This window comes from Eucalyptus grandis, chromosome 4 (assembly GCF_016545825.1).
Source record: "Eucalyptus grandis isolate ANBG69807.140 chromosome 4, ASM1654582v1, whole genome shotgun sequence".
Lineage (NCBI taxonomy): Eukaryota > Viridiplantae > Streptophyta > Magnoliopsida > Myrtales > Myrtaceae > Eucalyptus > Eucalyptus grandis.
Genome location: NC_052615.1, coordinates 17,650,577 through 17,789,094, shown reverse-complemented (window position 1 = coordinate 17,789,094; position 138,518 = coordinate 17,650,577). Strand labels below are relative to the sequence as shown.

The 138,518-nt window shown below is 39.0% G+C and overlaps 10 protein-coding genes, 1 long non-coding RNA gene and 2 pseudogenes across 14 annotated transcripts; 10 read left to right on the top strand and 3 right to left on the bottom strand.

Annotated features, from left to right (window-relative positions):
• Positions 1 to 3,055: 3,055 nt before the first annotated feature.
• LOC104442939 (non-specific lipid-transfer protein AP10) lies at positions 3,056 to 3,575 on the top strand. The gene is made up of 2 exons (XM_010056310.2): positions 3,056 to 3,429; positions 3,539 to 3,575. Exons 1-2 carry the CDS (start codon positions 3,056 to 3,058, stop codon positions 3,573 to 3,575), a joined length of 411 nt encoding a protein of 136 aa, XP_010054612.2.
• Positions 3,576 to 20,649: 17,074 nt separating this feature from the next.
• Positions 20,650 to 25,061, top strand: LOC104441439 (E3 ubiquitin-protein ligase COP1). Of its 3 annotated transcripts, none has more exons than XM_039311092.1 (11): positions 20,650 to 20,958; positions 21,791 to 22,020; positions 22,208 to 22,299; positions 22,397 to 22,462; positions 22,612 to 22,690; positions 23,191 to 23,346; positions 23,478 to 23,576; positions 23,826 to 23,930; positions 24,178 to 24,357; positions 24,518 to 24,628; positions 24,717 to 25,061. In XM_039311092.1, the coding sequence occupies exons 2-11, from the start codon at positions 21,919 to 21,921 to the stop codon at positions 24,894 to 24,896; spliced, it is 1,170 nt and encodes a 389-aa protein (XP_039167026.1). In that variant the 5' UTR covers positions 20,650 to 20,958; positions 21,791 to 21,918; the 3' UTR covers positions 24,897 to 25,061. The 3 variants fall into 3 exon arrangements, with proteins under 3 accessions (XP_039167026.1, XP_010052894.2, XP_039167025.1); XM_010054592.3 differs by having other exon boundaries at positions 21,658 to 22,020; XM_039311091.1 differs by lacking the exon at positions 20,650 to 20,958 and adding an exon at positions 20,997 to 21,322 and having other exon boundaries at positions 21,658 to 22,020.
• Positions 25,062 to 26,591: 1,530 nt separating this feature from the next.
• On the top strand, positions 26,592 to 28,708 carry LOC104442936 (annotated as a pseudogene).
• An 8,215-nt stretch (positions 28,709 to 36,923) lies between these two features.
• On the top strand, positions 36,924 to 38,551 carry LOC104441440 (receptor-like serine/threonine-protein kinase SD1-7). Its single transcript, XM_039310763.1, has 3 exons — positions 36,924 to 37,266; positions 37,740 to 37,874; positions 38,373 to 38,551. The coding sequence occupies exons 1-3, from the start codon at positions 37,134 to 37,136 to the stop codon at positions 38,549 to 38,551; spliced, it is 447 nt and encodes a 148-aa protein (XP_039166697.1). The 5' UTR covers positions 36,924 to 37,133.
• A 2,479-nt stretch (positions 38,552 to 41,030) lies between these two features.
• On the bottom strand, positions 41,031 to 43,188 carry LOC120292728. 2 transcript variants are annotated; one of them, XR_005550328.1, is made up of 4 exons: positions 42,905 to 43,188; positions 42,628 to 42,759; positions 42,457 to 42,543; positions 41,031 to 41,642 (listed from the first exon to the last, which is right to left on the bottom strand). It is a non-coding gene; the product is annotated as an uncharacterized LOC120292728 (long non-coding RNA). The 2 variants fall into 2 exon arrangements; XR_005550327.1 differs by having other exon boundaries at positions 42,628 to 43,188.
• Positions 43,189 to 43,426: 238 nt separating this feature from the next.
• LOC104442708 lies at positions 43,427 to 50,817 on the top strand (annotated as a pseudogene).
• A 20-nt stretch (positions 50,818 to 50,837) lies between these two features.
• Positions 50,838 to 54,754, top strand: LOC104442933 (E3 ubiquitin-protein ligase COP1). Its single transcript, XM_018872106.2, has 11 exons — positions 50,838 to 50,930; positions 51,266 to 51,628; positions 51,816 to 51,907; positions 52,005 to 52,070; positions 52,220 to 52,298; positions 52,798 to 52,953; positions 53,084 to 53,182; positions 53,432 to 53,536; positions 53,783 to 53,962; positions 54,122 to 54,232; positions 54,321 to 54,754. The coding sequence occupies exons 2-11, from the start codon at positions 51,266 to 51,268 to the stop codon at positions 54,498 to 54,500; spliced, it is 1,431 nt and encodes a 476-aa protein (XP_018727651.2). The 5' UTR covers positions 50,838 to 50,930; the 3' UTR covers positions 54,501 to 54,754.
• A 1,712-nt stretch (positions 54,755 to 56,466) lies between these two features.
• Positions 56,467 to 59,729, top strand: LOC104441438 (protein CLMP1). The gene is given in 3 exon segments (XM_010054591.3): positions 56,467 to 58,801; positions 58,804 to 59,263; positions 59,401 to 59,729. Coding segments are annotated over 2 exon segments (2,337 nt in total). The 5' UTR covers positions 56,467 to 56,820; the 3' UTR covers positions 59,160 to 59,263; positions 59,401 to 59,729.
• A 1,442-nt stretch (positions 59,730 to 61,171) lies between these two features.
• LOC104441437 (1-aminocyclopropane-1-carboxylate oxidase) lies at positions 61,172 to 63,262 on the bottom strand. The gene is made up of 4 exons (XM_010054590.3): positions 63,086 to 63,262; positions 62,699 to 62,925; positions 61,917 to 62,250; positions 61,172 to 61,637 (listed from the first exon to the last, which is right to left on the bottom strand). Exons 1-4 carry the CDS (start codon positions 63,188 to 63,190, stop codon positions 61,344 to 61,346), a joined length of 960 nt encoding a protein of 319 aa, XP_010052892.2. The 5' UTR covers positions 63,191 to 63,262; the 3' UTR covers positions 61,172 to 61,343.
• A 7,373-nt stretch (positions 63,263 to 70,635) lies between these two features.
• On the bottom strand, positions 70,636 to 71,409 carry LOC104442932 (probable transcription repressor OFP9). The gene has a single exon (XM_010056307.3). The coding sequence runs from the start codon at positions 71,217 to 71,219 to the stop codon at positions 70,734 to 70,736; it is 486 nt and encodes a 161-aa protein (XP_010054609.3). The 5' UTR covers positions 71,220 to 71,409; the 3' UTR covers positions 70,636 to 70,733.
• Positions 71,410 to 91,514: 20,105 nt separating this feature from the next.
• On the top strand, positions 91,515 to 92,843 carry LOC104442931 (translation initiation factor IF-2). Its single transcript, XM_039311166.1, is given in 2 exon segments — positions 91,515 to 91,784; positions 91,787 to 92,843. Coding segments are annotated over 2 exon segments (1,158 nt in total). The 3' UTR covers positions 92,675 to 92,843.
• A 3,183-nt stretch (positions 92,844 to 96,026) lies between these two features.
• Positions 96,027 to 102,328, top strand: LOC104441436 (DEAD-box ATP-dependent RNA helicase 10). The gene is made up of 13 exons (XM_010054589.3): positions 96,027 to 96,324; positions 96,853 to 96,976; positions 97,067 to 97,136; positions 97,756 to 97,818; positions 98,307 to 98,381; positions 98,929 to 99,048; positions 99,583 to 99,624; positions 99,732 to 99,806; positions 100,299 to 100,445; positions 100,553 to 100,690; positions 101,138 to 101,249; positions 101,332 to 101,420; positions 101,953 to 102,328. Exons 1-13 carry the CDS (start codon positions 96,189 to 96,191, stop codon positions 102,070 to 102,072), a joined length of 1,311 nt encoding a protein of 436 aa, XP_010052891.1. The 5' UTR covers positions 96,027 to 96,188; the 3' UTR covers positions 102,073 to 102,328.
• An 18,116-nt stretch (positions 102,329 to 120,444) lies between these two features.
• Positions 120,445 to 127,759, top strand: LOC104441435 (homeobox protein knotted-1-like LET6). Its single transcript, XM_010054588.3, has 4 exons — positions 120,445 to 121,540; positions 122,096 to 122,354; positions 126,437 to 126,678; positions 127,294 to 127,759. The coding sequence occupies exons 1-4, from the start codon at positions 121,112 to 121,114 to the stop codon at positions 127,495 to 127,497; spliced, it is 1,134 nt and encodes a 377-aa protein (XP_010052890.2). The 5' UTR covers positions 120,445 to 121,111; the 3' UTR covers positions 127,498 to 127,759.
• The last annotated feature ends 10,759 nt before the right edge of the window (positions 127,760 to 138,518 follow it).

Here is a 138,518-nt window from a genome sequence, read left to right as displayed (position 1 = left end):
CAAGTTTCCGTAACCATAATTTCTTATTCATAAAAATATAGTGATCATCCCGTTACTTTACTTGGGTTCCTAATCGATCCACCAAAAATATATTAGCAGCAACTCCTAATTGAAAATAATTTGCATGTTAAATAACTTAAATCTAAATCATGAATTGGTATAGATTTGAAAAAGATTGAGCTAAATCTAAATTTAGTAATTCATTAGTCAAATCCCAGGTAGTTCACCGAAGGTAAAGGTTGCAAGTCCCTCTCATGAATTTACATGAGTGTTGACACTCAAAGCTGGCCGTATCATCACATGCCAAACACGAGGATGGGAGATATCAAAATTAGGCAAAATCACATGAATATCACAAGAGGGGCATTGGTATGTGATGAATTGTCCATAAACCTTGAGATAAAAACTCAGCAATCAACATCAAAGCAAGAAACTACTACGTGTTCAATAGTTGAAACATGATGACTGGCGGCTTCTCAATGACATCGACGGCAAATGTTTGGATAGAGACATTTGAAATATTGGGAAATAAGGCGCTAAAGGTGTGCGTGGTTAAGGAGCAGTTGATATCTAAAGACCCAACTAAGAGATCGTTGTCCATGAGTTAGGAAGCAATGGGGCACGATCAAAACAATTACAAGAGAGATGTATAAAGAGGAACGTGCATGAGGATTGAAGCAGTTATTGAGATAATGCCATGGCAATTCCAAAACTTTTCATAAGAAGTTGATAATTTCCATAAAGGGATAATGCCAGGGTAATTCCTAAACTTTTCCTCGATGTTCAATCTTATCCATGAACTCTTTTTTATTCAATTTGGCACCTAAACATTCTGAAATCGGATCAGTGTGATCATTCCGCTAATTGAAGTGCCATGTAACCTATTTTTTTTTTGTCTCTTCATCATTTTATTATTTAATTGTAATTCATTTTAATTTAAGAAAAGCTACACATATCTTTTTACTTTAACATAATAGTGTGAATTCAAAGTTTTGCCTAATACTAAATAGTAGACAAAAGCTTCTATCGTTTCGCATGCCTCAGTTGCGAAAAAATATACTGTTTGTGAAATATAATCCAACAAATTATTTTTGGGAATTTCTATTTTTGCGCTAATTGATCTCTTTGAATCTCAATAATTTAAGTTCATATGCAACTTTCACAACTAATGACGTGTGTTAGATAATATTATATTTACGCTTAAATTGTCCATGCTCCATTTGAATTGTATTTTGTACAATAGTTCGTGCAATGCACGCGGGTTAACTCTCTGATTAGCATCATAAACCACGACCGTTTTGCAATAACTATCACAATCAACTCGTGCCTGTCATCTTGGACACGAATTGTACGACCACCTAGAATACCAGGGCACACCCAATCGAAACGTAAACAAAAACCATGGACTTAAAACCGTGCACGAATAACCCCCCTTCTCATGCATGGCTGGTGAAATGGGCCGTTGCGTCTGGTGTCATCCTCGCATAGCTCCAAAGCTTCATAAAACCAGTTCCAAGACAAGGAAAATCCTCATGACCCGCATTTAAGATGCTCGAAACTCGAGAAAAATTGTAAGAGAATAGACGTCTATGCACGCGTAGGGAAATCGTGTGGGAATCTATGTCATTGGGCAGAATCCAATGTGAGTTCTCACCAATTCTTGAAATATGATCGGCTGGGTCTAGTAAAAAAAAAAAAAAGGTGTGTTCGATAATCATATTGTCCGTTTGGTATAGTTGTGGCTGAATTGTTGATGTTAAAGCTATAGCACTTCGAAGCTGGGGTGAGGTGACATCCTGAAGGTTATTATAGACTTTCGTGGTTCTAGAGGTGCTTCAGTTGTTGAGATGCCTATCGAACACCATTTTGCTTTGCACTAAATAACCTCTACGCGTCGAATGTTATCAATGGCATTTTATAATCTTTCAGGACGTACAACTCAATCGATTTTTTTAAATAAAAAATTCGAGTAATGCAGCAAGTAATGACGGCTTACTAAATTAACTAAGTGCTAAATATTCTGAAGATATTGAGGTCGGAATCTTCTAGTAATTCTTATTATTTCATGTTTGGTAAGAAATTAATAAATTTTATTCTTTAATCGTCAATTATTTTCATATTCAACATTTAATTTTTGGTTAATACCATGAAAATAATCAAACTTGTACACTTATAACAAATTTAACAAAAACTAATATTTGACAACAAAAAACCCAAACCCATAAATATGTGACAAATTCCACAAACTAATTTTTTCACTATTAAAAACCCCAAACTATTATATCTATAATAAATTTATCATAAACTAATTTTTTCACAACTTAAAAACCCTAAATCGATACATTAATGACAAATTTACCCTCCGTTAATTTCCATTAAATTGGATTAATACTATAAAAAATCACAAATTGGTACATCCATGAAAAATTAAGGATAAAACCTTAAATTGGTAGACCCATCAATTGTCACATGTTATCCAATTCGGCAATTTAACTGTAAATTTTAATATAAATTAACAAATGTCAAATTTATCACAAGCATATTGGTTTCATGTTCTTTGTAGCCAAAAAAATTAATTTAATGTAAATTAATCACAAATTTACCAATTCGAGATTTTTCATGATATTAATTATTAAACCATTAAAATATCAGCCATTATTTATTTATTTTTTGGGGTTGGGATGGCACGGCAGAAGTCCGATACCTTCGCCCAAAGTGCTCAAGTTTAAGCCTGTTAATATATTCAATTAAACTTACACTCACTCAAAAGTTTAAATTAATGAGTTATGAACCAATTAAGGTATATTAATTTATTTACATCGCATCGATTTAATGACGTGAGATTTCTCTAACACAACTCACTTACACATACATCCTAACACCTTTAATATTTCCAAAAACTTAGATGGCAGCATGAACATATCCTCGTTCAAAAGCCCTGACACTTCCCGTCTCCCCACTATAAAAAGACTCCCTCATCAAACCCTTCAAAACCACACTAAATCACTTCACCAAACCGGACCAAACCATCTCTATCTCCATCTCACCGGAGGAAATGGCCAAGCCGCAAGTGGAGCTAGTCTTCTCCTTTCTTTACATCGCGAGCCTGACGTTCCTCCTGGTCACGTGCATAGCCAGGAACGAGCCGCAGCCGATCGACGACGTCAGTTGCAGCGACGCCCTGAAGACTATGATGCCCTGCCAGCCCTACTTGAACGGGTCCGAACCGAAGCCAGCTGGGCCGTGCTGTTTGGCCGTGGAGAAGGTGAAGGAGCTGGCGAACTCGACGCAGGGACCGCAAGACCTGTGCGAGTGCTTCAAGAAAGCCGCTCCCGATCTCGGAGTCGACCCCGAAAGGGCCAAGGCCCTTCATGGCCTCTGCCATGTTCAGCTGCCTGTGCCCATTGATCCCAATATCGATTGCAGCAAGTAAATTAATTCTCTCTCTCTCTCTCTCTCTCTCTCTCTCTCTCTCTCTCTCTCTCTCTAAAATGTTATTGATTCTTAATTTGAAGTTTCTTTGGTGCTTTGTCTGCAGGGTTCCATTTGGAAACTATTACAATCCTGGGGCTTGAAAGGATCTTCAAGAAAGGATGAAAAATGAGAATAATCTTGTAATGAAATGTTCGGTTCCATGCTGATCAATAAAATGAAGTTAAGAGAGAAGGAAAATAATTTTAACATGAAGGAGCTTCAATAGAATCTTTCAATTTTCAAGAAATTTAACTTATTTATGCTAATAATGCGAAAGTCCTCAACTTTTCCTCATCGTTCATAAGAGATACCACTATTAACCCCAACAACGATTTTTCATTTAAAAATTGGAGGTCAAATCTTCGAAATCCTATCAATTATATGCAAACTATTCTTGGTCAAAACTATCAGTACAAATCAAAGATTTAAATTTAATTTGTTCAAGGAGATCATATGACTTTTCATGGGCCTCCAGATAGCTAGAACTCTATGCTTGTACTCTTGAATTATTAAAAAAACAAACAAAAAGAAAATATACAAATACCCCAGTTAAGTACGAGCAATTTGTCATTTGAACTACTCACCCAATTTCGACTCACATGTTATCCGTTTCATGTTGTTAGCCACGCACTTCGTGACCCAATAATCAGAACTCAATAGTATATAGAGCAGACTCCTTTACTTGAATCGCAATTCTACACTGTACATTTTTAATGGTTATGAGTCGAACTCAATCCCCTGCATGTTACTATCTTAGTGACAAATTGGTCCTAAGCATTGTTGCACCACTCCATATAAGGCTACCTACATAGACTTCAAATTGCTCACCATATGCAATGACGCATATATCTAGTGATGGAGCCAAAGATATTTGTGAAAGGGGCGGAACTTTTAACATACTCAACTTAGGCAGTCCTTCCGATCGATTTTGTGAAGTTTTATTTCTTTTCAAACACATAAAACTAACAATTATAGTAGCATTTCCCTTAAAAAATGAAAAGAAATTATTTGGACATGTTGAGTACTTAGTTGTGTGAACTATGTTCTCAAATCAAGAAATAAAAATTTTTCCTATTTAGCCACTAATTACTTATGAAAAGATAACTAAAATAACAAATTCTTTGTTTGACTTGTATGAAAGAAAATATCTGATCATGCAAATATCACAAAAAACGGTAGATGTAATTTGCGACCGACTTGTATGAAAATAAAGGCATGCGGGCACGTATATATATTTTATGTATATTAGAAAAATTCGGAACGTATACATGCACACAGCACACAACAACGGCCACGATATTCTTCGATGCGGCCATTGAACATTTCTTGGATTGCGCTAATTTAAGTACTTGCAAAGGTATAGGGAAGAGGAGAACATTCTGGCGCTCCCGGATACCGACATGCTATTATCAATTTAAAAGTGTTCCCCTTCTTAATTTAATTAGAATTATAACGGTCAACTTTTAAATCTTACGATAACTCAAGCTGTATGATAGCTTAATCTGGGCCTATTGAGTATTGATTAGCTCTAACCCCTTTCATACAGGGTAAGTGAATCAATTCTAAACTTGAGAACTCATCCCCACGGTGAAGTTTCATTAAAGCAATTTTCACCGAATGGAAAGTTTGACAACTTTGTTACTTTTTTTCCTCACTAACCTATCATTAATGACCTCGTCAAAATGCCCAAAAACTTATGCGAAGTCGAGGTCATGTACACCATAGACTTAATTGGGGCCTATTGACTAGCTCTAACCCCTTTCATTCATGGTAAATGAATCAATTCTAAACTTGAGAACTCATTCTCATGGTGAAGTTTCATTAAGGCAATTTTCACAAAATGGAAAATTTGGCAATATTGTTACTTAGCCTAACTAGCCTCTCATTAATGACCCTGTCAAAATGCCCAAAAACTTATGTGGAGTCGAGGTCACATACATAGACCTCACAGCATCAAGCGAGAACTAGGTGGACCCTATTGATCCAATGGTGACTAGGTCCCTAAGCCATTTATCTCGAGTTCACCTAAATGTACTCCTATTCAAAGGCCTAATCCTCAAATGATGATTTTAATTATTAATGTGATGGGCCTAAGTTAGCCTATCCACCCATGTTGGGCCTAAAAGCTCGGCCCACAATATTAGGGCCCATGGATAGAGGGATATGATAAAGAGACACGTTTCTTTTTGGAGGGGACGTATATAAGGGGGAAATAAAGAGGGAGGAAGGCACCTTTTGAAGCAACGTATGTTCCTCCTCCCTCTCTCCCTCAAAAACACTTCCAAAAGAAAGAACAGTAAGCAAGAGGCGACACCCATCTTCCCTTCAAGGCGAATTTGCGTCATCGGATCAAACAGGGCCAAATTATCTTCCTCATATCGGCGTCGATATTTAATCTGTGGCTAACAAGGTACATTCGATTCAGTGATGTGCCTTAGGATCGATGATGCATGTGTTTTTCCCGGGCTCGTCTTCCGCACAAGTTTAGGGATTCGATTTAGTGTCGAATCCGATTTTGGAAATCCGATATTCCCAACATTGGTATCAGAGCCCTAGTTCATGTTTTCCCAACCCCTTTCATGTTTATGAATGATTTATGATTGAATTTTCGTAAAAAATCGACCGACACCAATAAGGGGTGGAAAAATCCCGACACCCGATTTTGTTCGGCCCACTTTTTGGTTTTCTGTAAGTCGAATTTTTTTTCTAAAAGCGTAGGATCGAAGGTCTCGTCGAGACGAGCACGACGAGTGGCGGAACGTCGCCAAAGGCCGCTGGACGCGCCCCCACGCGCAGCCGGAACGAACTGTCACACACGCCGATTCGCAGGGGCAAGCACGTGCATCGCACGTGCGCGTGTGCCGTCACTAGTGCGTGCGAGGCAGGCGCCAGCTGACGTCATCGTGACATCAGTTGCACGCATGCCGCACGTGCTAGGTTAGTCCACTGGAAATATGGGTCTTCATGAAGGAGGGAAAAGAGGAAACCAGACTAAGATTATCATTGGTTCATCAGTCGGAGCTGCTGTTCTCCTAGTAGCTACGATTGCCTTCTGTTTCTTTATTCGGAAAGGAAAGAGGAATTCTAAGCATGGTATGAGTTTGGAGCAATAAAGAGAATGGTGTATCCATCTTGTTGTGTTGACCTCTCTATTCTGCAAAATTCTTATTTTTCGTGTAATCTTTGCTAGATGACAACATGCAAATACTTCCGACGAAGCGGCTAGTTTCTTCCTTGAGTAATGCTCCTACGTAAACTGCTCATTGCTTTATGCTATTAGAAATTGAAGAAGCCACAAAAAAATTTGAGAAAAAAATTGGTTATCGAGGATTTGGAGATGTCTTTTATGGCAAACTGAAAGATGGAAGGGAAATTGCAGTCAAGGTTCTGAGTAATGATTCCAATCAAGGAAAGCGAGAGTTCTCAAATGAGGTAATTGTATCAAATTTCAAACCCTTTATGTTTAGGGATGCTTGGCTTCTGTAGTCTCTGCCGGGATCTGCCACATGAATTTGTCACGAGTTGATGTGCTTTTCTTTACCTACAAGGAGTAGGCACATGCTACTACTGGGATCTTCTTGACTAAACTCAAATCTCTAGGGGAGTGAATAATGAAATAACTCATTGCCTGTTTAACGGGAATTCAGTGTGCTACTATTGGGATCTTCTTGACTAAACTCAAATCCCTAGGAGAGTGAATAATGAAATAACTCCTTGCCCATTTAACGGGAATTCAATATATTTACCCTTTTTTGCCCTTAAATTTTAGTTGCTGCAAAGTCTTTCGTGTTGATGTTTCTGAAGCATTTTTCTTTGAATTACTATCTGATATCATCCAACCCTTTGTCACTTAGATTAATTTTCATGAAACTAGTACTCTGCACTAACAAAATTGTCATTAGCATCAGTTATCAGCTACATCATCTAACTAATGATGTATGTGATCTAGATAACTCTTCTTTTAAGAATAAATCACAGGAATTTGGTACAACTCCTTGGATATTGCCAAGAAGACGGGAGAAACATGCTGGTTTACGAGTTCATGCATAATGGAACTCTTAAAGAGCACCTATTTGGTAAGCCCATATGCTTTCGTCATGCCATGAGCCTGTTATCATGTGTCTATATAAATTCCATATATCTATCTCTAAGGTCCATTGACTCACGAGCGGAATTTTAATTGGATCAAATGCCTTGAGATTGCTAAAGATACTGCAAGAGGTCAGTCATCCTCTATAAACTGGTTTAATTCCCTGTAGAAGTCATTTTAGCTACCAAAGTTGGTAATCTTATTCATTGTGTTCAGGGATCGAGTACCTTCACACCGGATGTGTTCCGCCATCATACATAGAGATTTGAAAAGTACCAACATTCTTCTGGACAGCAACTTGAGAGCAAAAGTTTCAGATTTTGGTATCTCAAAATCTCAAGTTGATGGAGTCTCCCATGTCTCAAGTGCGGTTCGAGGAACTGTTGGGTATCTGGACCCCGAGTAAGGCATCTTTTTGGTCGCCCTTCTGTTTTTCAACGGACATATAGTTTTTTGAAGTTGAAGCAAGTTAATATGGTGTCACTATGTGTTCATGCGATTTTTATCTTTAAATGTACATTATATACTTTAATGATATAAGTGACTAGTTGGTTGTAGAATTATATGGATTCATAGCCAACTATTCTAAAAGCTTAAACTAATTTATAACGGGAGCCCACATGCATATGAGGCCCTTTGATATATCATTGATAAGTAATGTGAGATATTTTAACACTCCACCTCTTGATAAGGGAAGACCACACATGTGACATAAACTGAGGTGGAATTTGGCTCTGATAGTGCGTGAAGTCCAACCTAAAAAGCTTAAGTTGTTAGAAGAAAGCACGGTTTAATATTATAGTACTGTTAACGCACTCCCTTACACAGTGGTTGGACTTTGACCTAAGACATAAGCATGAAAATATATAATCGAGGAGGTAAATGGAGGCTAGAAAAATTTGAATTCGGGACCTCTCATTCTAATGCTATATAAAGCTTAAACTATGAGAAAATGGTGTGATTTAATGTAATGGTTCTCTTCTTATCTTTGTGGGAATTTGACAGGTATTGCATCTCCCAGGAATCAACAGATAAGAATGATGTCTATAGTTTTGGCGTCATTCTTCTTGAATTGATATCAGGTCAAGAAGCAATTCCCAACAAAAGCTCCAGCGTGAACTGTTGCCACATAGTCCAGTGAGTAAGTCCAGTGTAATAAGTACTACGAAACCTGTTCATTGATATTCTTGCAAACTCTTCAAACCTTCATTCTTAATTTCAAAGCGAAATCCGGCACGTGTACGTTCCTTCACATGTTGTACTCTCTAATTATAGGCGAGACCACACATAGAGAGCGGGGACATCCAAGGCATCATCGATCTGAACCTACGTGAGGACTACGACGTCCAGTCGATGAGGAAGATCGCGGAGAAGGCTCTGATGTGCGTCCAGCCTAACGGGCACATGAGGCCATCTATCTCGGAGGTCCTCAAGGAGATCCAAGACGCATTGTTGATCGAGAGAGAAGCCTTGGTAGTGCGAGAGGGCCTGTTGGATCTGTAGAGGAACTCGTTCCACTCGTCTGTCAACATGGGATGCCTATGGCGCCGACGATACTGTGGATAAGACAATACAGCTATTTGCTCGCTACCGAAATTTTCAAAAGTAGTTTAAATTTGAAAATAATAATTACCAGAGAGCAGGTTACTTGTAAAATTAGCTATAAATAGCCAAAAAGACAAAGTTGTAGGGATCTCCTAACAATCAAACAAACACAAGAACACTTGTCTTTTAGCTATTCTTTTTTCCTTTCATATCTCATAGTTACGTTTTATTGTACGTTTTTACATCCTATTTATCCTTTACTTTATTTCCTGTATAATAGAATTAATCGCTTCCTTTCCGAAACGACAGTTTATATAAAAAAGCTGAAGATATGCCTCTTTGATGAAAGATATTTGCCAGAAACCCCTTTCCTTGCAAACAATTTCATTTTTTCTCGCTAAGAATTCAAACAAGGTTTGTCATTGATATGCTGAGTAAAGAATACCACATGACAACTCAATATACTAATAAGAGAAAGTACTTTGATCTTTGAGTGAGATAAAAATAATAATAATAATAAAGTATGGTAGGGGAGTAACTTTGATCATAGACTCTTAGGCAGCCCTTCCGATCGATTTTGTGAAGTTTTATTTCTTTTCAAACACATAAAACTAACAATTATAGTAGCATTTCCCTTAAAAATGAAAAGAAATCATTTGGACATGTTGAGTGCTTAGTTGTGTGAACTATGTTCTCAAATCAAGAAATACAAATTTTTCCTATTTAGCCACTGATTACTTATGAAAAGATAACTAAAATAATAAATTCTTTGTTTGACTTGTATGAAAGAAAATATCTGATCGTGCAAATATCACAAAAAACGGTAGATGTAATTTGCGACCGACTTGTATGAAAATAAAGGCATGCGGGCATGTATATATATTTTATGTACATTAGAAAAATTCGGAACGTATACATGCACACAGCACACAACAACGGCCACGACATTCTTCGATGCGGCCATTGAACATTTCTTGGATTGCGCTAATTTAAGTACTTGCAAAGGTATAGGGAAGAGGAGAACATTCTGGCGCTCCCGGATACCGACATGCTATTATCAATTTAAAAGTGTTCCCCTTCTTAATTTAATTAGAATTATAACGGTCAACTTTTAAATCTTACGATAACTCAAGTTGTATGATAGCTTAATCTGGGCCTATTGAGTATTGATTAGCTCTAACCCCTTTCATACAGGGTAAGTGAATCAATTCTAAACTTGAGAACTCATCCTCATGGTGAAGTTTCATTAAAGCAATTTTCACCGAATGGAAAGTTTGACAACTTTGTTACTTTTTTTCCTCACTAACCTATCATTAATGACCACGTCAAAATGCCCAAAAACTTATGTGAAGTCGAGGTCATGTACACCATAGACTTAATTGGGGCTTATCCACTAGCTCTAACCCCTTTCATACATGGTAAATGAATCAATTCTAAACTTGAGAACTCATTCTCATGGTGAAGTTTCATTAAGGCAATTTTCACAAAATGGAAAATTTGGCAATATTGTTACTTAGCCTAACTAGCATCTCATTAATGACCCTGTCAAAATGCCCAAAAACTTATGTGGAGTCGAGGTCACATACATAGACCTCACAGCATCAAGCGAGAACTAGGTGGACCCTATTGATCCAACGGTGACTAGGTCCCTAAGCCATTTATCTCGAGTTCACCTAAATGTACTCCTATTCAAAGGCCTAATCCTCAAATGATGATTTTAATTATTAATGTGATGGGCCTAAGTTAGCCTATCCACCCATGTTGAGCCTAAAAGCTCGGCCAACAATATTAGGGCCCATGGATAGAGGGATATGATAAAAGGACACGTTTCTTTTTGGAGGGGACGTATATAAGGGGGAAATAAAGAGGGAGGAAGGCACCTGTTGAAGCAACGTATGTTCCTCCTCCCTCTCTCCCTCAAAAACACTTCCAAAAGAAAGAACAGTAAGCAAGAGGCGACACCCATCTTCCCTTCAAGGCGAATTTGCGTCATCGGATCAAACAGGGCCAAATTATCTTCCTCATATCGACGTCGGTGTTTAATCTGTGGCTAACAAGGTACGTTCGATTCTGTGATGTGCCTTAAGATCGATGATGCATGTGTTTTTCCCGGGCTCGTCTTCCGCACAAGTTTAGGGATTCGATTTAGTGTCGAATCCGATTTTGGGAATCCGATATTCCCAACATTGGTATCAGAGCCCTAGTTCATGTTTTCCCAACCCCTTTCATGTTTATGAATGATTTATGATTGAATTTTCGTAAAAAATCGGCCGACACCAATAAGGGGTGGAAAAATCCCGACACCCGATTTTGTTCGGCCCACTTTTTGGTTTTCTGTAAGTCAAAATTTTTTTCTAAAAGCGTAGGATCGAAGGTCTCGTCGAGACAAGCACGACGAGTGGCGGAATGCTGCCAAAGGCCGCTGGACGCGCCCCCACGCGCAGCCGGAACGAACCGTCGCACACGCCGATTCGCAGGGGCAAGCACGTGCATCGCACGTGCGCACACGTGCGATGCATGTGCGCATGTGCCATCACTAGTGCGTGCGAGGCAGGCGCCAGCTGACGTCATCGTGACGTCAGCTGCACGCATGCCGCACGTGCTAGGTTAGTCCATTGGAAATATGGGTCTTCATGAAGGAGGGAAAAGAGGAAACCAGACTAAGATTATCATTGGTTCATCAGTCGGAGCTGCTGTTCTCCTAGTAGCTACGATTGCCTTCTGTTTCTTTATTCGGAAAGGAAAGAGGAATTCTAAGCATGGTATGAGTTTGGAGCAATCAAGAGAATGGTGTATCCATCTTGTTGTGTTGACCTCTCTATTCTGCAAAATTCTTATTTTTTCGTGTAATCTTTGCTAGATGACAACATGCAAATACTTCCGACGAAGCGGCTAGTTTCTTCCTTGAGTAATGCTCCTACAGAAACTGCTCATTGCTTTATGCTATTAGAAATTGAAGAAGCCACAAAAAAATTTGAGAAAAATATTGGTTATCGAGGATTTGGAGATGTCTTTTATGGCAAACTGAAAGATGGAAGGGAAATTGCAGTCAAGGTTATGAGTAATGATTCCAATCAAGGAAAGCGAGAGTTCTCAAATGAGGTAATTGTATCAAATTTCGAACCCTTTATGTTTAGGGATGCTTGGCTTCTGTAGTCTCTGCCGGGATCTGCCACATGAATTTGTCACGAGTTGATGTGCTTTTCTTTACCTACAAGGAGTAGGCACATGCTACTACTGGGATCTTCTTGACTAAACTCAAATCTCTAGGGGAGTGGATAATGAAATAACTCCTTGCCCGTTTAACGGGAATTCAGTGTGCTACTATTGGGATCTTCTTGACTAAACTCAAATCCCTAGGGGAGTGAATAATGAAATAACTCCTTGCCCATTTAACGGGAATTAAATATATTTACCCTTTTTTGCCCTTAAATTTTAGTTTTTTCTTTGAATTACTATCTGATATCATCCAACCCTTTGTCACTTAGATTAATTTTTATGAAACTAGTACTCTGCACTAACAAAATTGTCATTAGCATCAGTTATCAGCTACATCATCTAACTAATGCTGTATGTGATCTAGATGACTCTTCTTTCAAGAATACATCATAGGAATTTGGTACAACTCCTTGGATATTGCCAAGAAGACGGGAGAAACATGCTGGTTTACGAGTTCATGTATAATGGAACTCTTAAAGAGCACCTATTTGGTAAGCCCATATGCTTTCGTCATGCCATGAGCCTGTTATCATGTGTCTATATAAATTCCATATATCTATCTCTAAGGTCCATTGACTCGCGAGCGGAATTTTAATTGGATCGAACACCTTGAGATTGCTGAAGATATTGCAAGAGGTCAGTCATCCTCTATAAACTGGTTTAATTCCCTGTAGAAGTCATTTTAGCTACCAAAGTTGGTAATCTTATTCATTGTGTTCAGGGATCGAGTACCTTCACACTGGATGTGTTCCGGCCATCATACATAGAGATTTGAAAAGTACCAACATTCTTCTGGACAGCAACTTGAGAGCAAAAGTTTCAGATTTTGGTATCTCAAAATCTCAAGTTGATGGAGTCTCCCATGTCTCAAGTGCGGTTTGAGGAACTGTTGGGTATCTGGACCCCGAGTAAGGCATCTTTTTGGTCGCCCCTTCTGTTTTTCAACGGACATATAGTTTTTTGAAGTTGAAGCAAGTTAATATGGTGTCACTATGTGTTCATGCGATTTTTATCTTTAAATGTACATTATATACTTTAATAATATAAGTGACTAGTTGGTTGTAGAATTATATGGGTTCATAGCCAACTATTCTAAAAGCTTAAACTAATTTATAAAGGGAACCCACATGCATATGAGGCCCTTTGATATATCATTGATAAGTAATGTGAGATATTTTAACACTCCACCTCTTGATAAGGGAAGACCACACATGTGACATAAACTGAGGTGGAATTTGGCTCTGATAGTGCGTGAAGTCCAACCTAAAAAGCTTAAGTTGTTAGAAGAGAGCATGGTTTAATATTATAGTACTGTTAACGCACTCCCTTACACAGTGGTTGGACTTTGACCTAAGACATAAGCATGAAAATATATAATCGGGGAGGTAAATGGAGGCTAGAAAAATTTGAATTCGGGACCTGTCATTCTAATGCTATATAAAGCTTAAACTATGAGAAAATGGCATGATTTAATGTAATGGTTCTCTTCTTATCTTTGTGGGAATTTGACAGGTATTGCATCTCCCAGGAATCGACAGATAAGAACGATGTCTATAGTTTTGGCGTCATTCTTCTTGAATTGATATCAGGTCAAGAAGCAATTCCCAACAAAAGCTCCAGCGTGAACTGTTGCCACATAGCCAGTGGGTAAGTCCAGTGTAATAAGTACTACAAAACCTGTTCATTGATATTCTTGCAAACTCTTCAAACCTTCATTCTTAATTTCAAAGCGAAATCCGGCACGTGTACGTTCCTTCACATGTTGTACTCTCTAATTATAGGCGAGACCACACATAGAGAGCGGGGACATCCAAGGCATCATCGATCTGAACCTACGTGAGGACTACGACGTCCAGTCGATGAGGAAGATCGCGGAGAAGGCTCTGATGTGCGTCCAGCCTAACGGGCACATGAGGCCATCTATCTCGGAGGTCCTCAAGGAGATCCAAGACGCATTGTTGATCGAGAGAGAAGCCTTGGTAGTGCGAGAGGGCCTGTTGGATCTGTAGAGGAACTCGTTCCACTCGCCCGTCAACATGGGATGCCTATGGCGCCGACGATACTGTGGATAAGACAATACAGCTATTTGCTCGCTACCGAAATTTTCAAAAGTAGTTTAAATTTGAAAATAATAATTACCAGAGAGCAGGTTACTTGTAAAATTAGCTATAAATAGCCAAAAAGACAAAGTTGTAGGGATCTCCTAACAATCAAACAAACACAAGAACACTTGTCTTTTAGCTATTCTTTTTCCTTTCATATCTCATAGTTACGTTTTATTGTACGTTTTTACATCCTATTTATCCTTTACTTTATTTCCTGTATAATAGAATTAATCGCTTCCTTTCCGAAACGACAGTTTATATAAAAAAGCTGAAGATATGCCTCTTTGATGAAAGATATTTGCCAGGAAACCCCTTTCCTTGCAAACAATTTCATTTTTTCTCGCTAAGAATTCAAACAAGGTTTGTCATTGATATGCTGAGTAAAGAATACCACATGACAACTCAATATACTAATAAGAGAAAGTACTTTGATCTTTGAGTGAGATAAAAATAATAATAATAATAAAGTATGGTAGGGGAGTAACTTTGATCATAGACTCTTAGGCAGCCCTTCCGATCGATTTTGTGAAGTTTTATTTCTTTTCAAACACATAAAACTAACAATTATAGTAGCATTTCCCTTAAAAATGAAAAGAAATCATTTGGACATGTTGAGTGCTTAGTTGTGTGAACTATGTTTTCAAATCAAGAAATAAACTTTTTTCCTATTTAGCCACTGATTACTTATGAAAAGATAACTAAAATAATAAATTCTTTGTTTGACTTGTATGAAAGAAAATATCTGATCGTGCAAATATCACAAAAAACGGTAGATGTAATTTGCGACCGACTTGTATGAAAATAAAGGCATGCGGGCACGTATATATATTTTATGTACATTAGAAAAATTCGGAACGTATACATGCACACAGCACACAACAACGGCCACGACATTCTTCGGTGCGGCCATTGAACATTTCTTGGATAGCGCTAATTTAAGTACTTGCAAAGGTATAGGGAAGAGGAGAACATTCTGGCGCTCCCGGATACCGACATGCTATTATCAATTTAAAAGTGCTCCCCTACTTAATTTAATTAGAATTATAACGGTCAACTTTTAAATCTTACGATAACTCAAGTTGTATGATAGCTTAATCTGGGCCTATTGAGTATTGATTAGCTCTAACCCCTTTCATACAGGGTAAGTGAATCAATTCTAAACTTGAGAACTCATCCTCATGGTGAAGTTTCATTAAAGCAATTTTCACCGAATGGAAAGTTTGGCAACCTTGTTACTTTTCCTCACTAACCTATCATTAATGACCACGTCAAAATACCCCAAAAACTTATGTGAAGTCGAGGTCATGTACACCATAGACTTAATTGGGGCTTATCCACTAGCTCTAACCCCTTTTCATACATGGTAAATGAATCAATTCTAAACTTGAGAACTCATTCTCATGATGAAGTTTCATGAAGGCAATTTTCACAAAATGGAAAATTTGGCAATATTGTTACTTAGCCTTACTAGCCTCTCATTAATGACCCTGTCAAAATGCCCAAAAACTTATGTGGAGTCGAGGTCACATGTATCGACATCGCAGCATCAAGCGAGAACTGGGGGGACCCTATTGATCCAACGGTGACTAGGTCCCTAAGCCTATTCAAAGGCCTAATCCTCAAACAAACCCCTACAAATACACTCCCTTGCCAACTCTCTAGAGCCACTCTCTCACATCACCAATCCAAGCAAAACTACATCATCACGTGCGCATCCTCTCAGAAAAGAAATTTCGCTTTGCAAGAAAATGGCCAAGGTAGAAGTGAGATTATTGTGCTTTCTCTACATTGCAAATCTATTGCTTGTAACTGTTACCAGCAGAGTTGGAGATCAACCCGAACCGGTTCCCAGCATGGTCAGAAATGAACCAGAACCGATTGACGACATCACATGCGGTGAGGCCATGATGGACTTGCGGCAGTGCTTGCCATTCCTGAAGGGATCTGAACCTTCGCCGACCACGCTATGCTGTCCAGCCGTGCAATTTGTGCAGAGGCTGGCAAACACAACGCAGATACGACGAGATCTGTGTGAGTGCTTCAAGAATATCGGGCTTGGGTTAGGAGTCGACCCCGAAAGAGCTAAGCTGATTCCCAAGTATTGCCACATCGAGTTGCCCGTGCCGATTGATGCTAACGTCAACTTACAACACGTAAAGGTGTGCATGGTAACGCTTCTACCCTGGGAACAGTTTCTTCTCAGAAATAGTTCTTTTCTATTTCTACTCCATAGAACAATTTTGTGAGTAAAATAAGGTGTATGGTAACTATATAAAATTTCTATTTTTGAAATAGAAAAACAATAGAAATGTGTTTGGTAGTATTTTTTTTATTTTTTTATTTATTCGTTTTTTATTCTTGCTCACGGACCGTCGATTGCTGCCCACCGTCGCAGGACCACTAGCGTCCCACAGCCCGTGGGCTGTGAGCGGCGGTCATGGGCCGGCGATCTGTAGCCACGATCTTCGGCGGTCGGCCGTTGGCGGTCGGCGGCAACCGGTGGACTGTGGGTGATGGTCGTGGGCTGGCGGTCCTGCGATGGCAGGCGATGGTCGGCGGTCAGGCGGTTGGGACGACGGCAACGATTGGCAATTAACGGTGGTGACGGCGGTCGAGCGGCGGCAACGGCAGTCAGTGGCTGTCGCCAGTGGTCAAGGGTGGCTGGTGGGCTGTAGGTGGCAGCAACGACGATTAGACAATGACCGCAACGATGGTCGCCGCCGGTTGGGCGGCAGTCGGCGGCAACCAACGGTCGGGCAATAGTGGCCGCAGTCGACAATTGGCAGGTGACCACCCAAGGCCGCAGCAAGCAAAGAAGAACAAAAGAAAAGAAGAAAAGAAAAATTGGTTTATTTCTAGAAATTATTCCCCGGAACAAAAAGCTTTTTTTTTTTTTTTTGTTTCTTTTTTTGTTCCAAATCTATTCCCCGGCTACATTTCTATTCTGGCGAATAGAAAAATAAGTTGACATTACCAAATGGATTTCTGTTCTTTTTTTGTTCCGGGAAACAAAAGAACAGAAATTAGGAGAAATGGAATCGTTATCATGTAGGCCCTAAATTGACCATCTCTCTCTCTATGGTTTTTACGTGAAATTCGTTTGGTCTTACAATTGCAGGGTTCCTTATGAAAAACATTACAAGCTTGAAGCATGAAGTTAGATTGAATAAAATAAAATAAATAATTTCCTCTCTTCGTCTAACGTTTGAAATTTTCCACTGGGAAAGGTTTTGCCTCCTGGCGCACCACGCTGTACGTGACAATGAAAGAAAAAGGGGAAGATTTTTAAAAGTGAAGGACTTCCACTTTTGCTTTCAGTTTTTGAGAAATTGTATATATATATGAGAAAATTACTAAAAAAATTCTAAATCCATTACAATTGTACCAATTCAATCTTAAACTTATTTTTTTGACCAATTGAGTTATAAACATTTTACAATTATATTAATTCAGTCTAGCCGGTCAATGGTCATGGTGTAGGCAACAATTTTTTTATTAATTTTTTTTCTCCTCCCTCCTTCTTCCTTTGGCTTCGCCGGCCAACCCTCCTAGTCGTTGGACTAAGGTGGCCAAGTGAGGCCCCCTTTGCTAGATCTCGTGAGGGGTCGCCTCACTAATGGCTGGTTCAAGCTCATCCTCGCCTAACGATTGCAAGGCGAGCCCTCACTAGATTCAGCAGGGGCTCGCCCTACCAATGGCTAGGTTAACTCGATCTCACCCAGCGACGGCGAGGCAAGCTTGCTTAGCAGCCTCAGTTGGTCGATCGGCCAACCCTCCCCTTTGACCCGTCATTGGAGCCAAAGGAAAAGGAGGAGGAAGGAGGAGAAAGAAAAAAAGGGAAAAAAGATTAGAAAAATTAGTAAAATAATTCAAAGAATAAAATATTACTAAAAAATTGTTGTCGACATCGGCTGATGGCCACATTAGTGCTGACCAGCCAATTTTGGCCAGATGGTCTGAACTGACGTAATTTTAAAACATTATTAGCTAACCAACTCGATTAAAAAACTCGGTGGGTTGTTTGTTATATTTTATATTCTCAAACCAAATTAAAAATGGGGAAATTAGAACAGGGTTTTTCAATTTTAAAGCATTTTCCAACATTATGGATTCCTCCAAAGGCAAAAGATATTACTGAAAAAAAGAATGGTTAATGCCCTGAAAAACCCTAAACTAGTACACTTGTGACAAATTTACCCCAAACTATTTTTTTGACCACCAAAAACCCCAAACTGGTATACATTTGACAAATTTACCCCAAACTGGTACACTTGTGACAAATTTACCATATTTAAATTTTATTGTTAAATTATTAAGTTAAATGACACGTGATGGTTAACTAATATAATTTTACGCTCCGTTTGTCACAGTTTACAACTTTTGTGATTTTTTTGTGGTATTAATCTAATTTAGCGGAGGGTATATTTGTCACAATTTACCAGTTTAGGGTTTTTTGCGGTTGAATAAATTAGTTTGGGATAAATTTATCATAAATGTACCAGTTTATGAGTTTTTATGTTCAATCGGGGTAAATTTGTCACAGGTATATTAGTTTTGGGTTTTTCATGGTAAAAAAAAAAAATAGTTTTGAGTAAATTTGTCACAAATGTACCAGTTTGGGGTTTTTCAATGTATTAATCCAAAAAAGAAATACTTATGTTTTTTATGCAAACCATTGATGTCTTTACACGTATGTATATTCGATGACTGACATGTGTCCATTTGATCGATTAGCTTCTTAACACATCTTTTAAAATACAGAAGGTCATATAAATTAGATTGTGCATATGACTCTTAGGCAAGCTGTATATATGATGGAATGCGTTAAGAATTCATATTAGTCTATATAAGCTTTGAACTACTTGCAACTCATGCGTTGTCAGACCAATTTTTCGACCAAAAGAAATGAGGCGACCCGCACGAGCGAGCGACCTTCACCATCAAAGGCCGAAACATCCTCGAAGCATATCAATTACAAGTAATACGGAGTCAGCATATTCTTTAAGACATAAGAGTGCATTCATTAAGAGTGCATTCGTTAAATTCAAATTTCATGATAAAGAAAAATACATTACAATGAGATTCATTTTCAAGATAAATACTTAGCTTTCATTTATTTGGTGATTGAGAGAAAGTTGTTTCTTCTTTATAAGAAAGGAAAATTGTTCTCCCTCTCATCTAAACTTGTTCTTTTTAGTTTATAAATAATATTTTTCGTATATCGATTACTTTCCCATGAAATAATTTATAAGATTCTAAATAAGGGCATGAAATACTCTTATTTTCTCAAATAATAGCCCAAAGTATACCTTATTTTAAATAAAAACCTGAAGTGCTATCATTTTCTCAAATGAGAGTCAAAAGTAGAATTTATTTAAAATAAGGGTCAGAAATGCCTATATCAGTTTCAAATAAAAGCTTGAATTTCTGTTAATTAAGGTATTTTTGTCTTTTACCCTTTTATGAATTTTTTTTCTTTTTTTTTTTTTTTTTTTTTTTTTCTAGTTTTCTCTTCTTCATCATTGGCAACCGAGACCAACCACTGACAAAGCTTGAAGAGAGCTAGGTGAGGGTCGCCCTCACCCAATCTGCCGAGGGCCACCCTCACTTGTCACAAGGGAGGGATAGCCTCACTTGGGTGAGGGTTGCCTCGCTAGTAGCCTATGAGGGATAGCCTTGCCTTGGTTTTGAGGGTGACCCTTGCTTGTAACTTTCAAGGGCTGTCTTGCCCTTGGCCAACTGGTTAAGTTGTTGGGTCCTCATCGAAAAAAAATAATAATAATATGAAGTGAAAATAGTCTTTTGACGAAAAATACCCTTTGGTCGGTTACAATATTTAGCCAATTGGCAACAGGCAATGTCATTATCTTGTTTGAAACTACCATGATCACTCCCGCTATTATTTGAAACTACTGTTGTTATTTCATATTCTTATTTGATATAAGGTCTATTTTAAGTTTTTATTTGAAAAAATGACTATATTCGAAGCTATTATTTGGAATTCCTTCTAATTTCCGAGAAATAGGTTTTTTCAAACAAACGGATTGATCCACGTGTAATGTTTAGTTTTGCACACCCACCTCTATATAAAGCAGAATCTAATTTAATGGTAGAAGCCAGCGCCACGTCGTCCGGTTGCGTTTTTCTTTTTTCTTTTGGGTCGTCCGGTTATGTTATATGCTCCCGTTCTTGGCATATGTTCTCTATACTCACGTTTCTCTCTCCTACTTACTTCCCTGCTTCTCTCTCTCTCTCTCTCTCTCTCTCTCTAGACCAGCAAAGAGGCTTTGCTAGTTTCTCCACTCGATCGGCCAAGAAGTCAACGCTCGAGTCTTCTCTCCAAAGTAGCTTCGCTTCGTCCTCTGCCTAAGCCTTTTCTGCCCTCTCTCAAAAGCACCCGCGACCGCAGAGATGGGAGGAGGCTCGGTGGGATCGTCGGTGGCCGGTGATGACGACGAGCTGTCGTGTCCGATTTGCATGGACGTGACGGACGACGCCTTCGCCGCGGCTTGTGGATACCAACTAGTAAAAACTCTGTTTCTGTCTCTCTGCTTTTCTTCGGAGCCACTCGCGTGTTTTTGGGTTCGGCTCGTATTTACACGAGCAGTACAGTTCTATGTTTGGATTCTGAGTATAGGTCTCCTTCGTGTTTCTTGAAAAACGACGATCAACAAGAAAGCTTTAGCGCCTGTCTTGTCTGGCTTAATGGGTCGAGAATATATACATGGGTCTGATGTGGGTTCGCGGCACATTCGATTCCGGACCCCCATCATGTAACAATCTCGCCGCCGCACCGTTCGAACTGATTCAGTGTGCCTAATCCACTTCTTGATTTTCTTGAATTGTCTTGTCTGGAGAAAGGGTATTCGAGGTTGGAATTTCATCATTGGTGAGAGTTCGCTCGCAGTTTCATCTAAGAAATTGCTGCTTGTCTCTGCTATTCATGAAAGGATGTGGGTTAGCATGTAGTTGGTGGCAGATCACACCATCATCGAGGAATGTCTGCAATCTATTTCCTGCCATAGGATCACCATCTTGCAGCCGAGAGAATCGCTCGAAGCCGCTATTTGATTATGTTAAAATGGTCCACATGAGAAGTTAAATTCGTGTTGAGAAGTTGCGCACTTGAGTCTTGTAGCATGTTTATAGCATCTATTTCTTCGATGTGTTGCTCCGATTATAGTTAGACAGGTGAAATAGTTGTTGATTCTTTCCGTATTTTAGATGCCAGTTGATCCTCAAGACACTAAAGAGCACATAAAGGCCACTGACAATAAGCAACATGCACGGTCTCTGGAACCAGAGAACGAATGTTTCCAGAAACTGAAGAACTTTGATGTTTCTACTACTGCTACAGATCGACCATCTTCTTTGGTCGGGGGATCATGTTGCCATTGCGGTCAGAGAATTCTGCTCCGGTCACATGAGACACCCAGGCAACGAGCCCAACAGGAGAAGGTAGAAGAGTTATCAGATGATGGCCACATGATGGACCTACTTCAAAAGATTGATTGCTTGAGGTTAGGTTCACAGGATACTAGTCAAACAGGGCCACACACTGCAATGGAAGGACCGGTACTTAGAAAGGTTAGTGGTTTCACAAAATTGAACTCTTCTAGTCATCAATTAGAATGCATAGTAGACATTTTGCTGGATGCTTGCCCCTCTTGGTAAGTTTTTTATCAAGCATGTCATTGCTTGGGAAATTTCCTTGGTCTCTTGTAGTCTGGTTAACAGGAGATGATATAGCTGACTAGTAAATTTACCAAAACAGGAAGAGACAGGATATGATTCAATGAAAAGAGAAGGTTGTCCATCAGGTTTCAAGGATTTTAAATCGATGCTGAGTTCTTTCATGGAGTACAGGTAGTCAAACTTTCTATCATTATATTATCTGCTACTTCGATGTCTTGTCATTCTGCTTTTCAATTGAAACTGTTTTCTTTTCTTCTTGTGGTTCTAGTCAATTGAAGGTCATCGCTGAACTTAATAATGGGGTTCATGTTGGCTCTTGGAAAGTTGTCTCAAGGTGAGTTATTGGTATGCCATTCACTGGCGGATGGGGAACTGAAAATCTGGACCATTTTCTCTTTTCCAGATATGTAGTCAGCCTCTCTGTTGATTTTTAATTCTTGTCATTTGTTCAAATTGTGTCTGAGAACCAATGCTATTGTGCAGCATAGAGCTCAATAAAGATGAAGAATTGTTTGGAACAGCTGGGATTTCGAAGACCATCGAAGTTTTCCATTTTTCCTCGGTAAGCACTTGAAGTACAGTATCTGTTTGGACTAGCACCATGTGACCTCTCATGAGCTCTAGGTGAGTTTGAAAGATGAGTGAACTGAAATTCGAATTCCTGAATTAACTTCAGCAAGTGAAACAATGCTAATATGCGCAATGCATAGACATGAGAACTAAATGATCTTGTGCGATTCAGATAATCAAGTAGAATTGCTCAAGATATTAACAATGAAACAATGTCTTTAACTAAGGTGAATCCAATTGATAAATGCCTTTGCCTGCAGCTCTCTATCTGTCAAAAACTAAAGTTTGGCACTTTGCAATTGTCAGGAGCTGTTATTTGGTCTAACAAATGTGTCATTGATCGTATTGATTTTATTGAACTAGCATAAGATGATGGTGATTATAGAACAAGGTTTCAATACAGAAATGGAATTCAGTGAACACAAGATGCCTAATTTCTTCTGATTTTCTTATGGCTCTGCATCGATTGCTCACTTAGTTGGCCTGTTATAGGTGGTGAACGGAACAGCTGCGGGTCATGGACCTGTTGCGAAAATCTCCAAGGAATCGAAACTTAGTTGCTTGAGTTGGAATAAGTACATGAACAACCAATTCGCTGTTAGTGATTATGGAGGCATAGTAGCTGTTCACGATGCAGCTACTTCTCAGGTGATAAGTTTACTCTACCCCAGAAGACACTCTTCCATGTTCTTTTTTTCCTTTTTGGTACATTCTTCTCTCCAGTTAATACAATGACCAATATCCTTCTCATGGGACAAAAACACACTCACATCTTGCAGAGTATGATTCAATTTAAGGAGCATGATAATCGAGTTTGGTCGATTGATTTCTCGCACACTGAGCCTCATTTGCTCATTTCTGGAGGTGATGGCTGCAAGGTAATATGAAGCTCCACTGATTAGATTTGCATTTCTTGATATTTCTTGATGAGAATTACCGTGACTGGCAGTTTTGCCCGTTAGGGGGAGATACATTTCTCAAGGTTTAGGCCAGAAACCGAGGATTTCCTGTCCCTGTGTTTGTGCAGAAGCAAAGTCATTCAAATGCTTGGGTTGCTTATATCTTATTTGGGCAGACTTTATGAATTTGACAAGTCTCGGTTGTGATCAATTGTGTCCATGGAACAGGTTAAGGTTTGGTCCACCAAGCAAGAAGCGAGTGTTCTTACCATCGACATGAGGGCCAGCATTTGCACTGTCAAATATGATCCTGGATCGAGCGTGTACTTAGCTGTATGAGTCTTAACCTTTCAAATTCCTTATGATCCTGTGAAAGCAATTCAATCCCAGTTGCTCAATTCACTACTATAATAATGAAGCACCAATTATCTGGGCTCTATAAGACAATAAACCGATGATGAAACAGTCCTTTCTTTACCTCCATTTTGCCCTGTTTTTTGGTTGAATCTACCTAGTGTCTCAGCATAAGTGCTCAATCGCGAATGAATATGTGAATTGTGTTCCTCCCCGGGTTTTGCAGGTGGGTTCAGCAGATCATAACATTTATTACTACGACTTGAGATATGTCAGTGAACCGGTGCATAAGCTCAAAGGGCATGGGAAGTCTGTTTCCCATGTGGAATTCTCCTCTAGCAACAACCTTGTCTCTGCTTCTATCGACAGCTCCTTGCGCCTGTGGGATATAAAGAAATGCGCTCCTGTAAGTGATCGCACTCAACTCGGCTTGTACAATGCCGATCTGTGTATCACGTCATCTTCGTAATGCTTTCCATAAATTTTACAGTCCATTTCACATGTGTTTACTGGCTTCACGTCCCCAATATTTTGCAACTAATTCATTCTATGTCCCCTTTTCACAGCTCCGTGTATTTAGAGGACACTCGAATACGAAAAACTTTGTGGGCCTCTCGTCGAGTGGCGACTTCATAGGATGTGGCAGCGAAACAAATGAAGTGGTCGTCTATCACAAGGTTTGATCGGCTTTTTCATTGCTTCGCGACTGAAGCGGATTCAACATGCATACCTGATGTACATCTTCTTTGTCGATTGATTTGTCAGGATTTTTCTAGACCGGCAGCTTGGCACAGCTTCGATTCCCCCTGCACAGGTCATGCCGGCAAGACTGCAGATGTATGCTTTGTAAGCGCAGTGTGCTGGAAACGCGACAGTTCAGTGATGCTGGCGGCAAACGGCCAAGGAATTATCAAAGTACTTGCGTTACCATTTCAACAGATGTAACTGAATCGATGAGGTACAGATGTTGGGAAGCCTGCGTTGATCTGAGTATCTGATGTTTGAACGTCATTGAATCGTCGTGGCGTATAGGTATGGTCGTGAATCTGTGATGAAGTAATTTTAGCTGTCATGTTTAGAAATGAGATTGTCGATTTCTTTTGCGGCAAAGACAGCTAAAAACTGTGGAAGTAATATTGGTAATGGATGATGTGCTAATCAAGATTAGAAAGTGAGTAAGCGCATAAATTCAAGGCTCCTTAAATTGGTCATTGTTTAGACCCCCCAAAAAAAAAAAACTGGTCATTGTTTCTCGCAATTTCTTGCAAAGAAAATGATAATCTGCACGGCCTCCCTAATACATTTTCATTAGATTTTTTAATTTCCTCAAAAGAATTTGCTGGAAGGGAAGTGATTTCCCTATGTTGTTATCACAAAAGCACTCGGAGTGGCTGCCGGGCCGGGCCAAGACACGCCAGGTCGGGGCACGGTCGTGCCAGGCCCATTTTTCAAATCAAATTAAAAACTTGATTTTCCAATTTAATAGAAGTTAAAAAGAAATTTTGTATTTATAAGTTGATACGTTCAGTAATAATTTGCAAGAAATGGAAGTGTGCAGAGGGAAACTCCAAATCAATATATTCCACCCCGTTTTTATGTCCAGAGGGGAATTCTCAACTTTTCATTCTTGTGTAACCTAGAGGGTCTCCAACTTTTGATGCCCGTGTGGGGTGGATATGATGGTTGGACCCACCCATTTATGACAGCCAAAGAATTGTAAAATTGAAAGAGTACATACAGATCAATGTACTCTTTCAATTTGACTAGACTCCAGATCATGAGGCATTAATATCAACTTTATCTGCGGCGTGCTGAAGATTTTACTGGAGATGCCAAATTCATTGATAACTCACGTCATTTCGCTGACAAAATTTTGGAAATCGTGCGAAAATACTAACTTTCTTAAACATTAGAGTTTGGCGACATAATTTGCAAGCCTCGTTGACCCAATACCTTGGGATGACAAGAGTATGCATAATCGGTAGGCCCATCCTCACTTGACGTTCTTCTCTACAAATATGTACTAGTTGCTTGGGGGTGGGTTTCACGGGATACCGTCTTGACATGGCTGCCTTGTAGCATTTGCCCTCACAATTTCCCCTAGTCATTGAGTTATCGTGTCCTATCATGGTTAAGTTGGGCGTCTTGTCAAGGTGTTGTTCGACAAACGGACATTAACAAACAAAACTCACTAAATGACTCGAATGTGTGTTGCCAAATGAAATTTATATTAGGCTGGGATAATCGCAATTAGTTGTTGTCGTCGTCGTTGTTGTTCTTCATTGCAATGTTTAGAGCGCGATTAGACGTTGTAAAAGAATGAAAAACATGAAATAAATGAGCAATTTTAGAGAGTGAGATTGAGCGATGGTGAAAACGAAAGACAGGCAAATTGGCAGGAGCAGCTTGTGATTTATACTCTTAGCCTCAACGGGGAGTGCAGTCAATGATCCTGTGACCATTGGGGCCTTTAAGCACCCCCCCCTCCCCCAAAAAAATGGTTGGGCCTTTAAGCCCGAATCCACACACAAAAAATGGGCCTATTTTGGCCCATTAAATAAAATGGACCTGAAACGGGCCAGGTGTCGAGTCCGGGCTCGATTCTGATGGGCCCCCTTTTCAACCGGGCCCGTGCTAGGCATGCCATATCCGGCGGGCCGGCATGGCCCGATAGGAAGGGCAAGCTTCGAATCTGAGCGCCACATCGTGCGGAACCCACCGGCTACCTTATCCGACGGCCAAAATCGCAGAGCAGAGATTCGACGAGGTCCCCACACTCGATCGGACGGAGCGCATCAAATCAGGGAACTCCACCATCGCCGCTTGAGATCCAACGGGTGACAAGGCTCCCCGGGAATTTTTTTTTTTTTTTTTCAGTAGAACCCACTCTCGAAACTGCCGAGGATTGAATTGAATCAGATTGGTATTCGCTTATATACACAATAACGAAACAGATGAAACAAAAATAATAAAAAATAATAAATTAAACAGCATTCCGGGCTCAGCTCTCTAGGGTTTCAAGGTTCAACCTCCAGGGAAATTCCCAAAACCCCACCCTCCATTTCCGGCTCGTCTTCTTCAACCGAGCTCATCATCATCATCATCTTCATCATCGTCATCCGATGACATAACAGTCAAATTCGTTCTCAGGAAGCTGTAAAAATCCAATCTCTCTCTCCTTCTCTTTCTCTTGGTGGGCATCATTCATTTGAGGGATTTCTGGTAAAGTTTGAATCTTTTTCGGCATTGAATTCTTGGGCAATTTGAACGTCGATCAATCATTCATTCTTGCGGGAGATAATTTGATGGGGAAGTCCGGAGGAAGAAGAAGAAAGGGGTTTCGAACCATGTTTCCGGGGAGGCTCCGGCGGCGAAGGCCAATGGGGGTGGTGTTGATATGGATGCAACGGTGTTCTTGAAAAGAGCCCATGAGCTCAAGGAAGAAGGCAACAAGAGGTTCCAGGGTAAGGACTATGGGGGCGCTCTTGAGCAGTACCACAATGCGCTTAACCTCTTGCCAAAGACCCACCCGGAACGGGCGGTGTTCCACAGCAACAGGGCTGCCTGCTTGATGCAGATGAAGCCCATGGACTACGAGGCGGTGATAGCAGAGTGCACGATGGCGCTCCAGGTGCAGCCCAGGTTCGTCCGGGCGCTGCTCCGGAGGGCTCGGGCGTTGGAGGCAATAGGGAGGATCGAGGTGGCGATGCAGGACGTTCAGGTGCTGTTGGGGTCGGACCCAAATAATGGGGATGCTCTGGAGATCGCGAGGCGGTTGCGCATGGCGTTGGGCCCGCGACAGGAGGCCCAGCAGGACCTCCAAAGCCGGCCGTCCCCAGCTGCTCTGGGGGCTTCAGCTGTCCGTGGTGCTCCGGTCGGTGGCCTGGGGCCATGTCTGCCCGCCCGGTGCCTAAGAAGGCGGCATCCTCTGCAGCGGGAACTGTTTTGTCTGCGAGTAATAAGATAGATAAGCCCCAACTGATTGGAGCAACTGAAAATGGTCCTGTGCCCAAAGCCCAAATGCCAAAACTGGTGCTAAAGCCCCTGAGTTGTTCTTCTACTGACCCTCTGGTGACTTCGAGTATTTATAACAAGAAGGAGCAGTCGTCATCTTTGTCGGCATCAACATTGCCTCTCAGTAGTTGGCACTCGGATCTTGCTGTTCCTTTGAGGCCACTGAAGCTTATTTATGATCATGACATAAGACTGGCCCAGATGCCCGTGAACTGCAGCTTTAAAGTGTTAAGGGACATTGTAAGCAAACGTTTTCCTTCCTCAAAGTCTGTTTTGATCAAGTATAGGGATAATGATGGTGATTTAGTGAACATCACATGTAGCAGTGAGCTCAGAATGGCAGAGTCTAGTGTCGACAGTGTTATTGAGAAAGAACCTGAACCGGAGAAGGCTGATCCCATCGGGTTGCTTAGGTTGCACATTGTTGAGGTGACTGCTGAGCAGGAGCCACCTTTATTGGCGGAAGATGAAGAGAAGCCTGTGGAAAGTGAGGAGAACAAAGGAGAAGAAAGTCAGTCTCATTCTTCTCTCAGTGAATCAGTAATAGAAGCTGGTGATTCTGCAATTGATAAGATCGAAAAAGAAGTCTCAAATGATAAGCAGCCAGGTACTTCAGAAGATCCAGAGTGCAAGGATGTTGAGATGGATGATTGGTTGTTTGAATCAGTAATAGAAGCTGGTGATTCTGTAATTGCGAGGGTTTAACTACGTACTTTGAGTACAAGATCAATAGAAAATCGGTTTATCGTCATTCGATGTGAATATCGTAATCTTGCAGAACACTTGCGAACCAATTACATACTTTTGTCGAATCGATTTATATTAGTTCGCTAATTGACTTATAACAGCGTAGTATTGTTCCTTGTTGATCCTTATAGTTGAATGATCAATTCCTGATTGAATTCTTTGGTCTTTTGCATTTTAATTCTATACGGCTTCTCCTAATAGATTAGTTAACTTATGAATGATCAGTTTAAAGTAAATTCACTATTAGTGCATTGATGAAATAGCCATTTCATATATTTTGAAAAAGGTTGAATTTCGTGATATCACAAATTTTTTTATTACTTTTTCAATTTTCTTTCTTTTGCAAAAAAATTACTGCTTTCATTCTCCAATTATTTTCTTTTAAGATTTCTTGAAAAAAATAACATAAATGCTAACTAATATTCTCATTTTGAGATTTTTTTTTTTTTTTTGGTGTCCTAGAGGATTTTTATCTGTAATCATTAAGAATGTTGTGGGTTAAAACAATTCTTTAAAGATAATGTTTCACGCCTCAAAGTCTGATTTATTCTTTCCAATCATTTTTTCCTAACAAATATTAGGCATGAATTGATGTCTCGTGGTTATCCTCATGGGCAAGTGCTTATGAGATCAACCTAGTAGTGATCCAATCTTATTCAAGAGCTCTACATGTTGCAATTGGTTATTTGAAGGAAAAACATTTAAAAGAAATGTTGTTGATAGTTGATAGTAGTGTTTTACACATGAGATACACTGCTTATATATTAAACTTGATTGTAAAAGATGGCTTGACTATGATACATAAATCTATATTAAACTTAATTGTAAAGATGGCTTGACTACGATGCATAAATCTAATGCACATATTTGAAAACGTGGTTAGATTTGTGAGGAGTTGTCCTAAGAGAGCCAAAACATTTTAATATTGCATTGAGGGTGAAAGGATCACTTACAAGAGTTTAGTTATTCTTGACATCACCATTAGATTGAACTCTTACCTCATGTTAGACACTGCCATAAAATTAAAAAAAATTTTTGAAAGGATGGAAGAAAACAATCTATCTTTTGTAGGTGAGCTTAATCATGATTTTCCTAGAGATGATGATTGGGAAAATGCCATTCTTTTGGAATTTCTAAAATAGTTATATGATGCCATCAATCAATGTTGGGGAGTTCATATATTATATTTAATGATTATTTTAAGGGGATAGCTCTTTTGTATAAATATCTGAAAGTTGAAAGATGCGGCGGATGCTTTAGATCCTAAATTTCAAGCTATAGATATGAAAATGAAAGATAAATTTGACAAATATTATGAGAGTTTGAATAAAGTGAATATGATGATATTGATTATAGTTGTGATGGATTCTAGAGCCAACTCGAATTACATAAATTTTTTGTATGGAAAAACTTAAGATGATAAATAAAAAATTAATGAGATTCATTATAAGGTGAATGACACATTGGAGTGTTCGTATGAATTTAATGATAATTCTTCTCTTGCTTCAAGTGATTAAAATTTTTGTGTCTAAAGTTTGAATGTAAGCAGTAGTGGTTCTAATGCTGAGGTCGATGGTAATGAAGGTAACAAGAAATATTACATCCAAGCTTAGCAGAGAAAATTTATGAACTCGAATCAAACAGTATGTGATGAAAACATGAGCTTGATTGGTATCTTTAAGATAAAGAATGTAAAATCTTAACATTCTGATGTGGTGGAAGACTAGTGGCTCAAAATATAAAATCCTACTTTTGATACCTTAGGATATTTTGTCTATTCTTGTAACTACTATTACTTCATAGTCGAATTTTAATTCATCGGTCATGTGCTTAATAGTTTTCGAAACTCTATGACTACCAAAGTAGTGAAAGTTTTGATTTCCACTCAAGATTGGTTGAGAGCCGTTCATGTGCTGATTATTGTTGAAGAGTGCATCGAGAATGCAAAAAAATTGAGTTGGGTAAGTGATTTTTATATCTTTATATGTAGTAATTCCTTGTATATATTTGATAAGTAAATGTTTTAATAAGTATATATTCTTTTAACAAGTAAATGTTTTATTTAATCTCTTTTTTTAATAGATATAAATTGTCTTAACGAGGAGATTATCATAGGTAAATAAAGTTTACCAACCGAAGCGAGAATGATATGTGGTAAGGCTTTCTAATTATTATTGTAGTTTAATTAATAGTACTTTTAAAAAAAATTATTATTGAGTGATTAACTATGATTGTTGTTTTTATTTTATTTATTTATTTAAGGTCATTAGAATTTGGAACAAATTTTCGTGGATGATTGAAAATTGAAGTTCTAATATGGTTTTTGTGAGCAAGATTTATTTCCTAGTATCCCAAGTTTCTTTGTTGTTCATGGCATCCAAACTATTGGCACTGGATTAGGATATCCGTCCACTTGATGGATGCTTTCCAGAAGGTGCCCCAAAAGCTGTTTGGTTCCCCTGCAAGCATACTTCTTGCTGTCATCTTTCTTTCCTTTTTCCTGCTTCCCATTTTGTTTGCTGTCTTGGAAATTGTCTTGATCAACTTGCTAGTCTCTCGTGAATTCTATTGCGCAAGTTTAATGTATAACATCAAACGACTTGGTTGAGGAAACACCAACTTTCCACGAGAGTGAGTATAAACCGGTTAAGCCAGCCAAACCATATGGGTCAATCATGCCGTTTCGTTAAAAATGGAATATAAAGAGAGTGAGTGGACCAGAATTTCGAGCTGTTGCGCGAATGTGAGGTTGTTGGGCAAGATTTACGAAGTTAAAGGCCACGAGACTCAAACTCAAGTCTTCTCGATGCACTTTGAAATCTCACATTAGCTAGCTGAGGCACACACTTACAGTTTATGTGCATCTTATTATATATACCAGCTATTATATTACTTTTATTGTCATGGTATGGCTTTAAAAACAATGGTAGGATTCACTAGGATCTTCATCTTCAATGGTTTCGATTCACCTTAATAAGTATACTACGCTCATATAACAATTTTTCCTTGATTCCACATCAAACCTCATGTCAAGTTCTGACACGACATGAGAAAATAACTTGAACACTATCAATTTAGTGAGAGAGACCTGAAAGTAATATGACACTACTTTATTTTGGAACCAACATGAATTGAATACATCTTCAGCCATCTTCAATGATAAATACTTTGTAATCACAATGAAACGTTTTCAAAATGGTGCGACAAGAGTAATTCACACAGAAAGCCGAATTGCCAGTCTACCTACACACACTCTACTAATTTATTGAAGCAAAAGCAAAGCTGCTTGGCGACTTAGGCATAACAGGCACAAGCAAGTTGAGAACAAACCAAACTTGATTAGTTGCTTCTCAAAGCTCATAACAGTATATGTTAGAATGTAGATGCATTTCCAAAACAATCTTTCCTTATTTCTTTCATAAAAGCCTTATCCTCACGAGATCTGATCAATGGATCGTAAATCTCTTGTTCACAAGGATATGGTTGTTCAAGGAATTCCTTTGTAACAAATTAATGTGGATAGCCTGGTGTTGATCACAACAAAAAAGTGAAATTAGTTCATTACCAAATAGGAAAATGAACAAGTCTGGGAATGTACATAAAAATGCAAAACCCATAAAATGAGAGCGGCTAAAATGGGAGGCTAGTGTCACGGTCCGTGAATCCTCTCGTACTCGTGACACTTGTGAGTAGCGCTTGGGGTTATCTAGTGAAGAGTGTGAGGCGGAAGGGTAGAACACAACTGGTCCGTGGGAGTGGCGTCAAGACGGTTGGTGCTAGGAGTTCTAGGATATAAGGATTACATCACTTAGGAGCTCTGAAGACGGGGTAGGCCTCCCGTGCACAAACTGGTCGGGAGCTGATGCCGCTCTCCTGACGAGGCCATGGCAGGCCGAAACCAGTTGTCGTTCCTAAAGAGAATTGTTGCCTTACTCGATGGACTAGACGCCCGAGCAAAGCTGGGCATGGTAGGGTCTCGTACGAAGAATCATTCACCATATTGTTCGTGGAACAGCTAAAGAAAGGGCTAGCCTGGCGAATTCCGCTCGCTAGGTGCCCGCGGGTCATTTCCGAGTCCTAGGAAACTCTCGGCCCGTGACACTAGCATAATCGTCCTTTGCAAAGTGAGGGTCAGACAGTCGAAGGGAAGCCACAAATATGTTTTAAGGAAACTGGGAGACTTTTTCAATTTTTGACTGTATGTTTCCTTTTTCTTTTTTCTTTTTTCTTTTTTCTTTTTTCATTTTACTTTTAAGTTCCCTTATTACATGCTCAAATTGAGAAACAAAATCACAAGAGGGCTCGAGGAATCAATTTCTTGAACATGAATAAATAAAAATATAAATTATCTACCAAAATATTAATAATTACAAGTAGAAAAATATCATCACTTACTAAAGAGAAATCGTCAATGAGATTAGAAGAAAAATATAAGCATTATATGTCTAAAATATATAGGTAGAAGCCAAAATTCGATGACAATGAATACCTCGTAACTTTCTTGCAATCAAGAAGTAGAGATTAACAAACCTTTATCCATAGTTATGACTTATTCGATTACAAAGTCCAACAATAATCGGAAGTTCAAAGTATACAAGATAATTACATTCCATTTTTTATGAGTTATTAAGTTATGTTATTTTATTTTATTTGGGAACTATAATCTTATTCTTTGGCCGGAGAATAATATTCAATATTTTAAAAATTACAACTAAGTTTATCGTATATTTTTTATTGTTCGACTATTATCACTTTGATTTGTTTCCTTAAATAAGACAAGAGAACCTGTATAGTAAGTCTCCGTATGAATGATTCTAGACAATGGGAACTTTGTTTGAATATTTCCTCAACAGATTTGGTCGTGACCTGCTTTGGAAAATGTATATAATAACAACGGGAAACCTGCTGAGTAATTCTCCCATTTTGAAGATGGAAAATGTGTGGCTGAGGTATGGCTGGTCCTATTCAAAACTAATGGCATGGTAATTTCAGCATTTTCCCATGATAAGAATATGTGGTTTGAGAACGGTAACCTTTTGTTGGAGCATAGCCTGTATCAACTCATTATTTGATTCCTCAATCTGTATGTTATCTTCAAACAACAAGATCGTTGCTTGGGTTATAATGCATCTTATAATCCTTGTGTGGCTGATTGCCCATCTGGTTCGTTGAAACCTTGGTATATCAATAAGTAGATTGCTGTCTGCTACAAATATTAAAGGCTTTATTATTGATAAAGGAAAACGAGGTTATACAGTTGTCATCGGAGGTTTCATTACTTTTCCCTCATAATGTTGTCGCCAGCCCGGAAATCAGGTTGAGAAATCTTTCATCCAAGAGATAAGTCTTCCTATTGAATTCTATTCCGTGACCACATTGATTAGGCTAGGAAAGGAATGGAATGGAATCTTCGCGTATTAATTTTAAAAACTTTTCAAATTCATAAGAAACTTAGCCAAACCTAAAGAGATTTTCCATAAAAAGTGAAATCTAGAGATTCATATATGCTAAGATATCCATAATTTCCATATAAGTAGGATTGCTGTTGTAGTGGTGCTCGAATTGCTTATATATAGGTAGGGATTGTGTGTAATTTTCCACAACCAATCATACCATCAAAACTTCGACCAAAAAAAAAAAAAAAAAAATCATACCATCAAAACCGAAAGAGAAAGTGAGAAAAGAAGGTCGTCAGAATGGCTTCAGGAAGAGTTTGTTTGTTCATCAGCGTTCTTTGCCTCACCTTTCTTGCTTCGCAGGTATTGTTAGCTTCTTTTTCATCCCTATCGAGTTCGTTTCTCTTTTGGTTTAGATCACGCTCGAGACTGGAAAGCTCGTAGGACACGGATTAATTTAATCTATCAAATTAAGGAAAAACCCTGTCCATATAATTTATATTATGTCTTACGCTGATTGCTGAAAATTTTTGAATTCTGGTGCATCTCAAAAACATCAGTTGCGAGAGAGATTAATGCAGAAATAATTATATGCCCTCAAAGAATTCTCTGTCAGGATCATATTGTAGATCTATCTTGCCATAAATTGGACTCTGGATATTCATATATGGTGATTGATATCCACACCAAATCTGCTAGTCTTAACTAGGGAATGGCGTAAATTTCCATATATATAAACAAGGTAGCTGTTCTAGCGGTGCTCGAATTGCGTTTACATATATATATACTTATGTAATGTTTCACAACCAAATATATAATCATTACCTAAATAAAAGTGAGAAAAAAAGGTCATCAAATGGCTTCAGGAAGAGTTTGTCTGTTCGTCGGCCTTCTTTGCCTCATCTCGCTTTGCTTCGCAGGTATTGTTAGCTTCAGTTTCATCTCAGTCGAGTTCATTCTGTTTCAGTTTAGAGCACCCTTGAGACCTATATCCGACTTGAAAGCTTGAAAAGACGCATTTACCTGTTTGATCGTATTAACGAAACACCATGTCTATAATCTATATTATGTCTTACGCTGATTGCTGAAATTTCTTGAGTTTTGTTGCATCTTAGAAACATCAGTTGCGGTGGTAACGAATTGGATTTTTGACATGGGGCCGTGTTCAAATTTCCCGGACTGCAATGCGTCTTGCAAAGAACTGGGTGAACACGTGACAGGGGCTTGCCGGGCCAAAGGAACCGAAGGTGCTTTTAATTGTTATTGCACATCAACTTAGGTGAAATTATGTAATATCGAGCCATGTCAAACTATTTGTTATCATGATTTCAATTGTTTTGAATAAAATTCCATCTTCTGAACAACTTTTCTCAAAGAACGATGGGTATTTGGTGCAAGTTCACTCATCGCCAGACATCTTTACCCTCATATTTCCTCTCTCTCTCTCTCTATTTTTTTTTTTTTCAAATTGGTATATTACAAACTTTGCAAGCTTAATATATGTACATTATATTTTGCTGATATATGATCTATAGCGGTAAAAGTTAACTTGGGATCCTATAAGCTCTCCTTCCCACAATTTTTGACTATTCTCATGATGGACCTCAGGAAAAATGAAATTCATTAGAGGCGAAAATTTCTGTCCAATCATTCCAAGATCAATTTCAAAATTGAGAATCTTTTAAGATTTGTGAAATTTGGAAATGTAAAGATTGTGATACGTTGTTTCCATTTCGACTCTAGCATGACAATGAATTTCAATTATTTGCAATTGTGGATATTCAATGAACCAGGACAAGTCCACTCTTGCATGGTCTCACAAACAATTCCTTTCATGCTTCACACTGGAATGGCTATTTGCCTTCTAAATATCAAGCATATTGATGTCCTCTAACACCGTTGTTAACCTTTTCTTCTACAGACAAATCGGAAAATGTTATGCATGTTTGGCGTCAGAAATATCGTGAATTATATCAATGAGTTAGTCATACATCATAAGAATCTAGGGATAATCGTCCAATAAGTCTTAAAATTATTGTATATTGGCCAATTCAGTTCTAAACCTTTAAAGAATTTGTCAATTTAGTTCCCTAAACCTTTCAATTTTACTGATTTAGTCTCGAACCTTTTGAGGATTTACCAAAATAATTATAGATCTTTCAATGAATTATTAATATAGTCATTCTAGCTAAATTTGACTGGAAAGCAATGACATGGAGGTTTAATGAGCGCCGGCCATCCTATGTGATGTGGCTGGTACTAACTTGGATATTTTTTTGAAAATTTCTTTAAATTTTTTCAAATTTGTTTAATTAATTTTTATTTTTATTTTCTCATCTTTCTCTCATTTCATTTATCGGTTCAAAGGGCCAGCGGCTGCCAATTGGCCGAGGGCTGCCCACCCTAGCGAGCCTTCACCTGCCACAGCGAATATTTTTGGATCCTTCAGCATGGCAAGCCAACAGCGAATGTACCCAGTATGATTGGAGACTTTATTGCACAGCGTCTTCGAATTGTAATCAAGTCACGCGACCGCGACCTACGTGCTTTAATGTGTCTATATGTTTGAGAGAGAGAGAGAGAGAGAGAGAGAGAGAGAGAGAGAGCTTTAATTACAATCATCCCTTTTCTCTATACATAATTTAATGCCAATGCGCTGGACCAATATGGGTGTTGTGGTTCATATTGGCAGCAGCTACCATCTCGGGAACATTTTCCAAAAGGCTATATCCGTGGATCGTTAATAAACCTTTTTATATTGATAATAATTAATTTCATTTGACCAATTTAGACGGAAAATCTTTAATGTGGAAATTGCAGGTGCTTGAAGGGGTTCAGGAGAAACGATTCGAACCCCCTTGATTGGACCGGTGGGTGCTCCCGGACATGGAATTTGAGTTGTGGAAATGGTGATGGCTTCGTGAAGTACAAGGATTTGAAGCTGCCAGATAATTCACGTCTGTTGGGGAATAGAAGCTCGAACCTTGAGGAATGCGAGACGGAATGTTTGAAGAATTGCTCTTGTATGGCATTCACTAGGGTAGATGTCCATGGGAATAGCGGGGATTGTCTTTTTTGGTTTGGGGATTTGGTTGACATGAAGAACTATCCTTCAGGCGGAGATGTGATATATATACGAATGGCAAAGGCAGAGATAGGTACTAATCCATGTAGCTCTTACTGATTTTCTTTTGCCATCACTAGGTAGCTTTAAAGAGGTTTTCAGTTGAATAGCTGCCAAGGAAATCCATTTCCTTGCCTGGAATTGCTTTATGTGAATGTGATGACATGGTTATAGTTAATATTCTCATTGAGGAGGCTCAAATTCGGTCACTCTTGTGTTTGTGTCACGTCCACTAAGATCTGTCATTTGAATAGGATCTCTAAGCCCTGGAAGTTCATTAAGAAATTTTTCTTTCTGGAGGTGCAATCACAGAGCATGTCCTAGTTATACACATTGATATATGCTTGATGTTAGATAAAAAAAACAAGTACAAGAAACTTGTCTGTATTGAATATTCTGTGATGAGGAGAGCATAGTGGCACAGATAAGAACTATTGCCATGTGGTTACTAAGCTCTCTGTTTGAATATGACAGCATATGATTATTTTGAAATTTTTCAATGAATAGATGCAATTGCTCGAGCTAAGAGGAGAAGGCGTATAGCAATCGCCGTTGGCATATCTGTCTCGACTGTATGTGGAATGCTTATACTAGCGTTCATTGGCTGGTATGCTCTCCAAAGGAGGAAAGAGAGAAGGAGAGGTAAAGTCATTATCACGGCATAAAACTATTTGTTGCAAACAGCATGCTTCTTGCTTCTCTCATTATGAATAAGAAAAGTAAGAAATTGATGAAAGTATGTTCATGACTCTTTATCTTTACATGTCCCTTTCTTGCTTATTATGCTAAAATTTCCTTCAATGAAAGCATACCTGAAAGGCCTATAAATCTATTAACATCCTTAATGAGGGCCTAAGAAAACATTGGTTAGCTTAGCATCACATCCAGCTTCAGTGTGAGAGAACACTCTCTCTGATAATTATTTTCGGCTCCTGATCAGCAAGTTAGAGCGAATAGTAATGACTTCAAAAAAGCAAATGATAACCACTTTCAGGAAACAAATGCTTCATAAAGTTGCTTTAATTCCCTTTGCTCAACAAACCCCCAGGATATGCTGGACTTTTTGTCATATTTTTGAGATTCTGGTGCATAATTACGCGTTTATCTATGCTGATGGCTGATTTATATCCTCTGTTGTAGCTGCATACTCAGTTTATCGAGATTCAGGAGATGGTGGTCCGGAGGAAGACCTTGAATTACCCCTTCTTGATATCGTTGCAGTTGCTGATGCCACAAACAATTTCTCTTTCCACAACAAGGTTGGGCAGGGTGGGTTCGGAGAAGTATACAAGGTACTTTTTTTGGCCAAAGTATACTAGGAAGTTAAAAAGTCACATTTTTCTCATATTAACTCAATGAAGATGGTTTTGAATATGAGAAGATGATTTTATAATTCTTTTCTACTTTGCTCTTACTAACATGTAATGCGCTATCTGCCAGGGCATATTGCCCACCAGGCAAGATGTTGCTGTGAAGAGGCTCTCACTGAACTCTGGGCAGGGCCTGAGAGAGTTCAAGAACGAGGTTATACTGATTGCCAAACTTCAACACCGGAATCTTGTGAAGCTCCTAGGATGCTGCATTCATGGAGACGAAAGAATGTTAATCTACGAGTACTTGCCGAGCCAAAGCTTGGACCACCACCTTTTCGGTGCGACCTTCACCCCATTTACACATTTTCAACCTGCTTGAGATTCTACAGTTTTTCCCTCAATAACTTATCTCAAATTTTGTGAAGATCCAATTAGACGGAAACTTGTGACCTGGAAGACACGCTTCAGCATCATCATGGGGATTGCCCGTGGACTTCTCTATCTCCATGAAGACTCCAGGCTGAGAATTATCTCAAAAAGCTCCCTAAATTTTAAACTTTTTCTGTTTATTTTTTTTTTGCTGTTTCTACTATTTTTGTGGAGTTTTTTTTTTTTTTTTAATTATTGATGGGTAATTGCTTGAGTTTGGCTATTGAGTTGGTAGTTTTATCCTTGATTGTCCGGTGTTGTGATTATTTGGAGGTTTGGTTTGTTTAAGACGGCACTGAATTTCAAAATTCAATCTCTCTTCAATTCGGCAAGAACTCCAACGGACAAAGGTTTGCTCGCGTTAGTCAATTAATCCGCACGTGTAAGGTTATTCGATGGCTGAATCGGAGGTAATTTTGAAGTCATACTGTGTAAAAGATATTTACTTTTTAAAAAAATGGATGGGATGTTATTTAACTTGTAAAAGTATTGCCTTAATCATTTTTTGTTCTTTGTTTGCAGCATGAAACTATGATTGTAGTCCGCGTATCATCCACAGGGACGTGAAATCGTCAAACATTCTACTCGATAAGGAATTTGAGGCGCATCTCACTGATTTTGGGATTGCAAAGAGCCTGTGCACAACGAAGTCCCATACTTCTACATACATAATGGGGACCATTGGCTACATAGACCCAGAATATGCCCGCACTTCTCGCCTCACAGAGAAGTCAGATGTCTACATCTATGGAATTGTTTTACTGGAGTTGCTGACTGGCAGGAAAGCAGTGGACAATGACTCCAATCTCCCATCACCTGGTTTGTCTTTTGTCCAAAATCCTTGACCACCTCCTGTTTTTCTTTTAGTTCATAACTCTTACATGAATGAGACTGCTGCGAGTAGCGGATAGCCGAATCTTGGGCAATTGCATAATATCGGCAGTTTAGTTGCCCAACTAAAATTTTTTTTAGATCCGGTCATGGTATCAAACGTGTTCTTTCACGCTCTGTGAGGAAAGGCAAGGTTGTCATTCCCTGCTTAGAATTCTAGGGCTCTGCATGTTTGGTCGATCTTTGCAGTTTCGTTGTTCACAATAATGACTACTTGCATAATGCAAAATAAGTACATCTCGAGATTTCTCTTATATAAATTGCTTTGGATTCTCATTAGATCTTATCCAAAATTGCAAGTGATGCGGTAATGGAAACGGTTGATCCCGATGTCACTGCCCCATGTAAAGATCTCAGAGCGTTGAAGAAGGTTTTCCAACTTGCTCTCTTGTGCACTAAGAGGCAACCATCAGAACGTCCTACCATGCATGAAGTGGCTAGAGTCCTCGGAAGCCTATTGCTGTCCACAACCCCACTGAAGCAGTTATCTGCGGTAGGGTCCGCTCTGCTCCCGAGCACAAAGATCGCTAGTTACATGGACGAGTATGCAAATTTGAAGACTCTGCACTTGGTAAATTGCTCAGCCATGAGCACCTCGGATGCCCAACTCTTCCGTAAATTTGGTGAGGTGATCTCTCAGAACAGCAACCTGGACCTTGAAAAGTCGGCTTAAGTAAGGATGGTTAGGCTTTTAGGTGGGATGGAGGCAAAGAGGGAAAATGTATATAAATATGTGGAACTCGACTCTCTCTTGTTAGCATGCTAGTTTTTGTACTTCTCTAGTTAGTATCAGCTTTCTAGCTGAAGTGAAAAGGTTGAGCAAACTCACTGACACTGATAGGTCAAATGGAGTTGTGCCCTGATTCTTACCATAAGCATTGCGCTGTGTTGAAGTACATGATACTAATTTTTTCACATAGATGTAATCAGCTGTCGAGTACTCTTTGCTCTGATGGTACAAAGTACCAATGAATGGATGCAGCGCAAAATAGATCAAAGATCGTTTGCCAAGTGATTTTGGTACGTAGTGGAATACACAGCATCTAAATCTGGTTAGAAGTACCGACTTAAGGTTAACTCAGGTTTTACCACCTCAAGAATCTTCCTTTCCAAATTTTCTAGTAAAAGTCTTGGGTTCTGATTCAGCAGAAAATACACGAACATCTGAAATGGACTACTAACTTTTATTTGATGCAAGTGAACATATATACATACTACCAGTCCATCGTCCTGCAAAATACATGGGCAACGGCTTTGCACCTCAGATGTGGCTTTGCCCTGCTCGCTTCGTAGTTTTGCAATAACCTAATATCCTCGTGGAGAAATAAATTACTTAGTACAAGTGGAAGATGTATCCAAAACCTGAATAAAAACCATACACCCCCCAAACGCAAATGAACCTCGTGGGTATGAAACCGAACTAGGCCGAGCACAATCTACAGATCTCAAGCTAAATCCTCGGGGTCAGCTTTTTCAGTCATTGAGTCTTCACTCGCGGAACTAAAACTCTCTGAGTTGCACATAGCAGCAACCTTCAAAACAATGCGCCTTTGCTCAAGGTGAGCGGTCTTCTCTTAGATATCCCCACCACGTTGCTTCCCAAGAGGAAAAATTGCGGCTTCTGTCCAACATGTGACTGGATGCAAAGATATTTCTACGCCTTCTGCTGTAAGCATTTTTCAATTTTACGATCTCTTTAACAGATGAAGAAATAGAAGCATTTGCTAAGCCCGTGAAAGATTTTCACTTGCCATCATAGAACTTCGATATGCCCCTCCTGCAAATATTCAAAAGCAACCATAATCAATGGCACATAAAGGACGGTATATCTTCACGGATAGTAAAGGACCATTTCAACTCAAACTTTTCCCCCGTGTTTGAGAAAATCAACTCAAGTCGAAATTTTTTTTCAGGTAAAGCAATCATTTTGACATCAAGTATGCAAAAGCAGTCGCTTATCTCAGCTCTAACCTAACAAATCTAACCATCAATGAACTCCAACTCCAACCTTTATGAGGAAAAGAGCAACCAAATCTGATAATCCCATGATAAGTGGAATTTGAAAGACATTCAACAGGTTATGAAGCAACATCATAATGCTACCTCCGGACACAGGACTTCAAGGCAAGCCATCACATTGTCCTAACTTAGTGTTCTTTCCCAGAAGATCTCTAACCCTAGTTCATGTAACGACCGATCAAAATTTGCAGATTAACAAATCTCTGAGACATAATCAGTCCTGAACTAACAAACAGCTCAATTTTTCAGACTAACAATGATCAGAAAAATGCATCACAAACTGGCAGCTGTTATCTCAATTTAATCTGCACTTCATCGCTAAAACTCTATCAGTCATATTCCAACTAGATCTTACTCGTTAAACTCAAGTTTTGTCCTCCTACTACACACTGCAAAATTACCATACAAGCAAGCTATCTCTACCCATCCATCCGACAGGAAAATCATCCCGAAAATGAATTGCAATTCAAACTAGAAATTTTCTGAATTATCAGCTCATGTATCCAAGTACTTCCGCTCCACTTGCTTCGTGTGGAAAGTGGGAGAACTCAATTAAGAAACCAAAGACTGACCTTTGGATGTCAACAACTCATTGAACAACTTCCTCTTCTCACAGACGAGCGGCGCTATCCTAGCCTCACCTTCAAGGGCGACTTGATCTGACACAAAGCACAGAACCTGTCAAAAACCAAAATGAGAAAGCAAACGTGCGTCGAGGCACAACAGACGCCGCACCGCCTCACCTAGTTTCGGCTTCTTGTCGGCGAGAACGCCGAGGTAGAGCGTGACTGCGTGACTCGATTGAGCTTCGTGTTGGAATACTCCTGCAGTTCACTCGCCTCTTGTCTCAGCTCCAAGTAATCCTGCCTCGCGAGCTGCATCCGGAAATCGCTCTTCTCAGAGCTCGGCAACAGAGAAGGAATCAACCGAAGCAAGAAGCAAAAATTCGAAATAGTCAAATCCCCAACTCAATCGGGAGCCAAAATAGAGCGCGAGACGATCGGAGCGTTTCGGAAAAACCTGGACATTGTCCGCGAGACGCTGGACCTTGGACGCCAGCGGAGCTGGGAGGGCGGCGAGGAGGCGGAGGCGGCGGCAGAGATCGAGTACCGCCGGACGAGGGGGCGCTCGGCTGGTGCTGGTCGTCGGCGTCGAAGGAGGCGGAGGTCGACGACGACTTCCGCGGCTGGAAGCCGCTCTGGACCTTGGAGGCCAGCGGGAGCTGCGAGGGCGGCGAGGAGGCGGCGGCGGCGGTGGCGGTGGCGGCGGCGGAGATCGAGTACCGCCGGACGAGGGGGCGCTCGGCCGGTGCTGGTCGTCGGCGTCGAAGGAGGCGGAGAAAGATTTTTGGAGGCCAGCGGGAGCTTCGTGCGGCGAGGAGGCGGCGGAGACAGTACCGCCGGACGAGGAAATGGGCATCGTCGGTGTCAAATGCGAAGAAAGGGCTGGAGAAGGACGCGGCCATTAAATGAAGGGCTGAGAAGGACACGGCCAAAAATTTGAAGCTAAAAGAAAAGCGGGACCCGGCTCCGTGCTCAATATTTTCCCCCAAGAAGACACTCAAAGATGGCTGACGAAGCCCAGCTTCCACAACTGTCGCCTCCAGTCCCTCTTTCCGCATGCACAGCTCACCACCACAACTCCGTCTATACATTTTTATCACGACGAAGCTCGATAGAGGAAAGCAATAATGGAACGAGCGGATTTGAAGCCTTTCTTACGGTTTAAGGTGATGGCGATTTGTGGCTCCTTCTTTCTGTAAATGGCAAGTACGTGAGTAGTTCCTCCTTCTCTCCTCTCACAGGATTATTTTTGGGAACTCTCTGATGGAACTGTGGCTTTTCTCCGTTTTTTTCTTCTGGGCAATCTTTTCTCTCCCTCTCCCTCTCTCTCTCTCTCTGTGGGACTCGCGGAGAAGACGCGGATATGGGAAGAGGGCTCTTCCTGTTCTGGCTCGTCTTCTACACTTCGGTTCTCATGGAGCCCTCCACTGCTCAGTTGCCAGGTTCTCTCCCTCCGCCCCTGTTAAATCTCCCGATTGCCTTTTACTTTTTATTTCGATGTTTCGAGTGAGTGAATTGAAGAATTAAAGACCTTCTTCACTGTATATCAAGATTGTTACCTCGTTGCCCTTGTCAATTTGCTGGTAATTTGTATAGCCTGTGATTTGTATTTTTCTGATATATCGACATTAAGAGCATCACAACCTTAAACCTACTTCTGTTAATTTCATAACATATTTCAGGTAAAGAACCGTTAAACTGCATTATGCAAGGGAGAAACGTGCTCAGTAATTCTTGAAAAAAGGAGAAAAGCATTGAACTTGCATCATGAACTCTGGTATCAGACCCAAAGAGATTGGAGTCTAGCTCTTAATTATCGACACCGGAAGCAACCTCTTCTGGTTTCAGTGCGAATCCTGCATCTCCTGCTTCCCGCAATCTCTTCCTCGCTTCGATCCCGCCAAATCCTCATCGTATTCCAATATCCTTTGCAACTCCGTTGCATGTAATGTCTCTACACATGAGTGCGATCTGTCCTTCTCACTTAAACACTAACAAATAGTATAACTTAGGTCGACCAATCTAGTGATTGGGCAATCAATGGTGAATTGATGATGTGAAAGGAGTCCAAATGGTCATCACATCCTCAGATCCTCTCAATCCAGAAAACCAAAGTACTCAGAAATTCAACCAGAAAAGTTTCAACCAGAAAAGTTTCAACCTACATTTATCGATGAACTACGAAAAAGGCCCTAGTTATCAGAGTCATTCTGGCATTCGAATGTATTCAAGGTAAAAGGATAAAGAGAAAGTCAAATGAAAGCAGAAGCATCCCAGTTTTTTAGACATGCATTCAGAATCTGTAACTGGAGACAACATTGCTGCTTTTTTGAAGTCCCTTATTGATGAGACACAGATTTCACGCATCTGCTTCACGATTTGCTGATACACATCACTTTTTTGGGTTGGCCAACTGATATGCATGATTTCATTTGGCAGGTTTTTTTAGCTTGGATTGTGGAGGATCTCGGAGTTTCACTGATGAGATTGGGCTTTATTGGACTCCAGATGATCAATTCACCTTTGGAGAAAGAACTAACGTTTCTCTCGCGAATGAGACCAGAGCACAATATACGACATTGAGATACTTCCCAGCTGATGACAGAAAGTACTGTTACACTTTAAACGTGACCACTAGGACAAGATACTTAATAAGGGCGACATTCTTGTATGGGAACTTTGACAGCAATAACGTCTACCCAAACTTTGAGATCTCCTTGGGACCTACTTTTGGTCCAAGATTGTCATTTCTGATGCCAGTACTATAGAAGTGCGAGAGCTCATATTTCTGGCCTCAGATCCTACCATAAGTGTGTGCTTATCTAATGCTACCATGGGCAACCCATTCATATCTACCCTTGAGCTTCGTCAGGTCGGTGCTTCGATGTACTTCACTAGCTTTGAAAACCAGTTTTATCTCAGTACCTCTGCCCGGATTAATTTTGGTGCAGAAAGTGAAGAGCCAGTCAGGTAGATCTAGAACATTGTGGATGTATTTCTTCCAGCTTTTATTTCTTGGCTGTATAACTAGTTTCTCACCAACCTTGTATTGTATGATTCCAGTTTTAAAAGAGTCTAGACTATGGTCGTTTGTCCTTATTGCTCACATGCAGTTCTTCTTTGGTAGGTATCCAGATGATCCATTCGATAGAATATGGGAGTCTGACTCTGTAAAGAGAGCAAACTACCTTGTCAATGTGGCCGCTGGCACCAAAAAGATTTCAACCCAATTGCTAATTGATGTTAACCATGACGAGAGGCCACCTCAAAAAGTTATGCAGACTGCTGTAGTTGGAACAAATGGATCGCTCACTTACCGCTTGAACTTGGATGGGTTTCCTGGTAATGGTTGGGCATATTCCTACTATGCAGAAATTGAAGATTTGGCTCCTGAAGACACAAGGAAATTCAGGCTGATGGTCCCAGGCGCACCTGAAATCAGCAAAGCTGTTGTCAATATAATGGAAAACGCTTCAGGCAAATATCGCTTGTATGAGCCAGGATTTGAGAACCTAACCCTCCCATTTGTATTCTCCTTTAAGTTGGGGCGGACAATAGATTCTTCAAAGGGTCCACTATTGAATGCCATTGAGATAAACAAGTATGTGAAGAAAATCGATGGTTCTCCAGATGGTGGGTCCCTTGATCAATTTCCATTGAGTTTGTTACCGTTTGCAAGATTGTTGCTAATGCAATGATCATATTATGATTTATCACACTTGGTGTGGGCTTGTAGAGCCCTGTTTCTGGCGCATCTAATTTATTATGCTAAATCCACCCTTTGTCATGATATATGTAGTTTTATTTACTTAAGGTTTTTCCATGAGCTGCAGGAGGAGTTATTGCTAGCATAATTTCACCCTATACCTCAGCAGCTTGGGCACAGGAAGGTGGAGACCCGTGCCTGCCAATTCCATGGACATGGGTGCGCTGCAGCTCAGATTCACCTCCACTGATAGCTGCAGTGTAAATGTCTATTTCTTGTGATGTGCTTGTGTGAACACATTTTCTTATTCTAGGAGCATGTCAATGCTGTATGAACGACCAAGTTTTGAAGTTATAAATTGTATTTCTGCAGCAAATTGTCTGGTCAGAATTTGACCGGAAACATACCTTCAGACATTACAAAATTGAGTGGCTTGGTTGAGCTGTAAGTTTATGTAGAGATTCCCTTTTCACTCGATAGTAGTTGATTTCTTTCCGATGTCTATGCTCGAACTTTTCATGCCAAATGTTGAAGTATGCCTTGGCCTATTTTCTGAAGGAGGCTCGATGGGAATGCACTCACCGGTTCAATACCCAATCTTTCTTCATGCATGAACCTGGAGATCATGTAAGCCCCATGGATTGTCCTCTTTGAATGGACTTAGATAATTTAATGTTGATGAATTTCTTTTGTGATAGTCATCTTGAGAACAACCAATTGACTGGTGAGCTGCCTTCTTCTCTCGCAACTCTGCCAAAGTTGAAGGAACTGTAAGTGTTCTTAAACTTACATGAGGATTTCTCATTTACCATGGCGACAATTCAATGAACTAGCGTATCGTCTTTCTGAATTTCACATGTGGATCTAACCAATATGTGATTCTCAGGCCTCAAATGAAGTATTGATATAATTGTTGATCAGTGAACAATTTTCTGTGATGACTTTTGTGCTGTGTCTGAGTAAAAACCTTATGCACATGCTAAATTTGATGGTTGTAGGTACGTCCAGAATAACAAGTTATCAGGCACGGTGCCATCTGGTCTTCTCAACAAAAAATTGAATCTGAAGTGAGTACAGCCTCTGATAAGTCTTACTGTGATGCTGAATGCTCCTGCAATCATGCACACATCACACTTTATCTCATTACATTTAACTTAAATCAAGTTATTCTGTGTATGTTGGCCTAATTGCAAAGGGCCAACAAAAGCAGGGGAAAATTTTTATTTTTTGTTGGCATGATGCAGTAGATAACACAAAAATTATGGCTGTTGGGCAGACCACACAACACACTGTTACTTTGTCATAAAAATTATCCAGTATTTACTGTTGGCCTTATTAATTTGACCGAAAGGTTTCTCAGACGTGGATAACAGACATTTTGGAGCTCAGATCCTTATCTAGCCAAAAGTATTATGTGTCATTCTTTAGCGGTGTGTCAGGGTTAGCCTTTTGATCTGTAGAGATCCTTCATTCTGTCAGCTTATTTCGTTTTGTAGTTACCAGATTAACTTTTGATGAGTTGATTATAGCAAAGCAAACGGCTTGTTCTCTTGCTAAGTTTTTGGTGGTACCATGCCTTCTAATTGCTTCAATCTATGGTTGAAGCTGCCACAATCTTTTGCAGAACAATATAATCATCATTGTATAATTTATACTTCTCTCGTAGCGAAAGGATGTCTTTTAGAGATCCATATTTTAGGAGTTCTATTTTCATACCTGGAATTTTAGGCGCAGTTTGTGTTTTGGCACCAGATGTGGGATTACAGCACGACAGATAGCTTCTACTGGCAAATTATGTCGATGCTTTTTCACATTTTCTTGAACTCTTTCTTTTAACCCCTCTTGATATTTATATCTGGACTTGGTTCATCATTCTTTCAAACTGAGTTTTTGCTTTTCCATACTTTTTGCCGCACCTGTATCCTTGTCCAATTATTTACCAGTAGCTTCTTAACACTGCTGTCAACAGTTACACTGGAAATATGGGTCTTCATGAAGGAGGGAAAAGAGGAAGCCAGACTAAGATTATCATTGGTTCATCAGTCGGAGCTGTTGTTCTCCTGGTAGCTACAATTGCCTTCTGTTTCTTTATTCGGAAAGGAAAGAGGAATTCTAAGCATGGTATGAGTTTCGAGCAATCAAGAGAATGGCGTATCCATCTTGTTGTGTTGACCTCTCTATTCTGCAAAATTCTTATTTTTTCGTGTAATCTTTGCTAGATGACAACCTGCAAATATTTCCGACACAGCAGCTAGTTTCTTCCTTGAGTAATGCTCCCACAGAAGCTGCTCATTGCTTTATGCTATCAGAAATTGAAGAAGCCACAAAAAAATTTGAGAAAAAAATTGGTTCCGGAGGATTTGGAGATGTCTTTTATGGCAAACTGAAAGATGGAAGGGAAATTGCAGTCAAGGTTCTGAGTAATGATTCCAATCAAGGAAAGCGAGAGTTCTCAAATGAGGTAATTGTATCAAATTTTGAACCCTTTATGTTTAGGGATGCTTGGCTTCTGTAGTTGCAAAGTCTTTCGTGTTGATGTTTCTGAAGCATTTTTCTTTGAATTACTATCTGATATCATCCAACCCTTCGTCACTTAGATTAATTTTCATGAAACTAGTACTCTGCACTGACAAAATTGTCATTAGCATCAGTTGTCAGCTACATCGTCTAACTAATGCTGTATGTGATCTAGGTGACTCTTCTTTCAAGAATACATCACAGGAATTTGGTACAATTCCTTGGATATTGCCAAGAAGACGGAGAAACATGCTGGTTTACGCATGCTTTTACGAGTTCATGCATAATGGAACTCTTAAAGAGCACCTATATGGTAAGCCCATACGCTTTCGTCATGCCATGAGCCTGTTATCATGTGTCTATATAAATTCCATATATCTATCTCTAAGGTCCATTGACTCGTGAGCGGAATTTTAATTGGATCAAACGCCTTGAGATTGCCGAAGATACTGCAAGAGGTCGGTCGTCCTCTATAAACTGGTTTAATTCCCTGTAGAAGTCATTTTAGCTACCGAAGTTGGTAATCTTATTCATTGTGTTCAGGGATCGAGTACCTTCACACTGGATGTGTTCCAGCCATCATACATAGAGATTTGAAAAGTACCAACATTCTTCTGGACAGCAACTTGAGAGCAAAAGTTTCAGATTTTGGTATCTCAAAATCTCAAGTTGATGGAGTCTCCCATGTCTCAAGTGCGGTTCGAGGAACTGTTGGGTATCTGGACCCCGAGTAAGGCATCTTTTTGGTTGCGCCTTCTGTTTTTCAACGGACATATAGTTTTTTGAAGTTGAAGCAAGTTAATATGGTGTCATTATGTGTTCATGCGATTTTTATCTTTGAATGTACATTATATACTTTAATGATATAAGTGACTAGTTGGTTGTAGAATTATATGGGTTCACAGCCAACTGTTCTAAAAGCTTAAACTAATTTATAAAGGGAGCCCACATGCATATGAGGCCCTTTGATATATCATTGATAAGTAATGTGGGATATTTTAACACTCCACCTCTTGACAAGGGAAGACCACACATGTGACATAAACTGAGGTGGAATTTGGCTCTGATACTACGTGAAGTCCAACCTAAAAAGCTTAAGTTGTTAGAAGAGAGAATGGTTTAATATTATAGTACTGTTAACGCACTCCCTTACATAGTGGTTGGACTTTGACCTACGACATAAGTGTGAAAATATATAATCAGGAAGGTAAATGGGGGCTAGAAAAATTTGAATTCGGGACCTCTCATTCTAATGCTATATAAAGCTTAAACTATGAGAAAATGGCGTGATTTAATGTAATGGTTCTCTTCTTATCTTTGTGGGAATTTGACAGGTATTGCATCTCCCAGGAATCGACAGATAAGAACGATGTCTATAGTTTTGGCGTCATTCTTCTTGAATTGATATCAGGTCGAGAAGCAATTTCCAACAAAAGCTCCAGCGTGAACTGTCGCCACATAGTCCAGTGGGTAAGTCCAGTGTAATAAGTACTACGAAACCTGTTCATTGATATTCTTGCAAACTCTTCAAACCTTCATTCTTAATTTTGAAGCGAAATCTGGCACGTGTACGTTCCTTCACATGTTGTACTCTCTAATTATAGGCGAGACCACACATAGAGAGCGGGGACATCCAAGGCGTCATCGATCCGAACCTACGTGAGGACTACGACGTCCAGTCGATGAGGAAGATCGCGGAGAAGGCTCTGATGTGCGTCCAGCCTAACGGGTACATGAGGCCATCGATCTCGGAGGTCCTCAAGGAGATCCAAGACGCATTGTTGATCGAGAGAAAAGCCTTGGCAGTGCGAGAGGGCCTGTCGGATTTGTAGAGGAACTCGTTCCACTCCTCTGTCAACATGGATGCCTTTGGTGCCGACGATACTGTGGATAAGACAATACAGCTATTTGCTCGCTACCGAAATTTTCAAAAGTAGTTTAAATTTGAAAATAATAATTATCAGAGAGCAGGTTACTTGTAAAATTAGCTATAAATAGCCAAAAAGACAAAGTTGTAGGGATCTCCTAACAATCAAACAAACACAAGAACACTTGTCTTTTAGCTATTCTTTTTTCCTTTCATATCTCATAGTTACGTTTTATTGTACGTTTTTACATCCTATTTATCCTTTACTTTATTTCCTGTATAGTAGAATTAATCGCACGGTTCGAACTGATTCAGTGTGCCTAATCCACTTCTTGATTTTCTTGAATTGTCTTGTCTGGAGAAAGGGTATTCGAGGTTGGAATTTTATTATTGGTGAGAGTTTGCTCGCAGTTTCATCTAAGAAATTGCTGCTTGTCTCTGCTATTCATGAAAGGATGTGGGTTCGCATGTAGTTGGTGGCGGATCACACCATCATCGAGGAATGTCTGCAATCTATTTCCTGCCATAGGATCGCCATCTTGCAGCCGAGAGAATTGCTCGAAGCCGCTATTTGATTATGTTAAAATGGTCCACATGAGAAGTTAAATTCGTGTTGAGAAGTTGCGCACTTGAGTTTTGTAGCATGTTTATAGCATCTGTTTCTTCGATGTGTTGCTCCAGTTATAATTAGACAGGTGAAATTGTTGTTGATTCTTTCCGTATGTTAGATGCCAGTTGATCCTCAAGACACTAAAGAGCACATAAAGGCCACTGACAATAAGCAACATGCACGGTCTCTGGAACCAGAGAACGAATGTTTCCAGAAACTGAAGAACTTTGATGTTTCTACTACTGCTACAGATCGACCATCTTCTTTGGTCAGGGGATCGTGTTGCCATTGCGGTCAGAGAATTCTGCTCCGGTCGCATGAGACACCCAGGCAACGAGCCCAACAGGAGAAGGTAGAAGAGTTATCAGATGACGGCCACATGATGGACCTACTTCAAAAGATTGATTGCTTGAGGTTATGTTCACAGGATACTAGTCAAACAGGGCCACACACTGCAATGGCAGGACCGGTACTTAGAAAGGTTAGTGGTTTCACAAAATTGAACTCTTCTAGTCATCAATTAGAATGCGTAGTAGACATTTTGCTGGATGCTTGCCCCTCTTGGTAAGTTTTTTATCAAGCATGTCGTTGCTTGGGAAATTTCCTTGGTCTCTTGTAGTCTGGTTAACAGGAGATGATATAGCTGACTAGTAAATTTACCAAAACAGGAAGAGACAGGATATGATTCAATGAAAAGAGCAGGTTGTCCATCAGGTTTCAAGGATTTTAAATCAATGCTGAGTTCTTTCATGGAGTACAGGTAGTCAAACTTTCTATCATTATATTATCTGCTACTTCGATGTCTTGTCATTCTGCTTTTCAATTGAAACTCTTTTCTTTTCTTCTTGTGGTTCTAGTCAATTGAAGGTCATCGCTGAACTTAATAATGGGGTTCGTGTCGACTCTCTGAAAGTTGTCTCAAGGTGAGTTATTGGTATGCCATTCACTGGCGGATGGGGAACTGAAAATCTGGACCATTTTCCCTTTTCCAGATATGTAGTCAGCCTCTCTGTTGATTTTTAATTCTTGTCATTTGTTCAAATTGTATCTGAGAACCAATGCTATTGTGCAGCATAGAGCTCAATAAAGATGAAGAATTGTTTGCAACAGCCGGGATTTCAAAGACCGTTGAAGTTTTCCATTTTTCCTCGGTAAGCACTTGAAGTACAGTATCTGTTTGGACTAGCATCATGTGACCTGTCATGAGCTCTAGGTGAGTTTGAAATATGAGTGAACTGAAATTCGAATTCCTGAATTAACTTCAGCAAGTGAAACAGTGCTAATATGCGCGATGCATAGACATGAGAACTAAATGATCTTGTGCGATTCAGATAATCAAGTAGAATTGCTCAAGATATTAACAATGAAACAATGTCTTTGACAAGGTGAATCCGATTGATAAGTGCCTTTGCCTGCAGCTCTCTATCTGTCAAAAACTAAAGTTTGGCGCTTTGCAATTGTCAGGAGCTGTTATTTGGTCTAACAAATGTGTCATTGATTGTATTGATTTTATTGAACTAGCATAAGATGATGGTGATTACAGAACAAGGTTTCAATACAGAAATGGAATTCAGTGAACACAAGATGCCTAATTTCTTCTGATTTTCTTATGGCTCTGCATTGATTGCTCACTTAGTTGGCCTGTTATAGGTGGTGAACAGAACAGCTGCGGGTCATGGACCTGTTGCGAAAATCTCCAAGGAATCGAAACTTAGTTGCTTGAGTTGGAATAAGTACATGAACAACCAATTCGCCATTAGTGATTATGGAGGCATAGTAGCTGTTCACGATGCAGCTACTTGTCAGGTGATAAGTTTACTCTACCCCAGAAGACACTCTTCCATGTTCTTTTTTTCCTTTTCGGTACATTCTTCTGTCCAGTTAATACAATGACCAATATCCTTCTCATGGACAAAAACATACTCACATCTTGCAGAGTATGATTCAATTTAAGGAGCATGATAATCGAGTTTGGTCGATTGATTTCTCGCACACTGAGCCTCATTTGCTCATTTCTGGAGGCGACGGCTGCAAGGTAATATGAAGCTCTACTGATTAGATTTGCATTTCTTGATATTGCTTGATGAGAATTACCATGACTGGCAGTTTTGCCCATTAGGGGGAGATACATTTCTCAAGGTTTAGGCCAGAAACCGAGGATTTCCTGTCCCTGTGTTTGTGCGGAAGCAAAGTCATTCAAATGCTTGGGTTGCATATATCTTATTTGGGCAGACTTTATGAATTTGACAAGTCTCGGTTGCAATCAATTGTGTCCATGGAGCAGGTTAAGGTTTGGTCCACCAAGCAAGAAGCGAGTGTTCTTACCATCGACACGAGGGCCAACATTTGCGCTGTCAAATATGATCCTGGATCCAGCGTGTACTTAGCTGTATGAGTCTTAACCTTTCAGATTCCTTATGATCCTGTGAAAGCAATTCAATCCCAGTTGCTCAATTCACTACTATAAAATGAAGCACCAATTATCCGGGCTCCATAAGACAATAAACCGATGATGAAACAGTCCTTTCTTTACCTCCATTTTGCCCTCTTTTTTGGTTGAATCTACCTAGTGTCTCAGCATAAGTGCTAAATCGCGAATGGATATGTGAATTGTGTTCCTCCCTGGGTTTTGCAGGTGGGTTCAGCAGATCATAACATTTATTACTACGACTTGAGGTATATCAGTGAACCGGTGCATAAGCTCAAAGGGCACAGGAAGTCTGTTTCCCATGTGGAATTCTCCTCTAGCAACAACCTTGTCTCTGCTTCTATTGACAGCTCCTTGCGCTTGTGGGATATAAAGAAATGCGCTCCTGTAAGTGATCGCACTCAACTCGGCTTGTACAATGCCGATCTATGTATCACGACATCTTCATAATGCTTTCCATAAATTTACAGTCCATTTCACATGTGTTTACTGGCTTCACGTCCCCAATATTTTGCAACTAATTCATTCTATGTCCCCTTTTCACAGGTCCGCGTATTTAGAGGGCACTCGAATACGAAAAACTTTGTGGGCCTCTCATCAAGTGGCGACTTCATAGGATGTGGCAGCGAAACAAATGAAGTGGTCGTCTATCACAAGGTTTGATCGGCTTTTTCATTGCTTCGCGACTGAAGTGGATTCAACATGCATACCTGATGTACATCTTCTTTGTCAATTGATTTGTCAGGATTTTTCTAGACCGGCAGCTTGGCACAGCTTCGATTCCCCCTGCGCAGGTCTCGCCGGCAAGACTGCAGATGTATGCTTTGTAAGTGCAGTGTGCTGGAAACGCGACAGTTCAGTGATGCTAGCGGCAAACGGCCAAGGAATTATTAAAGTGCTTGCGCTACCATTTCAACAGATGTAACTGAATCGATGAGGTACAGATGTTGGGAAGCCTGCGTTGATCTGAGTATCTGATGTTTGAACGTCATTGAATCGTCGTGGCGTATAGGTAAGGTCGTGAATCTGTGATGAAGTAATTTTAGCTGTCATGTTTAGAAATGAGATTGTCGATTTCTTTTGCGGCAAAGACAGCTAAAAAACTGTGGAAGTAATATTGGTAATGGATGATGTGCTAATCAAGATTAGAAAGTGAGTAAGCCCATAAATTCAAGGCTCCTTAAATTGGTCATTGTTTAGACCCCAAAAAAAAAAAAAAAAAAAAAAAAATTGGTCATTGTTACTCGCAATTCCTTGCAAAGAAAATGCCAATCTGCACGGCCTCCCTAATACATTTTCCTTAGATTTTTGAATTTCCTCAAAAGAAATCGCTGAAAGGGAAGTGATTTCCCTATGTTGTTATCACAAAAGCAGTCGGAGTGGCCGCCAGGCCGGGCCAAGGCACACCGGGTCGGGGAACGGTCGTGCCAGGCCCATTTTTCAAATCAAATTAAAAACTTGATTTTCCAATTTAATAGAAGTTAAAAAGAAATTTTGTACTTATAAGTTGATACGTTCAGTAATAATTTGCAAGAAATGGAAGTGTGCGGAGGGAAACTCCAAATCAATATATTCCACCTCGTTTTTATGTCGGGAGGGGAATTCTCTACTTTTCGTTCTTGTTTTAACCTAGAGGGTCTCCAAGTTTTGATGCCCGTGTGGGATGGATATTATGTTGGACCCACTCGTTTATGACAGCCAGAGAATTGTAAAATTGAAAGAGTACACACAGATGAATGTAGTGGCACACAATTGATGGGAAAAAATAATCTCGATGCAAATAGGCTTTAGCAATTTGACTATACTCTAGATTACGATGTATTAATATCAACTTTATCTACGGCGCACTGAAGATTTTGTTGGAGATGTTAAATTCATTGACAACTCACGTCATTTTGGTGACAACATTTTGGAAATCAAGTAGAAATATTAATTTTCTTAAACATTAGAGTTTGGTGACATAATTCGCAAGCCTCATTGACCCAATAGCTTGGGATGACAAGATTTTGCATAATCAGTAGGCCCATCGTCACTTGATGTTCTTCTCTACGACTCTGTAGTAGTTTGCTTTGGGGTGGATTTCGTGGGTTACCATCTTGACATGGCTATCTCATAGCATTTGCCCTCACAATTTCCTCCGGTCATCGAGTTATTGTGTCCTAACATGATTAAATTGGGCTTGTCAAACAAAACTCATTAAATGACTCAAATGTGTTTTGTCAGGTGCAATTTAAATTAGGTTGAAATAATCGCAAACAGTTATTGTTGTTATTGTTGTTGTTGTTGTTGTTTTTCTTCTTCACTATGATGTTTAGAGCACGATTAAATCGTTGTAAGAGAATTAAAAACATGAAATTAATAAGCAATTTTAGGGAGTAAGATTGAGCAATGGTGAAAACGAAAGAGGGAGGGAGCAAATTTATAGGAGCGAATGTGACAATTGGGTCCTTTAAGCCTCCAAGAAAATTGAATTGTTGGGCCTTTAAGACCGAATCCACAAAAATGGGCCTGAACCGGGCCAGGTGTCGAGTCCGGGCTCGAGTCTGATGGGCCCCTTTTTCAACCAGGTCCGTGCTAGGCATGGCCCGATGGAAGGGCAAGTTTCGAATCACACCGTACATCGTGCGGGACCCTTTGGCTAGCCGATCCGACGGCCGAAATCGCACAGCCGAGATTCGACGAGGTCCCCACACTCGATCGGACGGAGCGCATCACATCAGGGAGCTCCACCATCGCCGCTTGAGATCCAACGGGTGACAAGATTCCCCCGACCGGAGTAGGACCCACTGCCGAGGATTTTTTTTTTTTTTTTTTTTTGAACAACACCGAGGATTGAATCAGATAGGTATTCACTTATATACACAATAACGAAACAGATGAAACAAAAATAATAAAAAATAATAAAATAAACAGCATTCCGGCTCAGCTCTCTAGGGTTTCAAGGTTCAACCTCCAGGGAAATTCCCAAAACCCCCCACCCTCCATTTCCGGCTCGTCTTCTTCAACCGAGCTCATCATCATCTTCATCATCGTCATCCAATGATATAACAGTCAAATTCGTTCTCAGGAAGCTGTAAAAATCCAATCTTTCGTGTGTTCTTTGTAAGTACTCTCTCTCCTTCTCTTTCTCTTGGCGGGCATCATTCATTTGAGGAATTTCTGGTAAAGTTTGAATCTTTTTCGGCATTGAATTCTTGGGCAATTTGAACGCCGATCAATTTTTCATTCTTGGGGGAGATAATTTGATGGGGAAATCCGGAGGGAAGAAGAAGAAGGGGGTTTCGAACCATGTTTCCGGGGAGGCTCCGGCGGCGAAGGCCAATGGGGGTGGTGTTGATATGGATGCAACGGTGTTCTTGAAAAGAGCCCATGAGCTCAAGGAAGAAGGCAACAAGAGGTTCCAGGGTAAGGACTATGGGGGCGCTCTTGAGCAGTACCACAATGCGCTTAACCTCTTGCCAAAGACCCACCCGGAACGGGCGGTGTTCCACAGCAATAGGGCTGCCTGCTTGATGCAGATGAAGCCCATAGACTATGATGCGGTGATAGCGGAGTGCACGATGGCGCTCCAGGTGCAGCCCAGGTTCGTCCGGGCGCTGCTCCGGAGGGCTCGGGCGTTGGAGGCGATAGGGAGGATTGAGATGGCGATGCAGGACGTTCAGGTGCTGTTGGGGTCGGACCCAAATAATGGGGATGCTCTGGAGATCGCGAGGCGGTTGCGCATGGCATTGGGCCCGCGACAGGAGGCCCAGCAGGACCTCCAAAGCCGGCCGTCCCCGGCTGCTCTGGGGGCTTCGGCTGTCCGTGGTGCTCCGGTCGGTGGCCTGGGGCCATGTCTGCCCACCCGCCCGGTGCCTAAGAAGGGGGCATCCTCTGCAGCGGGAACTGTTTTGTCTACGAGTAATAAGATAGATAAGCCCCAACCGATTGGAGCAACTGAAAATGGTCCTGTGCCCAAAGCCCAAATGCCAAAACTGGTGCTAAAGCCCCTGAGTGGTTCTTCTACTGACCCTCTGGTGACTTCGAGTATTAATAACAAGAAGGAGCAGTCGTCATCTTTGTTGGCATCAACATTGCCTCTCAGTGGTCGGCACTCGGATCTTGCTGTTCCTTTAAGGCCACTGAAGCTTATTTATGATCATGACATAAGACTGGCCCAGATGCCCATGAACTGCAGCTTTAAAGTGTTAAGGGACATTGTAAGCAAACGTTTTCCTTCCTCAAAGTCTGTTTTGATCAAGTATAGGGATAATGATGGTGATTTAGTGACCATCACATGTAGCAGTGAGCTCAGAATGGCAGAGTCTAGTGTTGACAGTGTTATTGAGAAAGAACCTGAACCGGAGAAGGCTGATCCCATCGGGTTGCTTAGGTTGCACATTGTTGAGGTGACTGCTGAGCAGGAGCCACCTTTATTGGAGGAAGATGAAGAGAAGCCTGTGGAAAGTGAGGAGAACAAAGGAGAAGAAAGTCAGTCTCATTCTTCTCTCAGTGAATCAGTAATAGAAGCTGGTGATTCTGCAATTGATAAGATCGAAAAAGAAGTCTCGAATGATAAGCAGCCAGGTACTTCAGAAGATCCAGAGTGCAAGGATGTTGAGATGGATGATTGGTTGTTTGAGTTTGCTCAGCTTTTCCGCACTCACGTTGGTATTGACCCTGATGCTCACATAGACTTGCATGAGCTTGGGATGGAACTTTGCACAGAAGCGCTCGAGGAAACAGTGACGAGTGAAGAAGCTCAGAATTTGTTTGACAAGGCTGCTGCAAAATTCCAAGAGGTAGCAGCTCTAGCTTTCTTCAACTGGGGCAACGTCCATATGTGCGCAGCAAGGAAGCGTATTCCCTTGGATGAGTCTTCCGGGGAGGAGGTAGTAGCAGCTCAACTTCAAGTAGCTTATGACTGGGTGCGAGAAAAGTACTCATTGGCCAAAGAGAAATATGAGGAAGCTCTTGTGATCAAGCCAGACTTTTATGAAGGATTGCTCGCTTTGGGACAGCAGCAGTTTGAAATGGCCAAACTTCACTGGTCATTTGCTCTTGCTAAGAAAATTGACCTATTGAGCTGGGATCCTGCAGAAACACTCAAGCTCTTTGATAGTGCAGAGGAGAAAATGAAAGCTGCAACAGAGATGTGGGAGAAGCTGGAGGAACAAAGGGTGAACGAACTTAAAGATCCAAACTCAAGCAAGAAAGATGAGCTGCTGAAAAGAAGGAAAAACAAGGGACAGAAGGTGAGCCCTCTGGGAGCGGCGGTAATGGAGAGGTCTCGCCTGAAGAAGCCGCTGAGCAAGCTGCAGTTATGAGATCGCAGATCCACCTTTTCTGGGGTAATATGCTTTTTGAGCGATCTCAAGTTGAGTGCAAGTTAGGGATGGGTGGTTGGAAGGAGAAACTAGATGCTGCTGTTGAGCGCTTTAAGCTTGCTGGAGCTTCTGAGGTTGACATATCAGTTGTTCTGAAGAACCACTACTCTAATGGAGATGCAGTGGAAGGAGATGGGAAAAAGGTTGATAACACTAATACTGACGCAAACTTGGAAAGTGAGAAGAAGGAAGAGGTTGCTCAAGTAGCAGAGAAGTGATTAGGAGCGCTAAGCAATGTGTTTCATAGATTGCAATGAATTGCCTTAAGATCTTCTGAGACCAAAATTATGCTAGGGGGACACAGCCATTTAATCATTGAGGGGTGAGTTGGGGGAATATTTTTTTTTACCAATCATCAATTAAATTGGTTTTGGACAAGATTTAAATTTTCTTTTACTGAAAGATTTTGACCTTGGGCCTTCTTTGGTAACTCTAAAGGCAGTGTTACCTTGTTTGCAGGATTAACGAGCTTTCTGCAAACGGCGTGATTTGTTTATACTTTTGGCTTTGTTCTTCATTTTCTATCTTGAATGCAATTTTGTCTCCCGGTGGATTGGTTTACATCCTTATCTTGAATATACTCGAATGTTGCATTGTAAGACCTGATTTCAGACTTTCTGAAGTTTAAGAAAATCAGATCAGCAATGCCAGAGTTTGGCTTGTGTTATGACAATGCCTTGTGAACGCGTTATACTGTGGCAACAATTTTGTGGACAATTTTTTCAGCCATGATATGGTCGCCATTGCCTCTTCAAGAACAATATCCATACAGTACTTGTTCCCTTTTATAATTTTTTCCAGTGGTTTCCTCATGCTATATATCTCTTGATCTGATCAATTTGGAGAGAGAAATTTGTTATCTCACAAGTTATTACATGAAAGTGATGGTTATGTCTTATCTGTGATAACAATCAAGTATCTGTATCTAGCTTAACTAATGGAGTTGGTGCCTGGGATGTATCCTTTCCCTAGTTCGCCAGTGGTTTTCTAATGCTTGCCGAATAAAGTCTTCAATTAATTGGTCGGTTGAATTAATGCGAAAACATTCTTTGCCACTCTTACATGTCTTTTACAGCAGACATATACAGTACGTCATGCGTTTAAACATGTTACCTTTGTTTTTTTGTTTTTTACCTGGAGAACTAGCCAGGTTGCATGATTGCGTTCTTCAAATCATTGGCTGATGAGTCAAGTGATTTCTTCCTTCTAGACTAAGCATTCTGCCTATCACAGGGCAAACATTGTTACAACTGCATGGCAGTGTGCTCTCTGTGATATCTGGATTTGAAATCTGAAGGTGACTAAATCATGTCATCAATTTCGTGCATTTGATGTGATGCGAACTTCAACCTGTTAATCTTTGTACTTGTTCATGATTGTTGGACACTCCCTGCAGGCATCTTGATGGGAAGGATTCCTTGTATGCCTGTGAAAGTGCCGGAACTCTGTTTTACTTTTCCTTTATTCTTCAACTCCTGTCTACCGCCAACTTTGTTTCTCTCTATTGAGCTACCAAAGGACCTAACTCCTAACGTCAGTCTGTAAAATCTTGAGCTACGCAATTAGTGTTCTTTTGGCTAGCTCCTTCTAATGATCAATCTGATCTTTTGAGCTGATACAAAGTGCAAGTTTTGCGGGCAAAGTGGATTTTTGCCCTAATCAAATTTCAGATGAAAAAATGAAGTCCCTTAATAACATGGGTTTGATTCCATATTGGATATATTAAGGATTATCTTTCTTAATTTGGGAAGGTGTCAAGTGTGTATGCTCCACTTGCTCCACTTGCAGAAGTTATAATGTGAGTGGTGGAGTTCCCATATTGTTATTATATCTTTGGTTCGTGATTGATAAAGACCTCCAGAAGTGGAAAGTGAAAATGAACTACTCTCCAAGCATTTTCTGGCAACGGGATAGTGGAGAAAAGCCCTTTCCTCTGGCTTTTGCTTTCATGCCTTCCTGGGCACTAATAAAGTTTAGTTATCACTTTGCTTCTTAGAGCTATCTCAGGATGTTGCCTTTGATGTGACATCCCTTTCGGCATGCTAGGGTGCGGACACAGTTAGAAGGAGATCGAAAGTTGGAATTAAAAGTTAAAAAAAATAGAAGTACGTCGTCTCTATCTCCTAACGTCATTCCTTGTTTGTCAAGCGTTAGATGGAAGATGCGATGACTATCCCTACTTTGGATTTCATCGCTTGATGAGACAAAATACTCATCGGCACCAGATCACTGTTCAAATAAAAAGCCTCAGAAATCACTAGTTCAAAGGTCATGATAAACACATTACTTAACACAAGCAAAGCAGCCACTCTCCAGCACTAGATAAAGAGCGAGATTCATTACATTAGTAGACCATGAAACAAGACCCTATTCTTAGTAACAAGAAACTTGTCATTCAACACTCAAGCAGTTGCGATAGGACCCCTAGCAATGGTGGATTCCGTGGCTTTCATGGCTTCGAATCTCGGTTCCTTCGCCTGGAACTTAAGCCTTGCATACAACTTCATGTAGTCCTCAAACACAAACTTGGGATAAGCTTGGCCTTCCTCTCCTGCTTCTTTCTTCAATAGTGCTGGCGCAGGACAGATGACAGCATCGCTTCCAGGGTTATAAAACGATGCTATGGACATTCTATTCCCATCTGCCTGCGCAATAACCCGGTGCTCCACGCTCTTGTACTTGCCATTTGTAATGACCTATCCAAAGAAAAAACACATACAACAAAAGCTATCATTACTGTGAACTGTATCTTTTTAGACTCTCCCCCATAAGATTCACCAAGCGGCAAGCAGAAGCACATGTGCCGATAGGGAATAGAAGTATCACTTGAAAACCGAACGAGGTCTCAGTAAACTGAACAAGTTCAGGCCATTATGTTTGGGCTTTCGGATTTACGATATTCTTTTAGACACCGCTCATGAGGTAAGCTAATTAGTTAGCTTGTGTGGCTAGAGAAATACTACGGATAGATATACCTCTAGCTGGTCGCCTAAGTTGATGACAATGGAATGCCTCAGTGGAGGGACATCGATCCATTTGCCGTCCTTGAGGAGTTGAAGGCCGCCGACTTTGTCGTCCTGGAAGAGAAGGATGATCCCACCGGCGTCGGTGTGGGCCCGGAGGCCCTTAAAAAGCTCTGGGTTCGGGCACGGAGGGTAGTTGCTCACCTTGGTTCCAAATGTTGGCCCTTTGGATCCATAGAAGACCTTCTTCAGGTACCCTTTCTCCAGACCGAGGTTCTCACACAACAGGTCTAGAAGTTGCTCTGCTAGCTTCTCTATCTCCAGTGCAAATTCTCTCATCACCTTCCTGTTTTCATAAGCATCACAGTGCATGAAGGATTGCATCAAAATTTGGCCTATAAATCGTTTTAGCAGTATGAAATGAGCCGGACCGCTTCGGATTCATGCTCAAACTTACCCGATTTTAAGATTTTATACCTGGTCTTAGACTACGTGAGCGCTTCAAGACCAAACTATTAATCTTAGAACAATGGTTCTTTTCTTGTTTTCTGGCCAGCAAAGAGAGGATATACTTTTTTTTTTGTTCGAGCAGACTGTTATCATGTCCTGTGCATTTCTAGACTCTAACCAAACCAACAGCCTCAGACGGTATGCTCCCTATCGGAAACCGAAATCAGCTTGAAATTTTTTGCCGAACTTCTTTCTTTCCATGAGCAACCATTTCGATAATTCCTTCCATGTCACTAGTAGTGCTACTAGTAGTAGAAAGGAACCATATCTAAGTAATATCTAACCTGTAATCTTCTTTGAGATCAGGGACTTCAGAGATGTTGGAGACGGGGAGATGGCGCAAGAAGAAGGTGCTCTCCCAATCAATGTCGCCGATTTCAGACTGAACGGCCTCGAGCCCTTTGCTTGCCACCATTTCCTTGAATTTCCTCTCCATGCATTCTTTGTAGTGACCCTTTGTGAGCCTCTCCACCGTGTCCATCAGCTCATGGGATATCCCATGATTCACCAACTTCACATATACATCGAAAAGAATAACAATAAATATGAGAACACGCAAATTTACCAAGGAAATTTATAACACAATCATGAATGTCAAAGGGTGATGTTATGTATAAAATTCTTGAAAAAAAGTGACAAATTTCAGATAGGACACTGTGGTTCATAAGTACCTCAAAGAAGCCCCAGTTTTCACAAGCATCTTTTATCATCTCCATAGTAACTCCTCTCTCCTCGCCATTCAACTTCTCCAAGTTAATCACTGGGAATATCTCCATCTCTCTCTCTCTCTCTCTCTCTCTCTCTCTCTCTCTCTCTCTCTTTCTCAGTTTGCGTGTATGTGTGAACTGTGAAGTCCAGGTGGGGTGACATTTATAGGCCAGGAAAAGTGGCAAAGGAAAGAAAGGAGATAGAATAAAAAAAGAAAGGTATGGTACATCTGTCTTACAAGGTAGAGTGCAGAAAATGATAAATCCAAATCTAAGTGAAACAGGACTCGTGCAACAAGAGTGGAGTTCACATCCCGATGGACCCCCTTCAACTTTGCCCTTCAGCCCCTCTGTAGTGTCTGTGGTCCAGTCATTGTCCTGCCATCTCTTATTTGCAAGAATAAGTAATTTAACCAGTGAAAACATTGCAACCGCTGAGATAAATACCGGACATCTATCAGGTTGCAAATTCATTTCTCCATAGCTTAAACTTTTGACACAACCCATCTTATGTGATGTCAAAGTTTTCAATTGATTAGTTGTTCCAATTTGGGAGTTACTGTCGTTGTTATCCAATGCGAAATTCTCAATATCGTGCTCTTGTATTGTGCTTATGTTAGAGGATTCAAAAGTACCTTGTAATACTCTAGGCCCAGATTCAGAACTATCATCACGTAAACTTACCTTTGCACATTGAGTACAGTTGATTCTATGACCATTGATGAGATGATTGTTGTGTTTTTCAAAAGAAATATACAAGAGATAAATATCCTATCACACCTACCACACGAATCATAGTTTTGACTTCCTATGATACATCATGCAGTCCGACTTAAGTTACTGTTTAAAAGCACAATGATAAAGCAAATATTTGCATTCTTAACGTGCAAATACTTGATAATCTCAAAGCAGATATCTATTTCATTGTGTCTTTTATCAAGTTCCAACATGAAACAAACTAAATTGTATTGAAGTATAAATAAGTTTACTCATTGGAAAGTATTTTTTATTCTAAAATCGATTGGTAGAATGTTTCCATTGAATTTAAAACAACAATTATTGTACTTCAGCTTTCTGGTTTCTCGATCAACATACGTATGCGGAGAATATTCCCGTGTTGATTTTGCACGAGGGTTTCCATACATAACTCATGTACTTCTTCTGCGGATGATTTCTCCGAGCATCTTGGGAACTCGATGAGAGGTTACACGATCCGTCTCTTTTCGCCCACCTTCGGTTTGTATGCAGACATGACGTCCTTATCTACTAATCGCTACCTATTTCGCAGGGTGGTGGTCCTCTTTGCTAGGAGTGGAAGATCTCGAAAGCAAGTGACAGGTGGGTGATGAGGTAAGTTGGTGGCCCAGTTGAGATGAGGCTGTTCCTCACTAATAAGTGAGGCCACGCTTGGCTCTGCTTTTCCTGGAACTTTGCCCCAAAGGCCAATGGAGCGGCTGCTGCTTTTTGGCCATGCACTCTCCTCTCTCTTCTGTCTTATGGTCCAACTTGAACTTCTAGGAAACTGCCCCTTCCTATTTACCTTTCGCGTAGACTAATTTTGGACTTTTCTCCCTATAATTAATTTTTTAGAGTCTGTACCAAATAATGGTGCTAAGTAAACCATTTATAAAATCACGGTTGCTCCTTAGAGAACTTTTAGAAGCACATGGGAGCAGGAGTTGATTGGAGAATGCACATAAAAGTCTTAATTAAACGATCAATGGTTGGATATATTTTCAATTAGGTCTTGCTCTAGCCTTTATAGGTTACTCTTAGGTCTTGCTCTAGCCTCTATAGGTCACTCCTTGGATAGCTCAACACAGATACTCGCAAGATTTTTCTACTCATGTTGCGTTACAAACTCATCACCCTATACATCCCAAGAGTTTTCTAATGAGAGGAGCTTTACATGTGGAACTATATTGTTCATAGAAATTACAGTTCGGAACATGACAATAGTAACCTATTCATAATAGTGCTAGACCATGAAGAAGCCATCTCATATTCCATCTAGGTCGGATCAATCGTTTCCTAGGGTGCTACGGTTCGTGAGTACCTACTTCTTTAGTAAGACGGTTTCAGCGGGGGTAACAAGAGTTACTCATGGTGTTCGATGGTTTACTCAATGATGAAAATGTTCAAAAACGCCATGCACTGTTCACTTCTAAGCTTTGCTCCTGCTGAGACGGAAAACATAAAAGCAAGAATGGCGGTAGACCTAATAAGTGACAACGACAACATCCAATGCGGTTCTAAAGATCGAAGGTAATAGCTCGAGATTCCAATACAAATCTCAAGATCAAATCCTCCATCTCCTATCTTTACTCATAAGATATAGTGGGAAACTGAGTTGGCAGGAGAAAAAAACCCACCAACTACTTTAGCTCCGTACGCTAACAAGATTATATTAATCTAAAGTGTTTACCAAGCGGTCATGTTTAACCCCTTTAGCTAATGGCACGTACCTCCTCGTTGCTTTCGAATTATTTTTCCTCTTTTTTTTGTTTGAAGAAAAGAAGGACAATAGTGTTGACAGGTGAATGTAAACCCTAGCTGAACTGTTTCACTTTCGGAAGTCCCATGCCGATCAAGCTTTTTTCTCAGACGCTGGTACTCGAGCTAGCTAGATTCTGATTTCTCCTGGCCATCGTCCATAATTTGGTACTGTTAATGTTAAACAACTTGAAATAAAGAACGTTCGAAAAGTGCAATGAAACCAAACCGAAATCCCATGATCGAATCTACGGCTTTTAGCAGACTAGGATTGTACAAGTCCTAATACTATTCATACTGCTTGGAAAGATCTCATGGTATTTTCCCAAAACCTAATGCCGTTATCATGTACTTCATCTCAAGTCGGAGAAATTTCAATGTACTTAGCCGTTAATGTGATTCAGCAACTCAAAGTTTTTCGATTGGCTATCATTAGGGTTTGTTCCCCCATTATGTTTTTTTCCACTTCTACTTGCTATCGTTTCATTGCGTTCGAGTTCGCATTCGAAATGGGAAATCAAGAGCATCACTTTGCTTGTGTATCATCCTCAAGTACCCAAATGAAATGGTACGATTGGTAGCAATTCACATAAAGTGTTGTCTATAGAGACCGAAACATTATTATGATCATCGAATTATTTGGCTAACGTGGAACATCCCACGCCCCAAGCAAAGTGAGGATCGTCATCATCATCAGGGGCACTAGCAGGAAAGAACACACTACGTGTAGACATGTCTGAGACAATATCGATTGTTCCTTGGGGAGGCTGTCTCGTCGTGCCAATTCTGATGCTGAAATTTAAGTACCACATACTGTGAATCATCCAGAATTCAGGATCCATGGGATCTTTTCTTTTCTAGCTTTTAACTTGTTACTATTTTTTGTGGCCTCCAATGTTCGAATTTGAAGGGTTGGGGTCCATGTGTGCACTCACTAACAGTTCATCAATACTTGTCTTATTCTAAACCTAGTAAGATGTGCCTTTCGGATTTTTCTCTATTTGTTTGACCAATACATAACCTATCAGTCAGATGTCAATTCAGTTCTAAATTTTTTAATTTTGTCAATTTAGGCTACGTTTGTTTTTATTCTTTTTTTCTGTTTCTAAACATTTTTTTTTTTTTTTGTTCCCGGAACAAAAAGGAACAAAAAAATGCGTTTGTTTGCGTTTTTGTTCTAAAATTATTTTTTTTTCCCAAAACACATCCAAAATGAAACAAAAAACAAAAAAAAAAAGTTCTTCTTGTTTAACAAAATTCAGAAACACTTTTCATTTTCTTTTCTCTTTTTTCTTCTTCTTTTCTTCTTCTTTTTTCTTTGGCTGGTCGCCAGCCTCGGCCAAGGTCGACAACCGGCCGGCGAGGCCAAGCGTCGCCGGCCCTAGCGAAGCTCGGCCTCGCTGGATGCGGGCGAGCTCGAGCTCGCCCAGCCAAGGCGAGGCCGCCGGCCATGACCAAGGCCGGCGACCGGCCAAAAGAAGAAAAAAATAGAAAAAAATAAAATAAAATAAATAAATAAATAAATAAATTATACAAATTTACCAAACGTGTTTCGTTCATTTTTTATTCCTGAACAAGTTTATCAAACACGTTTTTTTTGTTTAAAAATTGTTCCCGGAAGAAACATTTTTTTCTATTTCGTTTCCTTGAACAATTTTTAAACGAAATGTTACCAAACGCGCCCTTACTCATCAACTTTTGCACAAAATTCTCATGTAGTCCTTATGACCAATTTTTGTAAGGAAATCGCCGATGTGGTAGTATATCATGTAAGACGGCTAGTAATAACTGGACTACCACATCAAGTATTTCTAGTGAAAATTGGCCAAAAGGATTTCAATGAAATTTCATCCAAATATTTAAGATTGAATTGGTAAAATTTAAAAGTTTAAGATTGAATTAGCATCCATATGATAGGTTTAAGGCAATTGGGTAATTTCTCCCTATTTATTACCTATGGAAAAAAAAACAATTTTCTGATCAAAGAGATGACAAGAACCTTTTTATGGTATCATAATGGTTGATTATTATTTTCGATTACTGTAACTTGTCAATCTTATAACGCTACTTGTGAAAAAAATATTTTATATTGATGGAAGACAAAATAGAAAATAATTATCTACTGCTTTTTTCATGTGACAAGACTATTAAAGTCCATCCAATTCTTTTTCATAAATATATAATAACTGCAACGAGGCTTCATAAAAAAAAAATCAAACTAATATATACATATCAAATTTATCCCAAATTAATTTTTATGTCATGAAAAATCTAAAACTAGTACACATGTGTCATATTTACACCAAGTCGATATACTCATGCCACAATGACCTCAAATTATGCCATATTTATCTTAAACTGAAGTAAATTTAGGAATTTTTTTGGGTAAATATGTCACCGGTGTACTAATTCGTAAGTTTTGTAACCTAAAAATTAATTTATGATAAATGTGGATGATTCTACCATTTTGGGATTTTTTGCGGTATTAATCCTATATGACGATATATTCTCTTTTTTTACAAAGAAACCTTTAATAAAAAAAAATTATATGAGAGAGAGAGATTCACAAGTAGGAAGTCCCAAATTGGGAAAAACATGATTCGGCACCCTCTGCACATGCCATGCTTTTGTCAAGCACTCACCCACACAAAATTGTCCAAAATGTGGATCCCATAGTCCCATGTCATCCCCATCCCCCCATGCCCAACCGTCGTTCTCTTTATTTTTTAGGGTAATCCATCAAATCTCTATGGTTCTATGATGATTGTGTTTCGTTTCCACTATCTAGTCCGATCTCCATCAACCTCATCATCTAGTGGTTGCCATTTGATGTTAAGGTTCGGTGTGTGTAAAAAATATCTAGCTACATGATAGAAGACGTACCTAGAAAAGCTGGGGAGTAATCGCACTACAACTGTTCGGAGTTAATGGTTTGAAAATGAGCTTCGTGCGTTCAATTAATAAAAGACCACGGTGGTGAATCTTAAACCTGGTCATGGAGCTGGCAGTCTACGGACCGCAAGTGTCCAAAGGTATATTTTGGTGGGCCAGGGCAAGGCCCTGTTATAAGGCCCAAGCCAGGCTCGCAAATCTTAAACACACACATATACACTCGAGGTGTGAAGCATGAAACATTGATCAAATAACTCCTTAGACTTCAAGAGTTATGCAAGTGAATTGAATCAAAATTGACTTGTTTGAATACCTCCATTATTTCAGAAATATATTTAGGCAGTGCTTGGTGGTCCGGATTTGAGTTTGGATATGATATTAAATTATCCCATCTAATGTTTGGCGATGTTCTCCGAGCTAGATAAACCCAAATACATTCGAGTAAAATATCATATAAGAAATCCGGCTTAGGTGGTAAGGTAAACCCGGATTGGATATAAAATTTTAAAAGTTAGCTTAACAATTCCTGAAGTATCAAGAAAACCTCGAATGAGACTCATCGAGACTCAATGTCCTTGGTGTTTCTCATTGGCCGCAACCCACCACCACTCCGATAGCCGTCCACCATGACAATCCCTCGCTCCAACCTCCTCGAGTATCCTGACCGATGCCCTTACTCGCGACTCACTTGGAAGACTACGTCTTACCACATCATATGTGACTCCCTCTCTTTCTCGGTCTGTTTTTCAATTTTTTCACTAGCATCAAATCATCTCTCGGTTCCTCTCTCTACTTCACCCTTGATTACTCATTCTCGGCTTCCATTGTTCCATGATCTCTCTCTTAGTTGACTATGAACTAGGCACCCCTTAGGTGTTTGATGAAATGCAAGAGAGAGATACTCACACCTTTAGTTCAAAATTTTACTTAATGGAAGGCATCATGTCTGTTGAAAGTTGTCAAGCTCTCAAGATCGATCTTTGAAAGTCATTAAGCTCCCAAGGTCAATTTCTTAGAGAATGCCAGGTGATGATAGTGGTCAAGAGGTTTTGAATCGTCACATACACAAGGATCCCGTCGGAGATGGGATTTTCAAAAAATTTGAAACAAGAATTAAAAAAAAAAAAATCAATTCTATCTTGGGTTGCAAATTTTAAAAAATTTTAAATTCTACCTTAGATTACACCAAGCATTTGATGGGATATTTCTACAATTTGTAGGATATATGGAGGATTTCAAATCCCCTTTTGTCCTATCCTATTCCAATCCTAATCCGATCGACCAAACATCATAGCCTTAGAAATTTATCTTAATTTCTCTCCAGTCTTTCAATCAAAAGGCCTATCCCACAAAATTTTAAGTTGGGGGTGTTATTCAAGTGCCCCCATTTGAATCATCTTTCGCCCCATCAATCCGAACATGGGCCGGGCCACAAGCTCGGCTTGATATTTAAAGTCCCAATTGGTTTGGACTATTCTAGAAGGCTGGCTTGGGCCGAGGGAAGTTTAAATTAGTGACAAGCCTGAGACGAACATACCCAATTAGCCCTAAAACGACCACAGGTACAAATCTCACACATTTTGGAACACTTATCTTGGAAAGTATGTTTTCATATCTCTCTTCTGCTTTTATCTGAGACTTTAATTTATACTTCACTCCTGTTTTCTTTTAACTGATGATCTCTCTTGCGGTTTTTAGCATGGAGATCGTCATCATTGCGGAAACATGAAATGATAACAAGATGATGGCGTCTTTGATATGAATTCCTAATTTCCTCCTTCCTCAATTTGGAGGCTCTGTCTGAGGGATCTTCTATTACTCATATTGGCAAATAAAATAAAATAAAATAACCAGTTTGACATCCTAAAGAAGAAAAGAAATTTTTTGATATTCCTGCCAACATGCAGGAATTTGCATTTATTCTCGCAGTTTAACAAGAAACGCATTTTTTGATTCATCACTGACAATGCGAGTTGCAATATTTCCCCTCTCTCTGCGCGTAGCCAGAAAAAGATTGTCATCTCGCTGACCATCATGTCATCGTTCGAAGAACTAGAACTGCAAATCCACCCCCATAGATGCAAAGAAAAAGAGAAATCAAAATCTTGGTCGTTTAACGTTTGAGGGGGTACGTATATCTGGATGAATCTGTAAAATGCTTCACATGCATGGTTGAATTAAACTTGAAAGTTAACTAAAACTCTAGGAACTCCTCAGCTAATGTCCATCAATGGCATTTACAATGCAAGAACAGCCTTGTGCACACATCGTGGAACACCTCTAGTATCAACCCTCTATACTCGTCCGAATTCATCGAAAGGTAGTAATTCAAGAGACGCCTGAGGTCCTTTGGGTCGTCGATCTTGTTTACCGTTATCATCTCGACCATCGACTCCCGGAAATCCTCCCGCGGATCGTGGGAGCTCTTCTCCATCGCCACCATCACGACGAACCGCCTCTCTCCCCCGCCTCTTTGCCTCCTCATCCTCTCCAGACGATGCCTTGCCTCTTGCCTCTCCCTTATCATTTGGTCCAGCCTCTCTTGGACCATGGCGTGCGCTAGGCTTGAGATAGTGGCGAAGCGCTCGGAACTGGCGCTCTCGACTTCCTCCGATGAGGATGACACGCTCAACCGACAGCTGCAACACAGTGGCCTGCACCCTCTACTGGTTTGAGGCCTCTGCTTCTTGTGTGATCTTGAGGATTTCATCATCCTCAAGCATGATGTTTTTAGGAAGCTTTGAAGAAGTGCTTGTGCGGAAAAACAAAACACTTAAGCAAGAATCGGGCAAGTGGGTCACGTTACTTATCATTGTGTCTGTAGTTTTCAGCACATTCGATGGACTTATCAAATGCCTGAAAAGATGGGAATTGGAGGGAGATCTACAAGGAGATTGGGGAGCATGTTCTGTTGTTTAATTGAGGATGTTATGATTAAGCTGAGTAGACAAGTTCTCGTTCCCTTTATTAGTTGTCAAAGACATGCTTTTTACTACAGACATCAATTAACTAGTGTGGCAAGAACAAGATCTTTCTATAAGGGTTGGCTTAAGAGATATGCAGGCAATTCATTATTGGATTTTGCATCTGGCATGCCAAATCTAATGCCTTTTGAATGTAAATTGGCCATCAATAAAGCTAAAAAGGCATGGTCCTTCAAATATGAGAGCTCTAAGTAGTGATATATCATGAAACCAGGAGCAGAATTAGTACACTAATCAACAAACATTCCAACTATATAACAGACAGAATAATGACATGTACCTGGCAACCCTTACACGTAGCAGATAAATTGATGAAAGCCATCAGAAAAAAGCTTCATTTAGTTAGGCTTCAAAATTGATCCTTGTCATGCCCCTAATGTTTAGCAGATACAGTAAGGGAATTTCGCTACTTTTCCAAAGTTGGGTTCCACAACCAATTAAATAATTTAATCGAAAAAAATAATATTAGATGTAGGGAGATTCTCTATATACATAGAAGATTGAACTCTAGTCTATAAGCAAACCATAAGGCACTTTGACAAATGTACATTGGAATTCTTTTTCAAAAAAGATTCTTCTGTACTTCCTAAGGTACCCACTGTCCAAGGGACCCTACATTGAGGTAGGCCCCCAGCTCTAATGGCACATGGGCATATCCAACTTGAGTATTTGAAACCATTTATATCACATTGTGTAAAAGTCAGCAGCTCTTGAGGACAATCAGAGTTCTTCAGCCTGTAAAGCTGACTATCACCAGTAATTTTCTCTTTTCTTTCTTGAATTTTCGTGTTGAATGATTGACTTCATCTCCTTCTTCCTAATATTCGGTAACATGATATTTCTGGTTGTGAGGGGTTAAAATGAGACATCCAAAATTCTTTAGATACAAAAGGGTGAATGAAAATTGGAATTATGCATGATATTTAGAATATATATAGATAAAAAAAAATATTATACCAAGCATCTAAATCTGACTAGTCATCTTCAATTCATTCTTAATAAATATGGCACGTAATTGATCGGAGCATTGAGAAAAAGATAATCATCATGCCTTGCAATCCATTACGGAGTTGATTTTCAAATTACATACGGTGCTCTTTCATCGTTTCATAAATGAGATTTAGACACTCGACTAATTAACTAAATTATTCTCTCCAATTCTATTCGTTATTGCAATTTGATTTCAGTTGAATACATTAGATGATGGGTGATTGATCATGTTTGATTTGCATGAATAGAACTGATTATCATTGACACGTGATCATCCTTTGCCGGAATGATGGGAGATTGATCTTGTTTGATTTGCATGAATAAATCTGATTATCATAGACGTTATTAAGATTCTTAATTTTGATCCGATTATTGTATGAATCTAGTGATACCAACTTTGGCAGGCAAACATGATAGGCCCTTGTTGCTATGATCATTACTTACTGAGGAAAAAGCTGAAACCCTAATGAGCTATCACGTGGCTAAGATAGGGTAAAGACCGCAAAAAGAAAGAGTTTTACGCGCAAGCACTAATCATAGAGCTAGAGACTGAACTTGATTTAGGGACAATGATGTCAACAGTGACTTCATTGGATCGATATGTGCTTTTTGATTATGAGAATAATGCTTTTGGGGAGAGGGAAGTCATTAGTCTTTTTTCGATTCTCGATTCCTGAATCCTGTTGTTTTATGACCATGTTGAGAACTAAATTAACTCGATCAAGAGCCTACTTGTAACAACAGCCTTTAGTTGATAACATTACCTTTTCCAACTCTAACAGTTCATGTAGTCGAACTTTTCTTTAAAAAAATTTTACTCTATATTCTTGAAGATGTTAGGATTTGGTGCACAATCATAAGGCAATAGAGAACAAAAACAAAAAAAAAAAGTTCAAGATACAAAGTTTTTATCATAATTCACTCTTAAACTAAGATTACGTCCACTAGAGAATTCCACTATAATTGGTATATCGCAATTTTCTTTTACATCACTTAATTACAAGAGATATTATACATACCTAGTAATTATTCATAAGCTCAAGCCCAAACTACTAACAAAATATGAGACCCATGTGCCATCCTATTGATAGGGAATATAAATCACACCCCAACAAAATAGAAAAAGTAAAATTAGCTTACATTAAGCAGATCCAAACAAATGTCTCAAGTAAGTATGGAACAACTTATTTAATTGGAAGTCAAGTCCCAAACACGAAAAAAAAACAAAGAAAATGAACGTAAAAAGTATAAGTCACTCCAAAAAGGAAACACATTCACCCATGTCATTTCTTGACGTGTCTCTTCCAATTATTGAGTTTCTCATTTCTTTTAGGCTAGAAAATCCATTTATTCAAAAAAACAGCCGAAAGAAAATATCAAATAGGTTTTAGGTGTGTTTGAGAATCCCGTATACTTACGGAAGTCATGTTATGAGGGCTGTCATTCGAGAATCCCGCCTAGGTTTAAGTCGGTTTCTCAATATATTTGAAATTGTTCGAGTGGAGTTGATTATGTAAGTTCCAATTTAACCCACTGTCATCTCTAAAAAAATTCATCATGTTATTTCAGTTGATAATGTCCCATCTTCTGGTGATGATATAATAATTCAGATATCTATCATATAAGTATTATTGCGTGAATAAATTAATGTAAATTTGCAAGTTGGCTACATTGTATTCAATTCCTGGCAAAGTGCAGCATTGGATAGGATAGATAGGGCCATCAATTCGTGGGCTCATACAAGTTCACATTACCTGTCCACTCAATACTGAGCCCGGACAAGATAGAGGCATGCCCAAGGAAATGGACTAACCTTTTCTTTTGTAATTAATTAATCTTAATTACCGGTCAACCAAAAACTTAGGTGTACAGATCTAATTAGGTTCTAACCGAGGTGCGTCTACTGCTGGTCGAAAACTATGGACTTTTTTTGTCGAAAAGTATGGACTTTAAAGAATGGTAAATTCCATATGGTTGACATGAAAAATTCTCCAATTGACATTGACTTGTCTTCTTAATTGAAAATTATGGGACTTTAATGATGAATGATTGATTTTATATGGTTGACATGACATTCTTTTCGCAAATGACGTCGACTTGTCTAATTAATGGAGTGTAGGCCATGGGTGAGCCCGCCCAAGGGGTTCACTGTCTGATTATATATTTTTCCATAATATACTAAATTCCCAATTTTAGAAATTTGTGAAGAATTTCTATGTAGGTAGAATAGACTGGCCAATTTTTTTCTAGTGCGTCTGGAAATAAATGTAGAGACGGCTGATTAGGTGGACAAGTTTCCCTATTCAAGGGAATTGAAAACCTAGCTGCCTAATCTTTAAAGCAAGAAAAGTTTGCTAGCTGCTTAAAAAGAGAGAGGTTTACAATACTAGCTTGTCAAATGATTTGAGAAATTGTAAATGGACATTTCAGAATTGAATCTATGTACTGTCAAAGGCCGAATCCATCACATCATTTTTGTAAGTCGATTTTATAGATCAGGTTTTGAATAATTTGAAGTGTGCCTATTATTAAATGTTTTCAATTGTTTAAAATGCATGACATTCATTTACAAATAAACTAAGGGTTTGTAATGTATTTTACGGTTATAATGCCATTCTTTCTTTTTCAGCGCTTTTGCCTTTTATTTCATTTACTACTAAAAAATAACGTCACATCGAATTCTTTGACAAATAGTTATTATTGAACTAACTAATCGAATGAATTTTCTTGAAATTTTAAAATTGATCAATCTTAAAATTCTAGTGTTGATTTGGATGCATGAACACCAATACAATAATTTTGGCATTGATGCTGTCTTTCTCCCTCCTAGCTTCGAAACATGTCAACCTATATAAAATTGGATTTTCTGTTGTTTTTATACTTAAAGGCCCTTTAGAAATCTCATTAAGAATGAACCGACACCATATAATCTTCCTAAGCAAAGGACAAAAGTCAGTTCACGAGGGTCTCCACATGCTTTTCAAGTCATGGAAGGAAGCACTGAATAGTTTATCGGGATACGTAAACAAACCTTCTCAAACGCACGATTATTAGGGCTTTATTAATAATCATTTCCGATGCGCTTGTTAAACAAATTAATAAAAAAAATCGTCATTTCAAATGCACCATCTCTATTACGTTACGTGTAATCGGTGCGTTGATACGAGAACGTTTGTTTAAAACAAAACCCTCGTTATTATAAACATCAAACAAAGAAAATCATCGACAGTAGGCATGTAAATATCGAAAATCACGAGTTCGTGTGGATAAGGCTTTGCCTGCTGGACACACTTTGTCTCGGACACGTAACAATTTTTTTGTCTCGGGTTCTGAGATTTGATTCATTGAAAAGGTGGGTAAGCATCGACATCTAAACAACCCACAAAGGAAGTTCGCAAGAGACACCGATCATAAAAGCATCTTTGGAAGGAATGGACGTAATGGTACGTGGCTTGGAACGCCTAGAAGAGAACGCCCGCACACGAGAGAGAAAGAAGAAAATACAAAGGAGAGGAGAAAAGCTCATTGAATTTTAGTTGCTGGCATGTGTGGTGATCGAGGGAAATAGCGTAGCCCAAGGGACATAGTGATATGAGGGCATGAGCTGGATCTTATAATATGGTCCCAAACAACGTAGGGTGTGCCATGTCGCCGTGTCCTAAACTATTGCCTTTCGTCCTTGTGAGATTCTCGCTCCGAGCGACGGCGTAATTAGGGTTTAGCATTTCGAGTTTCGTAATTTTCCAGGCATCGAGAATCGTGACCTCAAAGTTCTCGAGGCACAAAGTTCTCAATCTTTGTACCGCTTAGTTGAGTAAATGTGGATTATTTGATTTGTTGAGAATAAATACGAGCAAGTCAAGCTTGTTTTACACGTTCTTGAAGTGACAAGTCTGATCAATTATGCATGTAGGAATTGCAAAATTGATTCCGGATGCCTCGTTTTCTCTAGCTCGTAGCTTATATGTGCAAGTCCCACATGCTTTAGGTCGCATGTGAGGTCCTCAACTTTTTCTCGTTAAAGTAGGACCATAACTCCAAGGCCTTTTTTGCTACCTTTTTAGCTAAGATGCATAAAGTTTATCCCACAATACCAAAATCTCCCGTTAGAGGATTCACCTTATGGAAATTTCTCACCCTCGAAACTCTTAGAACATTGAATGTGGTTAATGATTTTCCGATATCACATGTAATTGATTGAAATCAACACCACATGATGAAGGTGATTTAAGACTTACAAGAATGAATGCCAGCATTGCAACTTCTTGTTAGAGGCCTCACCTTACAAAAGTCTCTCGAGTCGAAGTTTCTTTAATTTGAAAATTAAATTTCCAATTTTTCGATCGTATCATGGAATTGACGTGCTTGATATTGTTCAACTTGTGGTGTTACTCGTTACTATGATGATTACTCTAGTTAATCCACTAGTCTATATCATCTGGTGAATACCAATCCTTTCTCCTCCTCTTTTTGATTGTCACCTAGCATGATTTAATCTTTCCCTAGTGTTTTCTTATTGTAACTCCACACCAGCCATCTAATTATTACTTTAGTGGTCACCATGTGAAGGAGAAGTTACTCCATCTTTAACCCTCCGATATTGGAAAAAGGGACAAGAAGATTATTAATGGCTTTTAACTTATTCCCAATTGGGCGCATCTTAAGAACATGATGTGCTGGAGATGATTGGCATACCTGCTCTGTATCCAAATGGAAAATGACCCTCGTGCTCGATGCATGCCAACCCTTAAATCAATCGAGCCCCGAGTCGAATCTAACCCGATTTAAGAGTTCGGCTGTATCGGACTGTATCGGACGCACCTGCCCCCAATCGCATTTGATGACGTTGTCCAAATATTGGGTTAGGGTCCACGGGGCACTGATGGGAATGACCCTGTTGATTTGGCCTTCACATGGCTCATCATTTTGCCCACAAACAAACGCCATTAACAAAAGGGGAGAGAGAGAGAGAGATCCTTGTCAACCCCCCAAATCTCATCTTCCCTCACAATCTCTTGTTTCCTTTCTCCTTGTTTCGATTCCTCTCTCTCTCTCTCTCTCTCTCTACTATAGTACCCAACAAAGCTAATAAAATGCTCCCATAATGCTACCATACAAAAAACAAAAAAGGTGATGGGCCCAAATCGAAATTACAATTTTTATGCTATTATTGTCGATAGGAACCCTAGTACTACTGCCATGTTGCTGTCTTCCCCACTTACAATTCCAACCGTGAGATTTTATTCCAAATACCTTTGACTTCTGTCCATTACACGGTGTGGATAATAGTTGTGACACATTGTGTTGGTGCGTTATTGTCATGTTACATCATATAATACAAAGACCAAAGAATTTTCGTGGCCCTAAACTTTGTAAGTGCTTAATTTTAATGAAACAGAGAGGAATTTCCCTTAATTTAAGAGGAAAAAAAATTCTTTGAGATTTGACTGGAGTTAAATCACTGACATGTGGAACTGGCCAAATTTTTCCTAGATTCCGCAACCATTGTTTTGCTCTCTAATAGGAATTGACGGCTGATTTAATATGAAAGAATAACAATCCGTGTACTTGCCTCTCATTAATCAACTTTGGATAAGTTTATGTCCATCTTGTGGAAAAAAGACACTAAAAGTGCCATAATTTTCATATAGTGACAAAATTTTTCTCTAAAATACTTAAGTATCAAATCAGAAAAAATACAATTACTAAAGTATCTTCGATGACAAATTATAGGCAAAATCCTGACTTTTTAATAAAAGTTCATTAATATGTGACTTTTCATAAATAATTAAAAAAACAAGTCCAACATAGACTATGAGATTATCGGCCTTGGCCTAAACGACGCCATACATAGTTGTTCTCTCAAAGCGACATGTTTTTCTCTATCGTTGTCTTTCCCTTGACTTCGACGCTCATTTTCATTTACTGTTCGAAGTCGCCAATCACCCTTACTCTTGCGTCGTCTCTCTCTCTCGCAATCGATCATTTAACCATCATCAGCCTCTCTCACTCGCTCATTCATCACTCTCACGCAATCAGTCATTCAACCATCATCGGCCTCTCTCACTTGCTCATTCATCATAAAAAAAAAAAAAAAAAAATTAGGGCTCGACATTTGGAGAGAAAAATTAGGGCTCAAGGCTAAAGAAATTTGGGCTCGATGCTAAAGGGATGAATCTTGCAATAGAGAAAAGGTGAGTGATTTGTCCACGTTGAAACGAATCTATGCTCGTTGAACTGCTTTTCCTATTCCAGTTCTCCATCGCAAGATTGAGCAATTAATTTTGGGGTTTCCGAATTAGGGTTTATATTTGGGGCAAAACATGTAGGCAACATTTTTTGGAGCTATTAATACTAACTAGGCATGCTGATGAGCTACATTGGTTGGAGAAATTGATGAAATATTGTCACGTCAAATTTTCAATATACCAAATTTAAGTTAGCACTTTAGTAATTGTTTTGGTTAATAAAAGTGGCATTTAATTTATGATAAAAAAATTTGGCACCAAAGTGAATATTATACAAAAGTTATGATATTTCTAAGCTCCTTTTCATCGTCTCATGTCATCCGAAGCATTGATCTTTTGGCCAACCAACAAATAAATTTATCAAAAGCAAATTAAAATAAGCTTTATGGAAAAGGACAATCCTCTCTCTCTCTCTCTCTCTCTCTCTCTCTCTCTCTCTCTCTCATCCTCTTGTCTCGCCACCTCCCTCTTGTGAATTCAGGGTAACAAGTGTTGTTCAAACCTCGAACGACACGCCAGCTCGGAAACGTACGTGATATGTTCAAATCACACCTCAACCAAATCTTATCAGCTCTTCCAAGGGGCTTGTCATACGACGTAAGGTAAATTCTTGAATTTCGCAATCACGTTCTAATGATTTCACTTAGCATTCTATTGATTGCTTGCGTAAATCAATCAAACCAAGTTAAATCGGTATGATTTACACCTTCGTTTTTTTTTTTTTTTTCCTTTTTGTTAGAACTAACTTGTAAGTTCAATTTACATTATAGGTACATCTTTCGGCTTCATATATACTTATTTCAGTAAGTCAACCCTACTTTTGCTTTGATCATTAGTTTCTATTTCAGACCTACATGTTATTGATATTTGAGGTATTGGATTCCTTGGTGTACTAGTATTGGACTGTCCCTTGAAAGTTTGCTTAGATACATGTTGGGGATTAGATGGCATACTATTGACCCTCAAATTGCACTAGGTTACGAGATGCTTATCGATCCCCCACTACGGCACGTGCTTGTCTTTTCAATTGAAAGCAAATATCGAAGGTGAAACCAACGAAGTTATTGAAATAGATTGCCAGTCCTATTGGGCTCAAGTGCATCATATTTAGACTTGTCTCTACTATTTGCTTATTTTTGAATGTCTAACATGTTTGATCCTAACAACTAATAATTTATTTAAAGTTGCTCGGGGATTGCTTAGTCCAGGATATGATTTGTAGATTTTTTTTTTCTTTCCTTATTTTCGTCTTGCGCTGTAATTTTTACAAATATTCAAGTATATATCGAAAAAATAAGCCTCCTTTTTGCTGAAAATAAATGGGCATTATGAAATAATCACATCGGAATCTAAGTGCGTCCAATCATGTAATTCCAAGAAATTATCAATCAATGCAGTGGGGTCTTAATCCCATTGGCTCCCGTTGCTTTTGACAGAGTTTATCCTCTCTTTCCTGCTGCTCTTTTGGCTCCGTTTGGTTTGCTGATCACATGGCCAATCCATCCTAAGCGCCAAAATTATTAGTTAGGGGATTGCCAAAATCATTAGATCAATCTCCTACATAGGTGGAGAATTCGCCGCAATGGACGGAGGAGGCTGGCCGCCACCGCGGTGGCTACCTTACATATCCCAAAATCCATTGTTCGAAAATACTTGTGTACATATAGAAGAAATCCAAGCATAATTCCCTACATATACATGAAATGTATTTCTTGATTAATGGGTATAGCAACGGAGTCGTTTGACGAAATTACACCATCCGAAAACCTAGATTTGACTCGATTAGCATTATCTTGGCCTAAACTCTACTCAATGATCACATTCAGAGTCAAACAGCATAAATGACATCCCGATACTCACAAGGTAGTGTTGTCATTGCATTGTCAATGAAAATCATAAACGTTAACATAATTACTAAAGAAGCACCGACTACATATGAACAGTCATTCAATCTATAAATAATGAGAAATGATTAAACAGCATTTGCAGTCGGTAAGGACAAGCAATCAAATAGTCTCGATCATCCATCGTCCATCGAGTTAGATAGCTTAGACTCGTACCTAACAGCAGTCGGAGAATGCCGAACCACCTGATGGGAAAGGAAATCATGTGGTTGTATATGCGTACCTTAGAAAGATGCCCTAAACAAAAACACGGTACGTGGCCTGCTAATATAAAGAATAGAAAAAGATAGTTTGATGGGAGACAGTGGAAAATGGTCACATGCATTGAAGCAGGGGAATATTCGGGGTTCGCAAGCCCCTCTCGTACGGGAAGGGCAGAATGCAATGTTTTTAAACTTTGAGGAGCGAGTGGTGGACTTTGGGGCTATATCACATGAATACTCGTCATGTTTGACACGAGCTAAAGAGGAAAAAACAATTATGTAACGCAGGATGTGAAAGATGTCAACGCTCGGCATTATTTTGTCGATTGTCCAACCAGGGTGGAGCCGCCGGAAAGATGGGTGGAGGAATTAAAGATGACCGGTTTTACGGTGAATCAACATCAATTAAGAATGACGAACCTATCCAATCATGATCGGCTCTTGAGAACTAGATCTTTCATCATTTTCATTTTTTATTTTTTTGTTGTTTCGTTTAGCATTGTACAACATGGTTGTTGTTAATCCCGTGTCTGTGAATCTAGTGTAATATTTGGCCTAATAATTTTTTAAGAAAATAAAAAGGATTGTCACTAAAAGAGAGAGGGAGAGTAATGCGAGGAGTTGCAAACAACGGATGGAGGAGGCATGACAAGCAAGGGCTGATGGAGGCGAATGACGAGCATTGAGCGTCGTGAGAGAGAGAGAGAGAGAGAGATTCGCATAACTACATGATCAAAGTGACTTAGAGAATAGAGACTAGCTACAAGATTAATATGTGATAGCTAGGGTTTTGTTTGTGTGTTATACTAGAATGGTCCTAGCATTGCCGCGTGGAAAATTACAGCTTGAGCATTTTTGTTAAATTAAAAGTTGTTGACAAAAAAAGAAAAAAAAAATCAACTTTTGGTTATTATTAATAAGTGACAAACTCATCAAAGAAACTCGACAACTTGAAGAATCAACAACTTGCTAATGAAATCGAAGACACATGATGTAAAAGCTATTGACAAGAGTCTTCGTCACAACTTGGAAGTTGATTGACAAAGTCATTGACAATAGGCAATGGATACAAAAAAAACATAAAGGTGGTTATGTTTACCGTCGCAATTTTAAGATTTTTATAATATTTTTTGAAAATAAGTTTTGCTTAATAACTTCCTTGGAGATAAGTGTTACATAAGATAACTTCACATAACTGTTAATAGAATTAGGAACTCAAAAAAATTGTTGTTTGTAACTGTTGATAGTGGAATATAAAAATACCCACAATGTTCTCTTTATAAAAGCATCTTTGTTAAACAAGTCAAAATCGTCCACGTCAACTTGCAGCTTAGAACACGTTGGTCACTCAAGCATTTTGCGTCTTCATGTTCTCTTGCACAATACTTGGTTCGGTGAGAAACTTCCAAGTCCTCACCACACAAACAGCCAAGCAACCACCATTTATAACTCATTCAAACCTATGCAAACTCAAATTGATTTTCGTTATACACATTCTTTGTAAGTCTATATAACCAGTCATCTCTTTGCAAATCATTAAGGAGAGAAATACAAGAACATTATTTTAAAACCTCTATTTTTGTTCTCTCCATTATCTATCTCACAGTTCCTAGTTCCTAGTTTCTCTCCAATTCTTCTACTCTTCAGTTTTCTCTAAAGGTCCTTATTTCAAGTTGGTATCAGAGTTGTTTGATGCAAGCCCCATTCAGAAACCGATGGTGTCTTCTTCACCTATAGATTCAGTATCCCCTTTGTGTTCCCCTAAGGATGTGTTTGTTTATTTCTGTTTCTGTTCCCTAGAACATAAATTTTTGTTCTTTTGTTCCGGAAAACAAAAAAAGAATAGAAACGCGTTTGTTTACACTTTTATTTCCGAAAACAAATTTGGAACAGAAATAAGAAATAGAAAAAATTTATTTCTTGTTCTCGGAAACACTTCCGAAAAACACTTTTTTTTCTTATCATTTTTCTTCTTCATTTGTCTCTTTCTTTTCTTCTTCTTTTCTTCTTCTTTTCTTCTTCTTCTTCTTCCTTTTGTTGGCCGGCGCCAGCAACCAGCCAAACAAGAGCCAGCGACTAACAAAGAGTGTCGCAAGCCCCTGGAGAGGCCGAGCCACTGCGAGGCTCGTCGACTCGAGCCTCGCCGTGGCTCAAATGGCCACTCGAGGCTAACGAGCCTCGCTATGGCCGCGCGAGACTCGGCCTCGCCGAACCACCTCCAGGATAGTGTCGTCTGGCGGTGGCCGAGCCTCGCACCCCCACGGCGAGGCTTGGCCTCCCCAACCAGCACGAGGCTGGGCCTCACTAGGCCAGGGTGAGGCCGACCTCACGCCACCTAGGCAAGGCCGAGCCTCATCGATGGCCTGGGGAGACTCACCTAGCTAGCGGCAAGCTCGCCGGACGTCGCCCGGCCATTCGCTGGCCATGGTGGTGGCCGGCAACCGGCTTAAGAGAAAAAGAAAAAGAAAAGAAAAAAAAGAAAAATATTAAAAATTAAAAGAAACAAAAAATATATATATACAAGTTTACCAAACGTGTTTCTATTCTTGGAATAAATTTTTTTTGAAGTTACCAAACGTGTTATTATATTTAGAAATTGTTCCCTGAAACAGAAACAAAAAAAAAATTATTTATGTTCAAAAATTGTTCCCCGGATTTATTATCAAACATGCTCTAATTGGCCCAGTTTCAGTTTAGGCAAATTCTCCTTCTACACCTTTGGTAACAACTCCTACCCTCACCTCCAACGTTGTTCCCACCCTCTCACTTGGTGAAAGGTTTGATGTTACATATTATTGTTTGGAAAACTCATCTCACTCCATTTCTTTTTAGCTTCATAGTTGTTGTCCACAACAGATGGCTCAAAATTGACTCCATCACAATATCTCCAACAGCAACAAAGCAATTCCAATGCAGATTCACCTTGAACCCAACCTACATTTTATCGTTAGTACGTGATCAAACGACACTAGGATGGATTCTAGCCACCTCAACCACGCAAATCGTTAATCAGCTCACCAAACGGAAGACTTCAGCTTCCATTTGGAACTATCTCTCTAGTGCATACGCTCGGTAACAGAATATATTCAGCAAGCTACAATCAAATCAATTATTGACAATTGATGAAAACATTTCTAAAAACAAATATGACACCTACATATTCCGTGGGCATGGTGGTGAATTTAATCAACTGGTGATTGCAATATCAATGCACACTCAAGCTTCTCCTTTGAGCAAATAAAAGCTTCATAGACTTCTTTTATCTCCCAAAGGTCGTCTTGAAATTTCTCAATTTGTTCCACTCAACCACCCCGGGCAGCATTTGTGGCCTATACCAATGCCCACTCACTGACACCAACACAGAGTTTCAATTTTTCGGCCAACTAAAGCCACCAAATTCAATTTTCACAATCTTGTCGAAACTTCTCCTCGAGGTATAGTCCAATGCAACACTTGTACAACACTGGACAACATGGCTACAACCAAGGACAGCACAATGGAATCCTTCCTGCTCCTACCTAACCGGCACACCACCAACCTCCGACTAGCCGCGACGTCCCTAGAATGGATTTTTTACCAATTGTGCCATTGCTTGAGTCACAAAGTTGCCACATGATAGGAAAGATACAATCCCTATTTTGCCCCTCCCCCACCATCACAATGCACTATCCAATGCAGGCCCTCGAAAGGTCATTATGGGTAATGGAGTTTATCTTCATATCACCCACACGAGTACACTCAAGCTTAAATCTTCTATTCCTTGTCTATCATCTAATGTGTCAGTTGTGCCATCTTTCACTAAGAACTTATTATCCGTTTTTCAATTTTCCATTGAAAATTATTGCGTTTTCTTGTTTCATGGCAGATAATTTCTTTCGATTTCTCTTCACAATGGTCAAATTCTACTCCAAGGCAAACTTGAGAATAGTCTCTACCATGTCTTTTCCTTCAACTTTTTGGTGTCTCTATCGGCTTTTATTACTCCTTATGCTAGTTCATTTAATTTGTGGCATCACCATATCGGCCATGCACATCCTAATGCTTTAGTTCAATTACTACATTCCACGCAGACTAGTTTTACCAACTCACCCTTCGCTATATGTACAATATATGGTCTTTGTAAGAGCCATCGCCATTCCCACTCTCCCACTGTGTCTAGGGCATCTTTCCCTCTACAACTGGTACATTGTGATATATGGGAGCCTTCTCTTGTAATGTCTTTAAGTGGTAATAAATATTAAGTTTGTTTTGTTGATGATTTCTCCCGTTTTACTTGGTAATATCCTGTCACTACTCATGCACAATTTTTACCCACCTATATTGTTTTTCATGAATTTTTGGAAACTCGACTTCAATATAAACTACAAACAATATAATGTGATGGTGCACCTGAATTTCTCTAATCTACATTCGCGCTCACCTTATTCAACGCGGCATTCACCAATGAGTCTATTGCTCGTATTCTCCTTTTCAATAAGGAACTATTAAGTGAAAGCATTGTTACCTTGTTGAAATAAGCCTTGCTCCTTGCTCTCTTGACACAAGCTAGCATTTCATCTAGATTTTGGGAGTTTGAGCTCAATACTACCACCTTTCTCATCAACGAACTTCCTTTGCTGCTTATTGGTAACATTAGTCCATGGTAAACATTATTCCAAACTCTTCCTAAAATTTCTTATCTACACGTATATGAGTGTGTAGTATTTCCCTAATTGCAACCTTATGCTCCTCACAAGCTGGCCCCACGATTCAAGGCATGCATTTTCCTTGGCTATCGCGGCTATCACCGTTATTGCATACTCATCCGCAAGTTCTACATTGATATGCTATTTTTTATGAAACAAGCTTCACATTCTTCTACAGCCCCAGCAACTCCCATTCCGAACATAGTGCTCCTGCTACCTTTACCTCCAGTCCCAACTTGCAATACAAATCCACAAATTGTGCCTCCACCTCAACATCTCTGCCCTAATCCTCAACATCACCACCTGCCTCAACAGTTGCACCGTCCTCGCCAGCAACCTATCCTCTTGCAACTACTCATTTAGTAGTTTCCCATCTCAAAGATGGTACTATTTCGCGGAGGACTATGAACTGTCAACACACACCTGTACCGACAGTTACGGCTCATCCTTACATTGAACTCATATGCTTCACTTAGGCATCTCGTGATCCTTAGTAGCGTGTGGCCATGGTAGCCGAATATACAACCATACTTCTACATGGAAACTTGAGAGCTTGATCCTACTCATGCACATGCTCGCCCCATTGGATGTAAATGGATCTTCAAAGTCAAGTTTTGAGTCAATTGTTCTCTTTAATGGTATAAAGCCCGTCTTGTAGCCAAGGGATTTTAACAACAGGGATGACTGGATTATAATAAAACCTTCAACCCTATTGCAAAAACTAAACTATTACAATTCACATTGTCATTGCTCTTGCTTATTCTAAGGGGTGGAACATCGGTCAACTTGATGTAGATAGTGCTTTCCTCCATGAATATCTCAATGAGGAAGTATCTATGGTACAACCCTAAGGATTTGTAGATGCAACAAGGCCACATCATCTTTGTCTTCTTCGACATTCTCTTCATGGCCTTAACTAAGCTCTTCAAGCACGGTACTAATGGCTTAGCTCTTATTTAATTGCTCTTGGATTTTGAATGTCGAGTGTAGACTCTTCATTATTTGTCTACATACACCTCACTACAATATGATACTCCTTGTATATATGGACACATCATCCTTATAGGTTCTCCTCAAGCTCCATTTGCAAACTCCCTATCGCTCTCCAAGCTGAATTTGCCATCGAAGATTTAGTCCCTTCATTCATTTCATTACTTCCTTGATGTTGAAATACAATCCACTTCAGATGACCTCATCCTCCATTAGGCCAAGTTTACTCATGACATTCTGGCTCACTCCAAAATGACCGATGATTAGGTTGTTTCCACATCATGCACCACCTATGAGCCCATCTCTCTCCACCAAAGAGACCCACTTCTTTATTGAAGTACAATCGACGCTCTACAATGCCTAATGCTTGCACAATCAGATATTGCCTACTCTACTGATACTATGTATCAGTTCCTCAATGCCCCTAACACAACTCATCCACAATCAAAACTCGGGATGAGAACACCTAGAGTGTCAAAACTTGACATAAAGTACACTTAAGTGTCAAAAGTTCCAAAATATGCACTTAAGTGCCAAAATTGAAGAAAAATGGATAATTTAAGTGCCAATAGCAAGAAATTCCAGCCAAAATGTCAATGTTGTGTTTTTCTAACGAGATAAGTGCAGAATGACGTCATTTTGCACGCTGATGTGGCTAGATAAGTCGAGAACAACATCATTTTGCACACTAATATGGCTAAATCAGCTGAAAATGACATTGTTTTGCCTTGAATTTGAGTTATAATATTAATATTAATTTAATTTAATGAAAACTACATTTTTTTTTATAAAAAAAAAAGGGAGATTGACTTGTATGATGAGGGCTTGCATAGCCCTCGCCCAAGCGTTCTGCAACCCTTTTTTAGGAAAATTAAATTAATTTAATTTAATTTAATTTATATTAAAATTCAAATAAGAGGCAAAACAATGTCGTCTTGGCTTTTTTTTGCTGACTCGGCTTTCCGACGAACCATGTAAGCAAGGTAAATTATTAAAAAAAAAAATGTCACGTGGGATTTATGGGATCATTCGCCAGAGTTGGCATTGAAATGTCCCAATTTTCAAAAAAATAAAAATAAAAGCGGCATGTATATTTCATAACTTTTGACACTTAAATGTCCATCATGCCAAGTTTTGGCACTTATACTGTATTTCTGCCATCAAAACTCCATCTTGCAGACACTCCTTGACTTGGTATGTTGATTACTCGCAGTTCATCAATAGCTATCCATTCCTTTTCAAACGCAAGCTAGGCCGGTGACTGTGACAATCGGCGCTCTGTTGGAGGTTATTGTGTTTTCCTTGGTCGCAATCTTATTTCTTGGGGCTCTTGCAAGCAACAAATTGTAGCAAGTTCCAATACAGAAGCTGAATACAATCTGAATACAATGTTTAGTTGATACAATGCAGAACTTATATGGATTGAATGTCTCTTGAAAGATCTAATTGCTCTTTCACCGCTCTTTGGTGTGATAATTTATTAGCATTGTATCCGGCTACAAACCCCGTCTTTCACCCTCACACAAAGCACGTGGAGATTGGCCATCATTTCGTGAACGACTAGCTTGTGCGCAGCTCTACCTTCACTTCATTTCGTCCGTGGATCAGCCTACTAACATGTTCACCAAAGGACTCTACCCCATACGTTTTCAACTTCTACGATCCAAGCTGACCGTTCGTGCCACCCTGTCAACTTCCGCGAGGGGGAGGGGGCTGTTTAACAAGTCAAAGTTGACCACGTCCACATCAACTTCCACCCAGATCAAGTCGCCACATCACTCGAGCAATTTGCATCTTCCTGTTCTCCTTCTCAAGACTCGGTTCATTGAGAAACTTTCAACTCCTCTCAACACGAACATCCAGGCAACCAAAATGACATTCAATCTAAAATTGATTTCTCTCTCTCTCTCTCTCTCTCGTTTCTAATTTCTAATTTGTATTTCTTGCTCTTCAGTTTTCTCTTAAGGTCCATATTTTAAGCATCCTCAATCAATTACAGAACTCAATGTTTTTTTTATCTTTATCTTCACTTTCTTGCAATTTATCTTTCCTTGTAATTTATATCACTGGCAACAACTATCCCCAGTGTTGTATTTGTTTTTAACTCCTTGTCATTTACTTTCCCATCCAAAATTGACAAAAGACCCTTCGCAACCTTTGTCGATTCATTTATCAATCCATCTATATTTGTGAAAGATGTTTCATCATGTTTTGCGAAACATAAGTCACACCTCACGCTAAAACACGTGAGAGACTTTTTCCTTTTTTAATGAATGGAGGCAGCTTAGAACACAGGCGAAGAGAAAGGCATGGGTAGAAGTTCGCCTTCGAAAGAGAGAAAATCCTTGCAAACCGAGTTTAATTTATTACATAAGATCGATTTCAACGTTTTTTCAAGTCACTTGACTATAGAATTGAAGTAAATCCATCGAAACTAGATAATTTTCTCTCCATATTAAATTAGATTATGACATGCAATTGCCTACAGCTTGGTTTAGCGACGAACATGGATTAATGGGCGCAAGCAAAACTAAATTAAAAGGATATACTCACTTAGAAAGACATCTTTTGCGAATTGTCAAAAAGAAATAAAATGAACTCATTTGGTAAAGGAAACAAACATCAACAAATCAATATGTTGTCGTTTAGGTTTACTTAGCATTACTCATACGATTCTTGTTAACAAGCATCAAAATTTACAGTTTTTCTTTTCCCTGGGTAGTGTTTAATTGTATCTCTGTCTATCACATTAAATGCAAATGGAACGTACAACCTCACATCATGAATTCGCAAAATGTCCATTTCTCATGATAAAAGCCGCACCAAGTAAGATTTGAATGCGATAACTCATCGCTTTTTCAAGCCAAGACCCACACTTACACTAGAAAGACAGCTTTGTTTTCTAAATAATTTCAATTGGGCTAAAGTCCAAATAAAACATGAATAGAGGTGATGATACCCGATTTGAAATTTGTGTTTCATTACCGCCGATCAATGCTAATCACTAATTTCTGAAATGAAGGCTTTCAACTGTCGTTTATCATGATAGATTTTTTGTGATGTGTGATCATCTTGTGAAAAAACGCTCTCAGAAGATAAGAAAAGGACATTCTTCGGCATCTTCTACGAGATTCACTGAACTTTGAATTGTACAAACCTTTTTGGCCATGAGCCATCACAAGTGTCGACTGAATAAGAAGAGGAAATTCTATAGGGTCGCATGAGTTGAAAAGTAGAGGTTGGGAGACATTTGTGACATGGAAATGAGAGTGTGTCATTGGGACTTTACCAGAGAAAGGAGAAGTCGTCTAGACTTAATTTTTATGTTATGGCTGCCACCTGATCGATAATGGTCTATCTGAAAAGACAGCAGCGACGTTTCCTTACGAGAAGAAACGTCCATAAGGTGCCAATAATGACTTAAGTATCAGTGCTTCCCTAGCTACCGAGTTCATTCATTCGTCATTTGCTAACTCAAATAGCGAAGGGTCAATTCGGGGCAAAAATCCGAATGCCTTCACCTGTCATGTATTAGTGCAAGTCGAACTCCTAATGAAACCACCGATGTGACCTTTAAAGACTAGATTGTCCATTAACATTATCTTTGAGAGTGAGAGAACATGTGGTTGTCTTCTATGGTGAGCTTATTTTGTTGCCTTATCAAATTACCCCTTTTTTTTATTTAATTATTGACAAGCTTTTAAATCTCATTTTGCAATTCCAATTTGCCTATTCGGTAAGAGTGGTTTCTCTCATAGAGAGAAACCCAAAAGTCCTTTCTATGTAGAGTGTATGATGCGAAAAGAGTTGTACGAGAATTGCATCCTTAATAATGAGTCATGTTGACAAATATTTTCGATATATTTAATATTTTATTTTTTATTGAAATAATACAAATTTCAAGACACGCTACCTAACATGAAGGTAATTGGTGCATTGGCAATCAATACATTGGGAATTATAAAATTTCATCAAACTTAGTGTTCTTGAAACACTTGTCAATATAATTTTCAAACTTTAACCTAAAGGCCTCCTCTTTTCGTGACATTCTGAATTTCATGACCTAAATCTTTAACATTATATGTTTGTGTATAACCTACGCGACGCAATTAGTCAGAGTAATGGGAAATTTTTTAGCTCTTGAGCTAAACGTCACACGTTCAAATTTCACTAAGTTCATATAAATTGCTAAGTCCCATATGCATATACCGCAAAAATGAATCTAATAGTTCATGAAGCTTAGAGAATATTTTAGGTTGCGTTTGGTTAAGCTTTTCTAATGGACTTTCAGCTTCTAAAATCCCTTGAGAAACAAGCCTGTCCAAGAGGCTTTTAGTCAAATGCTCGCCTTGAGAAACCTAAAAGCCCAATGTTAATAGGGATCGACTTTAGGATTTCAGCATTGGCCCAAATGCTAAAACAAATTTCTTTCTTTTTCAAAACTACTATCATAATTTTTTTAGTTTTCGATTTTACCTCTCATTGTTCCAAAATTACCCTTACCTCCACTAAAGTCCCCAAAAAGTTTAATATTTTTTAATAAAAACGAAATCTAAAATCCCTTTGTAAAAAAAGATTTGCCAAACACTTGTTATGCCAAAATAGTTTTACAAATTTTTTTTTATCAAACACAATTTACATTTTCCCGAAACTTTTTAGGTCAAAGATATATGCATTTCCTCATGACCCATTTTCAAAACTGAATTAAACGCACCCTTAATAACCTTCAAATCATCTGTTTTTACTCATTGGTACCTTAATTATGTAAAAAAAAAGGAAAAAAGAAAACCATATGTGTGGCAAATTTTTTTCTAAATTGCATTATATAGGACCATCTTCCTATGCTCTCTCCTTCTCATCTACCTTTTTTAATCTTGTCCATCTCCTTTCTTTATTGCCCGTGGGGTCGCTTCTCTGCAACTCCCAAACTCCATTCCCAACGAAACTACAAAAACCTCTCCCTCTCTCCCTCTCTCTCTCTCTCTCTCTCTGCGAATTATGGAAATGGAGAGCCCAACAATATCCGCACAAGAACCCCACCACCACCACCATCCACAGCCACCGCAGACTCTGTCTCCTTGCGGCAGCGGACGGCGGAGCAGCAGCGCCTCCAACTCGCCGGAGTTCGAGTTCTGGATGGTCCGGAACCCCATCTTCCCCCAGCCGGAGATCCTCTCCGCCGACGAGCTCTTCGTCGACGGCGTCCTCCTCCCCTCCACCTCCTCCACCTCCACCAGCCCGACCCGCCCGACCCCGCCCCCGAGCACGAAACCGGCCCCGCAGGTCCGGAGCCTCCCGCTCCCGAGGCGGGCCTTCCCAACGCCCCCGACCCGGATCCGGAACCGGGGCCCCAGCTGACCCCGGCGTCGTCGTCGTCGGCGGCCACCGCCTCGAAGCGGTGGAGGGACATCTTCAAGAAGAGCGAGAAGAAGTCCACCAACCACCAAGAAGAGAAGCCGCCGCCGCCGCCGCCGCCGCCGCAGGCGGATAAGGACAGGGAGAAGAAGAAAGAGAAGAAGAGCAACGGCCGAGGCGGTTCGGGCTCGGGCCCCACCGAGCTGAACATCAACCTGTGGCCCTTCTCGCGGAGCAGATCCGCCGGGAACGGCGGCGCCCGGCCCAGATTGGCGGCGTTCGGCGGCCCGAACGCCCGGAAGGTGAGCAGCGCGCCGTGCTCGCGGAGCAACTCGGCGGGGGATTCCAAGTCCCGGAAGTGGCCGAGCAGCCCGGGCCGGGTCGGGGTGCATTTGGGCCGGAGCAGCCCGGTCTGGCAGGTGCGCCGTGGGGCCCCGCCGGCCAAGGCCCCCGTCCCTGCCGCCGCGGCCTCCTCCGACCCCGCGGCCCGCGGCGTCGATAAGGTCGTCCTCAAATCAGAAGCCGCGGCGGCCGAGACCCGCCGGAGCAAGGCGGCGAGGGGCGGCGCCGGCGGCGGAGCAAGCAAGGCTAGGGTGTTGAATTTGAACGTGCCGATGTGCATCGGGTACAGGCACCATTTGAGCTGCAGAAGCGACGACAATGGCACAATCCGGGTGACCGGAGCCGACTGCGGCGACACCAACAGCAGCGGCGGCGATGGCGCCGGCGCCGGCGGTGGTGGTGGCAGCGGCGGGGGTAGTACTAATATTTTCAACCTCCGGAGCCTTTTTACCAAAAAGGTGCACTAATTAACAGCATATTTTCTAGACCGAGCTTTAATTTTTTTCCCCTTTCGTGATTTGTTTGCGTCTATTATTTAATATTTTTGTATAAAGAGCGAAATCTAAGTTATATATTGTTATATTTTGGTGTATAATTAACCATGAAAAAAGCTTGCTGCCTTTTGCTTGTGTCTGCTTTTCGATTGTTCCTCTGTTTCTTGTCTGTTTGTAGCTGTCCTTTTTTCTCGATTTCTTTATTCTGTGACAAAAGAAAATTTCACCTAAATTCAAGGAATTAATGGAATTGGCAAGAAAATTTGGAATCTCGCACCCATGAAGCACTTCTGTCGATTTCAAAAGGGATTTCTCGCGAACCCATTAACCTCGATATTTAGATTTATCTCGATTTTCTTTGTAGAATCAAAGAAAATTTCAATCAAAATTGGGAATTTTAATTGGAAAAAAGATAATAGAAAAGGAAAGAGGGTGAAATTCGATTGGCGTGAATGAGACGTGCTTTCTCTCCCACGCATGCGAAAGATAAAGGGCATTTCGTCGCACGAGGGTCCAGCAGTAGCTTTACTTCAGGTGCAATTTATCAGAAAAAATGATTTAATAAAATATCTCCTTTTTTTTTATATTTAAGATTCATTATTTATTCTTTTTTGAATTCCTTTTTTATTTTGTGCGTTATTTATCCACGAGAAAATTCCCGTCCCATTTTCAGTGGCTCTCAGTCAGCGCACGCTTGTCTCGGTTGCCGTCCGTTCGCTGAGCTCGAGTGCTGCTCTTCCGTCCTTTTTATTCTCCCTTTTAACTTTTTGGAGAAATTTTCTTTTTCTCGATCCAACTTTTTGGAGAAATTACTGTTCTCCTTTTCCAAGCATGGAGCGACGACACCGGTTTTGGGCGGCAATTCTCACCCCCCAAATCCGAACACGATTCAAACTCGATTCGCGTTAGCAAAGTCGGTGCATTCGATCTTGACTTGAAATCGAAATTCAAAAGTGTGGTCCAAGTTCGTTCAATCGACAATCTCGAGACTAATGTCTGTTTTTTTAATCAAGACCCCCTTTTTGACAATTCCACAAGGTGAATGAAAACCTCAAAGAGATTAAACAATTTAGAATAAAAAAAGGGCTTGTCCATCTGGCCTTGGGTTACGCCATAAGTGAAGATAACTTTTTCATAACCCATCCAAAAAGGCATAGTTTTTATTGGGTATTTTATAATAAAAATAAAAGCTACCAAAAATTCCAAACTTTATTGATATATTTACTTTAAACATTCTTTTTGTGACACCAAAAATTATTAACTTGTACCCTACATCTATTCCAAACCTGTATAATATGATATATTTACTCTAAATTTATTTTGGTAACATTAAAAATCTTAAACATAGAAAAATTATAAACTTGTCCATTTACTTCAAATCTTTTTTTTTTGTAACACTAAAAATCTCAAACTTGTACCCTATCTATTCCAAACCTGTACAATATCATATATTTATTCCAAAATCATAAATATAGAAAATTTTGTGAAGTAAATGTATTACACAAATATAATTTAGAATTTTTAGTGTCACAAAAAAATTTAAAGTAAATAGGTTACACAGGTATTAGTTGGGGATTTATTGTATTACAAAAAAGATAAGGATAAATATGTTGCAGTTGACAAAATTTAAGTTTTGGTTTTTTATGCTTTTTCCCTTATAATAAAAGGAGAAAGGGGAGAAATACGGGTTAGCAAATAACAACAAATGCGGCGCCTCTATTGTGAAATTTCTTTCGGTCCAAGGATGTCAGAAGGGCCGGGCGCGAGCAGTGGGAAGTGGATGGGGCGTGCTTTCGGGGAAGGAATCATTTAAGTGCCTTTTCCTGGGGTCAACTACAGTAAAAACCTCAAGGAAGGAAGAGAGGAAAAGGCGGGTGATTCCCGCAGAGAAAGAGGCTGGAATTTGAATGCGCATCCGGAGCTCTCTCTCTGGCGCTCATTAAATGGAGGTAGGTTTGCACGTCGGCCAATACGGGCATGGACGCTGATGGATGTTGACACAGCTTCCCGTGCCTCGAGTTGGAATAACGCTTTTGGTGGGGGGAGGGGGGGGAGATGGAAAAGGAAATGACATCCACACTTTTAAGAACGCTGCAAATGATCCCCTTTTGAAAAGTTGCGATCGGGACTTACCCGATCGATGAGAGAGACTAGGGAGGCGTCTCGCAGGCGCGTGATTTACCTTAATAAGTGGGTCAAAAAAGGTAAGCGACTAAGTTTCCTGGACTGCATTAACCTTTATTAAGGTTGAGATATAGTGCTTATAAACCTAGGATTGGATGTGAGTCTCCTCTTGTGCCAGTGCTAGAGTGTTTCGTGACTCGATATTAAGAGCGCTGGAGCCGAGGTTTAGCATTTCTAAAACCCTTTAACCCAATGTAACTACCATTTAGCATTTGCATACATTATTCCCGAAATGCTATTTTAGGGTCCCAACTTTGGCATCACTGATCTTACCCTTCATTGTTCATCTATCTATGACACTATGAAACCGTCGCTATAAATTCGCGGAGGAGGTGAGGGGTGCCGGGCTATAAATGTTGCTTGGCTCGCCTTGCCAAGATCTCTATTTATTTATTTTTTTCCAGATCTAGCTCATTAATGGCCGTGCGACTCCAGTAAAGGGTTGCCCAACGCTCGTGCTCAATTTTGAGCCCTAATTGATGGAGTCGAGCACGGGTAAATTCGAGATGGAGAGATCTTGAGATGTAGAGCTCAAGGAAGAGAGGGCAATGATTTGCTAGCCCAATGGAGGGGGCGATGGGGCTGTCACTCACTCGGGTTGTCCTTATCAAGGTCGCCCGAGGTCGCCAACTCTGACCATAGAGAGACATGATAGACTCGGTGATACCTCGTCAACACTACCTCCCTTGCATAAGACACATTTCCTCACAAACAAGGCGCATATTAATTTTTTATGCTCTACAAGAGGAAAGAATATCTTTTTCTTTTATCATCAATGAATGATTTAAAAATATTTATTAGTATTTGAATTTTCCATATAGGCATCATTCGAGGATCTCTAGCGTAGCGACGCCCACCGAGGGGGCAAACGAACATGGGCCGTCGGATGGTTCGCTTGCCACGGACGGCCCCGATCGCGTCCCGGAAGGAGCCCGTCAAGCACGACAAGGACTATGCTAGGCGGGCTTGGACAAGCCCGAACTGGCCCAATATCAAACCCGATTCGGCCCTATAAATTGGGCCTGGGTCTTTAATTCGGGTCAGCGCGAACCCGCCGGCCGAGCATCTCTATCTTAAACATGTCGTTGCTTGAAGAGTAAACCGCCAAACGGCAAACGCAAAAACCCTAAAACCTCGAGACGCCGCGCGCCGTCCGCCCCCGCCCCCGCCCCCGCCCCCGCCCCCGCCCCCGCCCCCGCTCCGCTCCACGCGCCGCCAGCTCCGGCCGTCGTCTCGCCGCCGCCGGACCGCCATTGATCGCTAGCCAGAAGTGAATTGAGAAGCCTCGTTAAGGAGCGGTAGCATGGCGGAGGAGAAGGAAGAGGTGAAGACGTTCAAGGAGCTGGGCATATGCGAGCAGCTGCTGGAGGCTTGCGAGACCCTGGGGTGGAAGAACCCGACGAAGATCCAAGTGGAAGCCATGCCTCATGCTCTCGAAGGTGCCTCTTCTTCGTCAATATTCGATTTTGGGGATCGTTTTCGATAGGGCGAGCCGTGTCGTGTCGATGGTCGTGTCGTGTCGATGGGTCGGTCGCCTCGAGGCTAGAAAGCGAGCGAGAGTGCGAGATTATCGAATCAGTTCAATCTTTGTTCCGCTCAAGCGATGAGCTCGATACTTATGTAGAATTCTGCTTAATTTTTCTTGAAAGGACCGAACTTTGTTTAGATTCTTTATGCTGCGTGAAAACTTGAATGATGATATCGAGTGGATTGTGCACTTAAAGGTGGTTGGTTCGCGTATTTTTGGTAGATTGTAGCTAGTTCAGAGCATGAAATCTTTGAACATGTCGTTACACTAGTGAAGGCAGATGCATTGTAAAATATTTGTCTGGTTTAATGGCTCCTTATTGACGCGTCTCTATTGCGTTTTCTGGCTATCAGTGTTAACTAGACTTAAGTTACTCTGATGAGATATAGATGCTATACGCGAATTGATTTGCCTTGCTTCTCTGTCTTTTGTTCCATAGGAAAAGATATGATCGGTCTTGCACAGACAGGGTCTGGCAAAACCGGGGCGTTTGCTCTTCCTATACTGCAAGCTCTATTGGACTCTCCGCAAGCCTTCTTTGCTTGTGTGCTCTCTCCTACAAGGTTGGAGTTACTTCACTTTATTTGGCGACAAGCTGATACTGTGGCGTGTCTTTCTGTAATTAGTGGATAATGCGCCATTATATTTTCTAGGGAACTAGCAATCCAGATTGCTGAACAATTTGAAGCTTTAGGATCTGGCATCGGAGTCAGATGTGCTGTGGTAAGCTTTTGGCTAAGTAATAACATTTCAAGCATACTGTGGTGTTTGTAATTAAGATCCCCATTCCTGTTTATTTGGAAAAGTTGCCTTGCTGCTGGTACAAACCTTTTGATAGTGGAATAGACGGGCCCTTTCACATGTACTTGCTCTGCATTTTTTGTCTGATTCATATCGGTGAACTTTCACATGAATCAGTGAACTTTCACTTATTGCAATTAATCGGTTTTGTCAATGTGTGCGTGGGCTGCCCAAATCTGCATCTTTTGGTATTTGTGAAAACATTATATTCTTTTAGAAAATAAAAGTCTCCTTTTAAAAGTGTAATGTGAATAACAGAACATAATAGTGAACCAATTTGCATCTAGTGTGTTTTATCCCCTCATTTGAAATATTTCTTGATTTCAGCATCTGTGAGCTCCACTGTCAGAAGTAGATTGAAGTAGATTCAGTTGGTGATTGAACTTTGCGTGTCTTCAAGCAATTATGCTAGTAGTTTTCTTTTTGTTCTTTTGTCTTTGGGGGATGTGTTCGGCAGCTGTTTGATGAAAGTTCCAGACTGCAATTTTGCATTTGCACATGAGTGAGAAGAATATTTTCTTGTTGCTGCTTCCTTTTGCAGCTTGTTGGTGGAGTTGACATGGTGCAACAGGCAATTGCCCTCGCAAAGCGGCCTCATGTTGTTGTAAGTACCGCTGATTAAAACATCATCTCTCAAGTATCTGTTTCAGTAGACTGCTTGATTTGTGTTTCATATTTGGGGATACTTAACTGAACTAGTGGACATAAACCATCTCAGATTGGCTCTTCCCTTCCTTCCAGTATATATCAACCATTTGCTGTTATTTGCATGTTAATTGAGCTTAACTTCAAAAGCTGAAATTCTAAGCTCATCCAAAGGTTCAGTAGACGGTTTCAAAATCTTGCTTGATGCCTTTGGGCATATTATTAAATGTTGAGGTATCGTACCTAGGTGTTTGTATGGTAATCTCTTCTAAGATGCATCATCTATAACAACTTGCTTAGTGAGTGCTATATTCCATCAATAATTGCCTTTTATCTTAGTTTCTTGTGCAGTCACTATACTGGCATGCTGTTCGGTAAATTTATCACGATACATCTATTAAGTCTTCTGTTAATACTTATTATCTTTTTATATCTTTTCTTGGACAGGTGGGAACGCCGGGACGTCTTCTCGATCACTTGTCCAACACCAAAGGCTTTTCTCTTCGCATGTTGAAATATTTGGTAGGCAATTTGTACAGCGTGGGCCATGCAAAAAAGTTTATGATGTGGTTTATAACATTCTGTATGTTTGATGCTTGCGGGAAAATGTTCCATCAATTTATTCATACTAAGTCAAAGATTAAAAAATTCTGCCTGAGCTTTTCTCTGGTTCAAAATTTAGACTAGGCTATATTTCACGCTTCACGCTTCTAAGAAATCATATAACATTGTGCCTAGTGCACTGTTGCGGAGAGATTGGATGCGATCATTAGAGAGAACTTATTAAAGGCAGTATGTTGGTAGAAATTATAAGTCTAGTGATTTGAGGTGACCATGGTATGTATGGACTACTTTAGAAGCAAATTGCATTTAATATTTAGGGTGTACCTAGACCCTTACACAAACTTCTAATCAGAAATCCTTGAGGAGGCGAGGCGAGTTTTGAGTTCTTATTCTAACTTGACAAGCATTTACAGTCCCTGGTGATTTGGAGTCATTCTAGACTGCAACATGATTACTACTTGTAATGCTGATGCTGACAGTGATGCAACATCTGCTCTTCAAACAGGTACTAGATGAGGCTGACAGGTTGCTAAATGAGGATTTTGAGAAGTCCATTGATGAAATTCTGAATGCTATACCACGTGAAAGGAGGACATATCTATTTTCTGCCACTATGACGAAAAAGGTAAAGATGTTGTGAAGTACATAGGCTTGGCAATTCCGTGGTGCCATTTAATAGGGATATTTGTTTTATCATTAAAAGAAGTAGTTCAAATAACATTGCCATGGCATGAATCTTTCCAATCTCCTTAGATTTTTGTTGAAGGAACTTTGGGCATTGAGTTTCTTTTAAAACACCCTTAGTAAGAAATTTACCTTTTTCTTTGCTCTGAGACAGATTTAACCTTTTCTTTTTCTTTTCTGTTTTATTACACACTTATCTTGGCTCGAGTGACAGTAATGGGGACTTAAGTAGGTCATAGAGTTAGGCAAAATACCGTGATCGTTACTTTCAAAGTTCTTTAATGCTGTTGGCGTGTTAGTCTTTCTCAACCAAGCCATCGCAACTTCTACTTAGTATGATTAAAAGTTGCTGATGTGATGGTTGGATATCCTTTTGGTGCCTATTCAAAAGAGAATTTCAGTTCTTTTAGTCTAGAAGATGACAGCTTGATGGACCTGCTTGGAATATCATCTTATATATGCTTTTAATTTTCAGGTTAAGAAGCTACAGAGGGCCTGTTTGAGGAACCCTGTGAAGGTATCGTTAGCAATTCCAATATCATTAAAATCTGTATAATTATCATCTAGATTCTATTATTGCAGTATTCTAATCCTGCACTTGTGCAAATCTCTTTTTACTTTCAGATTGAAGCTGCATCTAAATATTCCACTGTTGATACACTGAAGCAGCAGTATCGCTTTGTTCCTGCCAAGTACAAGGTATTGTCCTTTCAACTGTGGGCCTATTTGCGTGAGATGTTTACTGAGCCTGCCTGCCACCCTTTCTACTGCTTGTGTACACAATGAAGCTAGCCCTGATGGTGCATCCAATATCTGCATATGTTATATTGTGAGAATGTGCCAAACATCATAAAAAACGTGGATGAATTCTTCAAGAAAGATGCACTGCTTGTATATCATGAGGGACATGACATAGGAAAGAATGTGATTAATGTGGCCAACCCACTTACTGGGAAAAGGCTTTGTTCATTTTTGTTGTGGTTGTAGTTGCAGTTATGTTGGGGCACTGAGGAAACTTTAGAAAAATAAAGATCTGGCTCTAATTCTATTATGTGGAGTAACATTCTAGGTTAATTGTATTTATCACTTCAAGACATTGTAGGTACTTTATATTGAAACTGTTGAAGTAGGTTTTCTCTGTTCTGTTGATTTGATTCCTCTTAGTCAAACATTTTGTTTGCTATTGTACAGGATTGCTATCTTGTTTATATTCTCACTGTGATGGCTGAAAGTACGACAATGGTTTTCACTCGAACATGTGATTCAACTCAAGTTTTGTCCTTAATTCTTCGAAATCTCGGACTAAGGGCAATTCCAATCAGTGGTCAAATGAACCAGGCATAATCTCTCTCTCTCTCTCTCTCTGAGCACATTTTTATCAGCTCATAGCAAACCACATTTGGAAGGTATGTGCTGATCTTTGGTCATCCAATTTTTCATGGCAGTCCAAGAGGCTTGGAGCTTTGAATAAGTTTAAAGCACGAGAATGCAATATTTTGATCTGCACTGATGTTGCAAGTAGAGGACTCGATATTCCGGCAGTGGACATGGTTATCAATTATGACATCCCATCATCTTCTAAGGTAAGGCTCTGCACTACTTTTGGTGGTTTTAGATGTTTAGTTTTTGTAGACCTACTGAGCCCATTCTTTTTCGTGCCACCTGGATAAGATGGACAAATTTTCTTCTCTGGGTATTGCTTTTCATAGCCACAAATACTAAACCCAGTTAGAGAAGCAAAGTTATAATAAAGTATACTAATGTAGCATAAATCCGAGCATCTGCAGCTTTGGCAGCCAATACCCAGAGGTCCAATCTAGGCTTGATTAGCTAGCTGGTTTTCCAGGACACCATCTTTAACCGTAAATGGCATGATACCCCAGCCCCAGGGACGAAACGCACATAACTCGTTTATGTCTAGCTTTGTGGACCTGGGATATTTTGTTTTGGCATTGGCTGATGGGGTAAAGTGGATCACAGTTGCATTCTCTCAATTATCTGTGCTTTTCTGATTCAACTTTTTATGGTAGGATTATATACATCGAGTGGGAAGAACTGCTCGAGCAGGACGATCTGGTGTTGCTATCTCACTGGTGAACCAGTACGAGTTGGAGTGGTATATACAAATAGAAAAGCTGATTGGTGAGGAAGATATACTTTTATGTCTAGAAAAGCTTTACAGTTTTATGGCTTTTCGTTAGACTAATCGAAAGATTTACATCAGGTAAAAAGCTACCCGAGTTCCCTGCTCAAGAGGAGGAAGTATTGCTATTGCTGGAACGTGTTACTGAGGCCAAAAGAATATCACAGATGGTATTGCTTTGTCCCTATATATCTCTGTGCGCGTGTGCATGTGTGTGGTTGCTAGGACATATATTCAACTGAAATGCACATCAATGCTTTAGTGAAGTATTCATGTCCAATTTAAACCAGGGTTAAGCTGAGTAAGACACAACACAAAACGAAGCCTTAGGAAACATGTTGATGGGCTTGATTGTCAACGAGGGAAACTTTCTTGGGCCACCCTAGGAGCCTATTGCCATAGTAATTGCCCAGCTGCAGTAAAATGGGGGGAGGGGGATATTGTTGTGATCTGATGGCGTGAGCAGATGCTCCAAGAGGCCTAGACCCTCAATTCTGTTTATATGCAATGAGTGGGCAGCTTTTCTATGTTGTGGTAAAACAATATCCGAAATTACATAGTGATGATTAGCATTTTTAAGTATACAGCAGTGGTTTGGGCAATTTTTGGTCAATCCCGCAGAGTTAAATATCAAGTGAAGCCTCCATGGCGTGTCCTTTTAGATAGAGATGATGCTGAGTTTACAGTTCTTGGACTTTGCAGAAAATGAAAGAAAGTGGTGGCAGGAAGAGAAGAAAGGCAGGAGGAGATGAAGGTGAGGAAGAAATTGAAAAATACCTGGGTAACAAGAATGGGAAGAAGTCCAAGAAGTCGAAGAGATAATGAGATCTGACTGCTCAAGCAAGAGTTTTCATTGTCGATCCAGTGGCAATGTAAATTTATCGGATGAGGCATCATTCATCAACACAATGGACTGGGTTCATGGTTTTTATTTTCAAAGAAAAAAATCATCCCTGGTTTTTCTCCGATAAATGTTTGTCACTGTAAATTTCAGGAAATGTTCCATTCTAAATGAGAAGATATTGTGATAATGCTCAGAACTTTAGTCTCCTTAAGTTCGTTTGATATTTTGTTTTCATTTGCTTGAGTGTGGATGTTCGGATGTTTGATTATGCACCCGGGGTATGAGAGCCAACTCCGTCTCAACGACCAATTGGCGGGGCTTCGCTTGAGTCCACATGATCTGATAGCTAAAACGGAGTGCGATTACATGGACCGGAGTTATACCATACTAGATCCTTTCTTGGCAGGCTTAAATACATTGAGGCTCACCCTTGCGTCTTTGGTTTGACTTGATTAGCTTTCTCTGTTTTGAAATTTGGGCTCGAAAGTACCGCTCCTTCCGAGTATGATATATGGTTGCCGAAAAAGCAAGTTTTGTAATAGAGCTAATGAGACCATGCCCCGGATAATGGTGCATCCCCCTGGCCCTTTGGTGCTCTCTTCGCACCTTCGGCTTCTTCCCCAGCTGCGGACCCGGCAATCACTGACTTCCTCAGACCTTCCCCCTTCTGCTTCTCTTCTTTCTGTTTTTGATTGAGTTTTGAGTTCTTTCTACGGATTCAAACCAGTTATATTCTGATCTAAGACGACCTCCTCTTATAGGACAAATACCCGATCAAAATGAAAATCCCCACCTACTAGTTCTCAATCTTATTAAGCATTAACAAATGGGACAGATATGGCAGTTAAAACATTGGTACAGGCCCCACTTTCTCCTTACTCCACTCAATCGGGACAAAGAGCAGGTACTAGTAATTAACCTACTTACTGCCCTGCTGATTTGAAAGAACTCTGAAACACGAACTTTGGGGAAAGAAGGGAAGGATTGATTGGCCCAGAAAGACTAGAGTACAACGTAACCAACGTAGGACTATCCCAGTGGGCTAAAAGGTTCTTCTATTACCATCTTTCCTACTTAGGAGTAGAAACTCGGAGAGACAGACAGAGGGGGACTCTATCATACCTGCTCACTCCTAGGATGAGAAGTAGGTCACTTGTTTTTGGCAAGAAGAGTTCCAACCTGGCTGAAACGCATCTCGGTTCTCATATTTCTACTTTATTCGGTTTATTCCTCGTACTATTATCTTTCTTCACTTTGGTGCTTCGATTTGAGAATGGCCCAGCAACTCCTTTGAATGATGGATTGAGCTTTAAAATTCAGAATTTTAATTTCTCGTGCTTTAGTATAGAAGGCTTTTGAGCCTGAATCATTTTAACAATAATGGCCCTCAAACTCTGCTTTGCGATTATACTCGCCAATTGGTGAACGAGTTGATCTTGATCCCTTCAAGACACTCGAGCCAAAATTCAATGTTTGTCTTTAAGAAATTGTCTACAATTATCAAGTTACTTAAGTTATATTGACCTTACATGGGTCATTCAAGTCGAATGATCATCATACTTAATGGGGACTCATGATGATTATCATTTCTCAATCATTAGCTTCTTTAAAGCAATAAAGAAAGTTAAAGAACCCAATGACATGAAGGCTAGAAAGATAATCAAACGGGGCTTGCTCCTTGATTTTATGTAGTTTTCAACCACGTTCCAGAAAATGACATCGAGCTAAAGGATAAAGAAAAAGAAGGATGGATTAAGATTCATGCAGTAGCTTGTTCAAACAGCCATGCGCAATGACTAGTAAGCTTATAATCGAATCAAGATGGCAGGAGATTATATATCATGCAACGGCGTTGTTGACGAAGCAGCTTGCTATGTCGCTTTTCTTCCTTGCCTTTTTAAAGCGCATTAAATGCTCGCGTTGAAACTTCTCTTGCCTGAAATGTCAGGTTCTACAACCATAATTGATCATCTTCCACGAAAGGTCAACACATGCAAGTTGACGAGGATAATATCACCCATACAGAGAAACCCTAGAGAGTAGAGAGAGAGAGTAGAGAGAGAGAGCGACACCGTCGAACATGTCGAGAGATAAATTCTGGCGACAAGTCACGCCTTGCAACAGTGGATCTCCATTTGCGGTGGCATGGATTGGGCAATGAAAAGCGAGATATTGTCGGCCAAAGAAAAGCATCAAAATTCGACAAATTGGAACCCCCCAGAGGACTATCCATGTGCATCCCACAAGCCCCCTTTACGTTTTTACCCCCAAGAAAAAGTTATGAACATACATGTTCATATATATATACACACACATACATACTTAGTATGTTTTCTTCTTGTTTGATCAATATGTGTCTAAATTAGGGTTACATGTTTTGGCTTTGTGAGCAGTTGACAAATAGCAAGTTTAAACCCGGTGGTCAATATGTTGTTTGACAAGTTGTCTTGTTTCTTTTATAACAATCAAGTCCATATGTAGATAGTAAGGTTTATCTAACTACCCAATCAAGAAAAATCTATCCTTATCACACCACGTCTTTCTACTAGGGATGTTACGTGTTGTCGTCTTTGTCCCACGTATCAATCCGTCCTTGTATAATCCTGCTCTAAATAATGATTTCTCGGCTTTACCAATAGTTCAGTTCCTTTTTTTCTCGGTGAACAATCGACAAAGTCAATGAGGGAATCGTGTGGAGAGAACAGCGCAAATTGCTACTAATGGCATAGAAGATAAGCTCTCATCTCATGCAGAAAAGCAAAGCTCTCCTTTTATTTGTCAAAAGAAAGAGAATTGCGATCAAAGTGTATCGACAAACATCAATTCTTGTCTATCGCTTAGTGATAGTGGTGTCATGTTTTGGTGAAAGAATTCGAGGGGGCAGAAATTCTATAATTTGCTAGAGGAATATATAAGAATTTTTTTTCTTTGATTTGATGGAATATATAGTTAGGTGTTGCTTGCTTTCATTTATGTGGTGCAAAGACAACCCAATGGGGAAAAAAAGTATAAAACCCTAAGCCCCACCATCTTGAAATATTCGTTGCTAGGGGACAATGGAGGAGTGTAAAGTTAACCAAGTTGAAGTCACTCCTAGGAATAGGATCATTACCATGGTCCAGCAAATTGTAGAGTGTGTTTATTGTAGGATCATTATTGATGGAAGAGATAAACATGGTGACAAGTCGAATGAGGGATAACATGGGTATATAGATTATGAACTCTAAACATAACACGGGTAGACAAGTGTCATCCCAAGATTGGGCTAAGTTTATATTCATGTTTTCTCTTTTGTATGTATAGTAAGAGTGTTCGTACATAAGTTTTGCCCTAGATAATAGGGTAAGATCAACGTGTAAAGTTCAGTAAACAAGTCATGTGAGATAAATAGTAACATATGAGAAAGATAAGAGGGAAGAGAAGTGCAAAGGAGAAGAAAATAGAAATGGATTATGGATACTCTATTTTTACATGGTAGAATTTGAATCAATTCGTTTTGTCATCAATCATATCTTTTGATAAGTAATCGAAACATCACAATGAAGTCAATTAGAGTACATAGGGTCCAATATACTATATACCTCCTCAACAGGCGGGCTCAGATGGATTTTTAGGCCTGCTCATATGTTTATTTGAAAAATAAGTAATCACATGCTCTCGATAATTCAACCTTGATATATAAAATTTATGAACGCCAATAGGATAAAATAAGTCAAAATTTCTAATATGTAGAGAAATAGTGTAGAACTTATAGGTAAAGTAGTAATGATTATTTTCATCTGACTTCCATATTTACCCATTTCTAAGCTGAATTTTTTAAAAATAAAATATAAAAAGGTGGCCTATTAGGCGGGCCACTATTCCCTTGGGCGAGTGTGGGTGTATAATTTATAGATGCCACAACAAGGATTCGGATGAGTAGATGATTTTTTTCAACTTCAACATCCCCTTCATGGGATATAATTTGAGGTTCAACATTTCAAGAAACTCATTTTCTTTCTGTAAATAGAATCAAAATTAAGTTAAGGAAGAACAACTATGAAAATAAAGGCCTCCGTTTATCAAATTTGTGAAAATGTCGACTGATCCGTCGAAGGGGATGAATTCTAGTAATTTGTTCTAATCTGAGACAAACAAAAATTGGTGCCCGAGCCCATCCAAGCTCACCTATTGAGCAGGTTTAATGCTAACTCCAAAAAATTAAACTTGACCCAAAATATGGTGCTTAATATTTTCGTGGTTCTATCATGTTAGGAAAGTTATCGTCCAATTTGAATTAAATGATTGCCGTTACTTGTTTTTATCTTCTGTTGGTCATTCAATCATTTTAACTCAAGTTGATGATCATAAATCTTCTCAAAATGACAACACTTCTTCAAGTAAGACACGAAGAGAGAAGTTTGGATTAGTTTCTCAACATCTCTAAATTGCTACTGGAACCTGCCAAGGAGTGCCGCCAACACATTTACCTTATTTTGAATAATCTAATCTGAAGCATTGATCGTGTATAATACAAGAATAATTGGTGCTTTGAAAACTACAAAATTCTCATTATCGTTTGCTTATAAAGTGTCTTCGAAGTCATATTACGTAAAGGGTAACTATCTAATTTACACATGACAATCCCACCCCCACCTGGGTGATTAACCCTTTACTACATGAGAAAGCTCTTATCATTATAATTAAGGGTATTAGATTAGTCAAATGGAACTACCCTAAAAAAAGGAGTGGCCCCCCCACTTTCAAAAAAAAAAACAAAACAAAACAAAACAAGGAAACAAACCCAAGAAGTTGCATGTTGTAATGATCACCATCATGTTCCCACCCCACCAATAAAAGAAGTAATTGCCTCCTTGAACCCAAAAGAAAGCACAAATGAACAGCCCTCCATATTGCTTTTCAAACTGTCAATGACATCATGTAGCTTTGCAGCAATTTATCATCACCATCATCATCATAATGTAATGATAATCAACCGAAGATCGGTCTGACAAAAGCTAATAGTTTTTCTGACTTTTAATCTCGCTGTCCCTTTCAATTTCGTCCTCCAATCATTCACCATTTTTCTCTAAACTTACGCTCCTACTGGCTTTCTACTTCGATAACCATCTCCTACCTACCGTGATTGAATAATGCAGCCTGGCAAAGAGGGATCGTTCCAAATCCATCTTTTTTACTTTAAGTGATTCGCTTGCTACTGTTAGTGACTTTAATCGAATCTTCTAGTTTCGCTTATCAGGTAATATTTTCCACTTTTCTTGCCACGCCTTGTTTAATCACGGTTGACCATCGTCCTAACATGACAGTTGTCTGCCACATTCCTGGGAACGCCGAAAAAGGGTTTGATCGGTTGATGCTCTAATCTCTGGGATGTATGGAGTAATCTCATCTGAGGACTCGAGCCGTGGCCCGAAGGTGGCTCATCTTCTCTAACGCGGTCACGATCATTCCATTATACAAAGCTTCACGCCAAATGCAACCATAAATGGAGGGATTTCGTAACTTGTCTGGATGGTGCGGCGAATCAAACAAGTCGGTGTATTCTTCTCGAGCGATGTAGACAAAGTGGGTTGGGGGCTTTCTTGCGAAGACAGACACCTTACGTTGCAGACTTTGGACGAGTCCAGAACCGCGTTAGTCTCGCTTTCACTGAGTTTGCTCGTCTCCATCAAACGCAAGAGCCAAGCAGGCTCGACTCTTCAAGCTAAAGGCAGTGCGCTTTTGCTGGCAACTCTATCGCCCAACAACAATAGAGCCAGGCGTGCCTAACAATAGAGCCAGGCGTTCTACGCACTTCGGAAGTGATTCTTGCATAGCACTTCGGAAGTGCTACGGTTGGCAGAAAGCCTGTTCTCAAAGTTCTCGTCATGGTCGCTCCGCTTGGGCGCGTCGAACCGGCGATAGTACTACTTATTATGAATAGTCGTTAAAGCTCCGACCACTTTGTATTTCCTTTCGGCCTTCGATTTCATCTGTACCTTTCGTGGACTATCATTGATGTGCTTTACTTTTTGGAAAAAAATTTATTATGATAAATATATCTAAATTGGACATGAGCAAGTCCCTAAAAGACTTTATCCCGATTCATTCTAGACCTCGAGAACTCCGGAATGTAAAACACATAAAGGGTATTCCCTCCTCCTTGCGGAAGACAAATATATAGAGGGGAACTTAGGGGGTGACTTGGGAGATGTTGGGCATACGGATCCTAATATGTTAAAATAAGAAATGCAATCCCATTCACCTACTTGGATTACCAAACAAGTGGAATGGCCCCAACATGAGAACGAAGTTCCCTAATGAGGTTATTGTGTAACCAAACACCAAGGGTCCAAGCAGGACATAGCATTAATAAGCTTTACTTACAAAAAAACTTACTATGATAAATATATATATGTGAAAAAAAAAAAACCCCTTTGTCTTGTTCTTCATATGTTCGACTAACATGCTTGCATCAAAATATACAAAAATCAAAGCTAGTTACTATTCTCTATATTCACTAAGTAACCTCCTAATTCATACGTGTTTGATAATTACCGATAATTATTACATCCACACTATTAAAGAAGGAAAGATAGAACATGCACTGTCAGTGTTAAGATAATTCTAAAAAAGCGGTTTTATCTAGCATATCAACTTTCTCAAAACAATAGTGTATAAAGTTGTTTGGTTAAATGCTTTTTCTTTGTTTTGTTTTTTTTTTTTATAAAGTAAGAATATATTAGGTTTTAACCAAACTATACAAAAGGGGGCCCGGCACTGAGCTTACGCTAAAAATGACAACAAAGCCATAACTAGTGGAAGGGTGCCGAGAGAGGAAAAAAAATAGCCAAAACATCTATCATAAATTTACCTCAAATTAATTTTATGATTACTAAAAATCTTAAATTAATACACATATAACAAATTTATCCCAAACTGATTTTTTTACCATAAAAAAATCCAAATTGATACATTGGTAACAAATTTATCTCCGTTGATTTCCATTAAATTTGATTAATGCTACAAAAAATACAAACTAGTATATCTATGATAAATGGATGGTAAAACCTCAAATTAATACACCTATAACAAATGGATAGTAAAACTCCAAACTAATATACTCATCAACTATCACATGTCATCCACCTCAATAACTTAATAAAATTGTCATTAGTGTACCAGTTTGAGTTTTTTTTTTTTTTAAATTACTTTAAAGTAAATTTGTCGCAAGTGTATCAATTTTAGGTTTTTCTTGCTATAACCTTATTTTTTTGCATGCTAGAATATGCTACAATTACTCATTAGATATTCACTCTAACAAAATAAGTTCATTCTCTTTGTACATAACTCATCCATGTTCGCACAAGTGCATAATGCGGAGCTCAACATTGTTATACATTAATTCAAAATGCCCATTTTGTTTCCCTTTTGACACTTTCCAAAACTATTCTTCCATAAAATAATAAGAAAAGTTAACGAACAAGTTTAAGGATCCCAATAAGTTATCCCATGTAGTTTTCATCCACCGACCACTTCCCCCACTAACGAAATAATCGATCCAGTTCTTTTTGTAAAGTGACTCTCATTAGCTTTGTTTATCTAATTTTTACATATTTATCCATTCTTATACACGCACGTAACATATGCTTAACCGTGTTATAAAGCAGATAGAGCCTCCTACTTTTAAGGGATTGAAATCCTCCTTTTCTTCCTCAAAGTATTCTCAATTACTTAGTTTATAAGTAATGTATCGATGAATGGATGCGTATGTATCCTATCAACTTTTGATATCTAGTTATCAATTTGATGTGGTTACATCCCAATGTATTTTGCGTAAGGCTCAATCTATGCACGAGTGGGTGAGCTCAAGTATATTACGTATACTCCTCATAGCAAGTTTAAATTTGGCAACTATGGCATTTTAACAAGGCAAAGGGGAGATGAGATAATTCAAAAGGCAAGAAAGATCTTTCACTATAGATATTTCTATGATGTCGATGTTGATGTCGATGCCCATGATCAACCCTTCCTAGCAGATTCTTCCATTGCCACCACCGGCCTCGTTCCTTTCATCAGTCATTCGGACATAGAACAATGCCAGACATATCAGGTTTGACAAATATTTATAAGCCTCTCAATATTTAGATTAACATCACATCTCTATATATATAACGATGTCAAGTCTTCTATCTTTGTAATATACTTTTTCATTTGTCCCCAGTCCAGGGTGGACACTTGGAGCGTTGTAATCACTAAAGTTGCTTGATGCGAACCCCGTTCAATTATGCTACGAACACTCATCACTATACTAATTATTACTTAGAGATCACCTTTTGGATGGACCCTTATCCGCCTAAGTTTTCCTCTTTTTGAGATAAAAGAGGCCAAACCCACCGTTGCATATACGTCGCATATTCAAACTAGAACTGACGCCATTGAGAAAAGTGGATTAGCTTTACAAATTGACAACAGATGAACTAAAGATTAAAGTAATCCAGTTTAACCATGCAAAAGTACCACTAAAGAGCGGGATTGACATGATGGGGGGGTCATAAAGAAGAAGTCGCAGAACCCAACTTTATTATAATTATTATTATTATTATTATTATTATTATTATTATTCTAAATTTCTTTTTGGAGCTTCAACTTTATTGGATTTCATGAAAACTGTTGATGGAAATGACGTAAAGTTCGATCAGAAAGAAAGCTTCTTGCTTATTGATAGAAGAGTTGAAGTAGCTATAGCTTCCTGTCCCTCTACCAATTATACCCGTTTCACAGCATGCCAGTGACGTCTCTCTCTCTCTCTCTCACTTTTCTCCCTGCTTTTATTCTTGATGGATTCGCGTACTATCTTCCACAGAGACGAACCCTAGGTAACCCTAGAGAGAAGAGGCGTAGAGAGAAAAACCCCAACCTTGACCCTGCATTTACTAGCGGTTCCTTAGTAATACAGATCGTTTCTTTCATAGATCAGTGCAATTTTCAGTCGGATGTGGTGTTTGATTACGTGTAGATCTTCCATCGCGTGCGGTGACGTAGATCATTTTATCAGGTTCTCAGCGTTGAGTCGGAAGGAAAGGATGGGCGACGAAGAAAAAGAAAAGGAAAAAGGTAAAGTATTCATTTGATAAGACTTTCTTAAAAACAATTTAGTTTTCGCGTAGACCAAAACAATTAGCCAGCTCTTTATACTTTGATATTTGCTTTGATAATTATAAATGCTTTCATAACAATAATATTCTCATTGTAGGTAATATCAACCTAAAATCAGTATTAAATAATTAAAAGTATTAAATAACGTGCTGATAAATGAATTCTAAATACACGACATAATATTCAGATATAAAATATTATATTGAGAAACAAAATCTGAATAGGAAAGATAACTTTCCTACGAAGTAATTTATTTATGCAATATTAATCTAATATATGTTCAAAGGGAAGTAATTCATAAATTTTAAATTTTAATTTACCTCCATTTCCAAATTCTTTTGAAAACTAAAAACTTGCCTCTTTTAAGCAGATTAATCCAAACAGGCATAGTTCTAAGGCAATCTACATAGAGCTCTGAGAAACTGAGTATTTTATGATAAAAGATAATATAAAACAAACACCACTATGATCCATAAACACTGATGACAAGATACATGAAATCAAACTTGCCAATACTAAAAATTTAAGGGCTAAAAGTTTTTACAGTACTAGCACAGTTGCCAAAAAATCGATTGATGCTTTTCGGGTACTTTTCTTTCTTTAAGTATATAATAACAAGATAAAGTAAGATAAATACTCATAGGCATTACTCAAATTTAGATTAATACCATAAGAAAAACCCTAAACTATATTCGCAATGACATAAATATTCAAGTTTTTTTGTGTTATTAAAAATCTATAAAAATTCTGAATTTTATATTCATAATTATATAAGTTTGGATTTTATCATGACACGAAAGAAAATTTGGAATATTTTTGTCATGATTGATAAGTTTAGAGTTTTTTGTAATATAAAAATATATATATACATAATTTAGGATTTTTTTTTATTTGCCCTTCCAACTTCATACAAATTCTATTCTTGAAAAATTAGGTTCACAGCATTCTCTGAATCTGTCCCCTGACGAAGCAGCGTCATCAGATTGTTTTACACTGAGAGAATGCTTGCTTTGAAGATAGGTGCCGAAAATAAAATCCATTTCTTTATTTAAAAAAAGAAAAGAACCAATTGCAGTAGTTTCCTTTAACCTGCGGAATTTCGGGGTTTTTATACATAATGCCAAAATTGTTTGCATGCGATAATGATCAGTATGGGTACGTGTAGAGCTGTACAGATGATTGCACACACCCCCACCACACAAACTTTAATTAAAAAAGAAAGGAAAATCAAATTATTACTCACTCGCACTATCAGAAAAAGGAGAATTTAGAAAAATTTGTTCTCGGGTAACTGGAGTCTGTCAGATCGATATAAACCCTCGTCAGCCTCTTCGTGACAACTGATCTAAAATGTACCCATAAACACACGCTAGCCCTAGCTCTACTTTTCTGAGTAAATTAATTACTTCATGTTACTAGTGCAGGTTCTACCTGCATATTCTTTCTGTCCATCTACTCTCTTTTAAGAAAACAGACTAAGGACTAATGAAAAAGCAGAGGAAACCCTAGAAAGGGGAAAAAAAAAAGAAATCTATGCACCAGTTCTTTTTTTTTTCTTTCTTTTGAACAGATCTGTGCACCAGTTCGTAAATTCCCAAAATGAGACAATCTAACAACCAAAATTCTCCATTAAATTTGAGGATTAGGCCCTAGCCTCGTCTAGTTTATTGAAAGTTTTCTTCCATAAAAAATTATTAAATATTTGTCGATATGTAATATCTCGAGAAAAATATCAACGTGATAAATAAGTCCATCACCTCCTAATGCTGATCTTATTTTCTAATTGCCTTACATGGATCAAATATTCTTTAGTTATCTTCATGTGTCGATGAATCATCCTCTCATATTCTATTTAAATTGTTATAATTTCTAATATCAATAGCACTAGACATTAAATATTTTTTAAAATTGATACACTGGACCAAGCTTATGTAGATGCATTGTAGAGAAAAATTTATTCATCTACATTGTTCATTAAAGAAACTCTAGAGGAGGTTTTTGGGCTGAACTAGTTCCCACAAAGAAATTATATCTATATTATAGATGAGACAAACTTCTACGCTGTTACCTTAAAAAGATATTTATGTTTGAGTATGCCAAAAGCCATGAGCATTTTTAGTAATTTTTTTTTTCAAATGTGTCATTTTCTTGTGTGGAGATCCAATATATAAATGAAAAAAACAATGTTTTACTAAACACTTCTTTATGTTCTTCTTGAAATTATTGTAGGGCTCGACTAATTCAACATAGTCATATGTTGAAAAACGGCATGTCACTTTCAAAAGGGAGTATTTTCGTGGGTTTGAACACAAGTTTTTCATTATTTATAAAAAAAAAAATTGTTGATTTGTTTTAAGTGGTCTAAATGTTAAAAAAATGAAGGAAATGAAATTTTCAATTGCAAACTTTTCGCGAAATATACAACCCTTAAGGTTGCAAAGATTTTTTCTTTTTCTTTTGCAATTTTTTGGCTGGTGAACAAATAAGAAATAACATAGAGCTCACGGAAGCAATAAATATCAACAATAAATAAATAGGGGAAAGAATCCGACATATAATGAGAACATGGCTAGTCGTAGCCTCGTAGGGGTGATATAGGGGTCTTGGGCGTAGGGACAGTGTGGGGAATGGCTTTATTATGATGCTGCTCCACATAGTGGACTCGGCATCTGCCCACTCTCTCCCCCAATTTCATCAATCCTTTATCATCAATCAAATTGATTAAGAATGAGTACATCGCGACAGAAATCTTTTACCTTTTGACTTTTGATTTATCGTGCATTTTGTGGAATTTATAATTTAACTTGAAAGATTTTAAAAGCTTTCACAATATTTATATCTTTATAAATTTTTAAATTTTTAAATGACATAAATTCACGTCAAAACTCGAAAGAAAAGTATCGAAAACAAGCAAAATACAATTGATGCGAACTGTCTGAAACTAGCTTTTAGGTCTGCCTATTATGCAAAAGTAGTTTAAAAGTATGGGGATAATTGATATTGGTGGTAATCTTTAGAATTACTATTGTTAATGTCCTTATTCTTTCAAAGGTGCATGTTCTTTTTTCAGAGCATCATCATCAATTATTCACTCCAATATTAGTAGATTACTCCAAAATTGGGGATGGAGTTAAATATAGAAAAAAAAAAATCATTGCTATGTAAGGAAAAAAAAAAAAGACAATTCTAATAATGGTCTAAAACCTCGATGTCTCTCACTTGTAGATAAAGAAATAAGCGGAAATCTTTATTACTTTTTAGCTCAACTTGTAGACCAATTTCATTAAATAATCTATTGTGTTCTTATATTTTTCTTTTTGCATTTGCTTATGCCATGCCCTTGTCTATATCAAAAGAGAACTTTCAAAGAGAAATTAAATAAAACGCAACTCAAAGCTAACCAAATAACTGCTCTATTCTACCAAAAAAAAAAAAAAAAAGAAAGATTATAAAAGGAATTTTTGTTGTTTGTCAGGGAACTATAATTTCGAAAAAATTAGCAACGCAAAATTTGAATAGGTATAACTAGTACCAAGGATCTGACTTTATCTACATTAAATATATCATGTCTATATAGATTTCTCTCATCTTAATCTAGGGAATATAAACATAAGTAGGATGTAATGCATAACTTAAGAATATAATCATCATTTAATAGTATTATAGTCGATGATAATTTATTTTTTTCAAAAAAGCATCTCATTCATTTCCATGAATATACAATAGAGAAACATAATTCAACTGCAGACAAAGATAATTCTTAGACAAATTCAAAAAAAAATCTATATAAGAAAATGAATCGTCATAATAAGATTTAAAGTCATGCTCAAAAGTAGATTTGTGATTTCTTTGTATCAAAATGGGCGGCTAATTATTGAATTTGTCTTTAATACTAAGCACACATTAAGATTTTTATATGTTGCTATGGTTTTACCTTTCGACCGTGTATACCTAGATTTGACGTTTTCAACACCACTGTTCAGAGTAAAAAAGATTTAGTGTGCGCAGATTTGACACATGTGAAAGTGAAACCTTCACAAAATATAAATTGGTCACCCAGCCACGACATAAAAGCACTATCATCTCAAAATAATAATAATAATAATATTATCAAATAAAAGTAAACTAAAGGGGGCCGAAACCCTAGCGCTATGGGAAGCCCTCAACTTTTTCTTCCCTAAAAGACACGAAGTCCTTATTTTTTAGTCAAATAGTTCTCAACTGGTTAAAGAGATAAACAGTTCATAGCAGTTAAGTGGGAAAATTTAACCTGTGGTTAGCAAGTGTAAGGAAAAAATGTGGGCCTTCTCAAATGCCCAGGTAATCCATTGCTCTAGAGAGTCAAATCTTATTGTAGACTGGATAGCTAAAGCCCATAAGAAAAATTATTTACCTCTAAATTGAATCTTGTCCCCTCCACAAACTTTGTTGGATCTTTTATGTAATGAAGCCCATTTACAAGGCTTCTCATCTTTGCTTACTTAATTAAATGTTTCAATTTCTGACCCAAAAAAAAGAAAAAAACTAAAGTGGGCAAAATCGAAAAAGATGATAAATGACTGGGGAGCAAAAGCGAAAAAGAAAGTCATTACATAAAGTCCATACAAATGCCATTCTGGGAGACATAATTGTGTGCGTGTGGTTCCAGCATTAATTTAATCAAAGCTTTCATTAAAGAAGAACCTACTCGTCCGATGAGCTGGTGAACAGAAGCTAGCACGATGACCATCCTATGCTACTCGAGACAAATAGTTTCTGCATTTTGGTCTTAGAAACAATGTCATTTCTGAAATTTTAATTTGTTTAATATAATCCTTACAAAAATTAGTAAATGTTCAATTTAACTTATAAATTATATGAAAATGTTCAATGCCATCATTTTATTAATCCAAGTTGATGGACATTAAGTTTGAATGGTGAACAATAAAAAAATATTGTATGCGGGCCATTTAGGTAAGATATTTATTTCAGTTTTAGATACAATAATTCAAGTCAATGTGAAATTTATTCTTCTTCTTTTTATTTTTTACTTCACTAAATTAAATTGATAAAATGATAGATATGTTAACTCATCATTTTAAAATTCCAACTTAACATATAATAATTCATGTCATCGAATAACACTTGATATGTTATTTAAGCAAATAGAACGATAACATCAAACACTTATTAATAGTTCAATAACAACATTAAATAAATTAAAAGTCCATAATGGTATTATATTTTGAATTAAAGCTCATAAACTATTTATAATTTTCCCTTACATGCAAAATAGAGTTTTAATATTTGTCTCTTGGGAATCGGAAGCCTAGAGTAAGAAACAGAATGTATTATGGCACGTTTTCTAATTGCCAATTCAGCTAGAATTTGTAGAACTCGAGGATACACTTAGTTGGCGCATTTTCTTCTTCGATTTTTTTTTTTATTTAAATATTTAAAAAGAGAGATTATAGAATTTTGTACTATCGTTTCACACCGGTCGGTCTATTCTCCTACTTATTGTAGATTTTTTTTTTTTCTCTTTATTACATAACACTTACCACGCATGATTCGTAAGTATGAATATTTTCTCATTCTTGTGGAGATGATTTTACTACTCATCACTTGAAACATTAGATAAATGCAATATTTATCACTATATTGATATTTTAAAATGGTTCTCTCAAAGTTTTCGTCCATCTATTTGATTGTAACGATAGGTCAATTGAATTGGGATTTCCCTATCGGGCTGTGTTGTTTCATGGTGAGTGGATCATTAATGATGAAAATGAGAAGTTTCCAAAGAATAATTTGGAGTTCTTATATAGTAGAAAAGATAACACTTCTCTATTGGTTAATATTCACCTTTAATGCCCATGTTGTGCAAAAGCGAGCTTTCCTAATGGATACAAATAGATAGACATAAAGATATTTTGAATGATAATAGATTAAAATATATCAAGATACTTATTTCCACCGCGTAATTATTGCTTTGTGTTCCACTATGTAACTTTTTGTAGGCAAAGTCAATTATATCAGGTATAGTAGGAGTCAATCATATCCTATATAGATTATGATGTATGTATGTGCTTTCTTTAGATCTAAATGTGAAAAGACTTTCCATTATGACATGATATAAGGCAGGATCAATTTCTATGATATTTTGGATTATTCTCTTTTTACTTCGATCAATTACAAATTATCCATCAGGATTGATTTAGATATTTGCAATCAAATTTGCAAAATAGCGCTTTAGATATTTACACTCAATGAGCAAAAGTAAGTTGTCTTATATGTATTGTAAGGGGAAACTATCCAATCAATCATAAACACATTGTATAAATACAAATTCAGTTTTAAGCTTTCCAATTTTGTTAATCTAGTCTTAAACCTTCATGCGAAATTCTAATATAATCACTTTAGCTAATTTTAACTGAAAATCGTTAATTTGACGGTTAGTCATTGTCGATCATCCTATGTAACACACAGACATGTCATCAATTTCCAACGAAAATTAAGTTTTAAGACTAAATTTGAATTTGTATAATGAGTTTAGAATTGATCTAGTAATTCTCCTTGTATTATCGGTTCAATCCAAACTTAAAAGCAGCATTAGACAAGTTCTATTAAAACATCCCACGACACTTGCCTGTGAAATTTGGTTGGATTTTCTATACATATAGTCTCTCTTTATCAATGCCTTAATGTTTCACGTAGTCAACAATATTCTCATTTATTTCTAGAGGGCATCAAACTTAGAGATCCTAACATTAGTTGAAATCCCAACCTACGCTTAATAGAAAGTGTCGTAATATTTAAATATTAAATCACGCAATAAAAACTTTTTGAACTAGTTAATAATAATTCTACATGGTATTTTATTTATTTTTATATGCCATTCTTAGTTTGATTTGCAGGCGACACTGTCTGTGAAATTATCGGAACTTTAAAGTCGTGCAATCTCTTAATTTTTTTAAGAATAATTTTCTATCAAGCTGGATGACATTTTTTGGGGGCACTTGCATCAAGAGCTTTTCCAACTTATTGATATACCTGTATCATCACATGAGACAGAAGACGAATTGATAATGAAAAAGAATGAAGAAAAGGGAGGACAGGCTATAACTATAAGGAGTGTAGAAGAATAGGTAGATTGAAGAGACATTCGGAGTGTCCCACTCGCTTTACCAGCTTTTTCCTTTAGCTGAAACCCCACCCTTTCCTTTTCCCTGGTAAATTATTGCAAAGGTGGAATGCTACGAGAAGAGAGGACTAATAATGAGTGTGATCCATCTCTTTTCAAATCTCAGGTGAAGATGGTGTCAGTATTCTTGTAATTTTGTTTTGTGTTTTTTATTTTATTTTTTTGATAGCACGTGAAATTTGATTTTGTTTTTATATTGAACGCCTAATATTAAATGACGAAGCAGGGAACAGAGTTATTTAGTTTTTTCACATGATTATATCAAGTACATATTTTCATCTCTGGAGCTCGGAAAGAAACTGAAAGTAATAAAAGTTATTTTTTAAAAGACATTGCGAACTTGTCAACGCAACGCTTATCATGAGATTCTTCTTGTTCAACTATTCTGTAGTTATTGCATCCATCCCTCCGTAAATTTGAGATTCCATTTAATTGTCGTTCAGTTAGAATTAGGTTGATGATCCTTATTTTCATGCTATAATCCCGTAGAATCGTGCGTAGGTTCTCCAAACATGGCACGTTTGAGATATTTTTACTCATATATAAACATGTAAAATGTACTTGTGCAAGTATAAATTTATATAAATGTATCCTAATATGTCTGGTAACATATTAAATTGGATAATTACATTTTCTTAGTTACTAGTTAAATAGGTTTGGTGCTCATTGACTTATCCAATCTATAAGTCTCGAGTGGTTTAAGCATGTCGTATATATAAGTTAAAGAGTTAATATCACGAAAAATCTAAAACTAGTATACTTATAACAAATATATCCCAAATTAATTTATTTACAACAAAGAATCACAAATTGGTACATATGTGACATATTTATTTCAAACTAATTTTTGACTACTAAAAGCCTTAAATTTTCGTTAAATTGGATTAAAAAAATCATTAAATAGTACACTTGTGACAAACGGAGAATAAAATCTCAAATTGATATATTTATTAACTGTCACGTGTTATTCAATTCATCAAATTGATGATAAAATTTAAAAAACTAACATAAGATAATAGAATGTATGTATGACTACCAATTATATTATAAAAATACCACCGAGATCACAATTTCAAGATAATCTTACACTATGTGCTAATATCACTCCTCAAAGTAGGATAGCTTTCAAGATGTTGAAGTTTGGACAAGAAACTGTAAAGTGTGCAAATGGAGGAGCCATCATAATATTGTTCTCAGTTTTGATTAAGATCAGTAAAAGGGACATCAATAGAATTTATTATTTTCGATATAGATGTAATCGAATAAAGTGATAGTCATTTTCACTCGTCGGTATTTCATGATTGTATATGCAAGCAATTTCCTGAATGTTTCGGTGTCTAGCAACATTCGTTATTGAACTCGTATATTTCTAAATGGCCGTGAGGCCTTAGGAAAGACTCCTCTAAAATTCCATAGGAGGAGACCGTTGGTAAGATAATCAATGGACATCCATATATATATAGAACACATTATATTATAAATCGGTTCACTGTATCTATCACATTGAATCAAAAAAATTTCGAGGGCCCTCAAAAGTCAATACTATAAAAAACAATGGGTTGCATCCTAACCAAAAACCACGTTACTAGATGTAGAAAGAAACCCTCCAAGTACACAGCCGCTCCAACACAGGAGAAGATCACACGAAAAGAGGCCATCTTAAAAGGAAAAGAAGAAGAGAATACAAATCTCGGGGGATGGAAGAAGACAACATTTAGCAGTGAGAAAGAATATTAATTGAGTGGACAGCAGATTGCAAAATCAAAACCCCAGATGGAAGAAACACCCCTGTCACCAAAAAAACAGAGAGAGAGAGAGAGAGAGAGAGAGAGTTTGTGTGTGATTCTTTCGTGCCCAAGGAACCTTTCCCCTCCATCATCCATGAATAGTTTATCCCTGTTTCTTCTTTGGCTCTTCCATCGATTTGATCGTTCCTCTCTCTCTCCCCCCGCCCTCCCCCTCCTTTCTCCTCGTAATTTGCTTTTATTAATTTCCGTAAAGAAAAAAATTCCCTCTCTCCCTCTCTCCCTCTCTCCCTCTTTTCTTGCACTGCCACTGATACACTGCCATTTTCGACTGGCAAACATAGAGAGAGAAAGAGAGAGAGAGTTTTCATCGGGAAGGTAATAAAAAGTCCCTCAAGATAAGTAATCCCTCTCCTTCCTCTTACCCAAAACGCGTGCATTTTCATCTCTCTCTCTCTCTCAATCAAAAACCGCCCACACAGAGATAGAGAGAGAAAGAAAAAGGAAGACGAGAGAGAGATTAATGCTGTGAATGAGCAGACAGAGGAAGAGAGAGACGATGATGCAGTGAAAGAAAGGTTAAAGAACACTCCCCCATTCTCGAAAGAAAAATATTTTGAGCAGGCTATGCCCTCAGAGAGAGAGAGAGAGAGAGAGAGGGCTGATATTAGTGCATGTATCAATCTGACGACCCACTAGAAAGGAGGGCCACTATTTGATGGATTTTTGCTTTTTTCCCCTTCTCTCTTTCTTCTGTGAAAAGGCCTGAACTTTGTGTAAGCACAAAACTCGGGAGACCAAACTGGGTGTTGTTTGTTTCACTCCCACTCAGTCTTTTTAAAGGAGCTAAAACTCACACACATAAAGGATCTCATCATCACCCTTTCGTTCTCTAGAGGGGGAGAGAGAGACAGAGGGAAAAGGGTTTTGCATTAGGCCATACACTGTGGAATGGAGGGCGGTTCAAACAGCACTAATTCGCCTTCCTGTTTGATGGCTTTTGGAGAGAACGGTCACCACAGTGGTGGTGGTGATGGGCTATGCCCAATGATGATGACGATGATGCCCATCAACACCATCACCTCATCATCCCATCCCCATCCCCATCCCCATCATCAACATCATCATCATCACCATCACCATCATCAAAACCTAAACACAAGCACCCACCAGTACTTTCTTGACCAAACAGCTCGTAATAGCAGCAGCGGTTCTTCTCCGATTCTTGACGACCGCAACAACAATAGCAACAACAACGCGGGTGGTTCAGGTTCAGGCTCAGGCTCAGGTTGTTTCTTCATGGACAACGATGTCAAGGCCAAGATCATGGCTCATCCTCACTACCACCGCCTTCTCTCAGCTTATGTCAATTGTCAGAAGGTGAAAGAAAAGCGAAAAACCCTACTTTCTCTCGCCCGCTCTCTGGCTATGCTCGTTCTTTGTTCAGATGTTCATACCAGTGAGAAAAGAAGCTAATTGTCTCCTCAAAAACAACTAAAGAGAAAAGATAAGGACCCGAGGAGGGGAAAAAAAAGAGTTCTTTCTGTCACACTCAAGCATGGCTTTTCCTTTTCTTATTTCTTTATGGGTGTTAATTTAGTCAAACTGGGACGACCGCGACTTGATAGGGTTAGAGTTGTTGTTTCTTTTGCATTTTTTCCCTTTGAAGAAATTTTTTGTGAAAGCCGACGGCAGTCATATCTCGAAGAACGTAGTTCATTACTTCCCTGATAAACAATTTATTTTCCCTTCTCTTTCTTGTATAATATATAGTCATACCTGCGCGGGTTGTTGTTTAGCAATATGGAAGGAGACACTCTGAAGTCCGAAGGGGATTCTTTGGAGACCCTTTCGGGCGATCTCGACAAGAAGATCCCGACAGTTTCTATAAGAAGTGTTGTAATACTATGGCGTTAAATTATTACCTACATATAGGTGGGAGCTCCGCCTGGCGTGGTGGCAAAGCTAGAGGAAGCGTGTGCATCGGCTGCGATAATGGCCGGGAACAGCGGCATGAGCAACACAGGTTGCATTGGTGAAGACCCAGCTCTTGACCAGTTCATGGAGGCCTACTGTGAGATGCTGACTAAGTACGAGCAAGAACTCTCCAAACCCTTCAAAGAGGCCATGCTCTTCCTCCAGAGGATCGAGTGCCAATTCAAAGCCCTTACTCTTGGTGTTCCTTCTGATTCTGGTACTAATTTATCTATCATCTTATTTGCGACCCTAACTAGTGCCTTTAAAGGTTTGGGATATAATCCTGACTCGACCTTTTACATGGAAACAGTCACGAGCTCGATTTGGGGAAGTCGTCCTTTTTCTTTCCCCATTTTTATTTGGTTTTCATGTTTAACCCCCATGCGTGTGAACTATGAAGATGCGTATGGGAACTAGGAAGAGCTCGGTTTTCAAAATGGTGGTTTCTTTGTTCTTCTTCATAGAGTGTGATTTTGCTTTCGGGTTAATATGCTTCTCATGCCTTTCGTTCTCGGTTATATAACTTTGCTTTTGTGCGAGTGCTAGGCTTTTTTCTTAATTAACGTACGATGTTTCTCTTCATGGAATGAAGAAGAATGGCACAACAACTGTTACTGCCGTTTCTCTCTTCTCGGAATTTGTGTGTATAATGTGGTTTTCTCTTTGTTCTCGTGCATTCTCCTATGTACTATTAATGACTATTTAGTAGTTCTGTGTTGGCCTTTCGTATTGCACTTTTATAGTTATCTTGGGAATAGGAAATGCTTGTCCTCCAGTTTTACATGAACTACAAATCGGTGGTTCATTCAAAATGGCTAAAACTCGGGGGATTTTTCATGTCAACTGTCAAATTTCTAGAAATAATATTTGGTTCTCTGATGGGTAAAGCACAATAGGAATAACTTACGTGAACTAAAAAGAAAATTTCTTATGCGTGCTCATTGAAATCGCAGTTAGTAGATATGAGTTGGCAATGGTTAATTTGATCTAGGGTTTCTGTATATTTAGGGTTTGGATCAGTTGAGCGTAAATGCTCACTCACTTTCTTTGACAAATTCTATTTAAATTGCCTCCTTTTATTCTACTCTTGAATGCATTCATATGTGTAGCTTTTGCTGATTTTTTAAGGTCCAAGGTGGACTTTTTCTCTCCACGCTCTTAGGAACTGATCAATTATACCTATGGCATCTCATTCATAGTTGGATATATGTAGATACACATGTATATATGTATATATGAGTAGAAAAAAGATTGTTCAAATAATTCTTCTATATGTTCATCTCACATCCAATGGCTTCCCAATACACATTATAATGGGGTGCAACATCTCAATTTTGGATGATCTACTAGCAGGGGTTCTCTCAGTTGCAGGCACAATTAATAAATTTCAAAACGCACTATTTTTGGTTCATAATCTGTGGTCTACCATTATGTGCTCAAGAGAATCTTTTGTAGGTTTGACTTATGCTTTGTTGCGCATGTGTGTGAACCTCAAGGCAGCCTAGAGGTCCATTTATAACTCAGCATCTTCTTTTGAGCCATCTGTTTATATACAAGTTTACACTCAGTTTCAAAATCGGTTCAGTTGCTGGGACGATTGTGCACTTTTTGCCAACACACTCATTGTGCGGTTAATTGACATGGCAATTTTTGGCACGAAGATATTCTCCATTTTACTTACTTTAGTTTATATTCAGTGCAACGGGCATAGGAGATTTTGTAGAGGATCATCAGTTATTGTCCTGCCCTTTGGTGTGTCCTTCTCGTTTACTCTCTTCAATGTGCTTAATGCAAGTCTCTAATCTCATCAAGTTCTTTTATTTAGAATAAGTGAGATTTATTTGAATTTTTTAGTTTTTCTTAATGCAAGGTCTTCTCGGTGTTTGTATGTACCATGGAGTTTTTCCTCTTAGTTTCTGTCAAATATTGCAACCTCATTGACCACTTGTTTTATGCTACTTACGGTTTTATTTCACAAGTCTCATCTTTGCAGGTTGAGCCTTGGAAACGAAGATCTGTCTGAAATCTGATTATAAAATTATGAAACATTGTTGAGCATACACAATAACAGATTTGATTTGATGACAAGGTCTTTCTGCATGGTCGACATTATTTTTATTAGAGTGATGCTAGATATGCAAAATGTTAGCGAAACTGGTACACATAATCCTAGGGGCACACGATCATTTGTTATTTCTACACTAACGACCACAAAAAGACATTATCTAGCACATAAGATTTTGTATGTTTTGCCTAAGGAGTGTGCATTTTGTCTTCTTGGGGGTGCGTAATCTGTTATGAAAAGGTTTTAGGTGATTTAGATGCTAGTAATATAAATATTTGAGGCGATTAATAGAAAATATAAGCGTGAATTTTTACCTGAAAACCGAAAGCTAAAGGCGACACTGCTAACAACCCTCTTGCTGGGTTTTTGGCATTGCTTTGGCTTTTGAGCATTAACTTTTATTCAACGTAGAATGTCCCAAATGCTAAAAAAGTATACATATACATGTACATATATGTAATTCGCCTAAAAAATCTTCCATAATTCTTTACGGTATATTTTCATTATGATGGAAAACTCAAAAGGAGCTTTTTGTTTGGCTCAACTCCAAAACAAACATGTTGTAGCTTAGCTTTATGCTTCACCTTTAAGTTAAAACCACAACACTTTGTAATTTTTGCATGTAGTGAAAAAGGACATTTCAGTAGGTCTCTAAGCCACTCGAGTAGAGCTTGATAAGGGTTTAAGCATAATGAAAACAATTTTGAACTTTTACTTTGTTTCCGACGGTGGAAAAAAGTATTTCCTTATGTAGTTTTTAGATGGAGACACATACCTTTTAGATTTATCAATTGCATTCATCCTCTTCATAGAAGAATGATTCCTTTATAGTAACTGGTGTTTTAGATTAAATCCTAAAATACAGTAGCCTGCGGATTAAATATCCAAAGGTAAATAAGGCAAGTCCGATGGCAACAACATAACTTAGGTAATTTGCTTTTCCTTCCTGATCATTACTGCAACATGATCTTGCATTCATGGAGACAGCCTCAATTTCCACTTTTCTGGCTATAGATATATGCATCATGTAACTTTTTTTTGACAATTAAAATGTGTAAGTGAAACAATAATTTGGCCAACCCTTGTACTAGGAAATTGCTTGCTCAATGTTAATTGTAGTGTCTCAAGCTCTTATTTCATGGGAGTGACAATCATGCAAAGATTTATATATGATGTTGGATTTTTGTCATGCGTAGTGATTGCCTTACTTACCATCAAGGACTCTCTCTCTCTCTCTCTCTCTCTCTCTCGACATTACTTAGAACTTTTGGCGGCCCATTATAACATGGTCTAAGAGGAGCTCAGAATGTTTGAAATGCCTTAATTACTCGTGGCATAGTCACTGAACATGTGATCTATGATAATTGAAATAGCATTTCTCATTATCATATAGAAAGGAAAATATCTGACTGAATAGGTTAGAAGCCTTGTATTGGACTATGAAGCATTTGTTTTTAGATAATGACGAGTCAAAGAATTAGCTTGTGTTGTAGTTATTTTGAGAGGAAATTAAGAAGTCACTCATTATGTATTTCTTGACCTTACTTCCTATTTCCTTATAAAAAGAATGTATGTAATGCATTCGTATCACTTGCTTGGGCTTATTATGTACTATTGTTTGATATTATAAGCATATTTGGATTTACATGGTTTTTTTGAGCGGTTGGTAGCAATGGAACTTTTTCTATAATTTAGCAGAATCCTTTATTCATATCTCAGTGTGTGGCAGAGTTCAATCTTGTAACCTTGTGCTACCTGATGCATGATTAAATAAAATGCTTGGAAGTTCCCAGTTCCTAAAAGTGCGTATAAAAAATCGATTTGATGTTATTAATGTTTGCCTCTATATGAATTGTTTCTTACTAATGATGAAATGGTACTTTGAACTCCAGAAAATTTTCCCATTCTGTTGCTAAATAACCATATTGGACAATTTACTTGACAAGTTTATTTGAATTTAAACCATGATATCCAATTTGGAGTAATTATGTTGGCCCAGAAGATAGTCTTCCAGAAAAATCCTATCAAAGGTCAAGGTACTTGTATATAAATTAGTAGAAATACCCAATAAACACCACTGAATGTGATGTGATGTATTCTTGATCTTGTGCAATGTGCTATTATATTTTTGTTATCCAGTGACGAATCTACTGTTACCAATGCATGTCTGTGATTTGATTTTTTTGGCAACATAGACTTCACAAAATGCTTACTGTGCTTGTTCATGTTGCCAGTGGCTTTGAGTGAGGCTTTTGATAGGAATGGCTCGTCCGAAGAAGATGATGTGAACAACTTCATTGACCCCCAAGCAGAGGACAGAGAGCTCAAGACTCAGCTCTTGCGGAAGTACAGCGGATATCTTGGTAGCCTCAAGCAGGAGTTCATGAAAAAGAGGAAGAAGGGGAAGCTCCCGAAAGAGGCCCGGCAACAATTGCTTGATTGGTGGAGTCGACACTACAAATGGCCTTACCCATCAGTATTCATCTACACTCTTAAACTCCACCACTCTTTTTGATGACACATAGAAAGAAAGTCCCTCTAAATGGATTATATGATAAAACAAGCTTAGTGGTTGTCATATCAACTAATCTATGGAATGGCTTGAGATGAAATGTGCTTCTTTAATAAATTGGTTGGTTATGGCTCAGAACTACTATTTTCCGCCCACGTGATGTCTTTTCTAGTGAAAAAATAATTCTTTGCGCTGGCTGTGTACTTTACAAATTAGTTCTTTAGAAAAATTCTTTACTAAAGAATGTAGCCCCTAAATGGAGACTGGAGATGTTGCATTCAAAGAAATCTGTCACCTTGAATAATTGAGATAGCGCTGCCACTTAGTGTAATTCATTAAGTTATGGGTTATAAATGATCTCATTTCACTGGCAGAATTTTTGCCCTGCTGATATATGACAGAGAATTGTAATGCTTACTCGACATGCATGAATCACATGTTCTGCCTCACCCTGATACTGGGTTTGTGTGCATACTTTGCTTGCCAATGCCAATTGACTCTGGACTCTGAGCACCTAAGTTACCTCATTTTGCATCACTGGGTGTTAAAATTTTTCTCGGGTCTTATTCGAAATGACAGGAATCACAGAAACTAGCTCTAGCAGAATCAACTGGACTAGATCAGAAGCAAATCAACAACTGGTTCATCAACCAAAGGAAGAGGCACTGGAAGCCATCGGAGGACATGCAATTCGTGGTTATGGATGCCACTCACCCTCATTACTACATGGACAACATGCTCGGCAATCCCTTTCCCATGGACATCTCTCCGACCTTGCTTTGAAGTCTATGGTTGATATTGCTAATATTATTCGACCCTAGTGTCATTATGAGCTCTAAATGTGCTCTTTCCGAGTGCTGTAGACCCACCTAATCATTTGATGGCAAGTTGTGAAGCTTATGAGTACACTATGTATTGTGCCGGCTTGTGGCACATGGAAATACATGATAACATCCGATAAGATTATGACCTGTTAGCTATATTTGGGGTTCATGTATGACTATGGTTAGTTTCGCGGCTATGGCAAGGATAAATTTGGAAATTATGTCGTAGGTAATTTTGGTGAGGATTAGCATATCATAAAGCTTCAAATTTCGTATGTACCATTTAGCTAGCTTAGGCCTTAAGTGAAAAATAGACAAGATCGTGTGCGGTGATTCAATTAGTGATGCGAGTGTAAATTATGCTTCTATGGTATTGCAGTTTGTGAACTCAAAACATGTAAGAAGTGCATCTAACAAAAGCAGCGTATGATGATTTTCTAACGTCTGTCATACGACATTATGTAAATTATGAGTGCACAATCAGACTTAGTAAGTGTGAATATTTAGCACCCTCAAGCATGTTGATGTGATCCAAGTAGCCATTTGTTCATCCAAATGTCTCTCTTTCTACATCATTATGATGAGACATGGTTTCTACGTAAAGTCAACCAAACTAGTTTTCGAAATAGGTGGGGGTGGAGATGCGCAAGTAATATACTCAAAACACGGATGTTTTAGGATACAGGGGTAAGGACGAATCGAGGATGTGTTAGAATCCGAAAGGGGTCAGTGTTTTTGTGCTTTCGGTTGTTTCTCAGTCGATTCATCTATCTGTTCATACTGTGGCCGACGTCATTAGCTTCTGTGCTGCTTCTGTCTATGGGTAAAATAAGGATGGTGATCGCCACCTTTTGGGGGATCGCATTGAATTCCTGGCTGCTGATTTACCTGGTGCCCCGTGGTGTTGCTCAGGGAATTTTGTGCTGCCCGACATCCGGAAGAGCGGCTTGGGGTTAATCCTTCCTGGTCTGCTTCTGATGGCCTTCTGGACTCTAAGCGCAAATAGCACCGTAATACCATTCGATCCCCGACTTGCGAGGACAGGACGATGATTACTGATCCGGATCTGAATAAATCTGAGGTGGTGCGTTTCTTTTAGGCACAGTTTACCGTGCTCCATTGAAGAAGTTTATGCGCAAAGAAGAAATTGGGATGAAGAATCTGTAGAGAGATCTTGAGATGAAAGACTTCTTTCTCTTTCCTTTTCATTATTAACATTCAATCGAGAGTTAGCCTTTTATACACAAGAACTATCTCTGAAATCTGTTTTTACAGGTATTGAATCAGTTGAAGAAAATATAACTAACTAACTGAAGCAAAAACTAACTTCCAGAACTGAATTACACTAGACTAACTGTCGAGACTAGCCAAGACTTGCAGCACTATATAGAGTGTTCGAAATAGGTTCTCTTCTCATTCTTCTCAGCAGCATATCTTCTCAGCAGCATGTATATACTCTACTTCCTCTTCTTCATATGTTTTCTCTTTATTGCTCTTGTATATCTTGCTTCCCCTATTCTTCCTGGTATCGGTAATAGTATCAGATGAGGAGCTTCTGTTCTCACTGTTCTTAACAGCCCCCCTCAAATTGGGAATGGGTAAGAAACCGATTCCTAATTTGATTCGTAGCTGATAATGTGTAATACGAGAGAGAGGTTTTGTGAATATATCAACAAGTTGATAGTTACTTGGAACATATTTCACTTGTAGTGACCCTGATGAGACTTTTTCCCTTACAAAATGAAAGTCTATCTCAATGTGTTTGGTGCGAGCATGTAGGACAGGATTAATAGTGAGAGAAATGGCGGATTTATTGTCACAAAAGAGCTGTGTTGGACGAGTCAATGAGCATCCTATATCCTGTAGGACGAAGCTGATCCAAGTAAGTTCAGCAGATGTAGAAGCAAGAGCACGATACTCAGCTTCTGTAGAGGATCGACTGATTGTGGATTGTTTCTTTGCTGCCCAAGATATGAGATTGGAGCCAAGGTATGTACAAAACCCTGTTGTTGATCTTCTTGTTTCAACACATCCTGCCCAATCTGCATCTGAGAACCCATACAGATGGAGAGAGCTGCGAGAGTGAATAAAGACTCCAAGACTTATAGTGCCTTTGACATATCTTAAAACTCTCTTGAGTTTATGTAAGTCTGCAACAATGGGTTTTTGTAATTTCTGACACAGCTGATTTGTGGCATATGCAATGTCAGGTCTTGTTAAAGTCAGATACTGAAGACCACCCACTAAGCTTCGATATTCTGCAAGATTGGAGAGTGGAGTAGAGTCATTTATCAGAACAATTGGTTTTAGTGATATAGGAGTAGTAATTGGTTTGCACTCAAGCATATGAGCTCGAGTAAGAAGATCTTTGGCATATTTAGTCTGGCAAAGAAATAGGTGATCGGAAGTATTTTTGGCTTCAATGCCAAGAAAGTAGTGTAGAGGGCGAGAAATAGTTTCTGGAACATAAATGAATTTTTCTATTTCTATTTCTGGACGAGTTTCTGAGGAAAAAAATTGTTTAATAATGATACAAAATTTCTGTTTCAGAAATAGAAATTCGTTTGATAACTGAATAAAATTTATATTTCTTAAAACAAATTTTTCTTTTTTTGGAGCAAATGAGATGTACATTCTTACAAATTTCATATGCTTATGAAATCATTGACCCAAATACAAAGTATGACTTCTTTTTTTATAGTAAAGTCTCTCTTTTTTGCAAAAAAAAAAAAAAATACAAAGTAAGAGATGTTATATCAAATTTTGTAAATTTTCACACAAAATTTTTTAGCATCCACGTAGATAGGTAATTACGGTCAAACAATATACTTATCAATAGTCTTCAACAATAGAAAAAAAGAGATCAATATGCATTACTCTTGAGCATGATAGAAGGTTCCCAAAATTCTAGTAGAATGAAGGCGGGCAACCATATTCTAATCCCCTTCATGCTAGTGTGTCACGTTGATCGCCGCCACGGTTTACGATATCGAGCAATCGTTTTAGAAAGAAACACAAAGAAGTGTATTGGGTAATTTGCGGCAAATTTTACAAAATCGGCGAATTTTACGAAGTGTAACAAGGACTATTACAAATAAGGGAAATCATCAAGTAGAACATCACATTACAAGAATTGAGATAGGAATCATCAAATACATTATCACAATACAAAAGCAAAGATTGTAAATCCCCAAATACAAAATAATAGAAATACATTACAAAAATTAAAAACACGATTTCATGGAATCTCCGGCATATTATGATCCCTTGCCATCTTATTGGCAATATTTTTTCTAAGCATATTCATCTCAATTTTCTCCTTGGTCGATGTATCACTTGTCGATGTATCACCTACAACCTCATCTTGTACAGATTCACATGAGTACTCTAGATCTCCATATAAGGAAAAGTTTTTATCCCTCCCGTCTTGATCACGGATGTAGTTATGGATAGCACAACATGCAATTACAACATGTGCTTGCTTTCGAATTGCAAATGCAGGCATGTGTTTCAAAATAAAGAAGCGATTCTTTAATGCCGCAAATGATCTCTCAATGACATTCCTTAGTGAAGAATGCCTCTACTTGAACAACTCTCTTGCTGTTCTTGATCGTCTTGCTCTACCCCTATACTCATTTAGATGATACCGTTCGCGTCTAAAAAGAGTTAAGAATCCCGTAATTGATGTATAACCAGAATCTACAACATCGTATTTGCCTATAACAAAATATTCATATATTAGTAGTGATTTGTAAATACAATACAATCTTAAAGAAAATTGATAATTCTAGAACAAGTAAAAATACCTAGTGGAGGTCGAGGAAATTCCAATCGATGAGTCTCAAGTGCTGCTGATAACACCCGACAATCGTTGGCAGATCTTTCCCAACCAGTATACACAAAAGTGAATTTCACATCAAACGAACATACACACATTACATTTTGAGTGGTACCTTCTTTTCTGCCTCTAAATGGAATTTGCTTTGACAAAGATATAGAAGCATGAACATGAGTACCATCAATAGCGCCCACACAATCCTGTCGTTTTATAAAAAACTAGTGTTATATAAGATTAGCAACAAAATGAAACCGATATTGTAAATGAATGTATGAAAATCTTACCTTGAAATAAAGTTTATGGTTGGGATCCATAAGAATCTCATTTGGGACCACATCAAAGGAAGGCGGTACGATAATCTCTTTTGCAAGTTTGAGAACTGCTTGCAACACTATAGTGAAGTATTTGCTAATAGTTTGTCTCGAACGTTGGAATCTCTCGCATAAAGTTCTATTCAAGTTCTTGTGACAAATCATAAATAAGAATATCCCAATTTGTTCATCTACCTTTATATATCGATTATCTTTCAACCAACTTCTTGCTTTCATCAAATCACAAAGATTAAGAAAAACGTGTCTCTCCATTCTAAAAGATTCATATATTCTATCTGAATGTCCTTGAAGAACCTCCATCATCCATTCGGGTCCTGACAATATGCTATCCCTAATAGGTTCTCTCGAATGCAAAGACATATCCACCGCAACCATACTTAACCATGCTATCATAATATCAATATCAAAATCATCAAAGATTGGTTCAACCGATTCACCTGTTGCTACTTGATCACTACACATTCTACTTTCATCCCCCTTCATATTACCTATGCCTTCACATGAAATAAATAAATAAATAAATAAATAAATATATATATATATAAACACAATATATATATAAGTAAGAAATCTAATAATAATCAACAATAGCCACAAAGTTTTCATAATTGCATCATAAAAGACCTAAGTATCTCAAATACATAAGTCATAGAGTGAAATTAAATAAAATATATAAATCCATAGCATACTACTCAACATCTGTTTAAAGAGATTCAAGAAATCCACGTCTCCTTTCAAGTAGCATTATGATAAAAGCCTCTCTCCAACTGACATTAAGACATGATTGGTTCATAGCTTTGTTGTAAATATTCTGCTCTAAATTAGGCATACTATTTAAGACGGCAACCACGGCTGCTGTGGAGTAGGGGTCTACGAGTTGATGGGGCATCCGAGGTCACGAGCCACTTGTTGATTGAGCCGTCCTGATTTTAATCATTTCTTGAATGGCTTTGCAGTGTCACTAACATCATATCTGGTACTCTTCCTCCTCCTCTTAGAATTTGGAGTCATATCCTGCTTGTGTTTCTTAAGATTTGAGGTAGTAGTCGTATCAGGTATGAAGGCCTCCTCATCAATACGCTATTCATCAAATTCCTCTGGATCACCCACTGCATAACCACTACCACCATCACCATTGTCACCACCATTGTCATCTCTCTCAGAGGACACTACCACTTCTTCTGCATTTCCTGATGCATAGTTCCCAATAGCATATGTATCACCAAACACGATACACAAATCAAGATACTGAGGAAACCCATCATTTCTGAATTTAGCCCATTCGCTATTATTCTGTAATTTATACAATAATGACAGATGTCGGCAATATAATCAAAGCTTGCAATACAATATGAACAAAATGACATTGGTAAATTGATACCTTGATGTGAGACTCCCACACACTTTGATCATCCACATCAACCTTATTGTTTATATTATCCCATCCAAATCCAGATTGTGACAAAAGTTTCTTAAAACTACTATATTGTTTCTTCAGTTTGTTGACCATGTTTTTCAACTGAATTATACTAAAGTTGAGTCCCATCCATCTATTGAATTCGGCATGTATGTTAATCCATCCTGTTTTGTTGAAGGTAGAAGTGGTGAGATTTCCCTTTGTTACCTCTGTTACCAACAAACTTACAAGCTCATTGGTCAAAGGCTCAATCCACTTTGCCATACAAACCTCTTTGTGGGAAGCCATTTAACCTTAACTACTTGAGCATCAAATGAGCCATATCAATTGGTGTACCAGTTCAAGCGCATAGACTTTGATGTCGATATCACATCAAGCAAAAAGAGAATAATCCTCATATAAAATTTTACAAGCAACCATATATTACAAGCAAAAAAACATTCCCACCAATCAATGCCCCATCTATTTGTTCATAATAACTAGGAATGAAACAGAGACGGCATTTGACAGAAAATTCAAAGATAGGCGAATCTACCCATCTCTTATTCATACCCACGAGCAGCAAAACCAACTCCAATCTCTTATTCATATCCACATGCAGTAAACCCAGTTTCAATCCTAAGATTCATATGCAAAAAAGCACACGAACCCATGCAAAAAGAAGAGGAATCAGCACGAACCAGAGAAGGGAGGAGATGGGTAGTTTTGCTTCTTTGCGCACTTCGCGGTCCTGGGCCTCGTCAGACGAACTCGAGCGACTCAAGTGTCTGCTGCAATGACATTTATATGATGGTTAGAATTATATCCATAGACCAGTCACAATTTGATGTGAATTAAATATTACAACAAAGAAAGCTTATGGCAAAAAGAAAGCTTATACAATCGATCGAACCCAAGTAGCAACCGTGGTGGACTAACAAAAGCAGGTCATAGCATCAATTAGATGGAGGGAAGTAGATAACACAAGCTCCAATAAAATTTGATTGCCAATCCACATTTGTAACTTCAGGCCAAGTACAAATATAATAATCCCAGTATTGGACTACATAGGTAATTGGTTTACAAACAGCATTCAACCAATGAAAACAATTAATAATACAGATCTCAAAATCCCCATCTTCAGTTTCGATCGAAAGCTTCCTTTAAATTGAAGGAAAATCACTTATACGGCTAGAAAAACCAAACTATATGAATCCTAAATAACCTCTTTCAGTCCTCTTAAAAGCTAGATCACTAAAGACTCTATCCAGCTTTAGTATAATACAAAGAATAGCAATGATGAAAATAATGAGAATAATAGCAGTAGCAATTATATTATTAACAATAAGAATAAACTATTCACTTCCCCGGCATCAAGCCAAATCCCCATATTTCAGATGCGGCTTAAGAGATCGCAAAAATTTACATTTGCCAAATTTCCTTCTCCTATAAGTTTTTAGCAAACGGAATTAGTGCGTACAAAACCAACAATATACATGGTCTACAAGCTTACCGGCTAAAATGAGCTAATATCTTTTTCCCAATTTCCATTAGATAATCAAATTAACGAGATTAAGAATTCTTTAGACACACTTTCCATTCGTCAGCACCATTGCAGAGATCAACTAAGATACTAAGCACAAAATTTTCATTCATTTTAACAAAACAACAACGCTGACGCAATCACATTCCCACAGTTTTGTGAGCATCGGTATACGCTGCACGAGACCAAATAACACGGAGCGACACTAAAGTGACCTCTTCATCATTCACGAAGTTTCAGGTTTATTTGGTTCAGCTTTCGAAGCAGCAAAACACCACGAAACACGAGCGCAGAGTCCACGAGCTACCGACGAAAGTGGAGGCGATGCGGTGGACGATCTCGAACCAAAAGGCTAGCGAGAGAATGAAGGAACCGCACGCGCGCGATTCACAAAGACACGAGCTCGAAAGCTTCCAAAGGAGCAACGAAGCACTCCTTCGCCTAAAATCTCCCGATAACAACCTCGATCATCCGAATCGCGCACCGAATCCGGCGTCTCGGCCCATCGCTCCCGCCTCAAACTCGACGTGACCAAAGCGCAATGCAAAGCAGAGCACTCAACAGAGAGAGAAAAAGAAGAGGAATCGGCACGAACCAGAGAAGGGAGGAGAAGGGTAGTTCTGCTTCTTTGCGCACTTCATGGTCGTGGGCCTCATCGGACGAACTCGAGCGGCTTCGGTGTGCTGCAGAGGGCTTCTAGATGAGGCGAAGGAATGGATTCGCGAGCAGCTCGTCGCTGGATGAGGAGAGGGCGCGCGGCGTTGCTGAGGTCGCGGGGTGATGGCGGCTTTTGGTGAGACAGAGCAGAGCAAGAGCGGCTTGGGGCGTTGATGCTCAGATCTGTTGCAAAGGGTTTCTAGCGTCGCAGGGGAACGAGCGGCGGGGGTGCAGGCGCGAGATCTGTTGCCGAGGGGTGCTCGAACAATAAGCGGGGACAGTGGGTCGCGGCGAGGGGGTGGATTCGCGAGTAGATGTGGATGAGCAAGAGGAGAGGCAGAGAGTGTCCAGTGGAGGAGACGATCCGAGCGTCCAATGGAGAAGACGATGTCTCGAGGAGATGAGGAGAGGCGGAGGAGACGATGTCTCGAGGAGATGAGCAGAGGCGGAGGAGGAGGAGGAGGAGGAGGAGGCGTGACGCACGAGGGAGGACCGAGTGAAATTAGGGTTTTTAGTGGGAGAAATCATAAACTGATTTCTGGAAGAAATCAGAAGTAGAAACTTCTGATTTCTCCTCCATTTTTATTTCTGGAATAGAAATCTACTCCAGAAGTAGAAAATTTGAGTAGCCTTATCAAACAAGTTTTTGTTCCAGAAATTAGTCTGGAACAGAAAAATCATTTTTGGAACATAAATAATTTTTATCATGCACCCCCTTAGAGAATGGATGAGGTTGGAAAGTAACTGAGAGGAGCTTCCAGTCAGGATAATGTCATCAACATATAGTAGTAGAAGTATAGTGTCTGTATCATTATGATAGATGAACAAGGATGGGTCAGTTGAGCTGCAAAAGAACCCATATTCAAGCAGAAAGTTGTTGAACTTGTCAAACCAGGCTCGAGGAGCTTGTCGAAGTCCATAGAGAGACTTCCTGAGTAGACATATATGATGAGGTTTCTTGGGATCTTGAAAACCAGGAGGCCGCTCCATGTAAACTATCTCATTCAATGTATCATGTAAAAATGCATTTTTGACATCTAGTTGATGGATTGGCTAGTGTTTCATCATGGCTACAGATAGAACTATACGAATTGTAGCATATTTGATGACTGGACTAAATGTTTCTGTAAAGTCAATGCCCTCTTTTTGATGAAATCCTTTAAAAACTAGTCGAGCCTTAAGTCTATCAAGGTTACCATCAGCTGCAAGCTTTGTTTTAAATACCCACTTACAGCCAATGACATTCATTTGACTAGTTCGAGGAGTTAATTCCCAAGTTTTGTTCTGATAAAGTGCATCCATCTCTTCTGTCATTGCCTTATACCAGCCTTTATGTGCTAAGGCTGATTTGATTGTTTTTGGTTCAGTAGGTACTTCATATATAGCAAGACATGCATACCGAGGATTGGTCTTGATAATGCCAAACTTAGACCTAGTCTGCATAGGGTGAGTATGTAATGTACCTTGTGAATCTGTTTGATTATTTGAAGTATGTCTATTGTCTTAGTTATGGGAATAGGTACTTCAACTTGTTGTGGACTATCTTGAATAGAGGTGGATACTTGATCCATAGGAAATTCAGCTAGAGAGACAGAAACTGCTTGTTCTGTGCATTCAGGTAAGAATACTCCATTTGTTTGATTAGCTGTGGCTTCTTGTTCCCAATCTGTATACTGAGAAGTTGAATGTTTTATGTGATTTGTAATTGAGGAAGCTAGGAACTGCTCTTCTTCTGTCCACAATTTATACAAGTGTGTGTAGGAAGGATAAACTGTTGCTAATTTATGAGAGAATGGGAAAATTTTTTCATCAAACACTACATGCCGACTAATGTAGACATGACTAGTAGTAGGGAGAAGGCATCGATATCCCTTATAGTGATCACTGTATCCAAGAAAGACACAGGTTAGTGACCGTGGATCTAGCTTATTTTGTGCATATGGTCGAAGACAGAGATAGCAAGCACAGCCAAAGGTTCTGAGATGGTCATATCTTGGTTTATGCTGATATAATTTGTCAAGGGAGACTGCATCTCGTAATTTTTGAGTAGGAAGAATGTTAACAATATAGTTGGCTGTTACAAATGCATCTACCCAAAATTTTAATGGAATTTTTGCATGGTATAGCATAGCCAGACCAAGTTCAACTATATGCCGATGCTTCCTTTCAGGTATCCCATTCTGCTCAGGTGTATATGGACAGGAGATATGCTGTTGAATGCCACAGTTCTGTAGGTGAGTTCTGAACCTTTGGCTAATAAACTCTCCTCCACCATCACACTGGAAGGTCTTGATTTTACAGTTATGCTGATTTTCTACTAACTTTTGAAACATGAGAAAAATACTATAGAAATCGACTTCGCTTTAATGGGTATATCCAACGGGCGAGAGAAATTGTCAACAAAAATGACATAGTATTTGAAACTCTGAAAAGATTTAACTGGAGAAGGTCCCCAAATATTACAGTGAATTTGTTCTAGAGGTTTTGTAGCTGTAGAAGTTGATAATGGAAAGGGTAGAGCAGTACTCTTAGCTATTTGGCAACTTCTACGTACATACCGTGGTTCTTTGTTATACTGAATTAGATTTTGATTCCTCAAATGCTTCAAGATATTCTGATTTGTATGAGCCAGTCGTTGATGCCAGATACTCTCTGCAACAATTCTTTGTCTTTGTGTGAAATAGACTTCTGCAGCATGAGGGTCTACTCTGTACAGCCCTCTAACCTTCCTTCCTAACTTCATGGTTGTGTTGGTGGTGCTGTCCTTGATGTACACACCAGTTTTGTCAAAAATAAAGGAACAAGGGTAATCATCAATGAATTTTGACACTGATAGAAGATTTTTCTTAATCTCAGGAACAATCAGCACATCTTTGAGAGGCAAGGCAGTAATTGCAGTATTCAGTATTGCATTACCAATGTATTTGACAGATAAACGTAGATCATTGCCTATCATGACTATATCAGCATTGTTATTTTTAGAAAGACTATGAAGTATACCAGCATTAGAGGTAATATGGGCTGTTGCTTCAGTGTCTGGATATCATTCTTGATCATTTGCCTCCTCTATATGTAGTAGTGCTGCTAGAGCTGTTGGTATCTCCTTAGCTTGATAGGAGTTATCAAACCGATACCAACAATGTAAACCATCATGACCAGGCCTCTTACAGATTTGACACTCAAGTCGAGTGTGTTCTGCTGGTTTTTCCACTTG

What these genes read in the sequence shown, in the direction of transcription:
- LOC104442939 (XM_010056310.2), top strand. Translation starts at nt 3,056, where the DNA reads ATGGCCAAGCCGCAAGTGGAGCTAGTCTTCTCCTTTCTTTACATCGCG. An exon ending in CCCAATATCGATTGCAGCAA is followed by an intron (nt 3,430 to 3,538) that starts GTAAATTAATTC and finishes CTTTGTCTGCAG; the next exon opens with GGTTCCATTTGGAAACTATT.
- LOC104441439 (XM_010054592.3), top strand. Translation starts at nt 20,845, where the DNA reads ATGGGAGGAGGCTCGGTGGGATCGTCGGTGGCCGGTGATGACGACGAG. An exon ending in GATCGAGCGTGTACTTAGCT is followed by an intron (nt 23,931 to 24,177) that starts GTATGAGTCTTA and finishes CGGGTTTTGCAG; the next exon opens with GTGGGTTCAGCAGATCATAA. An exon ending in ATATAAAGAAATGCGCTCCT is followed by an intron (nt 24,358 to 24,517) that starts GTAAGTGATCGC and finishes CCCTTTTCACAG; the next exon opens with CTCCGTGTATTTAGAGGACA.
- LOC104441440 (XM_039310763.1), top strand. Translation starts at nt 37,134, where the DNA reads ATGGCATTCACTAGGGTAGATGTCCATGGGAATAGCGGGGATTGTCTT. An exon ending in AATGGCAAAGGCAGAGATAG is followed by an intron (nt 37,267 to 37,739) that starts GTACTAATCCAT and finishes TTCAATGAATAG; the next exon opens with ATGCAATTGCTCGAGCTAAG. An exon ending in GAGGAAAGAGAGAAGGAGAG is followed by an intron (nt 37,875 to 38,372) that starts GTAAAGTCATTA and finishes CCTCTGTTGTAG; the next exon opens with CTGCATACTCAGTTTATCGA.
- LOC104442933 (XM_018872106.2), top strand. Translation starts at nt 51,266, where the DNA reads ATGCCAGTTGATCCTCAAGACACTAAAGAGCACATAAAGGCCACTGAC. An exon ending in TCTCTGAAAGTTGTCTCAAG is followed by an intron (nt 52,071 to 52,219) that starts GTGAGTTATTGG and finishes GCTATTGTGCAG; the next exon opens with CATAGAGCTCAATAAAGATG. An exon ending in CTGGAGGCGACGGCTGCAAG is followed by an intron (nt 53,183 to 53,431) that starts GTAATATGAAGC and finishes TCCATGGAGCAG; the next exon opens with GTTAAGGTTTGGTCCACCAA.
- LOC104441437 (XM_010054590.3), bottom strand. Translation starts at nt 63,190, where the DNA reads ATGGAGATATTCCCAGTGATTAACTTGGAGAAGTTGAATGGCGAGGAG. An exon ending in GATCTCAAAGAAGATTACAG is followed by an intron (nt 62,251 to 62,698) that starts GTTAGATATTAC and finishes TTATGAAAACAG; the next exon opens with GAAGGTGATGAGAGAATTTG. An exon ending in ACTTAGGCGACCAGCTAGAG is followed by an intron (nt 61,638 to 61,916) that starts GTATATCTATCC and finishes TTCTTTGGATAG; the next exon opens with GTCATTACAAATGGCAAGTA.
- LOC104442932 (XM_010056307.3), bottom strand. Translation starts at nt 71,219, where the DNA reads ATGATGAAATCCTCAAGATCACACAAGAAGCAGAGGCCTCAAACCAGT.
- LOC104441436 (XM_010054589.3), top strand. Translation starts at nt 96,189, where the DNA reads ATGGCGGAGGAGAAGGAAGAGGTGAAGACGTTCAAGGAGCTGGGCATA. An exon ending in TTCGCATGTTGAAATATTTG is followed by an intron (nt 98,382 to 98,928) that starts GTAGGCAATTTG and finishes CTCTTCAAACAG; the next exon opens with GTACTAGATGAGGCTGACAG. An exon ending in ACATCCCATCATCTTCTAAG is followed by an intron (nt 100,691 to 101,137) that starts GTAAGGCTCTGC and finishes TTTTTATGGTAG; the next exon opens with GATTATATACATCGAGTGGG.
- LOC104441435 (XM_010054588.3), top strand. Translation starts at nt 121,112, where the DNA reads ATGGAGGGCGGTTCAAACAGCACTAATTCGCCTTCCTGTTTGATGGCT. An exon ending in CTTATGTCAATTGTCAGAAG is followed by an intron (nt 121,541 to 122,095) that starts GTGAAAGAAAAG and finishes ACCTACATATAG; the next exon opens with GTGGGAGCTCCGCCTGGCGT. An exon ending in ACAAATGGCCTTACCCATCA is followed by an intron (nt 126,679 to 127,293) that starts GTATTCATCTAC and finishes TCGAAATGACAG; the next exon opens with GAATCACAGAAACTAGCTCT.